This window comes from Lepus europaeus, chromosome 1 (assembly GCF_033115175.1).
Source record: "Lepus europaeus isolate LE1 chromosome 1, mLepTim1.pri, whole genome shotgun sequence".
In the NCBI taxonomy this organism is placed as follows: Eukaryota; Metazoa; Chordata; class Mammalia; order Lagomorpha; family Leporidae; genus Lepus; species Lepus europaeus.
Window position 1 is genome coordinate 13,088,910 of NC_084827.1, and position 144,179 is coordinate 13,233,088.

Here is a 144,179-nt window from a genome sequence, read left to right on the forward strand (position 1 = left end):
TGGTCCAGTTCAGAGTTGCAAATAGCAGCTGAGGGGGAAGTGGTGGTAGGGGCAGTACTGAGCCGTACTGAGGAGTCTGGATATTTGCAACAATTTTTTCAGGATATTTGACATATATGGTGAAACATAGGGAAAAACACAGTAATTAATACACAGAAAAGGAAGAAATACAAAAGCAACACAACTGTTAATTACAGTATAAATAAAAGTACACAGGAGAAAAGTACAATCACAAAGTAGCAGTTGGTTCAATTGGAAAAACAAGATTTATAAACTCACAGGAATGTAAGTTCTGACTACTGAGTTAACCAAATGTTGGAATATAATTATAGAGGGGATAGGAGTAGATATATAAAGTGGAGCTGCAGGAGGAAACCCTTGATCAACATCACAGGAAGTCCATAACCACTGACTCAAATCAATCATGAATAGCTGTAAAGACATACTGGTTGGATATGTGGGAAAAAATAGCTAAAAAACCAGGACCCAGCTGATGCTGTTCAAAGTGGCTGCCTCTGGGACTCCACTAAAGCAGTGCCCAGCATACTGTGTATCCAGCAGAATCATTTCACTGCAAGTCGCAGAAACTCAAACCAGTTTAAGCTGAAAGAAGACTGGAAGGGCTTACAAGCTTTTTGAAAAACGGATCAAGATAGCTAGATCCAAGTTGGCAAATGTCTTGCAAACAAAAAATCATCTCTCCTTTTCCATCTCTCAGCTCTGCTTTCTTTCCTCTGGGTTGGCATAATTTCCAAGCAAGCTTTCCCCATACAAGGGCAAAATGGCTCCCTGTAGCTCCACATCTATAGACCCTTAGCATCCAGATTCTAAGAACAAGACAAAGCCTCAGCCCTGGTCATTCTAGCAAAATCCCAAGACTGGCTCCCATCTGCCCAGATTTGATTGTGTCTCTTCAGCCAGGGAAGCTGATGCTGCGATTGGCAGGGCCTCTGTCACATTCTCACCCTGGGAGCCGGAAGTGATGTCAGCCCCTCCCGAAGAATGTAGACTAGGGACAGCAGTTCTCCAAACCCAAGTCAGACTACAGGGTGGTTCATGTTTCAACTTGAAGGTCACGATACCCAAATATTTGGTCAAATGCTACTCTCCATATTTACATGAAGACATTTTTAGAGATGAGGTTAAAATTTCAGTCAGTGGACTCTGAATCAAGCAGGTGGCTCTCCACAATGGGTATGGGCCTCATCAAATTAGCTAAAGGATGTGGGCAGAGAAACCTCCGTCCCTGAGAGCAAACAGCAGGTTGCAGCACAGCAGCTCTGCCCTGGGTCTCCACTTTCCCAGTCTGCCCTGCAAATTTTGAACTTGCTGGCCCACTATAATCACATGAGCCAATTCCTTAGAGTAAATCTCTTAATTGCATAGAATAAATCTCTTCTTGGGGCTGGCATTGTGGTGTGGTAGGTTAAGCTGCTGCTTGCAACACAGGCATCCCATATGGAAGTACTGTTTCAAGTCCTGACTGCTCTGCTTCCAATGCAACTCCCTGCTAATGTACCTGGAAGAACAACGGATGATAGCTCAAATACTTGGGTCCCTGCCATCCACACAAGACCCAGATGGAGTTTCTAGTTCCTGATTTTGGCATGGCCAGCCCCAGCTGTCGCAGCCATTTGGGGAGTGAACCAGCAAATGCAAAATTGAGCTCTCCCTCTCCCTCGCTCTCCCTCTTGCTTATTCTGCCTTTCAAATAAGTAAATATTCAAAAGAACATGAATACCTTTGTGCATCTTTCCCCAACTCCAGATAGATACATAGATAGATGGGGGGGGGGGGGAGTCTACTCATTGATGGGTTAATAATTTTCACAGGTACACTTTAAGGCTGTCAACTCCAACTTAAGTGGGGAAACAACACACATAGGCCCATATGTTCTCAGTAACAAATATCTATGCATTGATAGAAGCATGACTCATCCAAAGTGCTTAAATATTTATCTCTGAATCACAGTTTTCTATTTTATTTCAAACATAAAGATAAAGTCTGCTTAGGGACTTCACCAGACCAGGAAATGGAGAGTCGTAGTCTGAAAAGTGAGTCATGGATGACCAGACCTATAAATAGCAAAGAACAGCTGATGACGCCACAAAGTCTGATATAGCTGATAGGGTTTTCCACTTTGCTGTCATCACTGGTCGGGAATCCTAAGGACACTTAACTTCCCCACAGGGATCTCACTGTCAGAGAGAATGTTCAGAGATGCTAGGGAACTTACAATTGCTCTTACTTTTCCAGAGAACTTACAATTGCTCTTACTTTCCTGCTCCTAAACCGTGGTCACTCTTGGGGCTTCTTTTGCTGGACATCAGGATCCTTTTAGTAAACCATGGTCAGCATTCTCGCCAATGAGAGGACTGCTGTTCACATTTTGGACAGCATGGGGCAGATTAGCCACAGGTCCTCAGACATGCACACACCATCCCAAGTGAAACAACCCTAACGATTAACACAGGATGGGGTTGGCACTGTGGCTTAGCAGGTAAAGCCTCCACCTGTAGTGCTCGCATCCCATATGGTCGCCAGTTGGAGTCCCAGTTGCCCCACTTCTGATCCAGCTCTCTGCTTGGCCTGGGAAAGCAGTAGAAGATGGCCCAAGTCCTTGAGCCCCTGCACCTTCGTGGGAGACCCAGAATAAGCTCCTGGCTTCAGATCACCTCAGCTCCAGCCATCGCAGCCATTTGGAGAGGTGAACCAACAGATGGAAGACCCCTCCTCCCTCCGTCTCTCCCTCCCTCCGTCTCTCCCTCCCTCCATAGTTCTGCCTTTCAAATAAATAAATAAATCTATAAAAGAATTAACATAACCTATTACAGTCTACAACCCAGGGATTTTCATGATGAAGCTCACTAGAAGGCTTTTTCCAAACCAACACTCCTCACCCACCATAAATCAGAATAATAATTTAATATTATAAACAAGCTGCCTTTTACCAAGGCATGCGCTTTTTTTTTTAAAAATAAAGCTGGAAAATTTAGGAATTTAAAGTTACTTGACTTTTGGCCATATCACCACGCACTCCAATCCATGTCCAAAAAAGCTGGCACACCTGTGCCATGTCACTATCAAGTCCATAGCAACAGGGTCTCATAAAACTAAGGAAAGCAAAAAATGGACTGTGCAGAGTTCAAGCAAATCTTGAATTTGCAAATCTTGAATGAAATATGCTTCTTACAAAGAAGGAATAAATAGGGAGCAATGACCATGGCATAGAAAGTTATAAAATCTAGTACAAGAAGTCTGGCTGGAAATATTCCTTCAAAAATAAAAGCACAAAGGAATCACCCCAAATTCAATTTCACTATTTACAAAATCCATAGCTATGAAATGCTCAAAATATATTGATAAAATTGTAACTGAAAAAGTAAACAAGATGGGCAGATGTTGGGGTGCAGTGGTTAAACTACCACTTGGGAAGCTTGCATCCCACAGCAAAGGGTTCAAGGCCCACTTCTGCTTCCTATCTAGCTTCCTGCTAATGTGCACCCCAGGAGGAACAGATGACTCCTCAGGCACTTGGGTCCCTGCCACTTCCCAGGAGACCCAGATTCAGGTCTGGGCTCCTGACCTGGACGTGGCCCAGTCCTGATTTCTGCAGGTGAACCAGCAGATGGAATCTTGCTCTCTCGCTCGCTTGCTGACTTTCCAACAAATAAAAATAAACATTTTTTTTACATGAACAAGACAGAGGATATAAAACAAAACATACTTAAATACATACTTTTTTAAAAGTATTTTATAAAATGGCAAACTAAGAATATTGAAAATGATGAAAATTAGTGATATTAGGAAAAACATTTTAGAAGAATTAATATAAGAAAGTTAAAATTAGAAAAGGAATACCAGGAAAAAAAGGAAATAAAATTACAAAAGACTCTAGAAATTCAGACATCCCATAACTGATATTTATCAAGAGGAAAATGGGTTCCTGTGCACCAAGATGGCTGACGACTATTCTCTCCAAACTGGAAGATGCTACTACGGTTTCAGGGGCTCCTTATTCCTGGACAAATACAATAATCCCTCCCTTCTCTGCTTCCATGTTCCACCATTTCAATTACTCATAGCTAATTGCAGTCCAAAAGTATTAAATGGAAAATTCCAGAAATGAACATGTCATGAGCTTTGCACTTGCATGCTTTGCTCTGTAATGTGATGACATCTCATGCTATCCCACCCTGTCGAGCTCTGGATAGGAATCACCCCTTCGTGCAGCATACCCACGCCATATCCACTACCCTCCCATTACTCACTTAGTAGCCATCTCATTTACCAGATCTGATGCCTCCGTATCACAGTACTTGTCTTCAGTGGACCCTTGTTTTGCTTAATAATGGCCCCAAAGAGGAAGAATAGTGCTGCTGGCAATTTGGATATGCTAAAGAGAAGCTCTAAAGTGCTTTCTTTAAGTGAAGAGGTGGAAGTTCTAGACTTAATAAAAAAATATTATAGGGTAAGATTACTAAGATCAATGAAAAAAATGACTAGTTTAAAAAAATAGTAAATATAGATTTTGGTACTGTCTGGTTTCAGGCACCCATTGGGGGTCTGTGCTGAGTCCATGGAATATTTCAAACTAAGCTCTACAGACCACATTCCCAGCTGTTACTCAAATCTCCCTCCCATCACACACACACACAAAAAAAAAATCACATCATGCACAGCACATAACACTAAAGCCAACCAATTTCACAGTAGTTTACTTGGGGAGGAGAAACAAGACACCAACCATAACCTGCCTGAAACTTTGCACTCCAAGGGGGCTACATTCCCAGCATGAAGCACAGAATCCAAGAGCAACTAGCTCTTGAGCTCAACAGAGCTGAACTGTACCATAAACTTCCAGTCTGGATGCCAACAATGTGATTACACCATCCATTTCATGTCAAAACACCTGACCAACCTGATTGTCTTCCATGACATACGTCCTAGAATATGTTTCATCTCCACCCACCAAAGCCAATCCTTCAGGTCTTCAGCATCTAAAAGAGAAGTGCGGAAAGGAATTGGAGGTGGACCAAGGTCACTACCAGAGTGAGCACAGAAAGGGCACAGTAAGTCAAGCCTCCAGCCAAGCACGGTGGGAGCAAGGAGATAAAGGAGAACCCAGGGGCAAATCTAGCAACAATAGTAGGGACATAGGAGTCAACACCACAGGACCAGAAAAGTGGCTCTGTGCTCAATAAATTTTCCGGACTTGGGTAGCACGTTGTTGAAAAAGCTAAAATCCCTCTCACCCTACAGTCATGCCTCCGCAGCTATCAAAAGCAGGGTACTCTGACAGATTACAGATCCTTGCTAATTAAATTGTAAATCTTGTTTCAACTGTTTAAGAACATCAAGGACACTAAAAAGCAGGCATCTCTAAACTAGATAGAGCAGCTGTCTTAATCTTGAAAGAACACAGCACCCCAACAGAATCTACATCAGAGGGAAAACAGAGAGTCCTTGGGAGCTGGGGACGGGAGTTGTTAGCTTAATAGAGTGCAGTTACACGTTACCGGAACAGTATGTACTGGGCAGACCCTTACAATTTAAGCAACAGCCTGAGAGCTTTCTTTTCAAATTTAAGGCCAACTTAAGACATCACGTACCATACATCTTCCATTTTGTGCTCAACTCCGGATTCCTTCTAAATACCTGGGTTTCTCAGTTTTTGAAGCACAATGTGAGTGCTCTCAATCTACTAATTTTAACAGAGCACAACAATCTAGAGTCACAGATCCAGGAAGGGATTTTTCAATCACCATTGTATTGAAAGGCAGACAGAAAGACAGAAACATATATCCAATCCACGGGTTTATTCCTCAAATACATCAGCAAGGCTGGGCTAGGCTGAAGCCAGGAGCCACATCTCCTAATGGGTGGCAGGAACATCACCTACTGCCTCCCAGGATACACATTAGCAGGAAGCTGGAATTGGCAGCATAGCCAAGACTTGAACCCAAGCCCTCGGATATAGGATGAGGGCACCCCAAGCAGCAACTTAACTGCTATGCCAAATACCCACCCCTAGGGAGTTCTTGGAAGGTCAACTTGTTATGCCTCTACTTTAAAATAGTATGACTACAATCGTATTTATAAAATATGTCTGCTTGCCATGGGGATTCAAGTAAAAATGACCTTAAGACTACTTTTCTCACCTACTCTCACCCAAATGTCAATCACCCATGGTGAGGAGAATGGATGGCAAATACTAACCTAGCAGTTCATGAGAGGAACTTCCTTTTACCTTGTTTTGAGTCCTCATGGGATGTCAGTGTTATGCTCATGACCTCGTCCTACACAATCAGTTATTTTATCCCATGGTGGGTGGAATGATCTATATGACTAGTGAACTTGAAAAATAAGCAAAGTATGTTTTTAGCCTCATTTTCCCATTGCTCTGCTTGCCTGCCCAGAACTCTGGCAAGATCCCAAATCACATACGAGCTGCAAAAGAGCCTATGTGTTCCTACTGCCTCCTGTAACTGGGTAGGTGAGTCTACCCAATTGTGGGGTGCTGTATGCCTACGCCACATTCTCCAAAGTAGCCTTTCTTACCAATAAAGGGGATTTGGAACTCTACTTGCCTTACTCTATATCTCTCTCTTACTTGATTCTCTAGGAGAAAGAAAATGGCATCATATATTTGCTGCCCTCAAATTTCTAACATTTGGCTTCTAATTTTCAGTTGAGTTAAACCTTTCAGTTAGTTCATCTTTTGGTTAAAGAAATGCAAGGCTCCCCTCAGCCAGCCCTACTGACCCACACTGAAGATGAGAGTAAATTCCCAACATGATTACACTATGGATGTTTCATAGAGGTTATTGACAGAAAAATACATGCAAATTAAAAACTGCCAGTTGTTCAGGACTTATGCTAGCGTGTAGGTAAGGAGTGGACTGTGGGCAGCACTGCCCTGTGACCCACTCTCCATTCTTGGACTAAATATGGTGCTATGTTTGCCATTTCCATAATGTTTGATTTTCTCACCTCCACACCTTTGCTCATGCCACCTCCTCTTTGAGCCTCCACCCTGTTCATCTACAACACAGCTGCTTATTCTTTAAGATTCAATTGAAACTTCACCTTCTCTTTGTATTTTCAGACAGAACTAAATTCTTCCTTTTGATACTATAACATCTTGAATATCACTCAATTTCCTTCTTTACTTTTTCTGTGTCACTTCCTTCCTCCCCACCTACCACATTAGAGTGAGAACCTCTAACTCATTGCCAGGCACTTGGTAATGCCTAATACACACATAAAGAGAGAGGCAAATGAAAACAGAAGAGAGACAGACATGGAAAGCTACAGACACCGAGAGTCAGAGAAAGAGCAAAACAGGGGCAAAGACAAGAAAAGGGAGAAGGCAAGAAGGGGGTAAAAAGAGAGGAAAGAAAGATAAAACCATGAACATGACCCCTAGCTCTTCTTCTACAGAAATACTTGCTAAGATCTCACTGAATGCTACAGACAGCTGTAAATGGGAGAAAGCTGGATGGGACAAACCAGGGAAAATGGCAGTAGAAGTGGTGAGAAGCAAAGTGGTTGTTTTGAAAAACTGTCTAGACCGAAGCAGACCTGTAGAGCTGCATTCTTATCGCTAGTCCAAGTGTGTGGGGGGGAGGGGGGAGAGTCTAGTGCTGAACGTATTCAGGAACCTTCCCACGCAAGGAAGCTTTCCATTTCAACTGTGTTGTGAATAAATGACTTATCTGCTTGCTAATAGCATTTCCCAATCCTTCATAACTTGTCTCATTATTTAAATAAAGAAGAAAAGATTTTAAATGGATTCATTTTTAATTTTGACCTCTAAACCACATTGCTAACTTGCTGGCTGTGGGACTTTTAGAAGATAATTTAAATCTTCAGGTTTGCATCATAAAGCATTTTTTCTGTAGGCATGCCATAAATCTCCAAGATGAACTGTGATTCATTCCTGTAGGTGTTGGTATATGATTATGGAAGCATTGCCAATAATGAAAAAAATTACGGGAAATTATGGCAAAGAACAAAAAAAAAAGCAGCTATATCTATAAAATTGTTATATCTCTATACTACACCAAAAGATGAGTATAAAACATGAGAGGAACTTTCTTTTTCTTATATAAACAGGTAATTTATAATAGCTGGTAAGCAAATCAACACTTTTCAGATGATAATCATCCAAATCATTACATACCAAGAAGAAAAAAAATATAAATAGAAATGACTAATTAGAAATTCTTCTTTTTACAGTTTGCTCTAATGAGTTGGATTACTTAGTGCCTGGAATTAGGAGGCCCGGGAAACACAGTTTGTCCATATAAGTGCTGTACTATGCCCTGAAGAAATGTTTTAAGCATGACTAAGGCTCAGGCGTTGTATTCAAGGATCTCACCGTCTTAGTCCATTTCATACAGCTCTATCAGAATAGCTGGGACTGAATAATTTCCAAAGAACAGAAATGTGTTGGCTTAATGGCTCTGGAGGGACTGCCTCTGGTCACATGAGCAAGAGATGGCGCAGAGATGGTGGAACAATGAACTCACTTTTATAACCCACTCACATAATGACCCCACTCTCAGCATAATGATTAATCCAGAGCCCTCGTGATCTCATCACCTCTTAAACATTGTTGCACTGGGGACTAGGTCTCCAACTTTCATTAACGTGGGGGACACAATCAAACCATAGGTCACTGGATTATGGCAGTGCCACAAGTCTGTAGATGCAAACTCTCTGCCTTCCACTATGCAAGTGCCCAAGGAGCCCTGAGTCTTTACTATTTAATAGAGAGCAGATACAGAGGTCCAATCTGCCACCTGCCACCTTTCCCCACTACAAAGCTCATCACACCACTCTCCCAGCAGCTGTTTTATTTTCCTTTGTGTCAGTGCCATTTATCTGTTTGTAACATATCTCTACGGAGATGATAGGAATTTTGAGGACAAAATGGGTCTTACTTGTTTGGGTGTCATCCAAAGCAAATTTTCTATTTGTCTTAGCTTCCTAAGACATCACGAGTTCTCTGAAGACAGGAACTATAGTTTTTTTGTGTGTGTGTATGTGTGTGTGATAACCAAATACCTCTGGATAGTACAAAGTTTATAGTACTCGCTGAGAAAATAAGGGCTGAATTAACCAGCAGGAACATAAATTACACCAAACAGAAGCTTTTCTCTGTCTACTAACTTAACCCCATTCTTTTCTGGCTATAGAATTTAGTTCTGCAGTCTCCATGTATTCCTCTGTAGAAGAACATCATCATCTATCTCAAAGTATTCTTTTAAAATGACATTTCTCATACTTAACAAGTATTCCAATAATGGTAAATGTTATGTAATGTAACTGTTGAGACAAGAGAGTGAATCTCAGGGCGGAGGAAGACCCTTTACCATTACTTCGAGGAGTGCCAGGAATTGAATCCTCATGCTCTAGCCATAAAAATATCATTTGCAACAAAAATCCTTGGTTTGTCAGATTCATTAGTGGAGAACAAGGAGATTCTCCAGGGTCTTGATGACAGCATTGCAGCTCAGTTACTTTTACCTCAGAGTTCACGAATGGCTTTACCCAGCACACTAACCCAGAAATAAGCATCAAGAACATGTAGGTGTGTGCATGTGGAGACGTCTCTTGAACTAGGTACTCAAAGGAAATTTTGTAGCACAAAATAAGATCAAAAGTCTTTACTATTTAATATGCTTAGTGTAAGTGTCACTTTACCAAAGATTCATTGGAGAATTTTTTTCCTTGAATTAAAGTGTCTAGGAAGAGCTCTCCATCTAGAGTGAATATCACATTTCATAAAACCAAGCAATTAATGCAAATAAAAAACACAAAGAACTGAGGAAGAGGCCATCAAAAAACACAAAGAACTGAGGAAGAGGCCATCGCTGTGGCTCACCTGGCTAATCCTCTGCCTGCGGCAACTGCACCCCAGGTTGTAGTTCCGGTTGGGGCGCCGGATTCTGTCCCGGTTGCCCCTCTTCCAGTCCAGCTCTCTGCTGTGGCCTGGGAAGGCAGTGGAGGATGGCCCAAGCGCTTGGTCCCTGTACCCGTATTGGAGACCAGGAGGAAGCACCTGGCTCCTAGCTTTGGATCGGCGCAGCGCCAGTTGTAGCGGCCATTAGGGGAATGAACCAATGGAAGGAAGACCTTTCTCTCTGTCTCTCTCTCTCACTGTCTATAACGCTCTGTCTTTCACTTTCTAACTCTGCCTGTCAAAAAAAAAAAAAAAAAAAAAAAAAGAACTGAGGAAGAATAGGAAAAATTTATACTCAGAGGCACAAGCAGTACTGTGCCCTACAAAAAAAGACAAAACCTAATGATTAAAACCCAACACATGCTTGCTTAACCACTTGGACTTGAAAAATATTAAAAAGAAATGTGATAGCAATTAATAACCTTCTACCTCCTGTCCACATTCACTGGAAGAAATATAAATGGAAGTTTAGCAACTGCAAAAACCAAGAAGCAGAGTTCTATGAGTTCTGCAAGAAATTCCAAGGAAAATACATGAATATGAATATGAAACATGCTACCAGTAGGAAAAAAATACAAGGGAAACCTTGTGGCAACTCTAAAATACTGATTCATAGGGCCAACTTCATAAGTTTGATTTTAACCATCTCAGGCTTCAGAGAAACCATACTTACAGATATGCCCAACTATTTCCTTCACTAAAATTTTATCACTGTTTCCCCATACTATTCAAATAATCAGAGACTATCTTCATATGGAATGGAAAAGATTGCTGACCTGCTTTTACATAACCTAATTTTGCCAAATGTCTTATTCATTCATAAAGCAAATTCAGTCAGGCACTTAGATCTTGCTGGAGGCAGAAAAGCAAGGCTTTATCCCTAATATCAGGGAGTTCTCAATCTATGAGAAAAAGAAGGAAAAAAGCCAAATAAATAAATTAGTTTAAATGTGAATTGTATACTGTATTTAATGCTAATATAGAAATGAAAAGAGGCTTAAGTTTAGATTATGAAAAGGAATCTATATTAGTCTAGAGAGATCTTTCTCAAGGAATGTCACTTAAATTGAGACTACATAATTTTTTAAAATACATGGAATGACAAAAAGCAATTCAATGGTTGAGAGAACAGCATGTTTGAAGAATGTAAAGCAGGAGAGAGCATGACATTTTTTTAGAAAAGAAAAAAAGATAAATTCCACCCATGGGAGGGAGATAGGCAAAACCTATGGTTGGAAAGGAAGGTACAAGGTTATACAAGTCCTAGAAGCCACGGCTGGAAGTTCAGACTTTGTTCTAGGTGAAATGCAAACCATTAAAGTGTTCTAAGCAGAGAGGTGATGATGCAGTCCCTATTCAAAGAGTATCCTTTGATGACAGGTGGAGACTGAATCAGTGTGGAAAGACTGAAAGATGTCAACCTCAAATAAGTGGAATCCATGGAGTAGCAGAGAAGAGAGACTAAGACGTATTTAAGAAATACAATAAACAGTATTTTCCAATAGACTAAACATGAGGAAACTGGGGAAAGAAAGAATTGTTATCCCCAGAATTTCTATAGTAACCAAGAGAATGGCAAGGCCATTTACTAAGACTAAGAAGATTTTCAGGAGTTGTTAGCATTATCCATTTGCATTTGAAATTGTCAATTCAGCCATATCTGTGAGACATTCAGGAAGAACTGTCAGGTAGGCAGCTGCTTCTACAAGTCTCGAGTTCTCCTGCAAGATCAGGGCTGGATGTGTAAGTCTGGTTGTCTTTTACATTACAACTGTATTTGAACCCATAGGAATGGATGTGAGCCATCCAGTAATAAAATTTGGAAAGCAAAAGCATTCCTAAGAGCTCCCCATAAAGCAATCATTTAGAGGATCACTTGGGAGGAAGTGTTAGGGTCTGAATGTGACTTGACCCTGAAACTCTTGTAGGACTTTAAATCTCAAAGTCATGAGATAATGCTGTAAGGGGATGGAAACTTAATCCAAGTACGCTGTTCAGAAGGCAGGACACAGTAGGAGGGCCTTAGGTCATTGGGGTGTGCTGCCAGAAGGCAGTTCCCATGAGAGGATTAGTTATAAAAACACTGTCTCTGCTTCCTGGGTCACCATGCACACTTTCTTCTGCATGTATTCCACCCTCTCACTAGAAGCCAAGTCCATGGGATTTCCCAGTCTTGAATTTGAATCTCAAAACCTGGAAGCTAAATAATCCTTTCCTCTTTGTAAAGTTAGCCTCTTCCAGGTGCTGCAGTCATGAAATGATAATTGACCAAGCAAGCAAGGGAGCCTATGAAAGGGAGGCTAGAAAAGCTGGATGAAAGCCAAGGAAGACAGTGGCATTGAAAGAGGAGAATGCATGGAGAAACAGTGGTCAATTGTACTAGATACTATTTTAGAAATAAAATTTAAAAACTAATAAAAATAGGGGCTAGCACCATGGTGCAGTGGTTAATCCTCCGCCTGTGGTGCCAGCATCCCATATGGGCGCTGGTTCTAGTCCCAGCTACTCCTCTTCCAATCCAGCTCTCTGCTGTGGCCTGGGAAAGCAGCAGAAGATGGCCCAAGTCCTTGGGCCCCTGCACCTGCCTGGGAGACCGGGAAGAAGCTCCTGGCTCCTGGCTTCAGATCGGCACAGCTCCAGCTGTTGCAGCCATTTGGGGAGTGAACCAGCAGATGGAAGACCTTTCTCTCTGTCTCTCCCTCTCATTGTCTGTAACTCTACCTCTCAAATAAAAATGCAAAAGTCAAAAAACAAAAATAAAAACCAAGTTACATAAGAACCGAGAAATGTCCCCTCAGTTTAAAAACGCAGAAATCACTTTTTAACTTGACTTTGACAAGAGTTACTTCAGTGAACAGATGATCATCATTGAAGTAAGCTGTAACAGCTTAGGAAGGAGATGAGAAATGAAGTGGGGATGGCTGCATAGACAACTTTCAAGATTTGGTCAAGAAAAAGAGTCTTCCTGAAGACTCAAAAAGTTTGCTCAAGTGCTTGCATGTCAGTCAAACGAGCCAGAAAAGGTCTGTGTGCAGCTGAGATGAATTGGTAGAGAGGCAGAGATTATTAAAGCAAGAGAAAAAGGCAAAGCAAAAGGAGCAAAGTTCTTTCTAAAAAGATTTAATTATTTGTTTGAAAGTTACAGAGATGGAAAGGCACAGGCAGAGAGACAGAGATCTTCCACTCCCCAAATGGCTGCAACAGCCAGGGCTAGGCCAGGCCAAAGCCAGCAGCTTTTTCTAGGACTCCTATGTGGGTGCAGGAGCCCAAGGAATTGGGCCATGTTCCACTGCTTACCCCGGCACATTTGCAGAGAGCTGGATCGGAAATGGAGCAGTCAGGACTCAAACTGGTGCACGTAGAGGATGCCAAAACTACAGGCGGTGGCTTAACTTACTGAGCCACAGCCTTGGCCTGGTAAAGTTCTTGAGATGAGATGGAATAGAGGAGCAAGCACAGAGGAAAGAACTGATCAGAAATGGGACAGCAAAGATCAGCTCATGATCTCTCATACCTGGCTCCCTTCCAAGCATTCTCAAACCAATAACATTCTTGTTACCTCGAGCAAATCAATCTCTAAATATCCCATCATCTTCACCTATAGAATGAGGGACCTGAACAAGATTTCCGAGACATTTTCCAGCTCTAAATGTGATGCTCTAAGAAGCCTTAGATAGAATGTCCATTTGCCTCAAGCACATCTCTTTGCCATTGTCCCCAACATCACTTTGACTTAAAATATGCTCTTAAAATGTACCCTTTGACTTAAAATGTACCCTTCTAAATACCTTTCTAACCTTTTTCATCAAGGCCATAGTAGAAACTGATAAACTGCTTTTATGATGTGGTGGGCAAACAGAGGGCATTTGAAGCCTTGCTGAGGCTGTTCAGGGTCCCATGAGAACTGTATTAATCCCTTCCGATGACCCAATAGCTTCCCACTGAAACGCTCTTCTGTCCCTCAACACTGCCACACCTAGAACCAATCGTCCAACACAAGAACCATTGTGGGGCAAACCACATCCAAATTAACAGCAGCTGTCTTGGTCATTAAAAAAAAAAAAAAATCACAGAGAGCAAGCTAGGCTAATCTAAGCAAAACTGTGGGAGATTTACTTTCACAATGCAAAGGTAATGCTAAGTACCTGGGGAAGGACTGGAAATGAGAAGCGGCAAGCCATCAGGCAACAGGGTTTCCTCCCTCCACTCTGTCTGTAGCCTGATGCATCATGCTTCCTTGGCATGGTGGCCGTCTCTGTGACTCCGCACACGTGGCATCCCTTCTAAGTTCAGACACGTCTTCTGTTTCAAATCCAGGGAAGGGACTCTGGTCCAACTTGAACCAAAGGCCCACATCTGATTTGAGCAACTGAGGCCAGAGGAATGGTCTACACTGTGTCAAGTGGCTGCACAGGAGGCCCTGGGCACTGAGTACATACTCCAAAAAGATAGTGCTAAAGCCAGCATAAAATTTTTAGTCATCCTCTAGATGTACAATGTAATACTTTATCCTTTTTAGTATTTGTTGTTGTTGTTGTGGTTCTAGTACTAGTGGTTGAACTCTGTAATTAACACACAATTACTCTTAGGTGTTTAAATTTTAACTGAAAAGTGATCCCTGTTAAATTTCAGAGTGGAAAAAGAGAGGGAGGAGATGCACAATTTGGGACATGCACAATCAGTCTTGCCCCAAATGATGGAGTTAGAAATGTGCCAGGGGATTCCAATACAATCCCATCAAGGTGGCATCTACCAATGCCATCTCACTAGTCCAAGTGATCAATTTCAGTTCACATTCGATGGCTTGGATAGGTCTAAGAGTCAAAGGGATCACACAAACAAGACAAGTGTCTGCTAATACTAACTGATAGAATCAAAAAGGGAGAGAAAGATCCAGCATGGGAAGTGGGATACACAGCAGACTCATAGAATGGGAGACGTCCTAAACAACACTCTGGCTTCAGAATCAGCCCTTAAGGCATTCGGATCTGGCTCAAGAGCCCATGAGAGTATTGTAGGCATGGAAAGCCAAGATACCATGGAAAAGAAAAAAAGAAGAAGACCTAAATGAAAGATCTCTGTTAGTGAGACCCCAGTGGAAAGAACGGGGCCATCAAAGAAGGAGGTACCTTTCTCTGAAGGGAGGAGAGAACTTCCACTTTGACTGTGACCCTATTGGAATAAGATCAAAGTCAGCGAACCCTAAAGGCTTCCATAGCCCTGGCAACTCATGACTAGAGCCTAGGGAGATTACTGACGCCATGAACAGGAGTGTCAAATTGTTAAGTCAGCCACAGGAGTCACTGTGTACTTACATCCCATGTGGGATCTGTCCTTAATGTGTTGTCTAATGTGCAGTGATGCTATAACTAGTACTGAAACAGTATTTTTACACTTTGTGTTTCTGCGTGGGTACAAACGGATGAGATCTTTACTAATTATATACTGAATCGATCTTCTGTATATAAAGATAATTGGAAATAAAAAAAAAACCTGGTGTTAAATTGGAAATGGCATAGAAAATTAATTTTTAAAAAAATATTATGTAGGATCTCTGCCTTTAATGTGCTGTACACTCTTATTTAATGCTATAACTAGTACTCCAACAGTATTTTTTTTTCACTTTGTGTTGCTATATGGGGGCAAACTGTTGAAATCGCTACCTAATATATACTAAACTGATCTTTTGTATATAAAGAGAATTGAAAATGAATCATGATGTGATTAGAAGGGGAGAGGGAGCGGGAAAGGGGAGGGTTGTGGGTGGGAGGGAAGTTTTGGGAGGGGGAAGCCATTGTAACCCATAAGCTGTACTTTGGAAATTTATATTCATTAAATAAAAGTTTAATAAAAAAAAATTTTTAGTCATCTTGGTTACAATACTCTATCCCCTTAATTCTAAGACATCTATTGAAAAAAGCATTAATTTACTGACAACTCTTCCATAAGCCAATACTATTTTAAACATGTATTTTTGAGAACATAAAGTGTGTATTTATTCATACTATTATACACCATTTGCTTCTCCAATACAATATGGCCATCAAAATTTGACTCTTAAAGCTTCTATTACAAAGTACAGAGAAAATTCTGAGTCACTTTTAGATCATAAAGATATTCTGATTTTCATTACCCATGCCTTTTGTCTTAACAGATGTAAATTTGGGTTGGGAATATAATTTAAAAGTACAACAAAGAACCTGGAATTTTGTCTACATTTCTTCTCTGATTATATTTATAGGATTTTGAAGTAAATCACAGATCACTGTAACTTAAACAGCTTTTCTTGAAAGTTGGGTAGAAGCTTTTATCTGATGTTCTGAGCTTGAGTGACAGACCTTCACAAAAGTGGTTAGACTCACCTCTTTCTCCCAGCTTCAAACATTCTATGATGTATTCTCAAAACCTTGGCATTCTCTGATGTTTTTAATTGCATTGCCTGATGTGTGACAGGCAATCTTCTGTATATACAACAGCTCTTTGCTTCAGTTTTATACTATGGTATAAATGTGTTAAAATATTTTTTTGTTTTTCAATTACACTTCTAAATTTAATGTAATACACACATGTGGTACTACCAATTACACTAACTAAAGGTAACACCTATTTTCTGTGCCTGACAACGTTGGCACATGTACTTGGGCAAGCTTGGCAACTTCTCAGGATCCCTGGCAAGCACCAGGAAAATCTCTTTTGAAAGATTTTAAGGTGCATTCTGATCTCAGAAATCTCGAGCAAGGTAAATGTGCATATTAAAATCAAGAAATATGTAGTTTTCTAAGATTAAGACGTAATATGCAAAAAAAGACCTTTTAACTAGGTGTTTCATGTGGTCTCCTTCATTTAATCTTCATAACAATCTAATAAACTGTGGCTCATGTTCATTTTATAAATAAAGAACATGGAGTTTTAAGATTAAGTAGTTTTTCCACAACCAACCAGCTAGTAAGTAGTAGAGCCAAGGTTTGGGTCCAGCCTCATACCGAAGTCCATTTGTTTAGTAAGTATATCCAAATTGTTAGTATTTGTGAAACAATCAGTGGGTCATTAAGATTAATAATATAAATTATGAAACTATTAATTCTGTTACTTTGTTTTGCTGTTATTCAATTAACAGTACTATTTTAAGGTCTTGTTCATGTTTCTTGAAAAAGTACAGTATATACTATGTAGTATACACTAAATATATCTACTATAGACTATATTGACTATTGTATATGTCAATAGCAGTCCTGATACAACTTGTATAAATCAGTATTCACATGAATATTGTCTGTTCATCTTTAAATCCATGGGACCATTTCAATTAACAGCAATAATGAGTGGGAAAGTAACTTGCAGTTGGGGCTTTCATTCCCCCCATGTACAAAATGACACCAGCCCTGCTAATCCAAACAACAAAAGCAAAGAACTATGGAGCAGCAGCCTGGGCCACCATCACATTTATAGGAAAAGAGACAGAGCAAATAAATATGAAAGAATGCCCTGGCTCATGAACCTTTCAAGTTTAGGTTTCTGTCTCTGGGAGTGGTACCAAGGGGTGGTGTCTGGCACTAACTGTTATCAGATAACCCCCAAGCACTGAGGTTTTTCTTAGGAATGTGGGCATCCCCTATGAGCCTATCTCCCTATATTTGTCAGGGAAGTGATGATTCTTCATCTTAACATGCCAGCTAAGCAAGCATTATGTAGTTCAAGAGTTAAGACCATGGCTCCCCAAAACATGCTGCTCTCTAGCATATTCACTATTTTGAATTAAAGGCACTTAAAGGTGGGGGAGGGTGGCAGTAATTCAAGAAAATCACTCTTCTGTTTCTTAAAATCAGGAGATGAAACTCTCTCAGGTGAAAGATGTCTCTCCTACAGCAGAAAGCAAGCAGCATGCTTAGTGTCAAGCACTGACACTTAAAGCCAAATGAAATCTGTGCAAACCAAGCTTTTCAAGTCAACCCTACCTCCCAAGTCTCTTCTACGCCCAGTTAACTCTTCCAGCCCATGCTCCTTGGTCTTCTCACGTGTTCACAATTCTTACTCTTCATTCAACACAACAGATAAGTGATTTCACCACTTCTTGGGGTCTCCATTTCCTTATGAGGGCTAACGCATTTTAAATAAATGTGGTCATCTCTCTTAACTCTTGGGTTCAGCAGAGACCCTAAGAGGATGGAGGAAGAATTTTCCTCCCTTGCATGAGTTCTGAGCCACAACCAAGGGCTAAGAACAGGGCATCCCAGCCCCAGGCATCATGAGCTGCTCCCCATGCTAATCTGCAATTGCCCTTCAACAAGTGCACAAAATAGCAAACTTCTTGCCCGTTGAGTAACAGAAAATAAATAAAGCTCACAGCTTATGTTCTGATTACAACAAGAGGAACATTTGCTATCTAAGAGCGGCAAGTCGTCCAGGCACCAGGAGGCTCACAGCCGGCACTTCCCTGATGCTGCGAAGCCCACCTGAAAAGCCTCATTGGCTTCTCGAAGGCTGGGGCTGGGTTTCTTTAATAGATTACTTAATGAGCTGAAGAAACTCATAACTGTTTAGAAACTAAATGGAAAACACAAGAACCTCATATGTGGGTTTTTCTCATTTCCTTCTATTACTCGCAGGCCCAGAGATTGCTCTAATTCACAGTCTTTATGTTTCCTCCCTGTGGACCTTCCTCTTTCCGTGCCCCTGGTGTGCACCAGGCTCATCTGTGAGACTGTGTTGAAATCGGCTGCCCTCTAGATGATTTACCCTTTTCTTCATTCATTTGTCTTTGTCATTTACAAACATTTACTGAGGCCCTACCACAACCCAGGTCCTGTTACATAGGATTATCTTTGTTATTGGGAACACTGAGATCACTTCAAACACACACTGGTTTTGTTTAAGAACAAACAAGAAGGTTTACTCCTTCTCCAGAATGCTAGTTGGCTTTTGAGCTCCCCTGGGAGCATCTGCAGACTGGTGCCTAGATTTGTCTTTTCTTTTGTCATCCTCCCTGCTCAGTTCAAGGGGAAATTCAGCAGTTCGAAGACCGTGAATTTTGGCACTGCTCACATCTGGGCCAAACTCTATACCACTTAGCAGACCAGAAACAAGTTTGATGAGTTCTCCACGTCTCCATGCTCTCCTTGATTAAACGGGACAATCAATTGCATCTCACAGCCTTCTTCAAAAGGTCAATCAAGTTACTGGAAGTCAAGAAATACAAAGAGGCAGTCAACAGATGTCAGTTCCCTACTGATGCCCCTGTCTTATTTACTGGGGTTTCTTAGTTACATTCAGTCATCGTGTAAGTGAATGTATTACTCAATGTGCCAGGCACTGCACTGGGCTCCAAGGATACAGTGGGAAGCAAAGTTAACAGGGAACACATCCCGTGGAGCTTATTTTCTGGTGGAACAAATAAACTCAATTAGAAAATTAGACATTTTTCTGCTTCTAAAACTGGGAGAAAATGGAAGCTCAGAAATTTCTAATTAAGAATGGTTTAAAGGCAATCTGCATTAAGTTTATTTGCAAGGCCAGCCAGATTTTTGCTAAGAATCTAAGTGTATCGGGATGGAGTCCTGACGGGAATCAGACCTTCTTCCTCACCTGCACCAGCCAACTCTTCCAGCAAAGAATACTTCCTTCTGCCCAGACTTGAGTAGAAGTGACTACAGTCCTCCTCCCTGGCACTGCTGTGTTGTGGACCCCAACAGACAAACCAGGTGAACAGAAGGCCTCACTGCTTCCATATCTCTATCCAAAGGCCCCAGACCTCCTTCCAGCTGGCTCCCAGGAAGACAGCCAATGGCCCCGCTGATGAAGCCTCTTTGCCCTGGCTCTCATGGCAAGATCCTAAGCTGGCTCCTTCAACTAGCTTAGCACTGGGTTCTCTCTGCCCTACCTTCCCACTGCTTCATCAGCAACTTAATTTAGCATTGATAACAAGCCCTCTTTTTTTTTTTTATTTCCTTTGTGTGGAACTTTCCAGTTTGGAAATGAATTAACTTTATAGGTATATATTATCTGTTTAGTGTGTTTTAGGTCACCAAAAATATTTCACATACCTTATCTTGTTAAACTCCTGTGACAACCTTGACATAGAGTTACTGTTAGTCCTCCTATTCTGAGATCTTGAAAGATTAACAAAGGTCCGGCATTGCGGTACAGTAGGTTAAGCTGCCACCTGCAACGCAGGCATCATATGAATGCAGGTTGGAGTTCCCACTGCTCTACTTCCCATCCAGCTCCCTGCTATTGTGCCTGGGGAAGCAGCAGAAGATGGCCCAAGTCCTTCGGCCCTTTCACTCACATGGGAGACCCAGATGAAGCTCCTGGCTTTGGCCTGGCCCAGTCCCAGCCATTGCAGCCATTTGGGGAATGAACCAGTGAATGGAAGATCTGTTTCCCTCTGTTTCTCCCTTTCTGTCACTCTGCCTTCCAAATAAAATAAATCTTTGAAAAACAGATTTATAGGAAGTATTTTCTTTTTTAAAAAAAAGATTTGAAAGATAGAGTTACAGAGAGACAGAAGGGGGGAGAGAGAGAGATATCTTCCATCTGCTGAGTCACTCCACAACTGGCCGCCAACGGCCAGAGCTGTGCTGATCCAAAGCCAGGAGCCTCTTCCAGGTTTCCCATGTGGGTGCAAGGGCCCAAGCACTTGGGCCATCTTCTACTGCTTTCCCAGGCCACAGCAGAGAGCTGGATTGGAAGTGGAGCAGCCAAGACTTGAACCGGTGCCTATATGGGATGTTGGCACTGCAGGCAACAGCTTTACCCACTTCACCACAGCACCAGCCCAGGAAGTATTTTCAACTACAAAGCTCTTCCCATTACCCCAAATATTAAAGAATTACCACAAAACCTCTGCCAACGAATTCACAAAATTTAATTGGACGTAAAGACTGCCTGCAATTCCCAACTAATAGACACACTGGAAGTGCCTTTATTTTTCTTTTGTTAGATATTGGATTAAGCATTTGGACACCTGCTATTCTATAGAGACCAATTGAGTCTAAACTTTAAAAAGCAATATCTCATCCAATTTATCCCTTTCAAGGGGTTATTTATTCATATTTTTAAGCATGAGTTGGCTTGAGGACTTTGTAAAAGAAATATAAGACACTTATTACCATCTACATCAATTCTGTGTCTGTGCTGTATTTACTGACAAAGCCTTTTTCCCCTCGTGTCAGCACCATGTGTTTGATATAGCTGGAGAAGAGAACTGTATTCTCCTGACTCATATATCACTAACAAAACTACTGTCAAAGACCCATTCTTCACTTTCAAACACAAACTAGTCCTACATCTTATTATGTAACAAGTCCATCCGTCTCAACAACTCCTCTGCAACACTGATAAACTTCATCAGGGTGAGCCTAGTGATTAGAAGATCTCGCAAGTTACCCTAATATCATTTTCTTAGGTGGTATTTTTCTTACAGTGCTTCAATTTTGCCTCATATCACAAAATCAGCAGTGACTGGTTTTAAAACACATTGTTTAAGAAAGTATAATTTCAAAATTGACATTTCACCATCAAGAAGGGGAGAACTTAAACTTGGCCAAAACTCTAATAATTTCTTTTTTTCTTTTTTTTTTTTTTTTTTGACAGGCAGAGTGGACAGTGAGAGAGAGAGAGACAGAGAGAAAGGTCTTCCTTTGTCATTGGTTCACTCTCCAATGCCTGCCGCGGCCAGTGCGCTGCAGCCGGTGCATCGTGCTGATCCAAAGCCAGGAGCCAGGTGCTTCTCCTGGTCTCCCATGCAGGTGCAGGGCCCAAGGACTTGGGCCATCCTCCACTGCCTTCCCGGGCCATAGCAGAGAGCTGGCCTGGAAGAGGGGCAACCGGGATAGAATCTGGCGCCTCGACCGGGACTAGAACCCGGGGTGCCAGTGCCGCAGGTGGAGGATTAGTCAAGTGAGCCGCAGGGCCGGCCAGACTCCAATAATTTCATCAGTTGGGTTTCACAGGCCTGTGCTTAGGGAGGGAGATTGATAAAGAGGAATGCATTAGGATAAGAAGAACAGACTGCATTAACTCTGACTCCCAAGTAAGAGTCTGGGAACCTGGGGTCCTGTAGCAGCTCTGTCACAAATTCTATGATCTCCAACGTCATGATGTCCTTGGGCGGCATCTCACCTAATAGAAAAGTAAATGATGCAAGGTGATCTCCAAAGGATCACTAGCTTTAATAAATTAGTGACTATTGTACAGTTGTATGAATAATACATATCCTGAAATTATTAAGGAAACATATAAACATCACCGAGAAACTTTCCCACAAAGAACTGAATGTGAGCAAAGCAGATAACTGAAATAGTCATCTTGTTCTTGTTTTTTGTTTGTTTCTTTTGTTTTTGTTTTTTTTTAACAGGCAGAGTGGATAGTGAGAGAGAGAGAGACAGAGAGAAAGGTCTTCCTTTTTGCCTTTGGTTCACCCTCCAATGGCCGCTGTGGCCTGCGCATCGCGCTGATCCGAAGCCAGGAGCCAGGTACTTCTCCTGGCCTCCCATGCGGGTGCAGGGCCCAAGGACTTGGGCTGTCTTCCACTGCCTTCCGGGGCCATAGCAGAGAGCTGGCCTGGAAGAGGGGCAACCGGGATAGAATCCGGCGCCCCAACCGGGACTAGAACCCGGTGTGCCGGCGCTGCAAGGCGGAGGATTAGCCTGTTAAGCCATGGCGCCGGCCTAAAATAGTCATCTTGCAAGCTTATCTCTTTATTTCTAAAAGGAAGGAACTAAATGAGATAGATAAAACTTTCTGATTTAGAAGATCAACCCTTTATCCCATGAAATGGGACTATACAATTGGAGATTTTTAAAAATCAAAGTAATGCTTGCCATTCATTGGATGCCTACTCTGCTAGGCACTTTGTGTATTGACTCACAGAGTCTGTACATAACCCTGCAGAGCAGGCTTAATTACTCCCCTCTTCTTGCTTCAGTCACAGAAGCCTTCTAACACCCTCAGATTCACTAAGCTCACACCCATGCCCCTCACTCACTGCATGTCTGGCTTCCTGTCACCATTTGGGTCTCAGCCCAAAGGCACTTACCCTGAGAATTTTTCCCCAATTACCCTGGTTGAAGGACCAACTCCACCTTCATCTCCAGTCTACCCATCCCCTTGTATTTCTCACACCACCAATCACCATGTGAAATTATTTCATTTACACGTATAGCTTCCTGCTTTCCATTTCCCACCCCCTCTCAATATAAGCTCTACAAAGACAGGTCTTAACTTGCTCCCACCTATGTTCTCAGAACTTAGAATAGTGCCTGCTTAGTTAATATCTATCAAATGAATGATTGCCATCCCTACTCTACAAATATAGAGACTGAGGCCTGAAGAGACTGGATGACTTGCCCAAGGTCACACACTGAATTGCCTAGCTGGGGACTGACATTGTGCTACAGGGGGTTAAACTGCCACTTGTGACACGGGCATCCCATACAGGAGTGCCAGTTCCAGTCCCAGCTGTTTCACTTCTGCTCCAGCACTTTGTTAATGTACCTGGGAAGAAGGGAATGATGGCCAAAGTACCCGAGCTCCTGCCACCCACAAAGAGGAGACTTAGATGGAGTTTCTGGCTCCTTGCTTCGGTGTGGTCCAACCCTGGCTGCTTCAGTCACTAGAGAGTGAACCAGCAGATAGAAGATTTCTCTCCCTCTCTCTCTCTCTCTTCCCCCACCCCACTGCCTTTCAAATAAATAACTAAATTGCTTAACTGCAACACCCATGGTTCTTCCACTGTTTCTCAGCAGGTATTGTTTTTAGCTTTGCATTTTGTTTTTATGATAACCTCAAATATAAAAGCAAGCCTATTCAGATATTGAAATGTCCACCTTATAAATGAATATTGCTTTAAGGCCTGCTTTTGCATTTGGGTTTGCAAATAGGTTTCACTATCTAAGAAAATACTCAAATGAAGTTTTTCCCTAAGTGAAAATGAAATATCATGATACTCTGCGGAAAACACAAGTTTGATGATAGTTCACAAAGAGAAAAATAGAGAATTGAACCATTACATGACTCATTGTTGATTTCAATACCCCAAACTCCAGTGAACTCCTCTGGCACTATGGTCCAACAAGAAGCACTGTCTGAAAAAGGTCCTAGGAGTTCCTTCTAGGTGTGCCTGGGTTATAAGTGGAACTGCACCAACCTAGCTGGTGGCCAACCTCTCTGAGCAGGAAGGCCTGGGCCCAAACCAACTCCATGCAGCCCCCAGGTAGCTGATTTATCTGGTAACTCTTTTAAAACTGATTGAAAATCAAGATTCCTATGGCCACTTTCTTATGTATGTACTATAAAAAAAATTAGGGGTAAAATATCTCCACTGAGAATACATCCACATCATGGCTGGCAAAGCTTACAATTCCCAACACTGCTCCTTCCAAAGAAAACCCCATGCCTTTCTTCTTGTTGACTGTACCTTTGTAAATTCCCCAGCAAAGCGTTTTCCTTGCTCACTCTGGCCAGTGTAGTGAAATTATTTTAGAGCTCTGTTGCAGGACACACAGTGATCACGAAGTGACCCATGTTGAATGACAGGTGATAGCCACAAAGAGTAGCACAAGTACCATATCCAGACTGTATATATTCAACAAACCAGCATTAGAATTGGATTCTGATTAGAATACATATTTAGTTTTTAATTTTGATTTGGTTTGACCTATATGTCTAAGAAAAACATGTACAAAGTGTTTATAACTGGTTCTGTATTTATTTACATTTAATCAATATTTTAACAAAATAATCACCCAGGATTAGGAGACATTGTTGTGTTTGTTCTGGACTCTGCTCAAGTGTAGGTTAGTAACTGCAAGGCTTCAGCAAGCACATTTTGTTTATCCACGGTAAGAACTACCTAAGAGATTACACCTGGATAAAACAAAGTTTCTGTTGAACCAGCATGGCTGTTGCCCGAGTAGCATGTGGAACATCTGGGCAGGAGAAGGCTGTATGAGGAAGAGGTTATACATCCTCCACTTTGAGAAGACATGCTTCGGGTTGGCTTTCCCTCTGTAGTCACAGGCTGTGCCGAGTCACTTGCACTTGCTTAATACTGCTGGGTACTGACGAGCGAGCCCTTTCAAACAAACCTTTGCTCAGAGCCAGACTTCCTGGGTGCATTCTGATTTGTCCAGCACTACAATTTCACCTAGCACAATGACATACTACAACTCTACTTCATTACTGGAGGACTGGAAAATACTGAGTTCCCTTATGAAATCAAGTAACGTCAACATTGAATTTACTCGAGAAACTTAGAACTCTGAGACTGGCTATCAGACACCAGAACTAAACAAAGAACTTTAAAAATCAAGGATGGTGCCGGCGCCGCGGCTCACTAGGCTAATCCTCCGCCTTGCGGCGCCGGCACACTGGGTTCTAGTCCCGGTCGGGGGCGCCGGATTCTGTCCCGGTTGCCCCTCTTCCAGGCCAGCTCTCTGCTGTGGCCAGGGAGTGCAGTGGAGGATGGCCCAAGTCCTTGGGCCCTGCACCCGCATGGGAGACCGGGAGAAGCACCTGGCTCCTGCCATCAGATCAGCGCGGTGCGCCAGCTGCAGCGTGCCAGCCACGGCAGCCATTGGAGGGTGAACCAACAGCAACGGAAGACCTTTCTCTCTATCTCTCTCACTGTCCACTCTGCCTGTCAAAAAAAAAAAAAAAAAATCAAGGATGGTGTCTCTGAATGTCTATGATTCACTTTCTTTTATTGGTACTCTACTTATTTTTTATCAAATCTGCAATCCTTAGTCCCATTTCTACTTCTGCCTGGGCCACTAGGGAGCTCCTAACAACCATGCGATCACTTGGAAATTAAGCCATAATGACTGCATCTCTAATCAAGTTAAATCGAGTTCTCTCATTTGTTTTTCCATAAATCATTTGAACGTTTAAGTTTTCCAATAAGTATAATTCATAAACTTTTGTTTTGAGGTTCTCAATTTTAATTATATAGCTTAATGAACTGGCACATAGCAATGTTCTGAAGATATCAAATTTTACTATTAATCCTCTCTAAGGAAGCTGTGTTCACCTCTCCAACCTACATATTTATTCTTCCAGAGAATTAACTTATTAAATCAAAGTTCCAGAATAGGACAGTATTTAATCCCACTGTTGTTTGTGAATTGAAACAAATTCAGTAATTGGTTTATGTATGGAGATGAAACAGCCAACTATAATATTAATAGGAAGGTACTTCAAAAAGGTCATGGAAAATGGATTTAAAAGGTAATATATTCTTTCCATGAACTTTCTACAGACTTTTGTATATAATATTGACAAGTGTATATGTCTAGTGCTATCTTCAGGTGCTGGCTATTGTTGCATTAAAATAGCCAAATGTTTATCAAATGTATTAATGCTTACATGCATTTTCAATCCAGTATCTCTTTGCACTCTTCCAGGAAAGGCTTTATATAATTGATTTCCTGGTTTGTATGAGATTAGACTAAACAGAACAGTTGAAAGTTACTAGGAACTGTTCAGAAACTTTAAGAACTGAAAAATAGAAATATGCTTTTTGATGTTTATTAAAAATATTTCCCATAAGGATTTTCAAGTGAATTATTTGAAGAGCTGCAACAGTATAGTTGTTCTGGAAATGAAGTTTTCATTAAAGAGAGAGAACAAGATGTTACTAAAGAAATGAAATTTAAAAGGAATGCTGAATTAAAATGTAATTTAATATCACAGTCCAAGACATGGAGACCTCTAATCAACTTGTGGTCATTACTGAAAACATAATAATGGCATTCTGATGACCACACTCCTACCTCCCTCACAAGCTGCCCTGTTGGCTCACTCTCTGTCGAGAGCCTCCTGGGACAAGACTGTCTCTGAGCCTCTTTAAGAGTACAGGCACGCCAAGAAACCCCCCAGTGCTTCAAGTATTTTCTTTCTCTGTACCCAATGAGCTTCATAAAGAGAATTAGGAGGTAACATGTTACAGCTAGGGAAGGGAAGAGACACAGGTTCAACTAGGAGATGGCAAAAAAGTCAAAAACAACTTCACCCAGACAGTGGCAGTGTGGACCAGAAACGGATGGAGGTGTCATCTGCGCAGCATCCCATTCCTTATGTTAATAACTGACATAACCTGCTGGTGTGACTAACAGATATATATAGGGAACTCTCCACACTCAATACAGAAACTCTAGCTTTGATTTAAGGACCAAGGCTTTATACACAAATAAACCACTTATTTAGCTACCAAGAAAATCTCAATCCCTAAAGGTAAAAACTATGCAAGTAACATTCTCTAATGATGGTGTAATAAAACTAGAAATGAATAACAAAAATAAAAAAATACTTTCATCACCTAGAAATGAACAAAAGGCCAAAGCAAACATTCCAACTGAGTAGAAAATAGGAATAAAAATTGTAAATGATTAAAGTAATGAAAAATTCACAACTATAAATAATTACTAAATCAAAAAACACAAAAATAAATCAATTGAGTCTGGGAAATTGAGAAAGGATTACACATTAAAACTAAGAAAATGAAAAGATATTAATAAAATAGCAAAAATTATGAATTATTTAGAATAAATGATAGAACCACTAAATATATTCAAGAATGAGGTTTTTTTTTTAAAACACAAAATGCTAAAATACCTAATCAAAAAATTAAGGGTAAGCACAAATGTATAAAACTGGATATTGGGAAAAGAGCCACAAGTCACCCCAAATAGAAAGTAAATTTTAAAAATTATAAAAGAATATTCAATGTCATTAAAGTATTATGGTTCAAATATACGCAACTGCCATTTTTATAAATCAAATATAATTAAATATTGGCAATTTCTTATGGTTCAACCTACTATCCTTGAAAATCTAAAATGTTTGAGAACATGACAATGTAATTCAGGTTAACATACATGCAATACACGCACCTTCAAAAGCTAATGGTATCCTACATAGTGAAATACTTTAAGTATTCCATTAAAGGCAAAAGGAATAAGACCATCATGTCCACTAGCTTCGTTAGCAGGAATTTCCTGTATGTTTGGCCAAGACATTAGTGATCATGATGATTATGATAGATCCTAGTGTCAAATACTACTGCAAATGTGTTATGCATATTATGTCACTGTATACCCTCAATGGCCCTATGAGTTAAGTACTATTATTATCTTTACAGATAGGTAAACCAAAACACAGAGTGGTTGAGTAATTTGCCAGGGGTCTCCAAGGTAAAACGTGGCAAAGTCAAAATTTCAACTCGGTCTCATTGCAGGGTTCAAGGTCTTAGAACCCTTTCCTGGCTCTTACTGTGCTAAGAATATAAATAGAAAACAAAACTTGGAAAGGCAGAGAAAATTGTATACAACTTGATATTTGAAAGACAAATCAAAATTGATTCTAATCTACTTGTATTAGAAGTAATAAGAATATTAATGTAGTGATGTAGTTAATTATAATAATACCACCAGAATCAATAGCCCTCATCTATACAAAACTCAGTTGGGTAGATATTCATAACACACCCAAAGTGAAACATGGAGGGGAAAGAGAAAGATCATGTTTTTAAATAATGCATGCATACTGTATGTTTATTGAAAGAACAAAATATTTTTTAAATATCTAGGAATAACTAGAAATCAGTAAATCGTTTCTAGAAAAGGTTAATTACCTGCTAAGATCCATGAAATAAGATTTAAATAAATACAAAGGCATACTGTTTTTAGGAAAAAGCTTTAAAATGTCAACCCCATTTAGATTAATCCATAAGTTTTGTGAGATAAAAATAAAATAACTAGAAAGGTTTTTAATGCAGTGAAACAGCAATTTTCTTCTTTTTGTATGGTCTCCTTGGCTAATCCCTTGAGAACAAAATTAAACAATAATATTCAGAGTTGCCATCACTGTGTCAGTTTTCATCATTAGTGATTTTGCTGGAATTGGGCAACACCCACACACATACAGGAATTTTTTTAGTTATATGAAATAAATGCAACACTTCCTTGTTCTTATTACACTGAACTTAAGAACATTCAACACAATTTATCACTGTTTCCACTGTTTTCTTGTAACTTTTAATGCCAATAAGACTAAAGAACACACGTCCAAGAGCTCATTAGTCTCTCTGCTCCCAAGCCTATTACCCTTCTTATACTCTGTGTCTCAGTCAATGGCACCAAACACACAGCTGCTTAAGTCCAAAGCTGAGTTATTACAAATCGTTCCTTTCTTTAGCCCCTCATATCCAATCTACTGACCAGTGCTCCTACTTCTGTGTCCAAAATGCCTCTGGAATGCAAGTCTTTCTGTCCGAGTGCAGGCTGCCATCAGTTCTAACCTTAGTAGCAGCCTCCGAACTGGCCTCTCTGCTTCCACCTAATCGTGCCCCACTACACACCCCACTCTCCACACAGGGGCCTTAACAATCATTTTAAAGCATAAATCACATCTAGTCCTCCGCTGCTTGAATTCCGCCGATGGCTTCCTTTGAACGCCTCATACAGCCTCAACTCCTCACAGCAGTTGACCAATCCCTCCCCAGCAGAGCTCCTACCTGCTCCTCCACACCAGTCTTCTTCCATCGCAGGTCCCCAGTCCTCTGCCCCCGAGTGTCTGTACTCCCTTTAACCAGGTGTCCTCCCTCCACTCTCCATTCCCACTCCGGAAACAGTGCCATAACAAGGTGAAGTGGGGGAAATTTTACTTGCAACATTCACAGGTCTTCTTAATATATCAAGAGATCTTTAAAATATTTTTATTCAGTAAAACAAAGGGGGGAAAAAAGACAACTTCTTTGCTGTGGAGAATTGAAAATCAGTTTTTAAAAAATAATTACTCGTTGGCCGGCGCCACAGCTCACTAGGCTAATCCTCCACCTGCTGCGCTGGTACCCCGGGTTCTAGTCCCGGTCGGGGCGCCGGATTCTGTCCCGGTTGCCCCTCTTCCAGGCCAGCTCTCTGCTGTGGCCAGGGAGTGCAGTGGAGGATGGCCCAAGTCCTTGAGCCCTGCACCCCATGGGAGACCAGGAGAAGCACCTGGCTCCTGGTGCGCTGGCCGCAGTGGCCATTGGAGGGTGAACCAACGGAAAAAAGGAAGACCTTTCTCTCTCACTGTTCACTCTGCCTGTAAAAAAATAACAAATTAAAAAAAAATTACTCACCCCTTGTGTTTTTGAAATCCCAAAGGAAAGTGGAGTGTATAATTATGTAGAACAGATGCTTTTGCAAATAGAGTAACTGAAAGAACAGCTTCAAATGTTAAAACATCTTACAAAACTACAATAACAAAAACAGTAAGAAGTACAAATTTCAAAAAGGAAGGGGCAAATATCTGCAAGTTATGTGATTGTATACAGAGAGATCTAAACTTGTTTATTAATGAGAGTTTCAGAGTGGGCACTTAGCCTAGCAGATAAGAGGTCCCTATGCCACAGCAGTGAATGCGTGAGTCCAGCACCCAGCCCTGACTCCTGACTCCAACTTCCTGCCAATACACTTCCTGGGAGGCAGCTGTGATTGACCAAGTAATCGGGTTCCTACCACCTACGTGGAAGACCAGGATTGAGTTCCTAGTTCCTGGCTCCAGCCCCTGCCCAAATGGTTCAGAAATTTGGTGAAGGAACCAGTAAATAGGATCTCTCTCTCTCTCTCTCTCTCTCGCTAGTAAGTAACAAAATTTTACGTAAAATAATGAAATATGTAGATTTTTAAGAAAACAGATCTTGGATAGTAACATAAGACTGTCATATAATTACATAACATATATAGTACCATAACATTGGATAAATGAAAAGACATACAATTTTATTGCCTTCCTACAAAAAAAAAAAAAACTAAATTCCTTCTAATTTTCTGTAAGTTCTCTGCAGCACTCTCTCATCTGTCTCTAAACTCAAACTTGTTTGAAATTAAACAAATGTGCTTGATGTACATTAGTCAAACTGAGCCAAGGCTCACTGCAAGCCTTTGAATGTTAAACTTTTTATATACAAGTTAAGAACAAACAGGCTTTGCGTTCTGTTAAATATTTTGGAAAGCTACATAGGAGGCCTAGGAAAAGCCTTCATGATCACCATAGTTTATTTCCTTTGGGAATATATGTTTTAGACAGACATTTTTAAACGATACATGCATAACAAAGTATGCACAGTCAACACTACAGGAGTAGCTCATGGATAGGGAGGAAAATATAAAACGGGGGGCGGGGGGGAGTTAGTACTGGTGTTAATTTCCTTTTGCTGAACTGCTGCTGCAACAAGTTGTGTGAATCGCACATTCACTGACTTAAAAAACACAAACTTACTTCTCACAGCTATGGAGGTCAGAGGTCCAAAGGGGTCTCACCTGGCTGAAGTCAGGTGTCAGCAGAGCTGCCTTCTGGAGGTGCTGGAGGCACATCCGTCCTTTGTCCTTCCCCGTCTGACGAGGCCATCAGCACTCTCTGGTCAGTGCTCTCCCTCCATCTTCCAAGCCAGCGAGCACATCTTCCCCTCTGATGCCGACTCCTCACCCTCCTTTATTTATAAGGACCCTCGTGACTACACCTGGGCCCGTCTGTATTCTTAACTGAATCACACCAGCACGGTTCCTTTTGCTAAATAAGGCAACATAGCCTCTGGCTCCAAGGTGAGGGCATGGACATACTGGTGTTCGGGGAGGGCAATATTCTACCGACCACTGAGATGAAGGGAACAAGAATTAAATAGAGGGAGGGAAGCACGAGTTGAGAGCCAGACAGTAGTGTGACTCATTGAGGTAAAAATCCCAAGGTTCACCAGGGTGCTAATGAGCAATTCTCAGCACAGAGGGTGCACTGGAGTCGCCCGAGATTTAGAACAGCTCGATGCCCAGCCCACACCCCCAAACCAATTAAGTCAGAATCTCTGAAATAGGAAACATAGGATTTTTAATGATACTCAAGTAATTCCAATATGCAGCCAAAATTGAAAACCCCTGGAGTAACCACTTGGTGATTGCTGAAGGCCTCTCCCTGTGAGTTTTTGATTAAAGAGGAGGTGTTCCTAATTGGTAAAGGGACCCACAGAGCTCCTGGTTGATTGATTCTTCCGTCAGATACTTTTCGACCTGTACTGCTTCCCCCATTCCCTGGCAAAAGTTCCCTGGCATTTCACTGTAAATTCTTCTGCTGCTTGGTCATCCTCACGTCTCCAAGCCATCAGGTTTCCATGCACCATCTTACTGAGCTCTCACCTCTACCCCAGCATAGAAGCTGCTAAGACTGCTCCGAATTCAACTTTCGACATCTTCCATTCAACAGAGTTTAATTAAGCAAAGAGCAACTTGTGAAGTAGTAGCCCCAGAACCAGAAGAGGTTCAGAGCAACTCTGCGACTGCCAGTAGTGGCACAATGTTTATAGACCAAAACAAAAGAAGGGAAGTGAGGCACAGCAATAGCTCAGTTGGGTGCTTGCCTCATTGGAACCTGGTTTAAATAACTGGCTGCCACTGGTTTAACAAGACTCGGCTACTTGTTACAGGAGTATGTTACACTCTGCTTCCACATCAAGTTAAGCTACAGTTCACTATGTTCAGAGAAAACTTTAGGTCAAACATAACTAAATTAAGTAAATGTAACATGCTCCCAAAGGCTGGTGACAGTGTCTTTGCTATCCAGAAAGGTCATTTTCACCTGGTTTAACCTGTGTCTCCTTCAGCCCTGCAGCACCCAGGATTCCCCAGAACAAGACAGCACTGAGAAACACAGAGATGTTGATTCAGACCCCAAGGAAAAGTGAAGACGGAATGAATGAAGCAAAGAAAAAAAGACAGGTAGATTGGGAACTACAAGAATTGGGAGGTTGCCGGTAGGGTGGTGTGGTGGGTAAACCCACCACCTGCAGTGCCAGCATCCCATATGGGCGCAAGTTCAAGACCCGGTTGCTCCACTTCCAATCCAGATCTCTGCTATGGCCTGGGAAAGCAGAAGATGACCCAAGTGCTTGGGCCCCTGCACCCATGTGGGAGACCTGTATGAGGCTCGAGGCTCCTGCCTCCGGATTGGGGCAGCTCTGGAGGTTGCAGCCATCTGGAGCGTCAACCAGCAGATAGAAGACTCACTCTCTCTTTCTCTTTCTTTCTCTCTCTCTCTTTCTCTCTCTCCTTCTACCTCTCTGTAACTCTGCCTTTCCAATAAGTAAGTAAATATTTAAAAAAAAAATTGGGGGTCATCTCCAACTAACAATGTATGTTTGTGTTCATGTGTTAAACTGCCTATGATTTTTATTATTGAAGAGCCAACGTCAAGAAAAACTAATATTTTGTGCTGTGTATAAAGTGGAAGCAGGTAATTTTCATGAATTGCATATCATTTACCTAATTCTTAGGCTGCACTAAGATTATTTTTCTGCTGCACGAATATATGTGTGCGTATATCAATAATTATAACAAATTAACTTACAAGTTTCCTTTGGCAATATTACTGCTTGTATTACTAATATTACATATGCACAATTTGGAGCTCAAGATATGGCCTTCTACTAACAACTTGAAGAGCAAATAGGAAATGCCAATTTAGCAGATTAATTTATAGCATTGATGTCCAAATACAGTACAAGTTATGGTCTTTTAGTATTATTCAGAAATGTTGGTGTTTAAGGTTCAGTTTTAAAGTCAACTGTTCAATCTATGATATATTCATTTAGTTCCAACTGAGTCAGATTCTACCTAATGAGTCTTTCCAGAGTGTTTTTATAGTACCCTGAACAATAAGCAGTGACCTGGTCTACAAACAAGCGTGATTAATTGAAATATTTTCAAATACTGTACACAGATATCGATGGTGTATGTAATATCAACCTACCAGCAGGGGGCTCTGACAGCCACGGAGTTAGAAACATAGATAGGAAACGTTTTCTGAAAATTATCCCCTCTGTTGTTCATTCATTCATGGACTCATTCACCAAAATGTCAGTGCGTTCTTGCTAGCTGCCAAATTGTATGTTATTTTCTAGGGGTACAGTCGGGAAGCCTTTGTTCTCAGGGAACTTGGAAACTGATATTTGATTTTTGGCCACCTCCACTAGAAATAATCATTTTCTAAGTAAAAGCTGTTATTACTAGAACATTTATTTGGGGAGGGGATGATTTCTATTGCTGGAAAAGTTAAGTACTTAGGAAAAGGCTTTGAGCGCACATTACATTTGGTTCTGTTTTCCTCTGTGCTCTGAGAAGTGCACTTCCTGCAACCAAAAGACAGACTGCCGCTGCTCCTTCGATGGGCTCTCCTGAGATCAGCAAAGCTAGGCTCTGCGATCAGAGGACCAGGGGTACAGTCCTCCTGCACCAACAATTTCATATTTCTAGCCTCGAATCTATTATTCTGAGAATGAGGCAGAAACTAGAAACAATACTCAAGCTGCAGAAACTAAAAACCTCACCCAGGGCAATGGCAGAACAAGAAACAGTTCAAGAAAACATCAGAATATTTCAGATCACATTTCTGTTCACCTTACAAATGAAAACGACATCATTGTGTCTTACTGAGAGAAAACCATTCTCACAACTTGAATTATCCACTTCAATTTTAAAACATGAATGATAAGGTTGGAACTGTTGGAAGAACCACAAAAACATGAACATGTGAACATATTCAAGGGGCACCATGTTCATGGTGGCAGCCTCCAATATGTCTTAACACTTCAGACTTGGTGCATAATCATCTCATTTTGCAAATTAGACATCTAGAGTCTAGAGAAGATTCAGTACTTGTCCACACCACACAGTGAGTTCGTGCCCCCCTCCCCCTTTTTAAGGCTCACTTCTCAAATACTGTGATATTACAGCATCTAGGAGTTAAAACGAATCATGTGAAATCAAACAGTCCAAGTGTTTGCCCAAGATGAAAGCCACTTCAGCAGAACCCCTGAAAGGACTTCACCCAAGCAATGACAGAGCTGACTGCCCTTCACCCCTCAGAGGGGCTCACGCCATCCCTGGAGGGTTCTCATCATTATAAAAGTATTACCTATGGCCCAAGGGTAACTGATGTTGATTTCGAGTTTTGTTGTCTGAATCTAGTGAAGAGCTGCATGGCAATTCTTCAGGGGCCAGCTTTGTGGTATAGCAGGTTAAGCAACTGCCTGCAACGTGGCATCTTATACAAGTACTGGTTCAAGTCCCAGCTACTCCACTTTCAGTCCAGTTCCCAACTAACATGCCATAAAAAGCAGCAGCAGATGGCTCAAGTATCTTAGGCCCTGCCACCCACATAGGAGACCTCGGTCCTGTGCTCCTGGCTTCTGCCTGACCAAGCCCTGGCCACTGAAGTTATTTGGGGAGTGAACCAAAGGATGGAAGATCTCTTTCTCACTCTCTCTCTCTCTCTCTCTCCATCACTCTCCCTTTTAAGCAAATAAATCTTTTTAAAAATAAATAATAAAAACCCCAATTCTCTTTTCCAAGCTAAACATCCTCAATTTTTCAGCAGTTTTCCAAATAGTGTGATTTATCTCGACATCCTCAACTAAGTTCTGTCCAAATTTTTAAATGGGATGACAGGGTCTGGTGCTGTGGGCAAAGCAGGAAAAGCTGCCACCTGCAGCACCAGCATCCATTTGGGTGCTGGCGTGAGTGTCAGCTGCTCCACTTCCAATCAAGCTCCCTGATAATGCACCTGGGAAAACAGTAGAGGACGACCCAAGTCCTTGGGCCCCTGCACCCAGGTAGGAGACCCAGAAGAAGCTCCTGGCTCCTGGCTTCAGATTGGCCCAGCTCCAGCTGTTGCGGCTATTTGGAGAGTGAGCCAGTGGATGAAAGATCTGTGTGTGTCCCTCTCAGTAACTCTGCCTTGCAAATGAATATTTAATAAATAAATGCGAGGATAAACGTGGGGTTATCTCAGTGGGATCTGACATGCATTAAGTGCAGTGGGATGTATGGAGACACGAGTGTGTCCATTTCTCAGGAAACATATTTACCTGTATTAGTCGGGTTTTTGTTGCTCTAAAATACCCAAGAAAAGATACTTAGTAAGGAGAACAGTTTATTTTGCCTCACAGGCCACAATCGGGCCGTCCCATTAGTTTAGTGTCTGACTAGGGCTTAGGAGACACAGTACGTGCAGAGGGAGAACGTAACCAATCCCTCTGGAAGAACTTCCTTCCAAGGGCATACCCCCAAGACTTAATGGTCTCCAGTGGGCCTGCCTGCTAGATACCATGACTGTTTCCACCACGAATCCATTAACCACTCAAAACTTTGGGAACCAAGCCTGCAATACTTGGGCCTTTAGAAGACAGCCAAATTATTATTCAACCATACATTATGTATAGGTGAGAGAGCAAAAAGTACTCGACCACTGAACAACCAATGGGAAAAAAATACCCCTTGTGCCATTTCAGTCTGTGGGAAGCTTTTTCAGTTTAGCAAGTTCTCTAAATAAAGACTATACAGGGTTACTTCAAATAGTCCATAGAAAGTGGAATTAAAAGATTTTGTGCAAAAGACTTTTGAAATCCACACATAGTTTCTTCATAATATGCATTTTTCATAAACTGCACTCTTCATATTTGAAAAATACAAACCTAAGGAAATCAAGACATTTCACCCATATGATACCAATATGGATCAATCCAGAAATTGCAAACACAACCCCCCTCCCAACCCCAAATTCCGGGTACTGGACTCAGGGTTAAGTGGGTTGAAATCAATCAATAAATGCACAGAGGTTCAGAGCTTTCTTGGAGATTCACCAGTGTCCTGAAGTTATACCCAGAGACAGAACTATAAGGTACCTTTTGGTTCAAATAATAAGCACACCAAGAAACACCCCAAGGCCAGTACTTCTATTAATAAAAATATGTGGATGTATTTATACAAAATAATGAGTAAAAAGCTGCCATTGCCATAATTACCAAATGCCCAGGTCCTGAAACTTTTAGCTAATTATCATAGTAAAAAAATAACCCATTGTCTTCAACCTTGCTGAAACTCTTTATGGCAATTTAAGCAGCTCAGCAGTCACTCAAAATACTCCCAGAACACGGATCAGCAAGTAAAGATTCACAGATGCGGGGCCAGCGCTGTGGCTCACTTGGTTAATCCTCTGCCTTCAGCACCAGCATCCCATATGGGGAACAGGTTCTAGTTCCTCTTCCAGTCTAGCTCTCTGCTGTGGCCCAGGAGGGCAGTGGAAGATGGCCCAAGTGCTTGGGTCCCTGCACCCACATGGGAGACCAGGAAGAAGCACCTGGCTCCTGGCTTCGGATCGGCGCAGCTCCAGCCTTGGCGGCCATTTGGGGAGTGAACCAACAGAAGGAAGACCTTTCTCTCTGTCTCTCTCACTGTCTATAACTCTACCTGTCAAATAAAATAAATTTTTAAAATTTTTTTTAAAAAAGATTCACAGATGCTCAGAATTTAACAGCAGTCCTTAACAAGTTGCATAGATTGTCTTCTACATCTTTTGGGCAGAAAATGTTCACCTGTTCACCTATGATCAGTGGATCAGGGGAGATTTTAAGACACAGAGTGCCCACATTCACTGAGTCAGAAACAAGTTGCCTCATGGGTACAGTGTTTGAAACAGTATTCTCAGAAAATTAAGAAGTCGCATTACTAACACACCAATTTGAGATTGGGCATGTTCGATTGACATCCTGTCTTAACACACAAGCCATTAAAATATTACATGCACATTCCATTTATTCTCTTTGGAGGCATCATACATTAAGATAGTAACAATAACGCAACTTGCTGGATACCTTATAAAAAACTATTTCATTTTCTCTTTATAGCAAATCTTTTCACACAGGTGCTTTATTTGTCTGCATTCCACAGATGCAGAACCTGAGTTGTGGAGAAGCAAATTCACTCATCCAAGGTCGCTAAGCTAAGAGACGGCAGAACTGGGATTTGCTTCCAGAATGGAAGCTCAACATCACACTTTACAGAATGTGTGTCTGGAGAAGCAAGAGAGGATGTAGACTGCGCTCTGTCTCCACCTGGGAAGAGCAAACAGCACCCAGTTGAGAAGGACGTCTTTCCGCTTTTGACAACTCTTACACACCAAACCAAATGTCTGTATTCACTTCCTAAACACTTATTTTTGAAAATCCTAAAGTCCCCTTAAACTCATCGTTGAGCTTTTCAGCACAGAGGTAACTTTGTGTACTGAAATTGTACAGAATTGGAAGTCAGAAAATTGGATTCCTTTTCTAACCTCACAAACTACTATTATGGGTAACTTGTTCCTTGGAACTCTTGCCTTAAATCTATAATGAAAATAACATTGTTATCAACTTCCTAAAATTGCTCTAAGTACCAAATAAGAATAATACACACAAAAATATTTTTGCAAAATTACATGCAAGCACTATCACTATTATTAATACTTCATGTATATTTATATGATTTTATGTTATAATCATAAGATATTGCCATGTGGAATACTTTCATATTTCCACCTTTTATTATGGCTAAGCCTTGTTATGGCTAAGCCATAATAAGAGTTCAATATCTTATGAATTCTCAAGCACTAATTATCACAGTTTGCCAAACAAATAATAAAACTTAGATTTTTCCTTCTCTTTTATTCTAGTTGTTCTAATAAATTCAGAGAACAGTAAGTTTAGCTAAGAATGATTTCTGATTAAATTGTCTAACATAAAGCACTCAACTTTTATAATATATGTGGAGCGAGTACTAAGCTCAGAAATATGTAATTGCTTTTTAAGAAATATTTGTTTTCAATTCAGCCTCTGAGTAATATGGAAGACTAAATTATATGATTTCAAATGGCCTTAGTCAGGTAAAATGCTCAGTATCAGTAATAGATCAGGAAAGAGCACAGTCACAGAAAAGAAACGATGAATTTTTAAAGCATTGGACCTTAAACGCTATCATTGCTCCATAAACCATGATGAAGACAGCAGTCTATTGTTTAAGTAAGATTATCAATCATATTTATAGTGCTTCCACAGTTAGATGTATTCTGTTATTATGTTTCCAAATGTTGATTTTAATCCAAGCTTTTCTTTTTTACAACCAAGAAATGAAATGCATATATGTTCATTTTGATACTTAAAACTGGATCTCCTTCATCCTGTATCTTTTTTATCTTCATATATATATATATATATATATATATATATATAAAACCACGTGTAGGAAGTGTTGCTCAATTTACACCTGCAAATCCCTTGCCAGACCCTACAGGTCTAATCCATATGTATAGGTACCCCACCCATATCTCCTCTGCCTTTACTCGAGTACCGAAATATAATCTTAGAATTTCCTATTCCAAAGTCTGCTGTACTTTGCTGTGTTCTCCTCCTGCCGGTACCTATCCTAGTCTAGCTGTATCTCAGCTGTTCGCCTTGTGCAACAAATTACGTTCAGGCCAAACTGCTCCCTTTGTGAAAATCAAGGAGACAGGATATTAGCAATCTTCAACCGCAAAAAGAAAAATCTGGCTTTAAAAATATTACTAGAATGCTCCCTGTCTAAAAGCATAGATGCCAGGTGGTCCTAGGAATAATCATTTTAAAACACACACATATATAAATAGAGATATGGATATCTGAGAGACAGGCAGAGAGAGACAGAAACAAACACAGAGAACTCCTATCCTCTGATTCACTCCCCAGATGCCTGCAATGGCCCTAGGCTGGTAACTCAAGTAACCCACATGGGTGGTAGAAATCCAATCACTTGAGCCATCACCACTGCCTCCCAGGGTCTGCAATGGCAGGAAGCTAAAGTCAGGAGCTGGAGCCAGGCACCAAATCCAGACACTCTGATGTGGGACACATCCCCCAGGCATCTTAACCACTGGCCCAAATGTCTGCCCCAAACACAGTCTTGTGTGAGTGTGTTCGTTCACTCAGAGGTAGTGTAGCAAAGTGGTAAAAGTGTGGTTTGTAGAACAACATTCCATTCCCAACTCTGCCACTGACTAGCTGTGTTATCTTGGGAGAGTGACTCTGTGCCTCAGTTTCTACATCCATAACCCTAAGAAAAATAATTGTACCTTTCTTGTAGAGTTATTGTAAGAAGAGATTGAGTTAATATGTGTAAAGTATTTAAACTGCCTGGTGGACAGCATATGCCCACTGTGTTTCCTATTGTTATTACAATAATCTGTTCGTTATTCATTCATTAAATATTTACTGATCTCCACTAGTGCTGTTATGCTAAGCATTATAATACAACACAGAGCAGAGCAAGCAGGAAGTAAAGAGCCCTGGTGGAATCTACAGAGAGACAAACACTGTGTAATAATGAGTAGGATATAAACGTATGCGAGATGACCATCCTTTCTAGAAATCGTGTGCCTGTCTACCAGATTTCTTAATCTTGGCAGTTCCCCCGTTTTTCCAGAGGACAGGAAATAACCCGTTCAGTTATGCAGCGAATGGACTAGTACTGACTTGCTTATCTGACTCCTTTTTGCTTTATTACCAAGAAAAGGCCTGATTACCACTCCCCCCATCGTGGTTTTGATCAGCTCAGTTAAACAATGCGATCGGTGTTTCATGTTTCAACATCACACGGCGCCGGCCTTTTGAAATGCCACCTTTGCCTGTGTGACTTTAAGTCAGCAGCCCTCCTGGACTTTGTCTCTTGGGCTGCAGTTGAGTCTTACTGTTGGACACATCACTGCTGCTGCTTCTCTGGAATGCCCTCAAGTTCCTCTTCCCCTCCAGCACACATTCCTTAGAACACCTGGATCTGACTCTAAATGTGTTGCCGCTACTCAGACCAGTTGTGCCAGCTTTATCAGCTTCCTGAAATTTTCTCAGCCTTTGTCAAGTCATGTGTAAAATGGGAATAAAAATGTCTACACCATGAGGTTGAGTGGCTTAAATAAGATAAACGTCTTAAGCAAATTCTAACATCTAAGACTCAATAAATAAATTCATTTATCCAATAATATCTATCCCAAGGCACTGAGGTTATTCACCCACCAAGTATGCATCTCCAAGCCCTGGGGATACAAGAGCAAAAAAAAAAAACACAAATTGTTTCTTCATTTGTGAGGATGATACTCCATTTGCAGAGGCAACTAAAAGGTAAAATAAATTATAATAGAACTATGCAAGAAACAATAGACGTTTAGAAGTTGCTGAGATAGCAAAACAAGAAGGACTTACTGTAGGCACAGTGGTCACAAAAAAAGAGGCAGTCAAGGGAGGAGAATGTGCAAGGATCCTGAGGGAGGCAAGATTAGTATGTTTGTGGGCCTGAAACGCTACTGTGGCTAGAGCCAGGTGAGCCAGCGATGCGAAGCACATGATGAGGTTGAAGAGGGAAAATTTCTAGGCCTAGGCCTTGAGGTCAGTGACAAGGAGTTTGCTTGTAATCTAGCACCATCTCCAGCCTCCTATTTTGTGTTCTGTGGCATCTGTATGCCAATGACTGCAGCTCTGACATCCCTCAGCTCTGCTTGGTATCTCGTGAATGCCTAAAATTTAACATGATGCAAAGAGAACTCTTCATTGTCGCCCTCTAAATCTGTTCCTCTAGAGCCTTCCCTATCCCTACCATCATCCAGCTTTCTATTCAAATAAAAATTATAAACACAATTGTGATTCCTCCCTTTCTCATGTCCTATTATTTCTAATCCACCACATCTTGCCAGCAGTACACCTATAATATTTCCCTATCTCAACAGCCACGTCCCAGGTCATCCTGGCCTACTGAAACAGTCTCCTCAATTATCTACCTATTTTCCCCCAACAAGGAATTGTTTATTGATTGGTATGCCTAACAATCGATTCTCTACATATCAACCAAAGTAGTCTGTTGAGAACATGAGCACAAATCACATCATGAACTCCCCTGCTTAAAACCTCCCTTGCTTCCCAACATTCATGGAGCACAGTCCAGATCCCTAACCCTGGGCCGTGAGACCCTACACCACCTGGACCCTAAGCTTCACATTCTGACTTCACTGCACAACCTTCCTCCAGTTTTACTCAGTTCCAGCCATACTGTCTTCAAACACAACGTAAGAGCTTCCACCTTCCAACCCTTGTGTATCCTGTTCCCTTTGCCACGCGTGCCCTGTCCCCCAGGTCCTTGCTGATCTGACTTTTTCTTAGCCTTCAGGTCTTACTTCAAACGCTCCTCCCTCAGAGAAGCCTCCCCTAGCTTCCAAGTTAAAGAAGTCCATCGTCCCCAACCTTTCTCTGTGACAGCACTGCCCAAAAGATCTTGCTGTGATGATAGAAATGTCCTACAACCACTGCTGCTCCACACAGTAGCTGTAAGCCAAGTCACATGGTCAGCTTTGAAATATGGCTGCTGCAGCCAAGAAACTGAACTTCTAAATGTATTTCATCTTAATTTAAAAAGGCCCACATGCATCTAGGGTCTACCTTATAGAACAAAATGTCTCTATTGCCATCACCATATTTTATTCTCCTCACAGCCCCAACAAAAACCTGAGGTTACCATGCTCATTTCTCTCATAAGTTCCATGAGGGCAAGGACTCTGTCTATCTAGCAAAAGTATCAGACACACAAAATGCATTATACAGTGTTATCTATGTCTGCATAACAAGCAATGTGCATTTCTTATCTTACCATTGCTGTAGATCAGAAATCTCAGGCACGGCTTAGCCGCGTACTCTGTTTCAGTGTCTCTCCAGGTCTGTAATCACGGTGATAGCCAGGGCAGGGGTCTCATCTGAAAGCTTGACTGGGGAAGGATCAGCTTCTAAGCTCATGAGATGGTTGGCAGAGTTCAGTGCTTCCAGGAGTGTCAGAAGGAGACCCCGAGTGTGGAGCAGGAAGCTGCCCTTGCCTCCTGCCCCTCTAGTATGACCACCCATTTCATGGCAGCTTGCTTTATCAAAATGTGTAAGCCAAAAAACAGTATAGGCAGACACTTTCTATCAAGACCCAAAAGTTGCAACCTTATGTAAGCTCATCATGGAAGTGATCATTTACCATCTTGTTGCATTCTACTGGTTAAAAGCAAGACACCATGCCAGCCTGCACTCAAGGACAGACCATTCAGGGCCTGAATCCCAGGAAGCAAACCATGAAGGGCCAGCCTACGGGATTGCCTTGTACAGGCGATTATTAAATATCTGCTGAATGGATGAATCAGGGCATGTATGAAGACCCAACTCTGTCCTGTCTGAGTAGTTGTACCAATGTAGCTCTTTTTTTCTTTACTGGGGAAGATAAAGCCTCATGCTAGAAATTATCAAAGGATAAATAGAGCATCTTTCCATGGTAAGATCTGAAAAAGTAAAAGAGCAATGGAAAAGGAAACTTCCTGGCAAAGTCAGCAGATACTCTGATCGATGATAACTCTTAGGAACATGGGTCCAAGAGTCAAAATACTCAAATTCAAAGCCTAGCTCTGTATTTTTACCAACTGAGCCCTGTCTGTACCTCCCTTAGCTCATAGCATTGTTTCCAGAATTGAATGAACTCATAAACATGGTGAACACAGAACAGTGCCTGGCATAGAGAAAGCACTCAAGTGTTATCTATTACTGCTATTATCACTACCACTACAACTGAACTGTGTTGCAAACAAATTTTCTGCTTCTGTTGCTGTTAATGTAATTCTTTCAAGCTAATGAGTGTATCACTCTGAGTTCTCAGTTGCAGGCAGGAAAAACCAACTCCAGCTGATTTAAGCAGAAAATATAATTTATTCAAAACATGGTGGGTGGCTCCAAGAATCACTGGAAGAACAAGAGAACCAACAGGAGGCTGTGCAGCAGAGAGCAACATCCTACGTCATGAGGTGCAACCCCCTTCCCAACAGTCCACACTGTTGCCACTGTCACCACTGACCTCAGATGCTGTGCCTTGCTCCACCAATATCCCTGGTCCCAGAGGCTGCAGATGACCAGTTTTCCTATGGAAACCATCCTTCATCCAGAAGCCACCACAGAACATGGTTCTCATAGCCTCTACATCACGGACTCTGGGTTCTCAGCTGATTCACCACACTGACTAGAGGCTAAAATAGCAAGATGCAAAAAATAGCAAGTGTTTGGCATTTTCTCCTCCCACAATTGCACATGAGCCTGCCTCCTTTCAAGATTCCTTATAAGAGTGAATTTTCCAAAACAATATGTGCATTCCAATGCTAGACAGCAAAATCTTGTTTATGGGCAAATATCTACTAGAGAAGTCATTAATAATGTCTTCTTGATGGCTATGATTTTTTAATCTATGTATTAAAAATCTAGGAGATTGCTACAGAGAAATTCTCTCAAGGTTTTACACCCTCCATCATTTTCCTGTCTAGGTTTAAATCATAGTTTTAAAGCAAGAGTAAAAGATTGACCAAAATACCAGCTGCATGACTGATATATTTAGTAGTCTCATTTTTTCACTGATGGATTTTCTTTCACCAGAGATAATTAATTGCATATTATATTTCTCTGCAACACCCTTTCAGTACCCAGATGTCTCTTGTCCTTTTTTAAAGTTTAATTTAGTTTTTAATTGACACATAACTGTACATATTTATAGGATATAGTATGATGTTTTGGTACACATATGCATCGTGTAGTGATTGAATCAGAATATTTTGCCTATCCATCACCTCAAACATTTATCATTTCTTTGTGGAAAAAGAATTCAAAATCATCTCTTTCAGCTATTTTGAAATATGTGAATTGTCTCTATTCACGACCTCCTTGGAAGAGATTCAAAATCTGACTGCTTGTGGTATTTTCATCTTAAATTTTTCTAGGATACAGCCGTGAGAGCCTTCCAGAAACTTCATAAGGGGTATCTGGGCTTTCATGCTTGGCACCAGTGAGCCTGATACAAAGTAGAGGCTCCTTGTGCACTGGAGAAGGAGCCCCTGCAACACCAGGGTCAGGGCCAAATGGTACTCCAAAAAGATGTCCCATGTTACACGCCAGCCAACAGCTACGTCTGATATAAGAGCAGGAGACTCAGGAAATCTCTGCTTCAAGTAATATTCTGCTGCCAGTATCTCAAGTATGTAGACTTTGTCCAGTCTTTTCCCTTAAGACTTTAATTTCCCCTCTTACTTCTTCCTGATGCTACACAGCTGTGAAGTTTGCCCATAAATGTACATCTGACAAGTTAATCACATTACTTTAAAAAATACAGCAATATGAGGGGGAAATGTTGAGGTGCAATCCACGTACAGTTAGATCCATGTGCAGCATGCAATCTTGGTTATTTAATTCAGTTTGGTCCACCTTAAACAACAGTTCTCCACCAAGGATGATTTTGCCCCTCTGGGAGCATCTGACAATGCCTGGACATATTTTGGGTTGACACAACTGGAAATAGAGGGGCACCGTTACTGGCAACTAGTAGGCAGAGGCTAGGGATGATGCTAAGAACCCTAGGATACACAAGACACCTCCCCACAGCAAGAAATTATCCCACCCTCGATGTCTATAATGCTAAGGTTGAGAAACCCTTCTGGTTTTCCTTTCTTACTCCACAGTGCTTCCCCTTCTTGGTCTGCAAACGTCTCTTCTGGTCCCCACTACTTCAAAGAAGAGACCTTTGAGTGGTCATCCAGATCACATCCTCAAACCTGGACTATGGACAACGAAGCCACATCATGGTCTCCAGCTCTGAAAGTTCTCAAATATTTCTACTCAATTATGTGCATTAGAACCTGAAACTTTAGCAAGCTGAACTCCTGTTCTCATCACATCATGCATGCCAACTCTCAGTTTTTCTAAATAGTAGAGTTGAAAGCCACAACATCCAACTCCTATATCTACTAACTATGTGGCCTTGAAAAGTCGTGGAAAATCTCTTTGCTTCACTGCCACACATGCAAACTGATCTAAAAAAAATCAACAAAATCACAGGTTTAAAGTTCACATGAAATAATGTAAAAGCATTTGAATAACAGAATGTTTTTACCATTATTCTCTTTCTCCCAAACTCTATTCTATACTCTCTTCTCCTGTCATTGACTTATCTAGTCCTCTGTGACAAGGATGTCCCATTGCATACCAGTTGAGCATTTGCTTTTACTACAACATCAGCATATCTACAACATGCATGTTTATAATACCTGCTGCAACCCATAGAGTGAATCTGCAGTCACATGTTTGGAAGAATAGAGTAGGAGTCATACTGCAATTGGATCCTGCACAAACTTACCATCAAAGAAAACATGAACTGTTCCTAACTTTTTTCTGATTTCTATATGCTCAGGGATAAGAAAAACAAAATGAATCATCATAAAATATAATATTTTCTCATAAGAAATTCCTTTTGATTTGTGCCTTAATAACAATTTGGTGTTGAATAGATGACAGAAAGAAGAAACCAAAAAAAAAAAAAAAAAAACAAAGCTATAAAATCTTAAAAACAGAAGTATGCTCCAAGTCACATACAAGCAAGGTAAATGTGTTATACTTAGTAATACATATTTTTGTTCATTTTTAAGTTTATAAGATTTTTTTGTTGATGACTTGGATAGTTTACATTTTATAAAAATACAGCTCAGGGGCTGGTGCTGTGACATAGTAGGTAATGCCACCGCCTGCAGTGCCGGCATCCCATATGGGCACTGGTTCAAATCCCTGCTACTCTACTTCCAATCTAACTCTCTGCTATGGCTTGGGAAAGCAGTAGACAATGGCCCAGGTCCTTGGGCCCCTGCACCTGTGTGAGAGACTAGAAGAAGCTCCAGGCTTCCAATCAGCCCAGCTCCAGCCATAGCAGTCACTTGGAGAGTGAAACAGTGGATGGAAGACCTCTCTCTCTCTCTCTCTCTCTCTCTCTCTCCCTTTCTGCCTGTCTCTCGGTAACTCTACCTTTCTTTTTTTTTTTTAAGATTTATTTTATTTATTTGAAAGAGAGAGGTAGAGACAGAGAGGTCTTCCATCCGCTGATTCACTCCCAAGAGGGCTGCAATGGCCGGAGCTGAGCTCCGATCCAAAGCCAGGAGCCTGGAGCTTCTTCCAGGTCTCCCATGTGGGTGCAGGGGCCCAAGGACTTGGACCATCTTCCACTGTTTTCCCAGGCCATAGCAGAGAGCTGGATTGGAAGAGGAGCAGCCTGGACTTGAACTGGATGCCTGCGCTTCAGGCCAGGGCTTTAACCCGCTGCACCACAGCACCAACCCTGGTAACTCTGACTTTCATACAAATAAGTAAATCTTTAAAAAAAAAAAAAATCCAGCTCATGGGGGCCAGTACTGTGGCAAAGCAGGCTAAGCCTCCACCTACGGCACCAGCATCTTGTACGGATGACAGTTCATGTCCCAGTTGCTTCTCTGCCAATCCAGCTCTCTGCTTATGGCCTGGGAAAGCAGTGGAGGATGGCCCAAATGTTTGGGCCCCTGTACCCACATGGGAGACCCAGAAGAAGTTCCTGGCTCCTGGCTTCGTATAGGCCCAGCTCTGGCTGTTTTGGCCATTTGGGGAGTGAACCAGTGGATGGAAGATCCCACTCTGTTTCTCCCACTCTCTGTAACTCTGCCTCTCAAATAAATAAAACCTTTAAAAAAAATACAGCTCATGGGATGTGGTGGAATGAGGTGAGAAGGTCATGCCAAGATGGCCACTGACAACAGAAACTGCCTGACAACAGACCGTAATTGGATGGCTTCAGAAGCCACATGACAACAGAGCCTGAATGACAACAAGCTGTGATTGAATGGTTTCAGAAATTGCCTGGCAACAGAGCCTAATTGGCAACAGGCTGTGACTGGATGGCTTTGGAAACTGCCTGGCAGCAGGCTGTGATTGGTTAGGGCATAGACTGCCCCTTGACCGTTATTGGCTGCCTTGGCTATATAAGCAGCTGTAGCAACTGAAATAAACGAGTCTGCAGGCTGCTTGCCTCAGGCCTGCTTTCACCCGACTCCCGGGGTCTGTGTGGTGACTCTGCGCCTTTTGCCCCCACTACACTCTTCCTCCCAGAAACGAATCCACTGCAACAATGGGAGTCTGAATTGTCATCTTTCTTTTCCTTTAGTAAACTTCTCCTAAACTTGGGGAAATATTCACTCTTTGCATCTCCCTTGGACGGCTTTGCCACATTGAACCCGTTATACGTAGAGTTCACTGCAGGGTCTAAACACACGACTCTTTCCCAAAGTACCATAGTTTTCCTTTGCCCTTATCCCCCAGAATTGCATGGGAAAATGAACTACCAAAGGAAAGCAATAACCAAATGAGAGACACAAAAGACAAGCACGGTCTGTTGGCTTTGAGCATTGGAGATGTGAATCAGTTGACGGTTGCTGAAGCACAGAGCACTGTAAGAAGCAGATTGTCCTCTGAAAGGGCAATGAGATGGCGGCTCTTTAAGGGTTCTTTAATTGTGTTGCAAATTCAACTTAATGCGAGACTTTACCAGCTGAATCTCCGCTATAGTTTCCTAAGGCTGCTTTTCAGCAATTGCTGTCTCCTATGGCAGTGTGACATCCGCCATTTCTTCTCCATTTTTATTTGCTTGAAAGGCAGAAAGAAGAGAGAGAGAGAGGGAGAGAGAGAGGGAGGGAGGGAGGGAGGGGGGAGGGGGGAGGGGGAGAGACATAGCAAGAGTCTCGGGTGATTGCTGACGTCATAAATAAGAGTGCCAATGGTTAAATCAACAACGGGAGTCACTGGGTACATGCTCCCCACGTAGGATCTCTGTCCTTAATGTGTTTTACTATGAAACGTAAAAACACTACTAGTCGAACAGTACCCTATACCTTGTGCGGTTGTGTGAGTGCAGCCTGTTGAAATCCTTGCTTAGTATATACTAAGTTGATCTTCAGTATATGAAGGTAATTGAAAATGAAACTCGATGAAGGGCGGGATGGGAGAGGGAGTGGGAGAGGGGAGGGCCGTGGGAGGGAGGGAGGTTGTTGGGGGGGGGGAGCCACAACAATACAAAAGTTGCACTTTGTAAATTCACATTTATTAAATAAAAAAATAACTATATAACAAACAAAAAAAAAGAAAAAAAACTTAATACTTTACCCTTTTAGTATTTTTTATGTTCTACTTAAAACTATTGGTTGAACTCTGTAATTAATACACAATTATTCTTAGGTGTTTAATTAATGGTATAACTGGTACTGAAACAATATTTTACACTGTGTTTCTGTGTGGGTGCAAACTGTTGAAATCTTTACTTAATATATGCTAAATTGATCTTCTGTATATAAAGATAATTGAAAATTAATCTTGATGTGAATGGAAGAGGAGAGGGGGTGGGGGAGGGGAGTGTTGTGGGTGGGAGGGAAGTTATGGGGGGAGCTATTGTAATCCATAAGCTGTACTTTGGAAATTTATGTTCATTAAATAAAATTTTAAGAGGGAGAGAGAGAGAGGGAGAGAGAGGGAGAGAGAGGGAGAGAGAGGGAGAGAGATCCTGACTCCTGGCTTCGGATCAGTGCAGCTATGGCGTTGCGGCCAGCTGGGGAGTGAACCAGCGGATGTAAGACCCTTCTTCTCCCGCTCCCCGCTCCCCTAGTAACTCTTTCAAATAAATAAATAAATATTTTAAAAATAATAAAATAGCGTTGCATACCTCTTCCGCCGCCATCCTCAGCGCCACTTGCCTCGCTGGGGCCTGCCAGCCATCCACCACCATGGTGAACTTCATGATGGAGCAGCTCCGGGCCATCACGGACAAGGCGGCCAACGTCACAACATGTCCGTCACTGCACAGGGGGGCCGCGGCAAGTCCACGCTGACCGACTCCCCGGTGCATAAAGCCCGCATCGCTGCCTCGGCCCGCATCTAGGAGACTTGCCTTAGGGACACCCGCAAGGACCAGCAGGTGCGCTGAGTCACCATCAAGTCCACGGGCATCTCCCTCTTCCACCAGCTCTCAGCGAATCACCTGAACTTCATCCAGCAGAGCAAGAACAGCGCCCTGGGGCACGTGGCTCCCTCCGTGCCACAGACGGTGCCCTGGTGCTGGTGGCCTGCGTGTCTGTTGTGTGCGTGCAGACGGAGACAGGACTGCGCCTGGCCTCTGCCAGCTCACCCTGGACCCCATCCTCAAGGTGATCAATGCCACCATGAACTTAAACGAGGAGGAGACGGCAAAACTGACGGAAAAAACTGGACACTAAGCCGGGCAGCGGGGACAAGGACGAGGAGAGCAAGCCCCTGCTGCAGGTGGTCACCATGCACCTGCCCTCGCCCCTCACACCTGCGAGCTGTCGTAGGAGGGGTCCCCACGATGATGGGCCCCAAAGGGTCCCTCATGGTGTCCATCTCCAAGATGGTGCCAACCTCGAACTCGTGTTCTTGGGGCTACTGTCCACCGGCCCGAAGGTCGGGATCATGGGCCCCAGCTACTCGCCGGGCAGCAAGGATCTCCACCTGAAACCAGTGCCGAGATCGATCCTGGGGAGCCTGGGGGGCGTCGGCCAGTTCCTGGTGAAAGCAGGCACCAGCGCCTCCTCCAAGCACGCGCACATCTGGGTGATGGGGTTCATCCCCGTCGCCACGGTGGCCGTGGAGGCCAAGCACCCCGGGCGACCTGCCCAGGCTGGTGCAGGGGCTGAAGCAGCTGGCCGAGTCCGGACGCCAGGGGGATCTGGTGCTTCAGGCCCGACGGTGGCCCCAACATCCTCACCGACATCACCAAGAGGGTGCAGCACCGCACAGCGTGGCCGTCGACTTCCAGCCGGCCACCACCAAGGAGGGGGCGCTGCGTGAGGAGAACACGCGGGGCCTGCGACTCCATGTGCACGACGTGAGGCCGCTGGCCGACGCCATCCACCGCGGGGCGGCCCCACGGCCGGCACTGAATCTACACCAGGGTGCTGACCGCCCAGCACCCTTCACGGGCCCCAGCGTCCAGGGTGCTGACCGCCCAGCCCCCTTCACGGGCCCCAGCGTCCAGGGTGCTGACCGCCCAGCTCCCTTCATGGGCCCACCTGGCTCGTGGAGCTCCAGCGACCCGAGCAAGTGGTCGGGGGCAACTACGGCGCCCTGGACAGGAAGCAAGGCCTCGCGTTCGAGGAGTCCGGGGACCCCTTCGACAGCAGCCACCGCCCCAGCCGGCTGGTGGACCAGACACGCAAGCGCAAAGGCCTGAAGCGTGGACAGCTTCCTGGACAGGTTGTGGGCGGTGCCTCCGGAGGCCCCGCCCCCGACCCGGCCCGGTCATGTGACCGCCGTCACACCTCCAGGCTGCCTGCGTGGTGACGCTGCCCGCCCTCGCGCCACGTACCCTCGGGGTGGTCTCCCGCCGCCATGTCTATTTCGCGCAGGGCCTCCCTGGCCGGTGCCCGGGAGGCGGGCGGACGCGCAACACTTCCGTGTCTCACAGAACTCTGGGGTGCACGCGTGGGGCGGCTTTTCCCCCTGAAGGTGGGGAGAGCGGGCGGGTAGAACCTCTCGGAGGACAAAGCCCTGCGTGCTATGACCACTGCACTCCCTCTGAGTGCCATTGGGGTGATTAATTTGATCAGTGGTGTGGCCTTGAAAAGAAAACAGCGTTTCACAGTGAATGTGGTACTGGGTGAATTAATGTTTTGCCGTAAATGCACCTGCCTTGTACCCACCAGTTTTGCTGACCACTGCGGACCTTACCTGGGATGAGGTCATTGAAGGGGCGGACAGTGGAGACCAGGGACTGCCAAACGGTGGATGTTCACGTCTTTCTCTAGTCAGTGATGCTTTCCCAAGCTTTAAAAACACGTGTGCACTCATGTATTATTTATGATATGGAAATAAAAGACCATGATCCTAGTTAAAGTTATCAAGGCCATCTCTAAAAAATTATTTATTTATTTGTGAGGTGGAGTTATGGACAGAGAGGAAGAGACAGAATTTAAAAAAGAAAAAGATTTTTGTATTCATTTGTGAAGAGTTACAGAGAGACAGAGGAGAGACAAAAAAAGTCTCCCATCCGCTGGTTCAGTCCACAGATGGCCGTAACAGCCCGAGCTGCACCGATCTGAAGCCAGGAGCTTCTTTGAGGTCTCCCACATGGGTGCAGGGACCAGGCACTTAGGCCATCTTTGTTTATTTGTTTAAGACTGTATTTATTTATTTGAAAGAGTTACACAGAGAGAGAAGGAGAGGCAGAGAGCAAGAGAGAGAGGTCTTCCATCCACTGGTTCACTCCCCAGTTGGCGGCAACAGAGCTGTGCCGATCTGAAGCCAGGAGTTTCTTCTGGGTCTCCCACACGGGTGCCCGGGCCCAAGTACCTGAGCCATCTTCTGCTTTCCCAGCCCACAGCAGAGAGCTGGAATGGAAGTGGAGCAGCTGGGACTCAAACCAGTGCCCATATGGGATGCCAGCACTGCTGGCGGTGGCTTTACCGGCTAAGCCACAGTGTCAGCCCCATTGGGTCATCTTCTACTGCTTTCCTAGGCTGGATCAGAAGAGGAGCAGCTGGGAGGTAAACCGGAGCCCCTGGAGTGGCAGGTGGAGGCTTAACCTACCACACCACAGTGCCGCCCCCTATCGTGGCCATCTTTAAGGTTTTACTTTGTGGTGTGCTTTGAGGCAGAACTCGAAGTCTTTCTGTTTGAAGAATTTGTAGACCCTATCTGCAGGCATTGTCTTGATCTACCACCTTGCAATGGTGAATTTTGATTAATGGAGATACTTAACTATGCTAAGAGAATTAACACATCTGGTAATTCAAGGAATATTTATTGAGCACCTGCCATAAGCCAGGTGTAATGATACATACCTATATATAACTTATATTACAGAAAAATAGACAAGATTCTTTCCTCATTAAGAATGCTACAGACTTCATGTTTGTATCGCCCTGTGATACATGAGTATCATAACCTTAATTCCAAGTGTTTTAGTATTTGGTGACGGGGCCTTTGGGAGATAATTTGATCATAAGAATGGAACCCTCTCCCACGTGGGTGCAGGGGCCAAGCACTTGGGCCATCATTTTTTTTTAAGATTGTAATAATTTATTATATAATAGGATTGAAGAGACACAGATAGCCTCTCCCCTCTCTTTCTCTCTCTCTCACACACACACATCATCATCATCATCTGAGAAAATCAGGAAACAAACCCTCACCTGAACCCAATCATGTTAGCACCCTGATTGAGACATTCCAAACTGTGAGCAATAAATGTGTGTTGTTTAAGCTACCTAACTGTGATCACAGCCCAAGCAGATCAGTTCAAACTACTCACACATGAGACAAATGGCAAAGCTGCTTTACCCAGAACAAAATATAATAACATACAACTCCCAAAATATTAATGCCTTAAAACGTAAGATATTTCTCATTGGTACTACATATCTGTCCTGTCAGGGGAACCCAGGCTGATAATGTTGTACCTGAGCGAGTGCAAAGGAGCACCACACATTGATGAAATTTGACAGTCATATATTGCCAACAGCCAAGAGTGGGCTCAAGCCCCAAAGAACTCTCAACCCCGAAGCCCAAAGCAACAGGGTTTATAAAGGCAAAAAACATAAAATTGGAAAGGGAATTAATGGTTCCAGAGGTCAAGCTAACCTAAAGCCTATGTGAAACTAATATCAATTATAATCTTAACAATACCAGTTGCAATCTTAACAATTTCAGTTATAATCTTGACATTAATCCAAGTATGGCCTAAATCATGTGTAGACAAAAACAAATTACAAGCGTATCATTAACCAGGTGCAGCTTATCTGTTTTTAAGGTTGAGCGACCATGCTAAGGGTTTTCTATGCTTTGCCAACTGTGATGTAGTAGACTGCTATTGTCTGAGTGTTTCAATTCAGAGTTTCAGACCAGAGTATCATGGGGGGAGGGTGCTTTCTCAAAATGGAGTCTCAGGTGCTCCAAAATGGAGTCCCTACTGTCAATGTGTTACTTCAATAGCTGTCCCCCTATTGGAAAAGGTATATTGAAGAAAATTGCAGTGGCAATTAAATGTTTGAATGTTTTATTCTAGATTGATTTGTTCATTCTAGTTGATATGTTCACAGCTCGTTTGCCAGAACTTAGCACATTTCCCTGTCCAACCATTGTGGACCCAGAAAGTGTATCCAACTAGGGAGCATGTGTGCAGACACTACCAGTGGCCACCAATCTGACTTTCTTAGCATTAGATGCCAGGATAACCTTGCCAAAAGGAAAGGTTATATCTTAGATTCACAACTTGTGAATATAAGAATATATGAGAGGCCGGCACTGTGGCACTCAAGGTTAATCCTCCGCCTGCAGAGCCAGCATCCCATATGGGTGCCAGTTCTAGTCCCGATCGCTCCTCTTCCAGTCCAGCTCTCTTCTGTGGCCCAGGAAGGCAGTGGAGGATGGCCCAGGTGCTTGGGCCTCTGCACCCGCATGGGAGACCAGGAAGAAGCACCTGGCTCCTGGCTTCAGATCAGCCATTGCAGCCACTTGGGGAGTGAACCAACGGAAGGAAAACTTTTCTCTCTGTCTCTCCCTTTCGCTGTCTGTAACTCTACCTGTCAAATAAATAATAAATAGTCTAAAAAAAGAATATATAAATGTAAGAATGGGCAGCCTCCATTCTATAAAATAAAATGGGAGCTCTCAGACTATAGTAGAACAGTAGGTTTTATAAAGTGGGAACAAGGAAGCAGAATAATAGAGAAACACTGATTGGTTAGCATCAGGTCACTTAGTTACTTTTTTGTAAGGTTAAAACAGAATTTCATTAGGCTGACTCAGGTAAATTTCAGTATCTTGTTTTGGAGAAATACTGGTCTGTTTTGAGATCTATTTAACATTTCATTTTGATCTTGTGGCATTCAATATGAGTGACTCCATTTTGCTTTCATATGGTCTGTTGGAACCTCACAATGGCTCAAAACAATGGTTTCCTATATGTTTCATTTAACACTCTCCTCCCCATGTGCAAAATAAGTGCAAACTGTTTTCCAGGGCAATAAACACAGTAGTTTTATCTTATCACACTATCAGTGTCAAAGTCCAGGATCTCACCGTGGTTGGGCTTAGATGCATCTTCTCTTGATCTGGAGACATATAAACTAAATAAACAAGACATCCCCATCCTACCTACCACCCAATATACTTAATACATAATGAGAGAGTAGGAACAGGAACCTAAACAATACAAATTGCTATTTGAAAAGGGAAGAACAGGATACAGATAGCAATCATTAGTCTGTGGCAGTTAAGGAAGCCTGCCCAGCAGACATTGCAAAGATTCTGTCTATGGCAGTGGAGAACATTCTTTGATAGGCCCAATTTGATCTAGGGAAGTTCCCTCTCACAGCGCACTGTCTTCTGCAGTCCTTAGCTCCATCTTCTACAGAGGTTCTTCCTGTCTGGCAGCTGTGTTGTCTTCAACTTAAGTAGGCACTGGAGAACATGCTCTCCTTGGAGTTTGAGCAGATTTCTCAGACTACTTCCTGCCCTTAGGAGGTTGAGGCTACATGGTCATTTCAAATCTATGTACAGCTTCCTGTGAAAATGGTAGATATTTTGGCATCACTTCAAAAACTGTAGTCAGCTTCTTCTATAGTTGATTCATGCCAGCTCCATGTTCCATTGTCTCGGTCACTGTACTAAGACATGGTTTTCATTTTTTCTTTCTTTCTTGAGGATAGTTTGAGCCTGTGAGACTTCCTTGTAGCAAGAACCGTTCTGAGGTTGGTGCTGTGGCTCACTTGGTTAATCCTCCGCCTGTGGTGCCGGCATCCCAAGTGGGCACCGGGTTCTAGTTCCAGTTGCTCCTCTTCCAGTCCAGCTCTCTGCTGTGGCCTGGGAGTGCAGTGGAGGATGGCCCAAGTGCTTGGGCCCTGCACCAACATGGGAGACCAGGAGGAAGCACCTGGCTCCTGACTTCTGATCGGCATAGCTCCAGCCATAGCGGCCATTTGGGGGGTGAACCAATGGAAGGAAGGAAGACCTTTCTCTCTGTCTCTCTCTCTCACTGTCTATCTGTCAAAGAAAAGAAAAGAAAAGAGAACTGTCCCATTTTGTTCCCTGAGTACCACTTTAACGTCTTTGGAAATTTGAGTAATGGGTCTGAGAGTCATATTTTTGACTTTATTGATGTCACAAGATTGAGTTCTAGTCAGCCTTTGTTACTCACCTCAGCTTTATTTTTTACAGATTCTTTCTGTTATTTATTTTATTCATTTGAAAGGTGAGAATGGGGATGGGGACAGACAGATCTCCCACTTTCTGGTTCACTTTCCAAAATGCCTGGAACAGCCAGGGTTGGGCCAGGCCAAAGAAGAAGGCTGGAACTCAGTCCAGCTCTCCCACATGAGTGCCAGGGACCCAAATACTTTTGACCCATTACCAGAGTGCATATTAGCAGAAAGCTGGAATCAGGAGCAGAGCCAAGACTTGAACCCCAGCACTCTGATATGGAATGTGGGCATCCCAAGTGCGATTTTAGCCACACACCAAATGCTCATCCCTTAATTTTGTTTTTTAATGATTAAAAATGAAAGTCACTACCTTCTGACTGTTCAAGAGTCCATATTTCACTCCCAGTGATTCCTTTCATTCCTAATTGCAAACTGGGCAATTACTTTCTGAACTCATCTTTTCCTGTACTACTTTATGTAATCAGTAGTCACCAACACATCCCAGTAGCTTTCCATTTTCCACCACAGCTACCCGTTCATAGAGGACATTACCTGCCTTCCATGCCTCACCATACTATCACAGAAGTTTCATTCTGATGTATGTGAGTCACCACCTCCCTTATGTTTTCTCCTATCACTTCCTTTGTTGTATTCAAACTAGCCCCCAAAGCTAATATCTTCCGTATTTCAAATTTTTGTTGTAGTAACATCACCATTCTAGAAACAATTTCTGTATTAGTCAAGTGTGGTTCAGGATTGCACTAGGGATGAACACCAAAATCCCAGAGGCTTAAAACAATGAACGTTTCATTCATATTCATACTGTGCACCTGTGATGGGATTGGGGATTGGGAGAGTGGAGGGCAGGAGGTGCCCTGCTCATTGTAGTCTATCAGGAGCCCAGACTGATTGTGTATTAGCTATCTTGAATGTTGCTGGTTGCTGTAGCAGGACAGAAAAATTAACTCTGAAGGATCTTGAATTGATGAGCATGAGAATGATACACATTACTAGTGCTCATAACTAATAGGCCAATATTAGTTATGTGACATTACCCAACCACAAGGATACCAGGGAGAGAGATTGCCTCTTGTGTTCAGAATTGCAGACAAAAGGAAATACTTGTTGATCATCATGAATACCTTCCAAAATAGGTAAATTAAAAAATAATGAAAATATTTGTGATAATATTTGTTCTATGAAAGGGGAAAAGAAACTGTGTTATATGATGAAGTAATTAGGGGCCTTATTTGAAGTGAGGTGGATGGCCTAGGAGGTAGATGTAACATTTTCATCAAGACCCCAGACAGGAAACAATAAGCATAAAGGCCTTAAGTGGAATAAGCTTGGTTTTTCCTTAAACAGAGATGAGATACATAGAAATCAAAGAAATAATGGAATGGGTGGGAGAACCAAAGAGCAGGAGAGGAGAGGTTTTCAAAGGTCAGATCACAGAGAGTCCTGCAGGCCAAAATAATTAGGATTGAAGCAGCTCAGAGATGATAGCGGCTTTTGGAATGGCACAGAAAGGGGGCAGTAGTGAAGACGGCAAAAAGAACAAATTTGAAATACTTTCAATAGACTTGAGGATAAATTCAATTAGAAAGGAAACTTGGGGGGCTGGCACTGTAACACTGTGGGTTAAGCCACCACTTGCATCATGTATTGAAACAGCAGTTCATGTCCCACCTACTCCACTTCCAATCTCACTTCCTACTAGTGCACCTGGGAAGGCAGCAGAAGATGGCTGAAATGCTTGGACCCCTTCCACCACGTGGGAAACCAAGACAAAGTTATAGGGTCCTGGCTTCAGACTGGCTCAGGCCTGGCTTCTGCAGCCATTTAAGGAGTGAATCAGGGGCCAGCACTCTGGCATAGAAGGTTAAGCCTCTGCCTGCAGTGCCAGCATTCCATATGAACACCAGTTGGGGACCTGGCTGCTCCACTTCTGATCCAGCTCCCTGCTAATGCACCTGAGAAAGCAGCAGAGGATGGCCCAGGTGCTTGGGACCCTGCATCCATGTGAGAGACTTGGAAGAAGCTCCTGACTCCTGGCTGCAGCCTGTCCTAGCCTGGGCCATTGCAGCTATTTGGAAAGTGAACCAGTGGATGGAAGGTCTCTCTCTCTCTCTCTCTGTATTTCTGCCTTTCGAGTAAATAAATAAATCTTTTTAAAAAAGAAAAAAGAGTGAACCAGATGGAAGGTTTTATCCCTCTTTGTCTCTCTCTCACTCTCTCTCAAGTGAATACATAAATCTTTAAAAAAAAAAAAAAACAAAGTCTTGGATTGGGAAGCATTATCATGACTCCTTTGTTTCTGTTTTTATTCACAGAGTGGTTGTTGGCAGCATCACTTACAGAGACAGAGAAACACAACAGACAACTACGTTTAGAATCTACAGGAGACCCAGTACTACGTGAGATGTGTTAAGTGTGAGACATTCAAATGGGTAAAACTAAATCTAATGTGGATTGCATATGAGAATTCTAAGTCGGAGATATAAATCAAGAGCCATCAAAGTGTGATTCAGAAATCACATAGGTGGGTGTGAGAGTTAGAGAAGAGATGGAGACTCTGGGATTTCCTTAATATATTCCTCCTTAAGATTTGTTTCCAGAAATGTATCATCACTGGGGATGTGGATTCGTATTTCTAATTGTTAGGCAGCAAAATTAACAGAGTAAGAATCTAGCCAGATGTTAAATATTTGTATGTTTTTCTTTGAAACTTCTGTTATTTCTAAATAATAGCTCCCCCAACAAATTACCGTATTTTACACAAATCCATATTTTACACATGTGGAACACTGAAGTAGAGGGGGATTAAGTAAACTTCTCCAGATAACACAAAATTGGTGAGGGTGGGTCCTGTATTCATAAGCCGTCTGGCTCCACAGGCTGTGTTCTGAACGCCCACACTATGTGGCAACAGCAGTAGAGTAGCTTGGCATATTTGTTTTGTGTGGTATAAATAATAGACTTGATTTTTATATACATAATAGTCCCCATAAGAGTTCTGGTTGCATCTCAGTGTTCACGTGTGCACGTCTGAGTCAGCCAGGGCTGTGCCTTGAGGTAATCACATACAAACCCTAGGAAGAACAGGTTTCACTAGAACAGTCCTGAAGCTTCAAACCATTAGAAACAAGCACAGAAGCTGTAAAACACAAATTGTACAAGACAGTTAAGTCTGCTACACTTGTGGCATCAGCCGGAATACCTAGTCCTGGGCATCATTTGTTGGTCAGGAAGAGGAGTTAACTATTTCCCTCTCCTCAGAAAATTATGCATATTAACATACTATATTCATGTTGTTTTCCTAAGTATTGAAGATTTCCTTAAGGCAGGAATTGATTTATGCCACTGCTTTTTACCATGGTCTCTGTGCATAGTGAATCTGACATGTAGTGGGCGCCCAAGCAAAAAAGGGCAGGAAGGAGGGACAGCAGGAGGAGGGAAGGGAGGAAGAGGAAGAGGAAAGAAAGGGGGCAAAGAAGGGAGGAAGATGGGAGGAAGGGATGGAGGGAGGGAGGAGGGAGAGGGAAGGGAGGAAGGGGAGGAAGATGGGAGGGAGGAAGGGAGGCAGGAAGGAGAGGAGAGAGGGAGGAGAGGAGGGAGGGAGGAGGGAGAGGGAAGGGAGGAAGGGGAGGAAGGAAGGGAGGCAGGAAGGGCAGGAGGGAGAGAGGGGGAGAGGGCAGGAGGGAGGAGGAAGAGGGAAGGGAGGAAGGGGAGGAAGATGGGAGGGAGGGATGGAGGGAGGGAGGAGAGGAGAGAGGGAGGAGAGGAGAGGAGGGAGGAAGGAGGGAGAGGGAAGGGAGGAAGGGGAGGAAGATGGGAGGGAGGAAAGGAGGCAAGAAGGACAGGAGGGAGAGAGGGGGAGAGGGCAGGAGGGAGGACGGGAGGGAGGGGAGAGAAGGGAGAAACCCACATCAAAAATCAAATCGCCTGAACTTGACATCTTTAGAAGGCAAGAGGCCCTCCAAGATTTAAAAAAGTTCTTCCCGTTTACCGGGTGCAGAAATCTCCTATTCCTGTCTGGCCCGCTCTACCCTCCCCCACCGGCTCTTCTGCCCGCAGCTCCCCGTACCCCTGCACCCAGCCTCCCAACCCCGGGAACCCCTCTCCAGCTCCTCCCTCCCAGCTAGGCGAGGGCCACCTAGCCACTGCGCCTGCGCACTAGTGTGGCTCGCGCCGCGGCGCATGGGCGGGGTCCACAGAGGGCAGTTCCGGGGAGGGGAAGAGGAAGAGGAAGTTAGGGGAGGGTCCTAGCGGGGAGTGAACCGGAAGTGCTAGCGCTCCAGCTTCTCTCGGCCAGGCGGAACCTGCTCCGCTGGGCCTGGTGGCCGCAAAAGTTCATTCTCCCGCCCCAACGGTCGTCGCAGCCAACTGCCTCGCCCGCCTGGCAGCCTAAGCCGCCTGCTCGTCTCCTCTCCGGCTTCGTGCGGCCCCGCGTCACCCCCGCCGGGCGGTATCCGCTGGCTGCCGCCGCCGCCGCCGCCGCCGCCGCCTCGTCTAGTGCCGGACCAAGCGGCCCGCCCCGCTGCAGCGATGTGCGACAAGGAGTTCATGTGGGCCCTGAAGAACGGGGACTTGGACGAGGTGAAGGACTACGTGGCCAAGGTGAGCGGGCGTGAGGGGGTGGGCGAGGGGACGGAGGTGGGATGGAGGTGATGAGGCAGCGCCGCCGATGGGAGCCGGGCTGGTGGGGGCGCGCGGAGGTGGCACGGAGGGGCCGGGGAGTCCAGGTGGCGGGTGGCCCGCTGTGTCAGGTCTCTGCTGTGTCCGCTGCTGCCTGGGCCCTCGGGGCAGGGCAGGAGTGGTCACGGGCCCCTGAGCGCTGAGCACCTGGGGCCGGCTCTCCTCTGCGCTGGCTGCTTAACTCTGTCTTTGAGTGGGGGGTGCTTCTCCGTCTCGGACTTGCCCGTCGCTCAGAGTAACGTTTTCTTTAACTCTGGGCCTGGCGTGAATTTTAAAAAGCCATCGACCGTGAAAAAGGGTACCGAAAATAGCAGTAGTTAAAATTCTGAAACTTGGTGTCACTTGGTTGTGGAGCCTTGAGTCAGGGTGTGGCCTTTTCCTCTCCCCTCGCCACAACAGATGCATCTTTGCCTCAAGTGGGAAGGCTGTCAGTTGACATCTGGAGTGTTAAAGAAACAGGAGTGGTTGTCAGACAAGCGCGTTAAGTTCATCCTCTCGCCAGTTCCCTCCGAAATGCTTACATGCGTAATGATGCAGTTTGGTTACAGTGTACTCGAGGGCGAAACCATGATTAGGAGAGCCGAACTCAAAACCCAAGCCCCGACCATAAAACCGGATCCGTAATGAGACTGCGGGACCTCACCTTTTGTAGGAGGGAACTTACAAGTGATTTTAGTATGGTGCTCACCCAACAAAAAAGTCTTGCAAAATGAAAGTCTGGTTTTGTGACGCTGCGCAGGGCATCTTGCTCACCTTCTGGAACATGGGAGAACCAATTGTAGACTTTAATTGTTCAAAGGTGTGACCAGTGGTGTGCCGCCTTGGAGATCTGTGTTAGGAAGCAAGTAAGCAGAAGCAGGAGTTTCTTAAAACTTGGAGGGTTGCGCAAGGCAAGCTGCTGATTGCTGTACTGTATTCTGTACCCTTACAACTTAGATTTTGTGCTTAACTTGTTACTTGCAGTGGATTTTTAGGACAGGTTGCCTTCTGGTCACTGTCTTCTCAGCTAGTGGTTTCTCACTGAGATCTGAATTATTGGCTGTTTCAATGAAAGGTTGACGAAAAGAAATTATGTGGAACTGCAATCCGTGGTAGCCTGACCAGTGGTGGGACATTGTATTCTGGAAATGAGTAGGCTTTGGTTTTCTCGTCAAGGCGGAACCCAGGTTATTTGAAATTCAGAAAGTTGTTAAGTACTAAAAGTAACACACTTGATATACAGTCTTCGTGATACATATGTTATCTTTGCAAATATTGCAAGGTAAGTCCTATCATTAGTCTTATACAGATACTGATTTTACAAAATGGTGAACCTAGAAGTGCTCACTTCAGAGCAGAGACATTTTAGTTATGCCATACAGTCTCTCTCAATCTAAAACATAGTTGTGAAAGCATAAAAAAAAAACGAGATTTATGGTAGGACATCCCCAAGTTCCACATCCAGGCCAATAATTTGTGCCCAAGGAGTTCTCAATCACATGAAAAGATTGTTGTAAGAATATATGCCAATAAGGATGCATTAATTTAATTTATTTTCAGGTGGCTTTGAAATTAGGTTACTGTGTTAAGTTTGATTCTCCCCTAATTACTACCATACCACTTACTGTCATAATGTGTGAGAGGGAGGATGTACAAAAGTATTGAATACCGGGTTATCCAAAAGGGTTTGACTGTAATGTAATCCTACTTACAGACCATTGAATTTTTGCCTTTCTTAGTTTTCACTGAGTAACATGGTTCTCTTAAAATATCTTTTACTTTGTTAATGAGAACAATAACCAAAACAAAAAACACCTGACCCTCCAGTTTCTTATTGATGAACTCCTTTATTTTGCCTTTTTACACTCCCAAGTCCTTATTACAGCCTCTTCTGCTCAGCTGCCTCTTCTGTACTTGTTCATTAACTCATCTTTTTCATCCAGCAATTTAGGAGCGTTATTTTCTGAGTTTAGGTGCATTTATCTGAGTTGGTGTATACAGAGAGAGCACTAAAGAAACATTTGAACTTGTCTAGTTTTCATTCTTAGAAGCCTTTTTAAAATAATCTATTTAGTAACTTTATGAAAATCTCTCATTGTTAACATATACGAATGTTCTTGTAGGAGAAGCATTTTAATGTTTTTCTTTTAAAAAATCGGTAATTGTATGTTTTTACTTGCTTCTGACTTCTCTACAGAAATTGTAGTATGGATAGCCATAAATTGTTGATGTTAAGTGAGTTTTTGAACTCTGAAGAGTCAGTTCAGAATTCCCAGACCACTGAAAATTGCATGTTTCTATAAGGAAAAAGCAATATACAGGAAAAAAGTTAGGTTACTCTATATTAAACATTAAAATGATAGTTGAGGCAATTTTAAAAAGTCTTTCACTAGTGCATTTTGGCTTCTTGACTAACCTTAAGCCACAGTTTATGAGTTCACCCACTTTTTTTTTTTGGGGGGGGGGGGGGTGCAGTTTTGATCCCAAGCACTTTACCAGGCCTGGAATGATACCAGAGAAGCTGAATGCAGTGCTTAGGCAGCTGGAGCATCTGTACACAGACCTAAAGGAGAACACTTTGAGACTTTGTGGTTGCCCCACCCCCACCCCCCTACTAGTCAGTTTACACAACACCACTGCAGGGATCTCTCTAATGTGAATCTAAACATATTGGCTTTTTCAGCCAACCTCCTTTTTGTGATTCCTCTGGACTTGGGAGAAAAGAGCCAACTCTTGGTCAGTTTGGTGTGCTGGGCCATTATGATCTGGTCCTCGCCTACACTCTCTAAACTTGCCTCTGCAAGCCTCCTGCTCCGGATCCTGCCATGTGCTCTTTCATCCTTCTTGACCAGGTCCGCCCATCTCAGTCCCCAGCCTCCAAGCTGGCAAACTGTTTAAATACCACCACTTTCAGAAACATAAACCTCTGCTTTTTTTACTGTTTTGCTTATCAAATTGCTGTGGTTTTGTATCCGTATCTGTCTTTCATTAGACTCTGAGCTTCTGCAGGGTAGATACTGTATTCTTTTTCCACATTGTATCTCCTGCATAATGCCAAGGAAATTTATTAAAATCATATGTTCCTAGTGAGAAATTCTTATTCTGCATTTATTTCAGTAAACTTCACTAGTTATAATAAATTACCACTGACTGGTTAATGTATACATACAGATATATATTATACATGTGTGTATATAATATATGTATTTTGTATATATGTATATTTTATATATATATAATAGTATATATACTTTTTTCCCCAGTATCCATGTGTATGAAATAGTTGTTTTATTTCTTAGCTTACAAAAGCTTAGAATTGACACATTAGGAAAATGAAAGAGGGCCTTACAAGAGATAGGAACAACAAATTAGCTCAGACTATGAATGAAAATAAGAAAATAGCTATAATTTAAAAAAATTTTTAATGTAACAATTTGAAAATAATCAGCATAGAGACCAGCATCTCTGTAAACTTAAATTCTTGCCAGAGGCTATCTTGGCTCAAAGTATGTATGTAAAGAGAATGTTTGATAGTTTGTGGAGACTTCTTTTTACTTATAATCAAATGTTAGAATTGATATTCATAATTATGATCCTACACAGTCCAGAAAAATTTAAATTGTGTCTTACTAATTAAATTTCTGAGATTTCTTTTCAGACAGTTTTTTTAAGATTTATTTATTAATTTGAAGTCAGAGTATAGAGAGAGAAGGAGAGGCAGAAAGAGATAGAGGTCCATCCACTGGCTCACTCCTCAGTTGGCCACAACGGCCAGAGCTGCGCCAATCTGAAGCCAGAAGCCAGGAGCTTCTGGTGCGGGAGTCCAAGGAATTGGGCCATCTTCTACTGCTTTCGCCCAGGCCATACCAGAGAGCTTGATTGGAAGTGGAGCAGCCGAGACTCGAACCGGCGCCCATATTGCACGCTGGCACTGCAGGCAGCGGCTTTAGCCACTATGCCACAGCACCAGCCCCTTAAGACAGTTTTTAAACAACACTTTTTAAAAAGTATGTACTTATGCTTTTATATAATTGAGTTTTGTGATTCAGTACACAGGTATTTAATTATCACATCAGCTTGTGAGTATAATTTTTAGTATTGTTAACCTCATTTTACAGATTTTAGAAATGAATACAAAGATAAAGATTAAATAACTTGCTGAAGTTCATCCGGCTCTTGAGGGTGAACCCAGGCTTTGAACCCAGTTCCTTGGATTCTAATGGAGTTTGAAAGCTGCTCACTGTCTACCACTTCTCATACTCTTGACCTCCAGTTTGCAGTAAGGCCAGGTAAACTAGAGTACCACGTTATTGAGTACCTACATCTTAAAAATAGTCGCATTAGGTTGGTAGTTACCCATTGAGACCAGTAAGAAGAGAGCTTTGTGATTGATTTTGAGGATCCAGTGCTCTTTCAGTTGAATACTTGTGAGTTACATTGATAAATAGTTCCTTCTAATCTCCAGCAGGTCTCTCTTGTTTACATGTACTTCTGTTTCACTTGCTGTGAAATACTATCTTCAGGTCTCTAACTTCCCTTTCTCTGTGGTTTCCTTTCCCTCTCCAACCCATTCTAATTACATCTGCCTCTGACACTCTAATAGGTTTGAAAAGCAACAGTTGTGCACCTTGTTAGAGATAGGATCTGTTGAACTTGAAAAAGATATCAACTCTAATCTTATAGAAATTGCAAGGCTTGTTGGGATCACTTTTTACTCTTCCAATAAAATAGCCAATTTAAACAGAGCCTGATTCAGTCTATCTTCTGTTTATTGATTTTAGGCAGCTTTTTTTATTTTTGTTATTATTTTCTTCTAGGTTTTTTCTTATAAAAATTTATCACTTTGTTTTGCTTTTTTCCAAGGCAGGGCAGGTAGCCCAGACAGAACAAGTGTCAGCTGCTGTAAGATATAGGTGCCCTTAATAGATGTAAAAAGTTTAGTACAATATAGGCATCTTTCTCTCTACTAGGCTTTCAAGCCTTTTTTATTTAACTATAAAATATAGGAGGATCTGTTTGTGGGACACAGGCATGTTGTCATATAGTGTTTTTCTTATAGAGCTTTAAACATTATCCATTAGTGCACATAATTTAAAAGTTTAATGAATTAGAACTGTTTTAAATTACAGAAGTAATATCTGCCTATTTTAAAAATAAGGCCATTGAACACAGTGCAGTGAAACAGAGTATCCCATGCCTAGTCCCCCACCCAGATGGGTTTTCTTTAAAATGGAAAAGTATAAAGAAGACAGAAAAGTACAAAGATGAAAAATAAACCCTAATTCTACTACATAGGTAAAGCTCATTAACTTTAAAAAGTAAAATCAAAATAATTTAGGTGCAAATTAGAAAATGCTAGGGACTGGCCTTGTGGTATAGCATCCCATGTGGGTGCCAGTATTATTCCTGCCTGATGGTCTGGGAAAGCAGTGGAGGATGGCACATGTGCTTGGGTCCCTGCTACCAATGTGGGTAACCTGGCTTCCGACTAGCCCAGCCCTGGTCATTGCAGTCATCTGGAGAGTGAACCAGCAATGAAAGATCTCTCTCTCTCTGTGTCTCTCCCTCTCTCTGTAACTCTGAATTTCAAATAAATTTTTAAAAAATGCAACAATTAGGGCCAAAAGATGAAGGTCTCCCTTCCCCAATCTCTGTGAACACAGTTAATTATTCTTCACAGGTTAACATAATTAATTTCAAAAAAATATTGGAAATTTACTTATTCATCTGTTTCCCCCCTTTAAAAAAATCTTTAAATACTTCTGTACTTTGCTTTTTAAAATTCCTTAATTTCTTGCACAATGTACATTGTAATTAATTAATCCTCCTTTTAAGTGGTGCATGATATTCTACTTTATGAATATACTATACATTTTTAATCCTCTATGATAAATATTTTGTTTCCAGTTTATTTTTGCAAATAAGCAGCATTTTAGTGATCACCTCTGTATATATGCCTTGACAGATTTTGAATCTGTCTGCATTACCCTCCTGATAAATGTCCAGACGCACATCAGTGGCAGCTGCATGTGAGACTGATGGTCCCCTCACACCAGTGATGGTACTGGACATCAGCAGGCATTTGAAAAGTGATATTTGCATTTCTTTAAAGAGGAGATTGAATGAATATCTTAGCAGAACTTCATTAGCATTTGTAGTTTTTCCCTCAGATTTCTTCTCTATGTCTCTTGTTAATTTTTCTGTTAAGTAGTTGATCTGTTTCTTACTAATATGTATGAGCTTTTTGTAAGTTGGGTATTTTTAATGATAGGTTTCATAATTATCATTCCCAGTTTATCTGTTGACATTATTTTGTCCTACAATAGTTTTTATTTTTATGTGGTTAAACATATCACTTTTTCTTCCTTTGTCTTGGGTATGTTGTCCTATATGCAGAGACCTCTTTGTTTTCCTCTATAAAATAATAGATGATCTTGGTTTTCTAGAGTTTTTTCATCCCATTTATTGCATTTTAAGACATTTGACCTTTTGTCATTTATTTTGAAGTAAGACATGAGATAGGAATATAGTTTGTCTTTTTGGCAGTTCCTTTAACATTTATTATATTAATTCATCTTTACCCACCAATCTGAACTACCATCATTATCATAAACAATTCTGTTCTGAACTATCCTTATCATAAACAATTCCAATATGTGTTTGGATTTCTTTCTCTTTTTCTATCTATACTAAGCTAGTTTAATGATTTATAGCTTTATATGTTTTAGGATGGGAAAGAACTACTTTTCTTCTTACATTCACTGCAGAATTTAGGGAACCTTTAAAGTCTTTTTTTTTTTTTTCCTGTCACTCTGGGGAGAATGTGAAGCTGATTTGAACCTACCTCACACTTAGCCCCTATGTCTTAATAAACATTAAACATTGTTTTCTCTGAAATGTTGAGATTGTGTGAACTGAAGAACATTATGCCTTAGAAACTAATTCTTACAATTAAATATTTTAGGATAGGAGGATATGATACAGTGTGGGAATGTTATGTATCAGAGTGCCTGAAACAGTAAAATTGTTTAATCAAATCAGATTACTTTGTGGTATTACAACAGAAACCACATTGTAATAAGCAATATGACAGAAAGTAATCTTTTGCAACTGTATCTTTACTGTGTATATATTCCAATAAGCTTGGAAACTTGCTTTGCTGTATGGGTGTTTTTTCAGTTGGCTGAAAATTGCCAGGGTGGGCAGGAGCTGTGATTACTGAAAACAGTGAAAAGAGACCAAAATAGAAGAAGCTGACCCAAGAATATGAAGAGCAGAGAGTACCTAAAGTTTCAAAGACCTAAACAATAATTAATACATATAAGTATAGTCTTCTTTTTTTTTTTTTAAGATTTTATTTATTTGAAAGAGTTACAGAGAGAGGTGGAGACAGAGAGGTCTTCCATGCGCTGGTTCACTCCCCAGATAGCCGCAACGGCTGAAGCTGCACCGATCTGAAGCCAGGAGCCAGGAGCCTCTTCCGGACTCCCACGTGGGTGCAGGGTCCTAAGGACTTGGGCCATCTTCTGCTATCCCAGGCCATAGCAGAGAGCTGGATCAGAACTGGAGCAGCCGGGACTGGAACCAGCGCCCATATGGGATGCCAGCGCTTCAGGCCAGGGTGTTAACCCGCTATGCCATAGCGCCGGCCCCTATAAGTGTAGTCTTGAACTTCAAGAAAAGTTTAAATTTTATTTGCTTTTCTCTTATTCAACATGTATATATTTTGCAAAGTTTTCAGTTTGGCATACATAAAATAATGAACTTTTTTTTACTTAGGTCTGAACTCAGCCATAGGAAAATTTTTGGTATCAGAAAACAAAGTTGTAATAAACACTATCCGTAGTAAATTGGAAGCTCTTTATAGTGCTGTCCAGTAGGAATGTGGAATTGCCCTAATGGCAAAACCATAGTGTTGGCTTTGGAATTAGACTTTCCAGCTCTGGCCCTTTTGCTAACTGGATCACTTGGAGTGAGTTGGTGAACCACAAAGAACTTGAATTTCTTAAGTTGGTAAAAATCAGGATGCTAATAATGCCTACCTAATACAGACAGACTATATATCATTGTGCTTATTGAGTGACAATAATGTTAGCTCCATTTACTAATACAAACTATAAGTTTCTTTAAAGGAAAACTACTTCTGCTAGTTCAGCTCTCTTATTCTGTAGATAAGGAAACATTAGATGTTAAAGACCCTGATCAGGATCATACTGGTAATTAGGATTAGGGATTTAATTTACTTTTCTTGAACCTGAATATACTTTCATCACCACTCCAGATTGTCTCCTAATGAAGTACTTTGTATTAGCCATTACCTCTGTTGGAATATTCTTTTTCATTCTACTCTGCTTGATTTTTCTCCTTATTTTTCAAGTTTTTCATGTGTGCTTTGTTCTGCATTTCTGACTGCTTGTGCCTCATTTATGGCAATGTACCTTCTTGAAAACAGCTTTCTTATAGTGGTTATACTCCACTATAGAGTTTTTTTATTTTTAATTTTTATTTATTTGTATTATTATTATTTATTTGAAAGTCAGTGTTACACAGAGAGAAGGAGAGGCAGAGAGAGAGGTCTTCCATCCGCTGGCTCACTCTCCAGATGGCAGCAGCAGCTGGAGCTGCGCTGCTCCGAAGCCAGGAGCCAGGAACTTCTTCCGGGTTGCCCACGTGGGTGCAGGGGCCCATAGCACCGGCCTTGCTGTAGAGTTTCTTAAACTTGAGAGCTTATGGGCTTCTGACTTAACTGAAAAGCAGTTGAACTTGAATTTGAAGAACTGACTTATGAAACTCAAATCTTTCTCTGTGGAAGATGTCTAAGTTTTGAACATTCAAAGAGTTTCAAAATTCATGACTGGTTAAAAAAAAAAGGTGTTTTGTAGGTATGAATCAGTAATTACCATTTAGATATTTGAGTAGTACTTCTCAAATGTAAGAATTTGAAAAGTCTCCCATAAAAAACATACTTCTGCAGATCTTAAGAAATAGTGGGGCATTGTCTTTAGGGGAGGTGGAGTGGCTTCCCAGCACATGAAGTCCTTCTTAGGCTTCAGGAGTTCCTTTCTATAAGGTATGAATCTTGATGAAAGGCAAGGCCTGGCTCTTACCACAACAAAAGCCAAGAAAGGCAAACAAATTGCTTTCCTCTGCCCACACAGGAAATGGGCTCATAACCCAAATATGACTAGTTGGATGCTTCTGTCTGGAGGAGATAGGAAGACCCAGGCATAGTATAGGACAATAAAGAATGCTTTCAAAACCAGCAGAAGTGGTAGTGTGCTAGTTGTGGCATCTCTTCTGATGGGAGAATGAATATTCTGTAAGATTTGTGGAATTAACAATCATGAGCTTCCAACAAAAAAAATTTTTGTTGTTTCTAACTGATAAAAATATGTGTCAACAGTTATTTATTATATTTGTGCTTAAATATTATTTACAAAATATTTATTTTGTAAACCTGAAACAAGTCAGATATGTTTTGTTTTTTTAATTATGAACTTTTTTCTAGTATTCTCAGCTACCGCCGTCAATGAAGTATGGTTTGCAGTAATTTGTCAGTGAAAATGCCCTCCAATTAGGAACATGGGTGGGTGATTGCTATGGTCAGGATCAGCCATTTGTGAATTTTAACTAATAAAAAGGAGCTATTCTTCAAAACATATTTAAAGTGTTTCATGAGAATGTATTATCATGTTATTATATGATAATTAAGAATAAGTTGACTTCATACTTCTCAGGCCTTCATTTTTCTTTCGTGTCATCTGTTTTTCTGTGTGGTGAAGTTCTAGGTAAAGTATTAAAGTATTGCCACTCACCTTTTTATTGCTTTGCCCTTCAGTGGTGGAATTTAAATTTGAAATTTATTATGTTTTAAACTATAATTCTGGTACAGTTTTACTCACTAAGACACAAGTGCAGTAATGTATGATTCTTTGCTAAATTAAATTCTAAAGTAAGGACATCTCTGAAGGTTGGGGACCAGAGGACAGGGGGCAAACAGAGGTAGGAAGGAAGAAAACATAGCATTTATCTCAAAAAGATCCACCATTTAGAAAATTTTAAATGCTGCAGTCTGAAGGAATTCTGAATTCCAAGTAAAGACAGGAAATGCTTGACTTTCACTGAATTACTGGGGACATTGTCTCAGTTGTATAAAATTTGGTAGATCTAGTAGGTTTACTGCTTTCTACCACCAGTCAGGTATCCAGTATTAATTTACATACTGTGCTACAAAATGGTCACACATATGCTAATTTAGCCTACTGTTTGTTAAGTAGCTTTACTTTTGGGGACATTGGTCTCTTGTGACAGTACAGTATGTACTTTTGCCTTAGAACTCAATTGTATCAGTGAGGTCAATAGAAGAGAATTATTTGCTTCACCTCAAGTCCTCACAGAAAATTCCCTGCAGGAATCAGATAGCCTTTTCCTTTAGAAATAGTATAAAGAATGCTTTCCCATCTCAATGTTTATTATTCAAATAATCCTGATCCTGTGTAGACATCTGTAAAGAATACTGTAATAATACCCACCAACTTCACTTTTGAGATGCATGTAAAAGATTCTACAGTTAAAGAGGAAGTCTGAAGCTATTAAAAATGTGCCATTTATTTGTATATTTATATTAAATTAACCAGTTCAGAGACTAGGGGAAGAAAAGATTGAAAATGCTGTAGCAAAAATCTAATGATGCAGAAGTCTTGTTTAAAAAGCATAAAAAAAGCATTTAATTTTATATTAATTAACCAAAAAGCTTTTCAGTTTGGTTCTGTGCTTAAAGCAGTAGTACTTCAAAAAGTTCATGGGAAATTAAAATTTTTCAAAAGGTTTATTTATTTATTTGAAAGGCAGTGTTACAGGGAGGCAGAAGCAAAGAGAAAGGTCTTCCATCTGCTGGTTCACTCCAAGATGCCCACAGTGGCCAGAGCTGTGCAGATTCAGTCAGGAGCCAGGAGCTTCTTCCAGGTCTCCGACATGGGTGCAGGGGCAAAGGACTTGGGCCATCTTCCACTGTTTTCCCAGGCCATAGCAGAGAGCTGGATTGGAAGAGGAGCAGCCAGGACTCAAACCAGTGCCCATATGGGATGCTGGCACTGCAGGTGGCTCCTTTATCCACTATGCCACAGCACTGGCCCTGGGAAATTAAATTTTAAAAATAAGTTTATTTAGGTACAAAACATCTTTAAATCCATGCATAGTTTCTGAATTTTTGCATTTGCTACAAACTTTTAAAACACTTCATATAATAATCTAATATTTTAACTTCTGTGTTCAAAGTAGCCTATAATTTTACTATTCTTTTTTTTTTTTTTAAGATTATTTATTTGAAAGTCATAGTTACACAGAGAGAGAAGGAGAGGCAGAGAGAGAAAGAGAGAGGGGTCTTCCATCTGCTGGTTCAGTCCCCAGTTGGCCGCAACAACCGGAGCTGTGCCGTTCCGAAGCCAGGAGCCAGGAGCTTCTTCCGGGTGTCCCATGCAGGTTCAGGGGCCCAAGCACTTGAGCTATCTTCTGCTGCTTTCCCAGGCCACAGAAGAGAGCTGGATTGGAAGTGGAGCAGCCGGGACTCGAACTGGCGCCCATATGGGATGCCGGCACTGTAGGCAGCGGCTTTACCCGCTATGCCACAGCGCCAGCCCCTCTACTGTTCTTCATCCCATCAATAGTGTAGGATAATTAAATAATGATTTTTATGTGTGAGTATTTCTGTTACTCATTTTTTTTTCCTTCCATCTTTTGTTTGTGCTAAAACTTTTGGTGTTAATTTTGTTATCTTAGGCCGGCGCCGCAGCTCACTAGGCTAATCCTCCACTTGCGGCACCGGCACTTCGGGTTCTAGTCCCATCCCGGTTGCTCCTCTTCTAGTCCAGCTCTCTGCTGCGGCCCGGGAGTGCAGTGGAGGATGGCCCAAGTGCTTGGGTCCTGCACCCAATGGGAGACCAGGAGGAAGCGCCTGGCTCCTGGCTTCGGATCGGCACAGCGCGCCGGCCATAGTGGCCATTTGGGGGGTGAACCAACGGAAGGAAGACCTTTCTGTCTCTCACTGTCCACTCTGCCTGTCCAAAAAAAAAATTTGTTACCTTACATTGGGATTAGAGAATGGGTTCTATGATTTTAACTTTGAAATTAGATTTTCATTGTTATAATCAAGTTATAATCAAGTTTGCTTAATATTCAGTAAAAGAAGTTGTAGTATCCATTGAGAACAAAGTTTGAAATATATTAAATTTCATTAATTATTAATCATGCCAGCTATAGCTTTATCTGCCAAAGACTGAGATGATGATAATCTGTCAGTACAGTGTTCTTTTTGTGTTTGCTTGGTTTTCTTCATATAGACTCATGACTAGCTCACCTATTTTTAAATTGTAAAATGAACATCTTTTTCCTGTTTATTTTCTTGTGCTTTCATTTCTACTATGTATGCAATTTACTCTTCTTAGTTTGCTACATGTATGTGCCTTATATATTTTGTCCATTTTATATTTTTGTGTTTTCTTGTATAATTTTGTTTTTTAAGGTCTAAATATCAGCTTTTAGTTGAATATTTGTTTACTTTTCTTTTTGATGTTTACTTAAATTTGAGGTTAATTTTCATCTTTAAATTTAGCAAACCTGTCCACACTGACTGTAATAATCAGTAAATTTACATTTTTTTTTAAGATTTATTTTATTTATTTGAAAGACAGAGTTAGAGAGGTAGAGACAGAGAGAGGTCTTCCATCCACTGGTTCACTCCCCAGTTGACCGCAATGGCCGGAGCTGCACCAATCCAAAGCTAAGAACCAGGAGCTTCTTTCAGGCCACCCACATGGCTGCAGGGGCCTAAGGACTTGGGCCGTCTTCTGCTTTCCCAAGCCATAGCAGAGAGCTGGATCAGAAAAGGAACAGCCGGGATTAGAACCAGCGCCCATATGGAATGCCGCCGCTTCAGGCCAGGGCTTTAACCCACTGCACCACAGTGCCAGCCCAATTTTTGTTTTTTAGACTTTGTACTTTATTTAGACTTGCTTTCATTTTTCCCTTTATCTAGAAAGACTTGTTTTATTGGCTTCTTTTTCTCCATGTCTGGAAAGTTATATGTCACGTTTGGATCGACTAGAACTTAAATGTCATCAAAAATATGTTTGAATCTCAGTTTTGCTTAGTTAACAAATAACCAGCAGCATTTGGTTTGTTAATAGATTTTTAAAATGAAAATATCTGTGCTGCTGTTACTTTTAAAATGTGTGTTCTATTTTTAAAATGTAGTTATCATTGAAATTGAGGAAATGAAATCTTCATAATCCATTTCTCCAAAGATGACTTAATAAATTTGTTGTGTATTAAAGTTTTGTATTTTGTATAAACATACTCTTGTAAGTTTTAAAGTGATTGGGATTATACTGCTCATCATGGTTTATAACCTGCTTTATTCACGTAATAACATGGTCATTCAACATGTCAACAATACTGACTATAGTGTACCTCAGTTTCCTTGCATGGAAATAGCAGTCTGGCCTTATAAAGTTTTTGTGATAATTAAATGAATTACATAATGCCTATAAAAAACTTAAAACAGTACCTGGGCTTATAGTAACTATTTAAGGAATATAAACTGTTTTCATTTTAAATAATTCTGTAGAATACTTCGTGGAGAATAAGCCATCGTTTATTTTTCATGGCTTTCATTTATAAAACTTAGTTGTGAACCTCTTTTTTTTTTTTTTTTTTAAAGGATTTATTTATTTGAGAGGCAGAGGCAGAGAGAGAGGTCTTCCATTTGCTGGTTCACTCCCCAAATGGCTGCAACACCTGGAGCTGGGCCAATCTGAAGCCAAGAGCCAGGAGCTTCCTCCGGGTCTCCCACACGGGGAAGGGCCCCAGCACTTGGGCCGTCTTCCACTACTTTACCAGGCCATAACAGAGAGCTGGATTGGAAGAGATGCAGCCGGGACAAAAACCAGCACCCATATGGTTTGCCGGCACTGCAGGCCACAGCCCTGCCCCAGACCTGTCTCCTAATAAAACTGTCAGACAGGACCTAGGAAGTTTGTTTCCTCACCTTCGTTCTGTCTTGTTTTATTTATATATATATATATATATATATATATGACTGTAAATATTTTTTAAATTATACATCTTTTTTTTCAAGGTTAGTTTTGACATCTGCATCTAGTTTTTATCATATTTACTTGAAGGACTTAATTGACTGTTTTTCATCATTAATTCTTTTAGGCCAAAAACTCCACATTCTAGAGCCCTTATTTTGAATACCTTTCTTTCATTATATTAAGAATTCTCAGAGTACAATGGATCTCAGTGGGTCGTAAATGTCTTTTTAAGAGCTTTGTGAAGTTAAAGCTATTTTCATAGTAATATTAAGATGTTATTTGACATTTTGATTGTGATGACACTTTTACTGACGGTGCATAAACAAAAGTAAAACTGTTGGATAAATGAAGGCCTTGGCACCAAAACTGGCCTATTACAGCTAGATGTGAGCTTCACTCCCACACATGTCCAGATGTAAAATGTGCTAGTCTCACTTGAGAATGCCCTAATGAAGCAGTGAAAGTGCACTTTTATTAAATTTGATTCTGGAACACATGTTTTAATACTGTGTGTGAGGAAATAGAAAGTACTCCTGCAATTATTGCAGTTGTGGTCTGAACTGGCTGCTTTTCTTTTTTATTTTTATTTGAAAAGCCAACTGGCAAATTATAGATTTTGTTATTCGTACTTGTATATTTGACAGTTTCTCAGAACCCTGTCATTTTAAGAAAAATAATAGTTTTTGTTACCGATGATACAGTTGGAGCTCTCAAGACAAAAGTTCAGTTTTGGAACATTTGTCTGCCATTTTGAGCTTGATGGTGTCCCAGTAACTTTAAAGCCTTTTCTGATGATATTGAAAGTTACATTAATGGGGACTGGCACTTTGGCATAGCGGGGAATGCTGCTGCCTGCAGTGCCAGCATCCTGTATGGGCGCCAGTTCAATTCCCAGCTGCTCCACTTCGATCCAGCTCTCTGTTATGGCCTTGGGAAAGTAGTAGAAGATGGCCCAAGTCCTTGGGTCCCTGCACGTGTTTGGGAGACCCAGAGGAAGCTTCTGGTTCCTGGCTTTGGATTGTTGCAGCTCCCGCCGGTACGGCCAGTTGGGGAGTGAACCAACAGATGGAAGACCTTCCTGTCTCTCTGCCTCTCCTTTTCTCTCTGTATAACTCTGACTTTCAAATAAATAAATCTTTTTTTAAAAAAAAGAAAGTTATATTAATGAATGATTTTTAGTATTATGTAAAGAAACTTGTCAACATTTGGAAGATAAGCATAATTCAACAAAGCAGTATTTTTTTTATGATCAATGCATGATTTTACAAAATCAAGAGAAATTGAGATTTGCAAGACATTTAATACAGTGCCACCTTTCTGACTTCTTTTTGAAAAAATTTTTAAAAATTGTATTAAAATGGGATTTTGTTATTTCTAAATAGATTAATTTGAAAAGGAAAAGTTTGGTGCCAGTGCTATGGCATAAGCAGGTAAAAGCCACCACCTGCAGCACTGGCATCCCATATGGGTTCAAGTTCCGGCTGCTCTACTTCCAATCTAGCTGTCTGCTAATGCACCTGGGAAAGCAGTGGAAGATGGCACAACTCCTTTGCCCTCTGCACTCAAATGGGAGACCTGGAAGAAGCTCTTGGCTTCACATTGGCCCAGCTCCAGCTACTGTGGCCATTTGGGAAGTGAACCAATAAATGAAAAATATCTCTCTCAATCTTTCTCTCTCTGCTTCTGCCTTTCTTTAGAAAAAGAAAATGAAAGTTTTCCCACTTTAATTGCTAACTTGATAGAATATTCTTGAAAAAATTTAAGAAGGAAAGTTCCTATTGTGAAATAACTCAAAATTTGAAAATTTTCAAATTTTTTTTAAATTTTAATTTTTCAAATTTCAAATTTAATTCCATTTTTCTGTGAGCTTTGTGAAGTAGTGTCATCAATAGATATAACCCATATAAAGAAAAGCTCTACAGAATCCTAAAACCAAAATTGGAGAGCTGCTACACCAAAAGGCTGAAGGTGCTCTTCCCAGCTCCCCCTAATGTCAAGGCAGCATGAGTGGTATGTTCTGACTGGCTGATTCTTGTGGTTACCTTTTCACATATTGACTTGCTTTTGGAATTGAATATGCTTGACTCATAATGTATTCTTTCCTAACTTTAGATCAGAGATTCCTAAACCTGCCTACCTGCAATGAGTTTAACAAATACCTTCTATACCTTTCATTTGTGTTAGTGTTAACTCACCTCAGCGGATTATATGTGATCTCTATCCATTTCCAGAAAGCATAACTGTAGATAACTTGTCTCTACAGTCCTCTAGAATTTAGTGTTGTAGATAGTTTAAAAATATGAGAATAGTCTTGATAATTTGCTGTAATGCTAATGTGGTTTTGACTAGTTAGCTTTATCATTGTAAGACAAACTGAAAAACTGTAATAATTTGAGAAGGGGAGTTTCTGCTGAATTTTGTCTATAATGCAGAGAGCTTTTACTTCTGCATACTTGGGTCTTTTTAAATTATTTTCCCCAACGTTTATTTTCGTTTACCTGTGTGAGAGATCCAGATGGTGTTCCCAGCTCTTGGCTTCAGCCTGGCCCAGCCCTGGCTCTTATAGGCATGTGGGAATGAATCTCTCCCTCTCTCTATCCTTTCCCCACACTCCATCCCCTGTCACACTGCCTTTCAAATAAAAATACATTTTTTAATAAAATGGAACATGTTCAGATGTAGAAAATAGAAATGTATTCTATGGAATACTACATAGCAGTAAGGAAAAAAAATGAAATCCGGTCGTTTGCAACAAAATGGATGAATCTGGAAAACAGCATACTTAGTGAAATAAGCCAGTCCCAAAGGGACAAATACTGTGTGTTCTCCCTAATTGGTGATAACTAACAGACCACCTAAAGGAAATAGGTAGAAGTGAAATTGACACTTTGAGAATCAATGACTTGAACAGCCTTTGTCTTAACACAGCTAATCATATGTCTATAAAGTCAATTAAAGATAAATCTCAGTTAAAAAAGTGGGAATGAGAGAGAGAGGAGGAAGTTTGTAACTGTAAAGCTGTGTAGTTCTGCATACATTCCTACAGACTTAATTCTAAGGGTACAGTTTAAAAACTTGCCATGGGACCCCAAATCCCATTAAGGTGGGTGGAAAAAATGCCAAATATAGTGTTAAAGTGACCATATTAAGTGTTAAAGTGATCATATAGATAGGATTAAGTGTGAAAGGGATCATACAAATAAGATCAAGTTTCTGGTGAAAATAATAGAATTAAAAAGGAGGGAATGTTCCAACATGGGAAGCAGTCCACACAGCTGACTCATAGAATGACAGTTGCTTTAAATAGCACTCTGACCTCAGAATCAGCCCTTAAGGCATTCTGGTCTGGATGAAAAGGCCATGAGAGCATTTCAGGTGTGGAAAGCCAAGACACTGTGGAGAAAAATTTCATTCATGATGGAACTCTATGAGAGAGACCCCACTGGAAAGAACTGAACATCAGAGAAAGATGTACTTTTCTCTGAAGGGAGGAGAGAACTTCTACTTTGCTTATGGCCTTATCTAAATACTGGTGGAGATTGTGGACTCAAAAGGCTTCCATAATCTTGGCAGCTCATGTCAAGAGCCTCAGGTGGTCACTGACATCATACATAAGAGTGTTAATTGTTAAATTAACAGGAGTCACTGTGCACTTCTCATGCAAGACTTCTATCCTCAATGAGTTGTATTAGAATTAACTGTAAAACTTGTACTCAGTGTATGTGTGTGTATGAGTGAATTGTTGAAATCTTTACCTAGTATAGAGTTGGTCTTCTGTGTATAAACGAATCTTAATGCAGAATAGCACTGAGAATGGGAAAGGGAGGAAGAAGAGGGGTGGGAGTGGGGGTGTGGTAGAAAGAATCACTATATTCCTAAAGTACTTAGGGAATTTGTACCCATTAAATAAAAGGTTTCTTTGGGGGAAAAAAATACAAAATGTTCACATGTTCACTTGATCCCAAGCTTTATCTTCTTGGTAGCTTAACAAGACCCCTCCCAGGCTGAAATAGGTATCCTTTTCTTTGTTCCCAAATCAGACTTGGAACCTTTAAATCATATAACATTAAAAGTAGTTTGCTTCTTGTCTTATCCTTTATGGCTACAAATTACTTGTTGGAAGTGACTCCATTTTCATCACGATCTTTGATGCTTACCACAATGCCTGAAACTTTATAAACTGTCAGCTAATGGTTTATAAAAGTGAATAGCCAATTTGATATTAGAATAAAATGTCTTAGAGTAAAATACTAATATAAAACGCGACATTAAATGTAAAATTATGATTAGTTTAATTTCATTCTGTTGTGATGAGGCAGAAATAATGCAATAGAAGTAGGCACTGTGTGTAGTAGCCTAATTAGCCTCTGCTGCAGCACCTGCATCCCACACCAGCGCTGATTCATGTCCTGGCTGTTCCTCTTCTGAGCCAGCTCTCTGCTATGACATGGGAAAGCAGTGGAAGATGGTCCAAGTGCTTGGGAGACCCAGAGGAAGCTCCTGGCTTCCTACAGGCCTAGCTCCAGCCATTGCGGCCATTTGGGGAATAAACCAGTGGATGGAAGATCTTTCTCTGTCTCTCCCTCTCTCTGTAACTCTACCTCTCAGATAAATAAATCTTTAGAAAAGAAAATAGATTTAGTTTAGTTTGATTTTTTAAATCTTTTTTTAAAAGATTTTTAAATCTTTTTTAAAATTTATTAATTTATTTTGAAAGTTAAAAGATTTATTTAATAATTAATGAATTTTTTAAATTGAATTTATTGAAAGATTTATTAATCTTTTTTAAAAAGATTTATTAATTTATTTTGAAAGATCCTCAGATCTTTCGCTCCCCAGATAGCCACAATGGCTAGTGCTGGGCCAGGCCAAAGCTAGGAACTTCTTCCAGGTGTGGATGTAGGGCCCCAGATACTTGGGACAGCTTTTCCCAAGCCATTAGCAGGGAGCTGGATCAGAAGTATTGCAGCTGGGACACAAAGCAGTGCCCATATGAGATACTGGCATTATAGGCAGCAGTTTTACCCACTAAGTCAGAAGGCCAGCGCCTAGCTTGATCTTAAGAAAAGCAGATGTTCTCCTGAATAATAGTTACTGACAAAGTAGGGAAATCGTCCTTTGTTGTACAGCTGTTAAATAACTCACTTGATGATAGCCAGCTGGTATAGATTGAACTCTAAGGAGTATGGCCGATAGTATCCTTCTTGGAAATTAGATCTGAGACACTATTTAGTATTTGATTTCTTTTACCTTCTGGATTAAAAATAGTGGATGGCACATTCACCCAAATTTTCCTGAACATATTTTGGCAGGACTTACTTTTGGTGAATCTCACCATTTTATATTTTCTAAATTGAGCATAATCTAATTCTATATTTAATATTCTATCATCTTGACCCTGATATATTTGTTTCTGAAGCAAAACCAGGCATACGCAGTGATGGTTAGTGTTAATACAAAGCATGCAGTCAACCCATGGATAACTTCCCCAAGGCAAAATACTAAAATATTTTTCTATTTTTGGACCCATTTCAGACATGTTGAAATACAGAAAAATGTATATTTTAGAATTGATGAAATAGGATATTGTTATGCCCTATAAAATAAGAACTTCACTGTTACAGGGCATTTGGTATGAATCTACAGGTCTAAACTGAAGATACGGTACAGTTACTTAATGAAATACGATGCAAGTTTTTTTTGTTATTTATTTATTTGAAAGAGTTACAGAGAGGTAGAGAGAGAGAGAGGTCTTCCATCCGCTGGTTCACTCCCCAGATGACCGCAACATCTGGAACTGAGCTGATCTGAAGCCAGGAACTTCTTCCAGGTCTCCCAAAGATTTGGACCATCCTCCGCTGCCTTCCCAGGCGCATTGGCAGGGAGCTGGATCAGAAGAAGTGCAGCTAGGACTTGAACCAGTGCGCATATGGGATGCTGGCACTGCAGTTTGGAGTTTTAACACGCTGCACCACAGCACCAGCCCAGGTGCAGTTTTTAAGAACAGTAAGATTATCTAATATTAAAAAGCATATAATTTGAGTACAGTCTTTTAAACAGGTACAGCAGAGTAGTAATAATGATTGCATTTTGGGTGGTGGGACTCAGTAAAAGCAGCATCTCTTACTTTCCCAATTTTATTTAATGAACATGAGTGACTTTAAATATGGCCGTGGGGTGATTCGTAACACTTATCAGTGGGTCGCTTCGAAATAAGTCACGCTGTACTAATTTCCTTTTTATGCAGTTCCTGGGCCGTTACAAAGGAAGTCTCAGATTCATTAAAATTTGTATATTTTAGTGATAAATGAGGAGAAAGGATGGTTGGATAAAAATGTTATGAATTAGGTCATTCTTCCTCTTTCTAGGCAGAGTTTGAGAGAGAGAGAGAGAGATCTTCCATCCACTGATTTACTTTCCAAATGGCCACGATGGCTGTGACCAGGCCAGCCCAAAACTCCATCCAGTCTTCCATGTGGGTGGCAGGGGCCTATGCACTTGGGCCGCCATCCAGTGCCTTCCCTACTGCATTACCAGGGAGCTAGGTTGAAAAAGGGATATGGGATGCTGGTGCTACAGGCAGTGGCTTAACTGGGGTACCACATTGGCCCCAGATGTTCTTCCTTTTAGAAAAGTTTGCCTAATTCCTGAACTACACTTGAGACTATTAGAATGGTAATACCCAAGGATACTACCTGTCTGTATTTAGCAAACTGAAGGAAGTTTTTTGTACACTAGTAGGGCTCATTCCTAAGTCTTGTCTTATTTAATATTTTTATCAATGTTCTGGATGACCATAACTAAGTTAGGTATAATTGAAAGGGGATTATGAGTTCTTATTAAAATTCCTTTGAATCAGAATCTAGAAAGGACTTAATCATTATCTGGGAAAATGTAACTAGTTTAAGGTGAAATTTAATGGTAATTAATATTAAAGAACAAATGTATATAAAGAAAAATCAGTGACTAAAGTTCAGGATAGCCAACAACAAATCATGTAGAAAATATTTAGTTTTTTGTTACAGTGTGATGTGGCAGCTAAACACAATCTAATGGGACAGTAGAAACTTAGTTCCACGTGTCCAGCAAGGATAAAACCAAAACCAGTAAACAGTGAATTTTCCACCAGGTAGAACAGCCAGGGTCCTGAGTTGCCTTTCATTAGAGACATTGGGATATAGGTTGTGCATACACAAGCAGGAACTGAAACACAATAGACAGTTGAATTAGATGGCATTCAGTCTTTTCCAACACTGAGATTCTGTGACTTTCAGACACTGTAGTAATATTTTAAAAATAATTCTCTGTGAAATGGTAGTTGGTAAGTAACAGGTTATTCAGTATGACAAAAATGGTATAAATGACTACAGTAGTTCATTAACATTGAATTTCTCTACACAGATCACCCATAAATGTTATAGGCAATATGTAAATAGGATATTTCCTTTTTTAATTGAGTTTTATTGAAGTACATAAATAACAAAGACCTCCTTGAGCAAAGAAAAATCTAGTAAGAGTCATATAAACAAGGATTGGGAGTATTAAAAAGATGGAATTACACAGCAAGAGTATGGGGGGAACGAGTGTCTGATAAAAGCTTTATGCAAAAAATATGAGGGTGCTTCAAAAACTTTTTAGAAAAAATAGAATTAAAAATGAGTATATTTTGATGTTAAAATATTTTGGCACCCGTAAATAGATTTTTCACAATACACATTTTCTACATACTATGAAAACTTTTTTTTTTTTCACTGAAAGAAAATTTTGGCTCCAAAATACTTTTTAAAGTATCCTTGTAGATCTCATCTACCCTCATAGATATTGTTTGTTCTTAGTAGCTCAAGACATTAATGAAAGGGGGATAATGGTACCAAAGAAAGGCCACATGAAATTTCTCAGAAGTGAGAAAGCACTGGTGTGTGAGGCAGTGTGACTGTGGGAGTAAAAGGGCCAGAGTGGAAATCGGTATTGAATTAAAGATACATTGTGTGTTACAGTGAGGATCTTCTACTCAATTAAATGGAGCCATTTTTGAGTGAAGAATGGCATGACCATTCTTAACTACTTATTTTATTAGATTTATTGACTTTTTGAATTGACAAAGATGGAGAAATTGGGTAGAAAAAGCTATATAAAGGATAACTTAATAAAAATAATAATCATTGACATGTATTGAGTACTTACTACATGTTAGGCACTTTGCATTTGTTTCAGAGAAGAATGACATCAGCACTGTGTAGTTGGTACTCACAAATTCGAACCTGCTGTATTTCCAGTTGGCCTGTGGAAATTCTGTACATCATAATAAGATTGATTCTTCATCCATGTCCTCGCAGACACACATGTGCATACATATCCACACTCCAAATCCATTGACACTGTATCGAATAAGTACTATTTCTTAATTTAGCATTTTATATTTCACTTTCATAATCAATCAGTAATCACAGCAAATTGTTACTGAGATTTAAAAGAACAATATGAGTCATTGTTTAGAAATAAAAGTATGTCTCACCCCTAAAGACATTTAAAATCCAGTAACATCAGATATAAATGCATCTATGGGGCCAGTTGTGTGGCACAGCAGTTTAGGCCACCTGCAGTGCCAGCAGCCCATATATGAGTGCCAGTTCCAGCTGCTCTGCTTCCAATCCAGCTCCCTGCTAATGAGCATGGGAAAGCAGCAGAAGATGGTCCTAGTGTTTGGGCCCCTGCCACGTGGGTGTTCCAGGCTCCTTGCTTTGGCCTGGCTAAGCCCCAAACCATGGCAGCCATTCCGGAAGTGAAACAACAGATGCAAGATCTTTGTCTCTGTCACTCTGCCTTTCAAATAATTTTTTGTGACAGTTTTTTATTTTATTTGAAAGGCAGCGGCAAGGAGAGGGAGAGGTCTTCCATCTGCTGGTTCACTCCCCAAATGGCCGGAGCTACGCCAATCCAAAGCCAGGAGCTTCTTCTGGGTCTCCCAAGTGGGTGCAGGTGTCCAAGGACTTGGGCCATCCTCTACTGCTTTTCCAGGCCACAGCAGAGAGCTGGATCGGAAGTGCAGCAGTTGGAACTTGACTGGTGCCCATATGAGATGCCGGCACTGCAGGTGGCGTCTTTATCCACTACGCCACAGCACCAGCCCCTCAAATAATTTTTTAAAAAGATACAAATATATCAAAAGTTAAATCATGTGGTGGGCCTTTAGCCTAGTAATTAAGATTCTGGTGAAGACACCCATGTCCTACATCAGAGTTCCTGGGTTTGATACCTGGCCTTGACTCCTGACTCCAGCTTCATGATTGCAAACCCTGGGAGGCACTGGTGATGGCTCAAGTAAATGGATTCCCAACTCTAAGCCCAGACTGTTATGGGCATTTGGGAAGTAGAGGGAACAGAAGGAAGTGCACGCTATTCCTTTCTTTCTCTGCCTCTCAAATTGAAAAATAAAACAAAAACAGGTAAAGCACAGTAAGAGATGGATTGTCTGTGAGTTAAAGCTATAAAGCATCCCCTTCATTGTATTTTCTGTTTAGTATACTATTCCTGTGACACCCAACTAAATGTCATTCATGTATTTACATGTTTCCTTCTCCAGAAGACAATAAATTGAGAATCAGGGTGAGACTTCCTTCCTGTTTTATCCCACAAAAGTAACACAGTGCCCAACTTACAGTAAGCATAATAAATGTTGAATTAAGTCTAATTATAAATAGTATCTTTTTCCAGTACTGTGTTTCATCATCTTTTAATTCCATGCCTACTCATTTTTTTTTAATGGTTTATTTCTTTATGTGAAAGGGTTAGAGAGAGAGAGATCCTCCATCTGCTGGTTCACTTCCCAGATGACTGCAACAGCAAGGACTGGTTCAGGTTGAAAAGCCAGGAGCTTTATCCGGGTCTCCCATATGAGTGGCATGGACCCAGACACTTGGACCATCTTCTGCTGCTCTTCCCAGACCATTAGTGGGGAACCAGATTGGAAGTAGAACAACCAGGACTCTAACCTGCACCCAAATGGGATGCTGGCATCAAAGATGGCTTTACCTTCTCTGTCACAATGCCGCTGGCCCCCTATGCCTACTCTTTTTTGTTTGTTTGTTTTTTGTTCGACTAGTAGTGTTTTTAAGTTTCATAGTAAAACACATTAAGGACAGAGATCCTACGTGGGGAGCATTTACCCAGTGACTCCTGTTGTTGATTTAACAATTGGCACTCTTATTTATGACGTCAGCAATCACCCGAGACTCTTGCTATGAGCTGTCTAGGCTATGGAAGCCCCTTGAGTTCACCAACTCTGAACTTGTTTAGTCAAGGCCGTGTCACAGTGGAGGTTCCTTCCTCCCTTCAGAGAAAGGCACCTCTCTCCTTGATGGCCTGTTCCTTCTGCTGGGGTCTTGTTCACCAGGGTCTTTCATTTAGATTGTTTTTTGCCACCGTGTCATGGCTTTCCATGCCTGTGAGACTCTCATGGACCTTTTAGCCAGATCCGAATGTCCCAAGGGTTGATTCTGAGGCAGGAGTGCTGTTTTGGGCATTTGCCATTCTATGAGTCTGCTGTGCGTCCTGCTTCCCCCGCAGGATCATTCTCTCCCTTTTAATTCTATCCTTCATTATTTGCTTACACTGGTCTTATTTGTGAAATCTCTTCGACACATACCCTATCTTTTTGATCGGTTGTGTATTTATACTTATCACTTTACCAAGTGCGCTGGTATTGGTACCTGCCTCCTTGGTAAGATTGATTTGAAATCCCCTGGCACATTTCTAGTTCCACCATTGGAGGTAAGTCCAAGTGAGCATGTGCCAACCTATGTATCTCCTCCCTCTCTTATTCCCACTCCTATGTTTAACAGAGATCACTTCTCTGTTAATTTTAAACGCCTAAGAATGATTGTGCGTTGATTACAGAGTTCAACCAGTGGTCTTATGTAGAACAAACAGAGCAACAACAACAACAAAAATACTAAAAGGAATAAAATAGTAAGTTGTTCCTCAACAGTCTAGACAAGGCTATGCCTACTCTTGTTAGAAAAAAAAAAAACTCAGAGCAATAATACGTTTTTTTTAAATTTATTTTTATATTTGAAAGGTAGATTTTACCGAGAGATGGAACTAGAGAGCGCGTGCTTCCAAGCACTGGTTCACTCCCCAAATGGCCACAGTGGCCAGGGCCATGCCAGGCCAAAGCCAAGAGCTTCCTCTGGGTTTCCCACATGGGCACAGGGGCCCAAGGACTTGGGCTAACTTCCTTGGCTTTCCCAGGCCATCAGCAGAGAGCTGGATGGGATGAGGAACAGCCAAGACTCAAACTGGTGCTGATATGGGATGCTGGCATTGTAGGTGGCAACTTAACCCATTGTGCCACAATGCTATCTTCAATAGTACATTTAAAAAAAAAAATTTTTGACTTTGAAATATTTGTATATAATTTTTTTACTTGATTCATGTTCTGTTAAACTATCTTGCTTTATCCAATTTATATAGAAAAGTGTGTGTACTATTGTGGCGGTTTTCAACACTATTTTCAGCAGTCTTTGAAACTACTTTCTTTTCATAGCCAGAAGTACAGAAAAATGTGTTTCCTCAGTCTAGAATGCTATAATGTAAGAGAGAAAGGGGAGAAATCATAGGTTGACATGGTCACCAGATGTCTTTAGCATGTAAAAGAGCACAGAAAACAAAGGGTAAAAAAAAGAGAGAAACCGATTTCAGAGATCACCCCCTCCAGCCACTGATTTTACAGTAAGTAAACTGAGGGTCCACCAAACTTGATAATGCCACAGTGTGACTAGTAACAGGTGACTTGGAGCCTAGTATGTCTCCTGTCTGGTGTTATTTCCACCACTTAATAAAGCCTCTCTTCATCAAAGTGCAACTTACATTGACAGTGAAAGATAGATGAGATTCAGATCACTAGGGAAGATGCATTCTAATAGAGGAAGGGGTTCCTAACTTCTCAGAAGTTACAGTCCCCTTGAGAATCTGATGAAAAGTGACAAACTCTACCTAGAAAACTGGTAGACACACAAAAGCCTTTGCAATCTATTTTTTTTTTTTTAATTTTTATTTGACAGAGTTAGTGAGAGAGAGTGAGACAGAGAGAAAGGTCTTCCTTCCCTTGGTTCACCCCCCCCAAATGGCCTCTACGGCTGGCGCTGTGCCAATCCGAAGTCAGGAGCCAGGTGCTTCTCCTGGTCTCTCACGCGGGTGCAGGCGCCCAAGCACTTGGGCCATCCTCCACTGCCCTCCCGGGCCACGGCAGAGAGCTGGACTGGAAGAGTAGCAACCAGGACTAGAACCTCGCCACCCATATGGGATGCCGGTGCCGCAGGCAGAGGATTAACCAAGTGAGCCATGGCGCCGGCTCCGCAATCTACCCTTTATTTGCTTAGTGGTTTGTAAATCTCAAGAGAAGCAAGCAGTATAGAATCAGTAATTATAGTATATGTCTGACATTAGAAGTAGATTTTAGAGTATTCTGCTTTTTAAACTAGAATAGTCAACTGTCTTCGAGAGAGTTATTCTAAGCCATAAATAAATGTGGCCCAAATTCCTGAAGCATCCATTGTGAAGAAGACTAGGGGAGCAATAGGTATGGATCTGGGTTATGACTGATGTTAATACAGACTCTACATTTACATATGCATATATGTGTTCATATTCATGCAGATATAGTTGTATAAATTTATAAAGTAAAATACTGCTTTGAGAAAAATTTTTCTTTAGCTATTTAGTAAGGATTCTATCTTCAAACTCAAGGAAACATGTATTATTTTTCTTTGTAATTTGGAGTACTTCAGTAAAAAAATTGAAGTCCTGGGTAAGTAGTAGATAAGGCATATTTTATATTTTTGTGAATGGGTGTTACATAGACACATGTAAATCATTTATGTGTATACATTTGTCAATCAGTGAAGAATAAAGTTTGCATGGTCAAAGACCCACAATTCTACTTTAAACTCCCAGAGTACCTAATATTCTTTTCTTATAACATCTTTGTCTAGTTTTAGAATCAAAGTAATGCTCACTTCAGAGTGAGCTGAAATGTCTTGCCATCTCTTTTCATTTTCTTTAAGATTATAGAAATATTATTATTTTTTCCTTAAATGCTTGGTAGAATTTACCAGTGGAAGGCCAGTACTGTGGCGTAGTTGGTTAAGCCTCCACCTGCAGTGCTGGCATCCCTTCAGGGCACTGGTTGGCGACCCAGCTGCTCCACTTCCAATCCAGCTAATGTGCCTGGGAAAGCAGCAGAGGAGGGCTTAAGTATTTGGACCACTGCACCCACATGGGAGACGTTGGAGGAGTCTCCTGGCTCCTGCCTGGCCCAACCCTGGCCATTGCGGCCATTTGGGGAGTGAAACAGCAGATGGAAGATTCTTCATTTTTCCTCTCCCCCCACCCCGCCCCCTCTCTCTTTCTCTCTTTCAAATAAATATTTTCTTAAAAAACTATACTATGCCTGGGTATGATGTGGAGCATGACCCTAATCTTCCCAAATTTCAGTTTAAAAAAATAATTTACCAGTGGAAATTTCTGGCACCTGGAGGTTTCCTTTGGGAATGTTGTATGTAGAGTCTGATATTGGCACTTTGGTGCCTTCATTCTTGCCCTGATCGCTCTTGCCAGAGATTTATCCATTGTGTTGATCTTGAAGAATCAACTTCTGACTTCTCAGTGTTCTGTTTTCTATTTCTTTTGTTTCTATACTGATACTCAATCCTCCCTCCTGCTTACTTTGATTTAATTTGCTTTTTTTCCCACAGTTTCTTTTTGGTAAAAGTACAAAGATCATTGATTGGAAACCTTTTTACTTTTTCAATACAAGTGGTTAGTGCTGTAAATTTCTCTGCAAGTACTGCTTTACTGAGGTCCTGCACACAAGGATCTTTTTTTTCCATCAGCCTTTGTAGTATTGTCATTTTTTGTCTGCTAAAATAAGAATTGTCATAGAAGAGAAGAGATAAAGGAAGCATGACGAGATGAAGGAAAAAGTTTAAACTTAGAACTATTTCATATGCATTTTTCATTACTGAGCAGAATTGCATTTTAACTTTTTGTTCATTTCGCTTTGAAGAAATGTAGTTGTTTCATGAAACTCGTGGCTTCAAGAAATGAAAAATACCAGGTGTCCCAAATGAGGGAAATCTTTTCTCCATCTTCCATCAACATAAACATGGATTTCATGTTGATTCTCTTATAAGGGAGAAGATGTCAACAGGACACTAGAAGGCGGAAGGAAGCCACTTCATTATGCAGCAGATTGTGGGCAGCTTGAAATCCTGGAATTTCTGCTGCTGAAAGGAGCAGATATCAATGTATGTAGAAACATTGTCCTTCTAGAAAAAGTTCCTGTTACATGCCTTGAGTAACTGTTTTCTGAAATCTCATTGTATCATTTAACATTTTACCATATCTCCTGTAACTGAATACATACTTGGGATTTTAAAAAGTAAATCAAACAAACAGACTTTTTGAAGCTGATAAACTGAGGGTCTGTATATTTCCCCCTTGGATGTTGGCTTTTCGGGTTCTAAAGTTTGAGGAATTGGCAGTATCTATGGGTTGCCAATACTTACCATGAAATGGAGCACAGGACTCTGCTGTCAGGATCACTCTAAACTGGAATGTTAGACCAAGGTCAGTGGGCAAGTGGTCAGACAGGACCAATCATCTCCTGACTCTAGCCTTTTGTAACTTCTGCATTTCAGAGTTTATGGAAAATATTTAAGTAACTATGACAGCAGTTGAGATGAACTTTTCACTTTTCAGGGGACAACATGTCACCTGGCCCAATTATGGCAGTGTTGGTTTACCTCCTAACTATGCTCTGCTCCGCTGCTCCCTTCCTGGACCGTACTGACATGTTTACAGTAGTGGAGAACTGAGACTAAGTAGTCACACAGTGCATAAGGGGCAAAGCCATATCGGAGCTGAGGTCAGAGCCTTGCCCCCTCTATTTTACTGCACTGCCTCCCAGGAGAGACATTCCTGTGGGCTTGGGCCTCTAGGTTGCTCTCTAGGAGACTAGAAACTTGTTTCCGGCATAATTGTAGAAAGGCAAGTAGGTAAATACTGTCATTGAAGCATTCATAAAAATTCCCTAATTAGATAACAAAAGAAGGAAGGAATCAAAACTTAATACAGTGATCTCTTTTATTATTTCATAGGCTCCAGATAAACATCATATTACCCCTCTTCTGTCTGCTGTCTATGAAGGTCATGTTTCCTGTGTGAAATTGCTTCTGTCAAAGGTGAGTTCAACTGCTAATTTTTACTGCTTTTCCTTTACTGTGTAACTGTTTAAGGTAAGTATTTGTGAAGTTATTTAAATTCTGTGGTAGCAGAGATAGAAAAAGAGACAGTGCCCAAAATTGAGGTCTAAAACAGTGTTACTTAAAATTGGTGTTCCACAAATTATTACAGGTTTTTGATGAGTAAGTTGCTGAGTTTCTCCTTTATCAGGAAAGCAGCAGAGAATAGCCTAAGTGCTTAGGCCTCTTCCACCCACATGGGAGACCTGGATTGAGTTCCAGACTCCTGGGCTTCAGCCTGGCCCAGTCCCAGCTGTTGTGTCCATTTAGGGAGTGAACCAACAGATGAAAGATTTCTGTCTCTCTCTCTTTTTCTGTAACTCTTTCAAATAAGTAATAAATAAGTACTTATATAAAAATATATATGCATAAGAAAATCCAGCATTGTGGCACAGCTGATTCAGCTGCCCCTTACGACACCAGCATCCTGTATCAGAGTGCTGGTTCCAATCCTGACTGTTCCACTTCCTATCCAGTTCCCTGCTAATACCCCTGGGAAAGCAGGGGATAACAGCCCAGTTGGGCTCCTGCCATTCACATGGGAACCCCCAATGGAATTCCTGGCTCCTGGCTTTGGCCTGGCTTAGCCCTGACTGTTGGGGTCTTTGAGGGAGTGAACCAGCAGGTGGAAGATACCTCTCTCTCCCCGTCCTCCCCCTAACCCACTATTTCTCCCTATGTCACTCTGCCTTCCAAATAAACAGATCTTTAAAAAAAATAAAGAGGAAAATCTTGTGAAAAACTAGCTAATATACTTAAGGATGCAGAAAATGTCATGGACAAGTAAAACCTTACGGTGTGTCACCAGGTTCATAGACCGCACTTTGAATAGCACTGGTTTGAAATGTATATACTTCATTTTCTGTAGTACATACTGAGTAAGGTTATTAGAGATAGTTTGCTGTAAATGAGGACTCTCTAAGTACATCTAATTTTTTTTAAAGCTTTTATTTAATGAATGCAAATTTCATAGGTACAACTTTAAAATTGGTGGTAAAAATGCCATCTTAATTGTTAGAACCACAACAGTGGTTCTTCCCCCAGTACCCGCCCTCCCACTTTCTACTCCCTCTTGCATCCCATTCTTCATTAAGATTCATTTTAATTAACTTTATATACAGAAGACCAACTCTATACTAAGTAAAGATTTTCAACACTTTGTACCCACACAGACATAAAACATAGAAAGTACTGTTTGCGAACAAGTTTTGCAGTTATTTCTCATAGTACAACTCATTAAAGACAGAGGTCCTACATGGAGAGTAAGGGCACAGTGAGTTTCTGTTGTTAATTTAACAATTAACACTCTTGTTTTGTTTTGTTTTGTTTTGTTTTCTTTTTTTGACAGGCAGAGTGGACAGTGAGAGAGAGACAGAGAGAAAGGTCTTCCTTTTGCCGTTGGTTCATCCTCCAATGGCCGCCGCGGTAGGCGCGCTGCGGCTGGCGCACCACGCTGATCCAATGGCAGGAGCCAGGTGCTTCTCCTGGTCTCCCATGGGGTGCAGGGCCCAAGCACTTGGGCCATCCTCCACTGCACTCCCTGGCCACAGCAGAGAGCTGGCCTGGAAGAGGGGCAACCGGGACAGGATCGGTGCCCCAACCGGGACTAGAACCCTGTGTGCCGGCGCCGCAAGGAGGAGGATTAGCCTGTTGAGCCACGGCGCCGGCCAACAATTAACACTCTTTATTTATGACTTCAATGATCACCTGAGGCTCTTACCATGCGCTGCCAAGGCAATGGAAGCCTTTTGTGACCACAGACTCTGTCAGTATTTAGAAAAGGCCATAAATAAAGTAGAAATTCTCTCCTCCCTTCAGAGGAAAGTACAACCTTCTTTGATGGCCCTTTCTTTCAACTGGGGTCTCACAGAGGTCCTTCATGTAGGATATTTTTTTGTCATGGTGTCATGGTTTTCTATGCCTGAACTGCTCCCATAGGCTTCTCAGCCATATGCGAATGCCTTAAGGACTGATTCTGAGGTCGAAGTGTTACTTAGAATGCTTGTCATTCTATAAGTCTGCTGTGTGGACTGCTTCCCGTGTTGGACATTCTCTCCTTTTTAATTATTTCTAATTACCAGGCACTTGAGGCTATTTATATGATCCCTTTAACACTTGTGTTCCATTTAACTCTTAATATGATCACTAACAATTAAGATGGCATTTTTACCACCAATTTTAATGGGATTTGGAGTCCCATGACAAGTTTTAAACTCTACTCTTAGATGTAAGTCTATAGGACTTTAATCAGAACTATACAGCTTCACAGTTACAAACTTCCTCCTCCCCCCCTTATTTTTTACTGAGATCTATTTTCAGTTGACTTTATATACATATGATTAACTCTATGTAAAGAGTTCAACATATCCCATAATTTCTTTATCCAGTCTTCAGTTGACGGGCATTTAGGTTGATTCCATATCTTAGCTATTGTGAATTGAGCTGCAATAAACATGGAGGTGCAGATAACTCCTTCATATGCTGATTTCATTTCCCTTGGGTAAATTCTGAGGAGTGAGATGGCTGTGTCATATGGTAGGTCTATATTCAGATTTCTGAGGGATCTCGATAGTGTCTTTCCTAGTGGCTTCACCAGTTTACATTCCCACCAACAGTGGATTAGGGTACCTTTTTCCCCATATCCTTGCCAGCATTTGTTATTTGTTGATTTCTGTATGAAAGCCATTCTAACTGGGGTGAAGTGAAACCTCATTGTAATTTCGATTTGCATTTCCCTGACAGCTAGTGATCCTGAACAGTTTTTTTGTGTGTCTGTTGGCCTTTTGGATTTCCTGTTTTGAAAAATATCTGTGTTAGTCCTTTGCCCATCTAACTGGGTTTGTTGTTGTGGAGTTTCTTGATCTCTTTGTAGATTCTGGTTATTAATCCTTTATCAGTTACATAGTTTGCAAATATTTTTTCTCATTCTTTTGGTTACCTCTTTACTTCCCTGTTTCTTTTGCAGTACAGAAGCTTCTCAATTTGGTGTAATCCCATTTGTTAATTTTGGCTTTGACTGCCTGCTCCTCTGGGGTCTTTTCCAAGAACTCTGCCTGTGCTTATGTCTTCCAGCATTTCCCCAATGTTCTCTAATAATTTGATGGTGTCGGGATTTAGACCTTCATACCAGATTTCAACACATACTACAGGGGCCGCCACCTGCAGTGCCCGTGTCCCATGTGGGCTCCAGTTCGAGTCCCGGCTGCTCTGTTGCAGGTCCGGCTCTCTGCTATGGCCTGGGAAAGCAGTGGAGGATGGCCTAGGTCCTTGGGCCCCTGCACTCACATGGGAGACCCAGAGGAGGCTCCTGGTTTCTAATTGGCACAGCTCCAGTTGTTGCAGCCAACTGGAGAGTGACCCAGTGGATGGAAGACCTCTCTCCCTTCTCACTGACTCTCATTTTTTCCCTGTGTAACTATTTCAGATAAATAAATAAATGTTAAAAAAAAAAAAAAAGACATACTACAAGGCAGTTATAATCAAGACAGCCTGGTACTGGTACAAAAATAGATGGATAGACAAATGGATCAAAATAGAAACACCAGAAATCAATCCAAACATCTACAACCAACTTATATTTTACCAAGGAGCTAAAACCAATCCCTGAAGCAAGGACAGTCTCTTCAAAATTTCCACATGCAGAAGTATGAAGCAAGACCCCTACCTTACACAAAAATCCACTCAACATGAGCAGCCGGGACTCGAACTGGAGCCCACATCGGACACGGGCACTGCAGGCGGCGGCCCCTGTAGTATGTGTTGAAATCTGGTATTGTGATGATTCCGGCTTTGTTTTTGTTGTATAGCATTGCTCTAGCTATCCAAGGTCTCCTGTACCTCCATATGGATTTCCACATAATTTTTTCTAGATCTGAGAAGAATGTCTTTGGTATTTTGATTGGTTATCGCGTTGAATCCGTAAATTGTCTTTGGAAGAATGGACATTTTGATTATATTGATTCTTCCAATCCATGAACATGGAAGAGTTTTCCATTTTTTGTGTCTTTTTATGACTTTCTTTAATGTTTTGTAATTCTCATCGTAGAGATCTTTGATATCCTTGGTTAAATTTATCCCAAGGCTTTTGATTTTTTTTTTTTTTTTAGAGGTTCTTTCTCAGCCGTGGCATTGTCTGTGTATACAAAGGGCGTAGATTTTTTTGTGTTTGACTTCATATCCTGATACTTTACCAAACTCTTCTATGAGTTCCAGTAGTCTTAGTGGAGTCTTTTGGATTGCCTCTATATACAATTATGTCGTCTGCAAATAGGGATATTTTGACTTTCTTCTTCTCAATTTGTATCCCTTTGATTTCTTTGTCTTGCCTAATGGTTCTGGCTAAAACTTCCAGGATTGTATTGAATAGCAGTGGTGAGACTGAGCATCCCTGTCTGGTACCAGATCTCAGTGGGAATGCTTCCAGCTTTTCCCCATTCAGTAGGATGTTGGACGTGTGTTTGTCATAAATTGCCTTGATTGTGTTGAGGAATGTTCTTTCTAAACCTAGTTTGCTTAGAGTATTCATCATGAAAGGGTGTTGTATTTTGTCCAATACTTTCTCTGTATTTACTGAGATAATCATATGGTTTTTATTCTTCAATTTGTTAATGTCATGTATCACTTTGATTGATTTGCAAATGTTGAACTTTCCCTGCATAATGTGGATAAACCTTACTTGGACCAGATGAATGATCTTTCTGATGTGTTGTTGGATTCAATTGGCCAGAATTTTGTTGAGTATTTTTACATCTGTGTCCATCAGGGAAATTAGTCTGTAATTCTCTTTCTCTGTTGCATCTTTTCCGGATTTAGGGATCAGTGTAATGCTGGCATCATAGGAAGAATTTGGGAGTATTCCCTCCCTTTCAATTGTTTTAAATAACATGAGAAGAATTGGAGTTAGTTCTTTAAATGTCTGCTAGAATTCACCATTGGAGCCATCCAGTCCTGGGCTTTTTGTTGTTGTTGTTGAGAGGGTCTTTATTACTGATTCAATTTCCATCTTGGTTATGTGTCCGTTTAGGCTCATATAACTCACATAACTACTATATAGTTGAGGTACAGTGTGACCCCAGGCTTAAGCCAGAATCTGATTTATTTTTTTCTCTCAGCTGTTTTCCTTAGTATTCACTATGTTCCTATGGACTCAGCCTATCTGCTAGCCACGTGTATATTAAAATAAGTGTACTTTTGTTTTTCTAGCCAAAGATTTTGTTCTCTGAAAATAAAAACCTCTGTGGGATCCCTTTTTGATTAGGGTTATTTACTAAACTGTCCCCAAGCATACTGTAATCTTTTAGCCATATCTCAAACTATTAATCAGAATTTTTCTAATACTTCCCTTTCCTCCTATGAAAAACAAAACATGGTTACTCTTATGCTATAGAGGACCAAAATCATTGTTCCATTTTTTTTTTGACAGGCAGAGTTAGACAGTGACAGAGAAAGAGACAGAGAGAAAGGTCTTCCTTTTCTGTTGGTTCACCCCCCAAATGGCTGCTGCAGCCGGTGCGCTGCACCAATCCGAAGCCAGGAGCCAGGTCCTCCTGATCATCTCCCATGCGGGTGCAGGGCCCAAGTACTTGGGCCATCCACAGGCCACAGCAGAGAGCTGGTCTGGAAGAGGGGCAACCGGGACAGAATCCAGCACCCCGACCGGTACTGCCGGTGCTGCAGGTGGAGGATTAGCCTATTGAGCCGCAGCGCCGGCCTCCATATTCTCAATCTCAAAGCATTTTGTTCCAGCTCTTTGAGACCTTGTGGTTTTAAGTTTCTGTTGTGATAGAATCTGTATCAAAGAGTTCCTGAAAAGCTGGCATGATTTGCAGACATGTTAGGCCCTAAGATTATTACCCCAGAAATTCTCCTTAAATATGTACCATGTTACTAAATTATTGATTATGAGTTGGTTTTGAACTGGTTTGTTTTTTCTGTCACTTGTGCCCTTCTCATTCTTGTTGTGTCTGAGTCTTAATTTTTGTAGCCAAATAAATGGCATTCAGAGAAGCTATATTGAAGGCAGATCAGTTAAAACCATGTAAAGCTATTATGTTTTACTTGAAAGAAACAGAACTTTTTAACCTTTTTAAAAAGCAGCATGGTAAATTTTAGCTATGCATTTTCAAAATTAATTACTTTGATTTTATTACTACATAAGCTTCTTTAATGGATACCCTGTAAGTTTTTTAGCAAAAAAAAAAAACAATTTTTTTTGGAAATTGACCATGCTCTTTCAAAAATACCTAATTGCTAAAAAAAAAAAAAAAAAGCTAATCCAGTGCATCTTTTAAAAGTTTTAAAACCAGTGTTTATATTGTCTAGTTTGTTCTGCCTTTTCCCAAAAGGAGAATCATATGGATTATTATCAATTCATTTTAAATGAGATATTCTAAGAACTTTTCCAGAACTGTTGACATTTCTCGTATATTATCCAGCTAATATTATCATTAACCTGGGAAAAAAGGCAAAATAATATACAGGAATTCAGGAACTCACTTTGATCACAACTAAGGGAGCTGGAAATCACAAAACCAAACAAAGAGATTGTTAATATATTTGAAACCAAACTTTGATATACTGTATCACTTACAATTTATTATCAACCCAATACATAGATATTATCATCTCCATTTTTATTGATAAGTAACCCTTTGTCTCAAGGAAATCTGACTGCCTGAAAGTCAGATAAAATAATAGAATCAAGATAAGTTCTAAAATTATGACTCAGCAGCATGTATTCTTTCTGTGACTTGAAATTGTCATCCATATTTATTGTCAAGACAGTTATAAGAAATGGATTGTGTACATATTTTTGGGGAGAAAGACATAATCTGTTTAAATTGGCTTTCAATTAGTGAGCTGGTAAATGAAAAAAAAAAAAAAGTTGATCAACAGTTTTATTCAACTGAAGTCAAAATGTTTAATATGGGCCGGCGCCGCAGCTCACTGGGCTAATCCTCCGCCTTGCGTTGCCGGCACACCAGGTTCTAGTCCCAGTCGGGGCGCCGGATTCTGTCCTGGTTGCCCCTCTTCCAGGCCAGCTCTCTGCTGTGGCCAGGGAGTGCAGTGGAGGATGGCCCAAGTGCTTGGGCCCTGCACCCCATGGGAGACCAGGAGAAGCACCTGGCTCCTGCCATCGGATCAGCACGGTGTGCCAGCCTCAGTGCGCCGGCCATTGGAGGGTGAACCAACGGCAAAGGAAGACCTTTCTCTCTGTCTCTCTATCAACTCTGCCTGTCAAAAAAATGTTTAATATGTACAATTGCCATAGATTAAAAGAAATACTGAAAGTCAGTCTAAGAAAAAATAGAAAACCATCTTACCTGTTTACACTGATGTTTTTAAGAAATTTATTTTCTGTGGGTTTTTTTTTTTTTAATCAAGCAGCCTTTTTTTGTTTTTTTAAGATTTTATTTATTTGAGAGGTAGAGTTACAGACAGAGGGAGAGACAGAGAGAAAAGTCTTCCATCTGCTGTTTCACTCCCCAAATGGCTACAACAGCTGGAGCTGGGCCAATCCAAAGCCAGGAACCAGGAGCTTCTTCTGGGTCTCCCATGTGGGTGCCGGCCAAGTGCTTGGGCCATCTTTGACTACTTTCCCAGACCATACCAGAGAGCTGGACTGGAAAAGGAGCAACCAGGACTAGAACCGGCACGCATATGGAATGCCGGTTGCCACAGGTAGAGGATTAACATGTGCCATAGTGCCAGCCCATTCAGCTGATAAATGATAAAACTTGAATCCTCTCCTAAGTATCAGCATACTTGAGCCCCCAAGGAGGTTTCTGAGGTACAAATTTTGCTGCTTAAATTGAGAATCAAATACATAAGGGCTGGAAGTTAGTAGGTGCACTTGCAGATAGAACATTTTTTACTTTAATTACTATCTAGAATAAAATCTGAATAGTTATAGTACATATTTTATGACTATTTGAATTCCAAAAATTATATTCCATAAATTGTGGAATGAGTACGTTTGGTTTCAGAATTTTGTTAGGACTAGTGACCTTCAAAGAACTCAGTAATACTTATGAGAATTGCCAAGATCATGAAGCTGGTAAGAGTATGTCTTAGTATGTTTCCTGCTGCTAGAACAGAATGCTGCAAACTAGGTAATTTACTCACATAATAAACAGAATTTATTTGGCACACCGGTCCGGAGATGGAAAGGCAAAGAGCATTGGTGCCTTTACCTAGAGTCATCTGGAGGCAGAAAGCAGAACAAGAGAATGCCAAACCCACTTGTGTAGCAGACCCACTTGCACAATAACTAACCCACTCTCATGATAGACACATAAATCCATTCATGAGGACAGAGTCCTCCTGACTTAATCACCTCTTATCTCTAAATACTGTTGTATTGGGGGTTAAGTTTCCAACACACACAGTAGACATTAAAGAATTCTCAGGATCACTAGCCATTAGGGCGATGCAAATTAAAACCACCTTGAGCTATATCACCTTACTCCAGTTAAAATAACTATTATCCAAAAATCAAAAAATAAAAATTCTAGAGAGGTTATAGAGAAAAAGGTACCCTAATACACTGTTGGTGAGAAACAAATTGCTACAATCATTATGGAAAGCAGTTTGGAGATTCCTCAAAGAACTAAAAATAGATGTACAGTATGACCCAGCTATCCCACTCCTGGGAAGATATCCACAGGAAATGAAATCAGCATATGAAAGAAATACCTGCATGCCCATGTATAGCAGCTCAGTTTACAGTGGCAAAGATGTGAAATCAACCTAAATGTCCATCAACTGATATTTTATACACACACCCACATACATACCCATGATGAAATACTACTCAGCCATTAAAGAGAGAATGAAATCCTGACAATTTGAACAAAATGGTGGAACTAGGCATCAGTATGCTGTTAAATAAGCCAGACCCAGAATGATATCACATTTTCTCTTATTTGTAGAAGCTAATATATAGAGTATAAAAATTCTGTGGATGTCATATCATTTGGTTTATATTTATAAATATTGCTTAGACAATATACTCTTCTTACCCATGTTATAATCATTGTCATGAATCCCTGAATTTGTGGAAATCTCTTTTCAAGAAAAAATGGTATATATGTGTATGTAAAAAAGGATATAGCTTACAGTTTGCTGTATTTAAATACTTTATATTGAATTAAAATAACTTATCAATAAAAAATAAAGTTTACAACGCATGAACTTTGGGGAACATATTTAAACCATAGGAGAGGGACTAATGTTGTGGCACAGCAGGTTGCTGCTGCTTGGAACACTGGCATTGCACATTAGAGTGCCTGTTCAAGTCCCAGCTACTCCATTTCCCATCCAGCTTCCTGCCAATGCACCCTAGGAGGCTCAAGTGCTTGGGTCCCTGCCACACTTGTGGGAGACCCAGATGGAGTTCAAGGTTTATATAACTTTGTTTCAAGTATAAACATGCTTTTTTATCTAAAACTTTTTTACACCTTGTAACATACTATCTGAATATCCTTGAAGAGGAGTAAAGACTCATTTATACTCTACCCCATCCTCATACTTTCATGATGAATTTTCCCCCTGAAACCTTGAAAATATCTTTCTGTCCTTGCCAAAATGTGATTGTGGATGAGATGTTAAAATTGTATTTTTGTTAGGAGTAATATAAGGACAAATCTAAGACCTGCAACTGAAAATGAACTATAGTTATTATGTCCAAAAAAGAAAGAAAATGAAATGTCATGTGTCTTACTGCTGATATATGTGTAGTGGATTTCCTTTGTTTTTGTTATGTGAATAAGTTGGAGTGGCTACTTGGAAAACTTTTGACACACAGTGCTCCTTAAGAGATTACTGAGGTTGTAAGAGTTGAATTTAAAAAGGGAAAGAGATTGGACAACAGCAACAATATAGCCCACCAGGTAAATAAAAGTTCTCAGCCAGTGCGGTGGTTCATATATGTCGTTCCCCATTGCATAGTGAGTACAGTGGTGCAGATGAAGGAGCTTGGCAATGAAGTTAGAAAACAGATTTAAGGCCTTGTTATGTAATGTAATAGCCAATAAATCACAGACATCTGAACTCAGTGGATTAATAGTATTCATACCTCAGGATTACTCTGAGGATCAAGGAAGGTAATGGTCTGTCCCCTTATTTTTAGTGCAGTACTTGCCACGCTGATGTATTTGTATGTATGGTCCTTCCCTCAGTCCCCAGCTAGACTGTGAAAATATGAGAACCAGCCTGTCGTTCTCCTTGATGCTCCAGCACAATGATCAGTATTTTCTGTGGAGGGCTAGATAGTAAATATTTTGGAGCTTATATGACGGATGGTCTCTGTCACAGGTATCAGAGCACAGAAGCAGCCACATCTGGCACATAATAGAAACTCAGTAAGTAGTTGTTGGATCAACCTGTGAATTAAGACTATGAAAATGTTCTCTAACTTCAAAGTGCTGAACAAATTACATGTCGTATGTAGACCATCCACAAAGTCCTTCATTTCCTCAAAATAGGTTGCACATTTATGAAGGTAATAAGTTACAAACACTGAGTCTTTTCCTAATAATATTTTGAGGGGAAAGGCTGTAGGTAATTTTCAACTAAAGATAGCATAGAACATAAGATTTGGATTTATGAGGGTCTAACTTCTGTAATCTACTGACTGAGCTTGGGCAAGTTTCTTAATCTCTCTGAGAACCTCTGTTTATAGAGTTCAAGAGACTTCTCTCAGAAAAAAATTATAAATTTTATATTGAAATAAAACTGTTGTGTAAACTAACAGTTGATCACTATTCATGTAATCAGCATCTTCACAAAAGCTTTTGTCAAGTTATGTCAGATTATCGGCGTAAGTTTAAGAGTGTCATTCCTGAAATGTTACTAGTCTTGTTTTCCTGGCCTATTTGTTCTTGTTAAAAACTGATGGTATAAAGTGGAATTAGGCTATTTGAGGTAAGAAGCAAATAAAGGTAATGAACAAGTAAAGATACATTATTTTTGTTTCATGCCTAAATGTGTTATCTTTCCAGCTAGGTTGTAGACTATGATTAGAGATAATATGACTTCAATTTATTCTACATAGCAGCTTTCCTCCTCTAGAAAACGTTTATCATCTGAATCATTCACTAAATATAGGCAGGTGAACTCAGTCCTGATTTTAATCAAATGTCCAGCTGAAGGATCTTCAGTGTTGAAACTAAGTTAATATTTTATATGGTGTGTTTATTGGCAGCCTGTTCACAGTGCAGATGTTTTGTTGGTCAACTCAGTACTTTGTCTTCAATGAGTAATACTATAATTGTTTCATTGAGTACCTTACTATGTATGCTTAGTTCTTATCATTTAATTTAATAAACATTTATTGATTGTCTATTACGGCCCAGTATAAGGTGTTGGGATTGCAAAGACTTAAAAATTTGATTCCTGTTGGCAACATATTTAAAGTTCTGAAGCGAGATGAATATGTAAAACAAGTATATCAAAGCAGTGATGATAGTTATTTGTAATACACTGTGGACCTGAGAGAATTAGAGGTCAAGCATGGCCTCAGTAGTCAAGAAGATAGTATGTTATAAAATAAGGGTATCTTTACAACTGTAGGTTGTAAGAAGTTGACATTTTAGCTGAACTGAAAAAACATGGCAAATGCCTAGGATTCTAATAATGAATTGAGGTAACATTTCAAGCAGAAGCATTAATAAGAGTCACAAGGAGGACATGAAAGAGATCACAATACAGTACAGTATGATCGGTTGTTCAGCCTAGGGGGATTCCAAGATGGCAGAATAGCAAAAGGACATACTGCCTTAGGCTAGGAGGAAGTGCATTCCCAGGGGAGAGCTGGAGCGCCATCTGCCGTGAAAACTCCACAGAAGGAAGAGGGAAGCTGTGGATCAGCATGGAAGTTGCAGATTTGCAACAATGAGTGCAAACACAACACATGATCCCTGAAGCCAAGAGATGAAGGAAGTGCCAGCTTTGGAGAGTGAGTTGAGACCAGACCAGCCTAACCCAGTGAAAGAAGAGAACATTTCTGTCTCCCCATTCCCTGCAACAATGCTTGACAACCAGCTGGGAGAGGGTGCCATTTACCATCAGTAGCATATGCATGGACTTGTGCTCATGTCCAGCAGCTGGCAGGGACAAGGTGCCATCTTGACAACAGTAGCAACTGTGTCAGCTCTAGTGGGCAGACACCACAACAGGCAGGGTAAAGGCATCATTCTGAAATCAATAATGGCTGTGGAAGCTCTTGCATACTCGTGGCAACCAGAGGGGAAACGCAGCCATTTTGAAACAAGTAGCAGCTGTGGCAGCTCTTGTGCATGCATGTGATTCAGGGATTTTACCAGAGGGGAAAATCTACGTTCCCCACTGACTTTGATTCTGGCTGGGAGGAATGACAAGGGGCTAGGCGCCCACATAAGACTGTGAGGTGCCTCCAACCTCTCAACATACCACAGACTCCAGGGCTCAAACTCTCAAGGCGGAGCACCCACAGTCAGCTGGCCCTGGGAATGTATCTGCCTCTCCATGGACAGTAGGCTGGTAGGATGGAGTGGATCCTCTACACCCCATGACTATGGGAGCCTTGTGTGCTGAAATGGTGGAAACATGGTGACTATACAACAGAGCACAGGTTATAGCTGGACCCCTGGACAATCACTGTGTCTGATGCCAAAGGCTCAGAGCTCCCTGATTGCCTGGGGTGGGTCATTGTAGTGGGATCCTTGATCACACGAGAACTGCACAGATCCTTTGTGGCTCAAGTAGCAGCACGGGTGAGAAACCCACTGTGGGCTGACCGAGGACATTGATCACCTTGGAATACAAGAGGTGAGGGTGTAGTTATGCCAACAGAAGTGATGATGCCCTCTTCCCTGCTGACAGTAGAGGAGCTATTTGCCCTACCCTGGAACACTGACCAAAGCTCTCTGGTCACACCCAGCACATGCCTCTGGGTATTCACTGAAAAAGCAGACACTCCACCAAGCATAGTTCACAGATAAAATCCATCAGAGGAGGAAACCAACAAATATTTCCACAAATGTCTGAAAATAAATGCAGAAGCACAAGAATAAGGAAGAGAACTCCCCAAAAGGAGCACTACACTTCAAAATTGGAATGTGAAGATGAAGAGAATGATATAATGCCTAAAAGTGAATTCAAAGGATTAATCAGAAGCAGTTAGAAGCAGAATTACAATTTAATAAAATCCATACATGACACGGAAGAAAAATTCTCCCATGAGGTTGAGATTTTGAGAAGAAATCAAACTGAAATATTAGAAATGAAGGATTCAGTATCAAAAAATACAGTGGAAAACCTTAACAACAGACTTGGTGAGGCAGAAGAAAGAATACCCAAACTAGAAGACGAACCTTTGGAAATTTCTCAGACCAAAAAAAAAAAAAAAAATTAAATTAAAAACACTGTTGAAAATATAAGGGATACCATCAAAAGACCCAAGATCTAACATAGAAGTTCCTGAAGTTGTGTAAAGAAAATGTATTGGAAGCCTTATTCAGTGAAATAATTACAGAAAACTTCCCCAATTTGGAGAAAGAAAGGCTTGTCCAGGTACAGTAAGCACATAGGACTCCTAATAGACATGACCAGAAAAGATCTTCACCATGACACATTATAGTAAAACATAAAGGAAGTGTTCTAAAATGTGCCTGAGAGAAGTGCCAGATTACTTTCAAAGAATCCCCAATTAGACTCAAAACTGACTTCTCATCAGAAACCCTACAGGCTAGGAGCAATGCAGAGACATAGTCCAACTCCTAAGAGAAAAATACTGTCAAACCAGAATAACTGTTGCCTGCAAAGTTCTCACTTTTACTTTCTTCCATAACAAAAAAATGAAAAAGTTTGTCACCACTCATCCAACCTTACAAAAGATGCATAAGGATATGATACATACAGAAACACAGAAATATAGTCACCATTATGAAAAAAATGTGAAGACGAAAAAAAGTAAAAGTACAAAGGAAATCCAGAGCAAACAATAGTAATATTTACAGAAAGAAATGGCAGGGTCAAGTCATTACTTATCAATAGTCACCTTGAATGTAAATGGCCTCAACTCTCCAATTAAAAGGTACAGACTGGCTGAATGGATTAAAAAACAAGACTCATCAGTTTGCTGCCCACAAGAAACACACCTCACCAAGAAAGATACATGCAGACTGAAAGTGAAAGGATAGAAAAAAAAATATTCCATGCTATTAGAAGGCAAAAATGAGCAGGTGTAGCCATCCTAATATCAGACAAAATAGACTTTAACACAAAAACTGTTAAAAGAGACAAAGAAGGGATCAATTCAACAGCAAGCTGTTACAACAAATATATATATATGCACTCAATGCCAGGGAGCCTGGCTATTTAAAACAAATGTTAATGGATCTAAAGGGGACATAGACCCCAATACAATTGTAATGAACTAGACAAAAAAACAACAAACAATAGAGCTAATCAACACTATGGACCAAATGGACCTAACAGATACCTACAGAACCTTTCATCCCACAATTGGAGAATACTCACTTTTTAACATCAGTGCATGGAACTTTCTCTAAGATAGACCACATACTACCATAAAGCAAGTCTGAGCAGATTCAAAAAGTTGAAATCATACCATGCATCTTTTCTGATCACAATGGAATGAAGCTAGAAATTAACAACACAAAAATATAGAACATATGCAAATAGATGGAGACTGAACAACATGCTCCTGAATGCATAGTGGGTCATAGAAGAAATCAAAAGGGAAATCAAAAAGTTTCTGGAAATGAATGAAGATAACAATAAAATATCAAAACTTATGGATAGAGCAAAAGCAGTGTTAAGAGGCAAGTTTATAGTAATCAGTTCCTATATCAAGAAATTTTGGAAAGGCATCAAATAAATGAGCTATTAGTGCATCTCAAGAACCTAGAAAAACTGCAACAAACCAAACCCAAACTTAGTAGGAGGAAAGAAATAATTAAAATTAAAGAAATAAAATTAAGAAAGAATACAAAAGAGCTATGAAATGAAGAGTTTAAATGAGGAGCTTAAAAAAAAAAATAGGTACGCCGTTAGCCCAACTGAGTCATGAAGACATGGAAAACTGAACAGACCAATAACCAACACAGAGACTGAGTCAGTAAAAAGACATTCCTCCCAACAAAGAAAATCCCAGGGCTGGACGGCTTCATTGCTGAATTTTACCAGACATTTAAAGAACTAACTACAGTTCTTCTCAAGCTATTCAGAATAATTGAAAGGAAGGAAATCCTCCCAAACTCCTGTGAAGCCAGCAGAAAAAGAAAAAAAGATACAACAGAAAAAAAAACCTATAGACCAATATCCCTGAGATGCACAGATGCAAAAATCCTCCCCCCCCCAAAAAAAAAAAAAAAAACTAGCTAATCTAATCCAACAACACATCAGAAAGATGGTTCACCCAGACCAAGTGGGATTTCTCTCTGGTGGTACATGGATGGTTCAGCATTCACAAATCAATAAATATATCACATTAACAAACCTAAGCATAAAAACCATATTATTTCAACAGATGCAGAGAAAGCATTTGATAAAATACAGCATCCTTTCATGATGAAAACTTTAAGCAAGCTGGGTATAGGAGGAACATTCCCCAAACAAATAAGGCAATTTTAAGACAAACCCTCAGGCAGCATTATATTGAATGAGGAAAGCTAGGAAGGTTTCCACTAAGATTGGGTGGATACCCACTTTCACCATTGCTGCTGAATACAGTCCTGGAAGTTTTAGCCACAGCCACTGGGCAATAAAAAAGAAATCAAAGGTGGCCGGCGCCATGGCTCAATAGGCTAATCCTCCACCTGCAGCACCATCACACTGGGTACTAGTCCCGGTCGGGGCACCGGATTCTGTCCCAGTTGCACCTCTTCCAGTCCAGCTCTCTACTGTGGCCCAGGAGTGCAGTGGAGGATGGCCCAAGTGCTTGGGCCCTGCACCCGCATGGGAGACCAGGAGAGGCACCTGGCTCCGGGCTTCAGATCAGCGCGGTGCACCGCCCGCAGTGGCCATTGGAGGGTGAACCAACAGCAAAGGAAGACCTTTCTCTCTCTCACTGTCCACTCTACCTGTCCGAAAAAAAAAGGGGGGGGGGGTTAAAAGGACGAAGTCATTTGGCTTTATTTGCAGGTGACATGAGTCTGTATATAGAGGGAACAAAAGATTCCACTAAGACCATTGGAACTCAAAAGAGTTTGGTAAAGTGGCAGAATATAAAATTAACACACACAAGTCAATAGCTTTTGTAGTCATAGACAATGCCATGGCTGAGAAAGAACTTCTATGATGAATCTCATTCACAATAGCTACGGAAAAAATTAAATACCTTGGAATACTTATAACCAAGGCAATGAAAAGTCTCTGTGATGAAAATTACAAGACATCAAAGGCAGAAATAGAAGAAGACATAAACACACACACAAACTCTTCCATGTTCAATTTGAAGAACTAATATCATAAAAATGTCCATAGTACTAGAAGCAATCTACAGATTGAATGAAATCCCAATCAAAATACCATCAGGGCCGGCGCCGCGGCTCAATAGGCTAATCCTCCGCCTTGCGGCGCCGGCACACTGGGTTCTAGTCCCGGTCGGGGCACCGATCCTATCCCGGTTGCCCCTCTTCCAGGCCAGCTCTCTGCTGTGGCCAGGGAGTGCAGTGGAGGATGGCCCAAGTGCTTGGGCCCTGCACCCCATGGGAGACCAGGAGAAGCACCTGGCTCCTGCCATCAGACCGGCGCGGTGCGCTGGCCGCAGCACGCCTACCGTGGCGGCCATTGGAGGGTGAACCAACGGCAAAGGAAGACCTTTCTCTCTATCTCTCTCTCTCTCACTGTCCACTCTGCCTGTCAAAAATTTAAAAAAAAAAATACCATCAGTATTCTCAGGTCAAGAGAAAATGATACTAAAATTCATATGGAAACATAAGAGACCCCACATAGCTAAAGCAATCCTAGACAACAAAAACAAAGTGGGGGGCATCACAATACCAGATTTCAAGGCACACTACAGAGCAGTTAAAATGAAAACAGCCTGGTACTGGCACAAAAATAGACATGTAGACCAATGGAACAGAATAGAAACTCCAGAAATCAATCCATTTATGTACAACCAACTTACCTTTGACAGAGTAGCTAAAATCAATCCCTGGAGAAAGGACAGTCAACAAATGGTGCTGAGAAAATTAGATCTCCATGAATCAAGACCCCTACCTTACACCTAATACGAAAGTCAACTCAAAATGGATAAAAGACCTAAATCTCTGACCTGATACCATCAAATTACTAAAGAGAACATTGGGGAAACTGCAAAACATTGGCATAGGTATAGACTTTTTGGAAAAGACCCCAGAAGCACAGGTAATCAAAGCCAAAGTAGGCAAATGGGATTACATCAAGCTGAAAAGTTGCTGCACTGCAAAAGGAACGCTCAGCAAAGTAAAAAGGCAACTGACAGAATGAGAGAAAAACTATTTGCAAATTATGCCACTGATAAAGAATTAATATCCACAGGACCAGTGCTGCGGTATAGCAGGTTAAAGCCCTAGCCTGCAGCACCAGCATCCCATCTGGGTGTGTGCCAGTTCAAGTCCTGGCTGCTCCATTTCTGATCCAGCTCTTTGCTATGGCCTGGGAAAACAGTGGAAGATGGCCCAAGTCCTTGGGCCCCTGCACCTGCGTGGGAGACCTGGAGGAAGCTCCTGGCTCCTGATCAGCTCAGCTCTGGCCGTTGCAGTCATCAGGGGAGTGAACAAACAAGTGGAAGACCTCTTTCTGTAAAACTTTGAAAAAAATAAAAAATAAATTTTAAAAAATTTATATCCAGAATCTATAAAGAGCTCAAGAAATTTAACAAGAAAACAAATGATCTAGTTAAGAAATGGGCAAAGGACTTGAACATGTGTTTTTCAACAGAGGGAATTCAAATTGCCAACAGACACATGAAAAAATGCCCAGAATCACTGGCTGTCAGGGAAATGCAAATCAAAACCACAATGAGATTTCACCTCACCTCTATGATACAGAAGTTAACAATAAATGCTGGTGAGGATGTTGTAAAAAAAGATACCCTAATCCATTGTAGGTGAGATTATATACTAGTACAGCCAATTTGGAAGACAGTATGGAGACAGCTCAGAAAGCTGAAAATAAATATTATGACCCAGCAATCCCACTCTTGGGAATTTACCCAAGGAAAATGAAATAAACAAATGAATGTTATCTATACCCCCACGTTTTTTGCAGCTCAGTTCACAATAGCTTCAGTTATGGAATCAACCCAGATGTCTATCAACTGATGACTTGATAAAGAAATTGTGGTATAGCTACACTATGGAATACTACTCAGCCATTAGAACAAAATCCTATCTTTTGCAACAAAATGTGCACAACTGGAAATCATTATATTTATTTAAATGAGCCATTCCCAAAAAGTCAAATACCCTGTGTTTTCTCTGATCTGTGGTAACAAAGTGCCAAAAATGTATAGGAGTGAAAATGACATTTTGAGCCTCAGTGATTTTTACAGCCCTGAACAGTATTTTTTATTTTTCCTCCCTCCTTCCCCCTTCTTCCTCGCCTCCTCCCCTTCTCCCCTCTTCCTTCTTCTATTTGTTGCATTCTTTACTTAATGTAGGGTTAATCTTATGAGTATAAAGTAAACAAATTAGATCAATGTAAAAAATCAAAAGAAGTTTAGAAGAGGAAAAAGGAAGTGTTGCTGGGAAGTTTCACTATATTCCTGAATCTGTGTACATGAAATTTTTGTGCCTTAAATAAAATTTTAAAGTAAAAATTTAAAAAAAAAAATTGTTCAGCCTAACTACACGTAGGATAGAAAGGATTTTAGCAAGAAGGACACCTAGAGATGTAGGTAATGAGTGTCTTTCTCCCTTATCTACATTATCTTTTGTAAGGATATTATTGAAGGCTTGTGGGTAGTTGTGTAATATAGTCAGACATGCATTTTAGAAAAATGACTGAGACTGATTCATGAAGTCTAAATTGGATGGTAAAGGAAGTAAAAACAGAAAACTGCTGTATCACAATGTTTATATGAAGATCCTGAACTAAGAGTAATGGTAGCCATGGAGAAGCAAAGACAGATGGAAAATGTTCAGAATGGTGCAGTTTAAAAACCTAGTGACTGATTATGTGGGAAATTAACAAAAATTGCAAAGAATGTCCACATTTCCTACAAGGTATAGTGTTCTTCACATGATAAAGATATTGAAAAAGGAACAAATTTGTAGGAAAAGATTATGGGCTCATTTTAGAAGAGGTAAACTTGAAATATTTGTGAAACTTACATCTAAATATCAAAACCTGTATACACACACACACTCACACTAAATAATAGATTTAATGTTCAGGATAGATGGTAAGGATAAGGAAAAAGACTAGACATGGCTGCAGTGATCAAGGGAAAGCACATTGAACAAGGAAGAGTTCCCAAAACCAGAAGCATAGAAAACACCAATATATTTCAGGCCAGCCAGAGGAAGAAAGGTGGTTGAGGGAGTGAAGAGGGGGAGGGGAGCAAGAAGGAGGAAAGGCAGGCTAGATATGAGAATATGGTAGGTAGCGTTTTGAGCGGTAGGGCTCTAATAAGTTAGGAATAAGGCTGTCAATCACTGTTAAGCTACCATAAATGCTGCCAGAACCTGACAATACTTATTCCCAACAATAGAAGTCAAGTTGTAAATTGCCTGCCATGTCTATTTTTTCTCATCGTTTTAGAAATTGATCCCTGGGTTTCAGTTCCACACGTGGCAGCCTACCTGAGATTTGTATCTCAGCTTCCCTTGTATTTGTATCCTCAGCTTCATCTGTTTATTTGAAAGGCAGAATAACAGAGAAAGGGAGGGCAGTCTTCCATTGATTGGTTCACTTCACAAATGCATTCAACAGTCAGGGCTGGGCCCTGCTGAAGCCAAGAACCCAGAACTCCACCTAGGACCCAAATACTTGGACCATTATCTGCTGCCTCCCAGACACATTAGGAAGCAGAGTAGCCAGGACTTGCCTTAGCACTCTGATATGTGAGGGTTTCCCAAGAAGCAGCTTAACCATTGCACCATGGCACTCTTCTTGTCTGTGTGTCTTAAGTCTGGACTAATATGATGTGCACAGATAATGTGTGCCACTTCTAGATCATTATCTCAAATATAAAGCCACTTGCTGTCGACATCCCCACCCTCCTGTCCAGCAGACTGGAAGCAGATGTGGAGGTTAGGATGGAGAGAGAGCATGGGAGAGCAACAGAACCACACTACCAACCTTAATATGGCTAATACTGGACCATCTGGAGAGCAAGAACTAACTTAGCTTAGTCCATTGTGCTTTGGGTTCTCTATTGTAATTTGGGAAGAAAAGGTAATTTATGTAACTCTTAAAAATATTTCATCAGCTCAATATTTTCAGTTGCAAATAGCAGGAATAGAAGGGAGTTTTTGAAAAGGTTGTACTCTAGTCATAGATTGTACTCATAGAATCACCAGGAAAGCCGGAAGACCAGGATGATAAGAACTCAAGGCTGTGGTAACTCCAGGACTCTGGGTAGCACAAACTTCGCAGTTTCATCTGGTTATGCCACAGATACAATTCAGCTCTAACTTACTCCTCTGCTTCTTTTGATCTCCAATCAAAATTCAGAGCCTAGGACAGAGCTCCTGCTTGACTTAAATATCTTTGTCACATGGCAAGAAAAGTACATGGTACTCTGATTTATAGTCCTAGGACTCATACAGCAGGGCTCAAATGACTCTCCAAAAAATGAAGTCATAAAAGAAGGAAAAAGCAACAGATTTCAACACAATATGTGACAGTGATTTACAATGCTAATCATAAGAAACAATAGTCATCCAAATGAGTAAGAAAACATTTCTTTTGAATGTGGTAATCCCAATTATTGTCACTCAGCCTATGCTGTAGGAATTGAAGTTTTCACTTCCTGATTTCCCTCCCACTTGAATATGAGTTCCATGTCTTCCATAAAGCAGAGAAATTAAATTAGAAAATGAGGAAGTAGAGCCCTTTGGTGACCTTAAGGAGGACTTGGTGATAGTTGTACACTGCCTGGAATGCCCATTATTTCCTCCATAGTATACCCAACAGTGTATATGTACTTCTCAGGACTCAACCAAGCATTACTCATGTAGGATGACTCTCACTTACACCTCTCTACCACATCCTATTCTCATCAGCAGGCCACTCATTCCTGGGCCTAGCACTGTTAACTCGCCTCATCCCATTGGGTCGTATCAGTTTGACTGTCTCCCATACCAGCCTGACTTGTAGACCCTGTTTAGTTTTCTTTGATTCTCTGGTCCTTTTAACAGGATCTGTACATTCTGTTAGTATTTGTGGAACAAATGAATGGATAGATTTGCCAAAGGAAAGGGGCAAGACATTTCCTGTGGAGTCCCATGTGTATAAAGGCACCGCATATAGCACGTTAGGGAATTGGTGAGATATTCTGCAGGATGAGAGCCTAGAAAGGTTAATGGGGAAAAGACTGGTAAATTTGACTAGAGTTAGTCTCTAAAGGACCATTTATTCCGAGTTAGACAAGTCTGCAGGCCTCAGGAACTTAACAGAATGAATGAGCAGAGCTGGATGTGACACTGAATCTGGAGCTGAAGCTGGCAAAGAGAACCCTCAGGTCATAGAATATTATTATTCTAGGAGCGAAAAGGTTCAGACCTGGTTGTGTACAAACTCGCCTGCTATGAACTAGACACTTCCAAGTGCTAGGTGTCCGGAAGTGAATAATATAGACAAGATTTCCACTATCATGGAGCTTTGATTCAAGAATGGAGGACAGATAAAACAGTGCACAGACCCAAAGGTACACATACACATTTGCAAAACTAAAACATCGTGTTGCAGATAACGTGTTCCAGGACAGTACTCTCTAGGTTAAGCATTCAGAGCAATCTTGGATTTGCACTAAAGATTTCCCTAGAACATAAAAGGGAACCTGCTTAGAGCCTATATCCCAGTCACTTACTACTAAATTTTCATAAGAAAGATGACTAACGTCCTGTGTTTTTAATGTCTAATAAATATGAACTCTGCAGTGAGTATTACAAAGAAGAAAAGTAATTTTGAAATAGGAGTAATTTCTCCCTAAAAGAGGCTTACTTGTTTCCTCTTTCATACTATACATGGGGATATTATTTTTTAGAACTTGATTTATTAGGTAAATATGATAGTACAAAAGACCCAGTCATTACCCATGTTAATGTCAAAGGGTATTTGTAGCTTAAAATTCTGAATGCCTTGAAAATAATATAATACAGCAGTTTTAAAATTTAACCCAAACCCAGCCAGCTTTTTTGTTTGCTTGTTTCAGAATGGACTCTGTTAGTAAGGAATTTTTAATTCTCAGTGTAAACACTAACTCTGCCACACAATCTATTGCAATGTTCTCTTTTCCCAGTTGTGGGTTCACTTAATGATGAAGGTCCTCCCCTCTCTTTTCCAGGGTGCTGATAAGACTGTGAAAGGTCCAGATGGACTGACCGCCCTTGAAGCCACTGACAACCAGGCAATCAAAGCTCTTCTCCAGTGATGGATAGATGGACTGATAACTCGGACGAATGACTCTCCTGTGGCCTCACACTGCTGCCTGTCTGTCTATCACTCTCTATCTGCCAGCTTCTTCAGCTAAATACTTTATGAGGGGTGAGGGGAGAGAGAAATGCATAAAAAATCAGACTACCAGGAAAAAGTAAAAGGAAACAATGCTTTGGAGGAGAGGGAAGAAAGCATGATCAGACTTTTCTAGGATTCCTGATCAAGTCAGCCTCTTCCATTTCTAATGAACTACACAGTTTATAACCCCAGGGAGAGCAAAGACAAAATATACCAGGAACATGTGACCTTCTCAGCTCCCTAGCTAGTTTGTTAATTAGTTTGTGTTGGAAATCTAATTGTACAAAGGCCAACTCCACATATTTGGTAGCCCTCGCTGCAAGCAGTAGTGGCTGCTGCGATGTCAACTTAGGGTGCTGAGATAAGCAATTAGCTCTAGCCTTCTGCCTTAAGAATGCACTCTCCTGGGGACTCCCTGGCACCGTTAAGAGCGCTGCCTGTGGTTGGTGACCAAATCTTCCTCAGTGACCTCGAGCTTTATGTGAAAGCTCAGTTAAGGTGAGGAGGGGCACACTCCTAAATTGCTGGGTGACTGAACTTTGGATTTTCTCTCCCCTTTCACATGGATTTCATGTCTCTAGATAAAACTGACTAGTTTTATTTATAAAATCCTAAATTTTAGAAGTCTAAAGGAGAAATCATTCCAGTATGCATATTTTTTCTCCTCTAGATTCAGACATTTATATAACATTGAAACACTTTCAAACTCCTGCTGGTAGTTAAAGGGGATTTAAAAATAGAATCATAGCCATATGTGTGTTAGTATCATATAAAGAAAGAACAGTTGTGTTAGTACCTTATGGATATTTTCTTTATTTCCTATTTGAATGGATTGACCTCAGTTACTTTGGAGAATCAAGGAACATTGTTTGGAATGCCTGTCTCAGACCTATCTTGGATGCTGATTATTTAGTGTACCAAAGCTATCACTGGGGTAAGATTTACTGTTTGGACAAATTTAGCCCCATCCCTTCAAAAATGTGCTTGTTACCAGGTTCCCCTGAGCTGGTGATAGGTTTCTGCTGAACATATGCCAACCCACCTATATATATTTAATGGCTTTTTTATAAATCATACATTGCATAAAATATGACAACTTCAAAATATACTCATATTGTGTTCTTAGAATACAGTGCCCTAAAATGATGTTCTTATGACCTGCCTGGAGAAAATTTAGACATATCTCCAAATATTTATTTCAGAGGCAGTACAATTAATTAAAATATATACCTTTAAATTTGTTATCTTGAACTTAAAATATTAAGATTCCTTTGTCGTGTAAGCTTACTGAAAATACTGGAGTTTTTCCTTAAGGCCAACTCATGCAATAATTGAATGTACCTCAAATTTTTAAAGACGCGGGGAGGAGGGTACATTTAGGGACTTACATTCAGATTGTGGATAATAAAGAATTAATGATTTTTAAGGCAGTGTAGCATTCATTCTACAGTAGGGTTAAACCATGATCAAAAAAGGTCAGTTTGGCTAATAACAAGTTTTACTGATCAGTTACTAATTGGTTGGTTGGCATGTGTGGGTGTGTATGTGTGTGGGTGTGGGTGTTGTGTGGGTGTGTGTGGGTTTTCTCCCATGAATCCTTTTTTTAATCCTGTGGCTTTTTCACTTACAACTAGCCTAACCCTGTAATTTTCTTACATCCAAGAATACAATCACAAAAGAGTGGTTTAAATACTTTGATATATTTGGCTAGTTCTGATAACTTAATGCAGCCTATTAGAGTTGGACATCCTCATTGAACCTGGAGGGCATTCTATCAGTCTGTAACTATCAACATAGTGCACCAGGGTATCTTTGTTCCACCTCTTGGCATAATGCTATTCAAAAGGATTGAGTTTTACCCATTACTTTCCAAGTGCTTTCTTGTAGTTGGCTATTGTAGAGAGTGTGTTGTCCTATCATTCCTAAACTTGGTCTTCTTTCTATGTAATTACGGTAGAGAAACCATTGGGATTCTTTGTACAGTTTGTCCTGATCTGATGTTCCTTGTAATGCAGTAGAGGCTATCTCGCCTTCCCTCTTCTATCTCAGCCATTTTGTAAACCCCATAATTATGAAGCAATTGCCTGAGAAATTAACATATAAAGATAGAATAGTATAGACTGACCAAGGTGGTTTACAATTTTTTTAAGTAGGTTATTTATAATGTATTTCTAAACCACTTGGCAGAGATTCACAACACTTAATGTTCATATTTTGAGTAAAGGAAGCTAAAACTGTCTGCTTTTTGGTACTACATGCATTAGCAAATGGTTAAGTAAGTTTTGTTCTCCACTAAAATACTGTTTAACATCTCAGAAAAGATCTTGCATGTTCCGTAGTTTTGTATTAAATCAGTCATTTCATATGCACTATCTCAAGTAAAAACAGGTGGTTTACCTGTTGACTGTAGTGTACTAACAAGGTCCCTCTTGAAGTTATAGTTCATAGACAACACCTAAGTATCCCAAGTAGTTGCTAACCTTTCTGAACCCATTTGGGCATGAAGGAGAAATAGTAGGTAGATGCAGTATGTGAAAGCTGCAAACAAGTAGGCCCTTCATTCATTGATTTTTTTTTCCCACCGATAATGGATTTTTAAATCTATGTGTTCCTATTTGATTTTTTTTTCCTAACACTTCAACTGAGCTACTGTTTTCTTCCATGCAATATCGTATACTCAATTGTGTATAGAAGAAGCTGGTAAGAGTGCCCTCCTACATAAATAAGCAATTGCAGTGTTTTGCATGCAAAATTTAAAAAATTTAAATTGTCCTGATTCTATTTTGTAAATGGAGAAACAATCATATCTTTCTAAGCAGTAATGGAGGAAGACTAGTGCTTTGTGCATTTTGATATATTTGAGTTCATTTTTTCATAATGTCATACTTTTGACACAATTGGGTCTCTCATGAGTATCCTAGTTCCTGTACATCCGAATGCTAAATAATACTGTGTTAAAGTTTTGTGTTGCAAGAACAAATGGAATAAACTTGAATTGTGCTACAGCCAATGTGTCAGCAGCATTTTCTCCCTCAGTTACAATCTCTTTGCTTTTCCAGTCTTCTCTATAACTATACTAGAATGTTGACTGACTCCGAATTTTAATTAAGTTATTCTGCTACTTGAAAAAATTAAGTAGAAAGAAAAATATTATCAAAAATTTAGTTGAAATAAACCATATTGGTCATGAGAAGGATTTTGCTTTTGTATTGGTATCCTGGTACAAATTGTTTTACTGTAAATGTTCAGTAACATTCCTGGCTGAGTGGGGCAAGGTGTAGCCTGAACCTCCCAGAGCATCTTTCTTGGTATTGAAGAAAACAATCACAAGCACTTTCTGAGGGTCTGCTTTTCAGGATATATGATCAAAACTGATTATATATGACATTAGTTGGATTCTGTTGTGTCTTGTCAACACTAGTAATTCACCTCTGAGATGGTCCAGCAGTGATAGAAAAAAACACATGCCAATGCTAAGATACAGCAAAAGGTGTCCCTCAGAACTTTGCTGTTGTCAGCTGAAGCCCCTCCCCTCCTCACCTCATGTCTGCCTTTCCAACAACAACAACAAAAAAAACACACTTGGGGTCTATAAACATTTATATCTGCCTAAATATATTTTAAATGATTCACTTTCCTATAATGATTGAAGAGCAGACTGGTATATGTGGATGGAATTTACACACGGAGGAAAGAGCGAACTTGGATTGATTCATTTGTGGTTAAAGAAAGCTCTCACAGGACTTTGACACAGCATGGTATTCTCATCTGCCAGGAGATTTTTTCCTTTTTCTGCAAGATCAGTGCTTCTCAAGATGTGGTCGCTAGACCACCAGCAGCAGCAAAAGCATAACCTAAAAACTTCCAGGCCCCAGCTGAGACTGAATCGAGCTGTGGAGCTGGACCTAGTCATTCTATTAAAGCCTAAAGGCTGAGGACCATTGTACATGCCCAAGGGGAGAAAGAAAGTCAAAAGCCTATAAATAGGCTGTCATCAGGCATGACTTCCTAGAAAGACTAGGAACCTATGCGTGGTTTTTCACAACATTTTAGACATTTTTGAAGCTCTCTCATATTCATAGACTTCGAATTTTTTACAACAAAGTGAACATCTTTTCATTTTCCACAAACCTTGACGTAGTACCCTCATATAAATTTCTGTAGATAGTACTTCCATAGTCCACTACAGTCCAATTCCCATAGCTGAATTCTTGATTGATTTGGGCAGTGCCTTACCCAAATTATTTCTTTGAATTAAAAAGGGGGGAGGGGACATTGGGAGTGCAGGAATACATAAGGAATTCTTGGGAACTATGCCATAAACTGTAGTCTCTAAGTGCTTCTCATGTTGCAGTCGTGGGGTTGTAACAAGCACTGAGTGTGTGCCCATGAGCTCTGCCTGCTCCAGTTCTATGGCAGGAGAGCCAAGCTGAGGGGCCCAACACTGCCCTGTGGAGTGCTTTGAGATGGATCAGATCCCCTGCAGGGGGTACACCACAGGCCTGGGCCTGGGCCTGGGCCTGGGCCTGGGCCAGGTTCTCTGGAGTGGAGTGCTGCCCCATTTTCCTTCTCTTGGTTTCATCTTTACCCTGTCCTCCCAGACATGTTCTATTTCAGGTCAGTTATCTTCCCCAGTACCAACTGGATCTTCACACATCACGCATGGAACATTTTTCTTTAAGTTGTTTTACTGTATGGAAATTTAGTTGCTGATTGAGAAGAGAAATTTTCAGCAGATTCAGTAGCATCTGAATTGACATTAACTATTTTTTCTGAATTATTCATGTCAAACCATTACATCGTAAGTTGTAAGAGCAGCTTTGGTTAAGCAATCCTACCTAAGAAAAAATGGGCTGTTAGAACCATGAGGCTAACCAAGTGTCACTGTCCCTAAATACTGGCCAGGTAGCCTCCTGGACTCTACTGGTATTGCCAACTCAGGTTAGTGAAATGACAAATACCAAAGTCACAACGATTCATTGAGGAAACGCTGACTATGGCGGCAAACACAGGTCACTGGGCCATTGTGCCATACTGAACACAGCTGTAAATGCCATAGCAAAACAAAGGGCCAGCTGGCCACCCCAGCAGCTTCTGTGCATTGAGCTGCTGCAGCAGGACGGTGGGTCACATGGCTGGTGGCACTTAGCAACGGCATCTCACTCTCACAAAGGGAAATAATACATAGGCAACTCCTAGCTATCACCAGCTGTGCAGGGTACTTGCTGGGTAACTAACATTTTGTAAAGGATGTGCAATTTCCCAAGGTTTTACCAGCAAACCTGAAAATACATGCTGCACCTGCATGTCCACTTCCTGGCGTCTAGGAGGGTCCCGTGTGTGTATGCCCATCCCCTGAGACCAGCTGCCAAATCTAGCTGCATTTCACCTTGCTTGTGATTTCCCAAATTTCCATCAGCTTGAAAGTACCAAACTCATTTGTTAGTTTCCCAATTAAAAGTCCATGAGATTATACCTCAACACTGTAGACCTAGATACTATCATAATACCCATTTTTATCAAAAACTATTTAAGGGAATTAGAGTTTATGACATGAAGCTCATTTCAACTTTTTAACTGAGCTGTAATCCAGGCACCATCCTGTTTTATGTGAACGGACCCATTTTATCTTCAGAGTAACCCTAGGAGATAGAACTACTATCATTCCCATATCCAGGTGAATGTTCGGGAAGTTAGTCAATTTGCTTGTGATCACACAGTTAGTTGATTCTATGATCTTCACATATTTTGGATTTCCTCTCCAACACTCGTGGAACTTAAACCATTTTATGCTTGAACATGATACTTGGAAAACATTTTATGAATTTTTTTTTTGTGTCAAGTAGAACATTTTATGAATTTTTTAAAAGATGTATTTATTTGAAAGAGTTTCACAGAGATCTCCCATCTACTGGTTTACTCCCCAGATGGCCGCAACAGCCAGCGCTAGACCAGGCCAAAGCCAGAGCTTCATCTGGGTCTCCCATGTGTGTGGCAGAGGCCCAGGCACGTGGGCCATGTTCTGCTGCTTTTCCTAGGCCATTAGATCAGAGAGCTGGAATGGAAGTGGAACAGCCAGAACGTGAACTGGTGCCCATATGGGATGCTGATGTTGCAGGTGGCAGCTTTATCCACTACACCACAATGCCAGCCCCAGTGAATTATTTTATGATGATAAACAATTAGATAAAAAATTCTATGTAACGTGCACTGAACAGCTTCTACAAAGATGGCATTTAATTTGTACATTTGGGAAGTAACAATACTGGAGTGTAATGTACAATTCTGGGGCAGTTTAGAAAAGTTACGATATAATCAGGTCTCAGCAAGCTACGGCCCACACAAGAAAGCCAGCTGCAGCCTGTTTTTGTAAGTAAAGGTTTATGGGAACACAACCATGTGCATTCTCCTGTGTGATCATCTATGGTTGCTACCACCCATCAATAGCGGAGGTGAGTAGTTAGAGCAGAGAGCATGGTTCACCAAGCCCAAAATATTTATTATCTAGCTCTTCATGGGAGAAGTTTGCTAACCCCAGATATTGGTGATTAGGTAGCGTAAGTTAAGAAACAGACAAACCTCCAGGATTAGCCAGCACCTGGTTATGGAGGGATTAGCAAAGTCACAGGAGGATGTTATGAGTTAACGGAAGCAAGTGAACACTCCAAGCCCATAAATAATGCACCTATCTTTGTATCCGTAGTAGACTGTGTCAGTAATGATCCCCAGTGAATCATGCCCAAGGCCCATGCACCGGTGGGATCCCTTCCCACAGCTCTCTTGAGCTTTGCCATGTGATCTGCTCTGGCCCCAAATGGGACATGGAACATCAGACGTGAAACCAACATAAACTGAACAAGTGCTTCCTCCCTGGAGCTTCCTGCCCTCGTGGTTCTCTGCTGTCCTGCTTAAGGAGAGGCCACACAGAATTGAGGCATCCCTGCCAACAGCTCCAGGCAAACACTATCCAGCCCCAGCGGAACCCCAGGCAACTGTAGCTGCATGGGTGACCCTGTGTGAGACTCACAGGAGAGCCACCAGCCAAACTCAGTCCAAACTGCAACTGTGGACAAACAAAAAGTGGTGGTTTTAGGCCACCAGGTTGAGGGATTTGTTTCATGCAACAATAGATAACTGACACATCACCCCAGTAAAGAACATCTACTGAGGAGGGTGAGGAGCATCACCTATGGACAAGAAATCTAAAGAGTGAACAAAAAACTGTCTCCCAAAAATGATGCCTGAGAGATTCCAAGCAAATACCTGGGTTCCAAGCAAGAATTTGGATTTCCCTTTAAACTCTTGAAGGAAGGAAAAATATATTTTAAAAAACAACAGTCTTGGCCGGCACTGCAGCTCACTTGGCTAATCCTCCACCTGTGGTACCAGTACCCCGAGTTCTAGTCCCAGTAGGGGCACTGGATGCTGTCCTAGTTGCTCCTCTTCCAGCCCAGCTCTCTGCTGTGGCCCAGGAGTGCAGTGGAGGATGGCCCAGGTCTCTGAGCCCTGCACCCGCATGAGAGACCAGGAGGAAGCACCTGGCTCCTGGCTTCGGATCAGCGCAGCGCGCCAGCTGTAGCGGCCATTTGGGGGTGAACCAACGGAAGGAAGACCTTTCTCTCTGTCTCTCTCTCTCACTGTCTGACTCTGCCTGTCGGGAAAAAAAAAAAAAAAACAGTCTTGGGGGCTGGCACTGTGGCATAGCAGGTAAAGCTGCCACCTGCATTGCCGGCATCCCATATGGGCACTGGTTTGAATTCTGACTGCTCCACTTCCAATCTAGCTCTATGCTATGGCTTAGGAAAGCAGTAGAAGATGGCCCAGGTCCTTGGGCCCCTGCACCCATGTGGAAGACCCAGAAGAAACTCCTGGCTTCAGATCAGCTCAGCTCTGGCCGTTGCAGTCATTTGGGGAGTGAACCAGTGGGTGCAAGTCTCTGTAACTCTGCCTTTCAAATAAATTAAATAAACATTTAAGAAACAAAAGTCTTTTCCTTCTATCTTAGCTAGGTTAAGTGCTGTAAATAATAAACTCTTGTGTTTCCATAGAACCCTTTTTAGCCCTTTCTTTCTGCCCAGACAAGAAAAAACAAGACTTGCACATCTTTGTAGGTGTTTTCTTTCTGCCTGCTGGTGGATTCAGAGGCTACTGCAGATTTCCTGGTATATGCCAATTAACAGTGCCAAGCTAGTCTTTAAGGCAAAATATAAGAATGAAAAAAATTAGGTGGATGTTAGGCACAGTAGTTAAGATGCCACTGGGATGTCTGCGTCCCAAATCAGATTCAAGATCAGAGCCTGGATTCAAGGCCTGGCTCCACATCTGAAGTTCCACTCCAGCTTCCTGCGAATGTGCACCCAGGGAGGCAAGAGTACTTGGGTGCCTGCCACCCACTGGGGACCTGAACTGGGTTCCCAGCTCCCCAGGAAGTGGGAGCAGCAGACAGGAGTTCATCTCTCCCTCTCTATCTCTGTGCCTCTCAAAAAAAGAAAAAAAGTTGTGGCTTAAGTAGCAGTTGGGGAGAGTGTACAGAGGAGGCAGCCAGACATGGAACCAAAGGAAGCCAGAATTCTCACCCCCCAACACACACACTAGCCACTGCACTAACCAGTGTTGACCTCTGTGCCAGAAAGAGAAGGCAGGGGGCCCTAGTCTGCGGCCAGCAGGGCGTGCGTGGAGGGCTGCGCCCAGCCTATTGGTGCACTCCATCCCTTGTCACTGTTTCAAAGCAGCCTCCTCCTGGAGACCCACAGAAAGATCCAGAAGCCGACAGATGCTTCAGGGCACAGGGAAAGAGGGGGAGGACAGACACAATTATGTGGAAGCTAACAAAGGGCACCAAAACATCTGCTCAGTGCTCAGAGAACAAAGCTGCAAAGCCAACGTGCACCGTTGCGGCTCATGATGAACTAGTGAAGGGGGAGTTATGAGTTCATTCACTCATTCATTCATTCAGCAGAGATTTACTGAGTGGTAAACACATGCCGGCACCGTTAGGGGCCCTGTACGTAGAACAGTGGACACCAAAGGCATGACTCTTGCTCTGATAGGGCTTATTCCCTAGTGAGGGAGAAAGGCCTAAGAAGCAACCTCATAGGGCCGGCGCCTTGGCTCACTTGGTTAATCCTCCGCCTGCAGCGCCGGCATCCCATATGGGCGCCAGGTTCTAGTCCCGATTGCTCCTCTTCCAGTCCAGCTCTCTGCTGTGGCCCGGGAGGGCAGTGGAGGATGGCCCAAGTGCTTGGGCCCTGCACCTGCATGGGAGACCAGGAGGAGCACCTGGCTCCTGGCTTCGCCGGCCATAGCGGCCATTTGGGGAGTGAACCAATGGAAGGAAGACCTTTCTCTCTGTCTCTCTCACTGTCTATAACTCTACCTGTCAAATAAAAAAAAAAGAAGCAGCAGCAGCAACCTCATGAATAAATGAGTTCCAAGTCCTGATGTGTGCTGGAAGGAAGTGAACAAGCTGACCTGGCACCCACACGAGCTCATGCAGAAGAGCCACTAGCTCTTGGAGGGCAAGCCCCTGTGTCATCCTCAGGCGTGTGCACCCCTCCTGGCGTTTGGGCATTTGGGTGCACTGTTTTGGCCTCGGGTGAACTAAGTTCCAGAAGACGGGACTTCTTGCACATTTCGGTGAATGGCGTTGTGACACTGACATAGGCTGAGAAGCAGGAGGGAAGATGGCAGGCAGCAGGTGCATTGAGACCATGGGACCAGCATCAGCCCCCAGCCTGATGGGTTCTGCTCTGGAGTTCTCTCGCTAGATGGCCCTAACAGGCCCACACAGGAGACCAAGGCTCCACTCTCTCTGTGGGGACTTAAGCACGCATCCAAAGCCAGGGAAAAGACTCCCATTATGATAATAATCAATAAAACCCCAATTAAAACCCAGACATCTGCCACCCCAGGGGCGCAGACAACTAAACCATTCCCTCGGGAGGGACTGCTGTGGCCTGGTGGTGCTGAGCAACACAGCAGAGCCCTCTCTGAGGATAACCACACCAAATGCACAGGGTTTCGCCTGTGTGACCCTAGTAGGTTACCTTTTACAAGTGGGAACTGCTTCATGTTCACACTGTTAAAAGGAGGTCTCACTGGCTAACATTAAGGAGTTGGTTTCTTTTTTTTTAATCTAATGTCTCTGAAGAACATTTTCATTTAATGAACTTTGTTTCTGTTTCCTTGAGACGTTCACTATTTCTATTATGAGTCAAATATGAGGGAACGTCAAACAGTTTGTGGAAAATAGAATTAAAAAGGTAAATTTATTCTGGTGCAGGAAATTTCTGAAATCCATGTATATGAGGGGTCTTCAAAAAGTTCATGGAAAAAATGCATTTTATGAGACACTGCAGGCATTTTGAGATTCTTTTTGCCCCAAAACAAGCTTGTGAAAGAGAAAGAAAAAAAAAACAATAAGCCTCATAACTTCTGGGCTAAAGGGGAGGATGTGGAAGCAGAATCCAAATATCGGAAGCCAGGACGTGGAGGCTGGGCTCAGGCTGACCAGTGTGGAGCTGGCTTCTCCCCTGCCCACGCTGACCATCAGTCCTTAGCACACAGACAAACTTGCATGAGCTTGTCCCGGCTCTCCTGCACCCACAGCAGCTGAATTAGAAAGGGTTTCCCAGAGGCCCAGAAACAGCCCAACACCAATGATGAGGCTCCTCATCTCCATTAGTGTATGCATCCAACGAAAATCAAATAAACACCCAGGCTGCTTCCTCCCGTGATGATGCTTAATGGGCCTAACAAGGTACAATTAAGGATGTCCAGGCTTCTACTCAATAAAACCAACTGCTTGATGAGCAGCGCTGGCGAGCCTGATTTCAACCAGCTCTACAACTAGAGTCAGAATGTTTAAGGGTCAGCAAACAACAAGAGAGCTTCAGGAGCTCTGTACCGCTAAAAGGGGATGGAAAGACTTGAAGATGTTTACTGAGCACAGCCTGTCTTGTCAAGGCAAATGTGCCAAATTGTAGGAGGCATGAGGAAGGTGCCCTAGAAACAAGGACCTTAGGCCAGCCTGGAAGTTATTCTGCATCCCAACCCTGATAGGACTTTCTTCTCATCCTCCAAGACACAGTCCTCACCACAACAGCCCATCCCGCCATTGACAAACACACACCAAGTACATCGAATTACCCCAGGAGTCTTACCCCTGTGGGAGAGACTGTGCACGAGTAGAAGAGTTCCTAACACAGGTGCTTGATAGCAGAACTGGAAATGGCAACCCCGGAGCCAGAGCTAGGCAGTAACTCAAGGGCTTGTCGCTGGTCTGTACTACCACCACCAGCACAAGGCTCACACATCCACATCTGTCTCTCACCTCCAACTACCTGCTACATTCAAGACCAAACCCATAGTCTTCACTACCCACACACCCTTTCCTTCAACATTTCTTTCCTTCCCAATGTCATGTTTATTAAAATTAGGTAATTGAATGTATATCACAATGTGCTTCATTTGTTCATGTAGGTTAAAAACCTATATTTCACCTGTGACTATTCTCAGCTTCCTGTTTCCTTGTAAACATTTCTTCCATAAAAGCCCACCATGGACAAGCTGGAAGCTCTATTCACAGAGCTACCCCCTGGTGCCAGCCCTGAACTGTCATTCGCTCCCCTGACAGGAAGTCCTCCCATTCCAATCTATTAGAATACTCCCTTCAGATGCACCCTACCAGCATCCTGTTTTCACCATATTCAGCCCTGCTATGAATTGTGTCCCCAAAAAAACATATTCAAAAATACCCCCAAAAAGTTTGCAGAAAATGCAATTAAGAGGTTAAGTAGTCAGGGCAAAAAAAAAAAAAAAAAAAAGAGAGAGAGAGAGAGACATCCAAGCATACAAGGAGTGCTACAGTTTGAATGTGATTTGGCCTCCCAGTTTAGACATTTGAACCTGGGCCTTAGTGGCTCATGGGTCAATGTTAATGGTTGATGGGTTTAGGTTGGAGGTGGGCCTAGCAGAAGGCATTATACCCATTGGGAGCTTGCCCTTGGAAGGTAGTTCTCGAGAGGGGGTTAATGATATAGGCCAAGTTCAGCCCCGATGGTCTCGCTCTGCTCCCTGACTCCCATGAGATGCTGTCTCCACATCTATGCCATTCACCACCCTCATCAGCCTCTGGAACCATGAGCCCCCATGTCTCGCACTGTGAACCTCCAGATCCCGGGCCAAAATACTGCTTCTTGCTAAGTAGCTTCTCTCAGGTGTCTTAAAGTAACAAAAGCTGACTCATTCAATGGGTCTTCAAAAAGTTCGTGGAAATGCATATTATGAGAAAACTATGCATGGATTTCAATTCTTTTACACCAAAATAAATTCGTATTTTAATATCATTTGCCACAAACATTTTGAAGTTCCCTTGTTACGGGAGTGCTAACCCCCCAGTACTTCATATTGTAACCTTATTTGGAAGTAGGACCCTGACAGATATAATTAGTAGTCAAGATGAGCTACTATCACTGGTTTCCTTTTAAGAAACAATGTGGAGTGGCCGGTGCTGTGGTGTAGCAGGCTAAGCCTCCACCTGTGGTGCCAGCATCCCATATGGGTGCTGCTCCTCTTCCAATCCAGCTCCCTGCTATGGCCTGAAAAGCAGTGGGAGATGGTCCAAGTGCTTGGGTCCCTGCACCCACGTGGGAGACCTGGAAGAAGCTCCTGGCTCCTGGCTTCAGATCAGCCCAGCTCCGGCCGTTGCAGTCATCTGGAGAGTGAACCAGCGATGGAAGACCTCTCTTTCTCTGTCTCTTCTTCTGTCTGTAACTCTGCTTCTCAAATAAATAAATAAAATCTTTAAAAAAAGAAACAAACCAACAATGTGGAGATATGAGGCCCGGAATACCTCATGAAGACAAAGGCAGAGATTGGAGGGAGGCAGTTGCCAAGTCAAGGACTGATGGTCACCACCGGATGCTAGGAAGAGGTAAGGAAGTATTCTTCCCAGAGCCTTAGAGGCAACAAGGCCCTGCCGACACCAGATTCCCAATTTCTCAAAAATGCTCTCATTCCATCAAGGTGGATGCTTGGGCCTGGCTTCTGAGGCCCTGCACTGTCCCATCTCATCCTGTATTTACAAATGTGCTTCCCACTATTTCTTCCTGACTTTCAAATCCCAACCGACACGCACCTGTCCTACAAAGTCCTACTGCCAAATGGCAGATGCCCTAAACAGCACTCTGGCCTCAGAATCAGCTCTTATGGCACTCTGGTCTGGATAAAAAGCCCATGAAAATATTTCAGGCATGGAAAGCCAAGACACTGTGGCAAAAATGACCTAAATGAAAGATCTCTGTGAGTGAGATCCCAGCGAAAGAACTGGCCATCAAAGAAAGAAGTACCTTTCTCTGAAGAGAGGAGAGAACTTCCACTTTGACTATGGCCTTGTCTAAATAAGATCGGAGTTAGTGAACTCGAAAGGCTTCCAAAGCCTTGGCAGCTCATGACAAGAGCCTCGGGTGATTACTGACATCATAAATAAGTGTGTCAATTGTTAACAACAGGAGTCACTGTGCACTTACTCCCCATGTAGGATCTCTGTCCTTAATGTGCTGTACTATGCAAATTAACAGTAAAACTAGCATTCAAACAGTACTTTATACTTTCTGTGGGTGCAATCTGTTGAAATCTTTACTTAGTATATACCAAGTTGATCTTCTGTATATGAAGATAATTAAAAACTAATCTTAATGAAGAATGGGATGGGAGAGGGAGTAGAAGATGGGATACGGGCAGGAGGGTAGTTATGGGGAGAAAAACCACTATAATCCAAAAGTTGTACTTTCTAAATTTATATTTATTAAATAAAAGTTTAAAAAAATAACTTAACCCTGCAATAGCAGAGCACTATAAAAAAAAGAAAGTACAAGCTCAGGAAGGAGGTAGGTGGTTATGCACACAATACTTGGAAAAGTGGACATAAATACCAGATGGCATAGCTAAGACATAAGGTGAGGTGGGGGCCGGCGCTGTGGCGCAGCAGGTTAAAGCCCTGGCCTGAAGCATCGGCATCCCATATGGGTGCCGGTTCAAGATCCAGCTGCTCCACTTCCAATCCAGCTCTCTGCTGTGGCCTGGGATAGCAGTGGAGGATGGCCCAAGTCCTTAGGCCGCTGCACCTGCATGGGAGACCTGGAAGAAGCTCCTGGCTCCTGGCTTCAGTTTGGCATAGCTCCAGCCGTTGAGGCTAATTGGGGAGTGAACCATCGGATGGAAGACCTCTCTCTCTCTGCCTTTCCTCTCTCTGTGTAACTCTGACTTTCAAATAAATAAATAAATCTTAAAAAAAAAAAAAAAATCAGGTGCCATGGGAGACAGAATGAAGGATGAAGAGAATGAGCCTGCTGTTTTCATTATTAGTGTTTTAATGCCATGTATCTGTTCATTTTTAAAAATTAAATTAAAATATTAACATTCAAATTAAAAAAAAAAAAAAAAACCACAGTTCTACTGTCCTGGTCTCCACAGGAGCACCCTCGATCTCTGTTCAGGGTCATTCAGTTCTGCCTTTCCTAGGGGTCCATGTGCCCCTAAGCAAAAGGCTATGATTTGATTTTATTTTCAATCCCTCCTGAGCATGTGCCCATTCTGAAGGTTCTAATAGAGGAATCGCTCTAGGAGCCTTTGGACAAACTCTGCCCTGGACCTGGAGCCCCTGGGGAGACTGAACGGCATTGTCCTCATCTTTGTGTTCCCACAGCCTAGCACAGGGTCTGGCATTTCATAGACATCCGATAAATATTTTACTTAATTCATTTTAAAACTCTGGCCTCCAGGCATAGGTTCGGGTATACCATCCCGGGTAAAGCGGTGTGAGCGTTCTTTGAAAAAGCTTACTAATGAAGTGCCTTCGAGTTCTTCAAACAAAGGTGGCTGAGGAGAGGAGGAAAACACCATTCTGTCTCTCTGGTAGCCTCACTAATAAGTCATTACAAGGGCCCTGGCCCAGAGCCCCAGGGAGCCCATTAGTCCCCCGTGCCCGTGCTGGAGGATAGCCCTCCTCCCGGGGACTGGGCCTCCTGTTTATTAATACATGACAGGCTGCTGCTTCCACCCCATTGTTACCTGGGCTTCTAGAGCCCTTTGAAAGCATCAATAAATGATCTCTGGCTGGTCTCCTTTCCCCAGGACTTTGTCGGGGCTGTGAGTCCCGACAGCTTTCCAAGACCCAATTTGCCATTACAAATGCCAAGTGAGGGAGCCCTGTCCTCTCCTAGGCAGGGGACACTTGGTGTTCAAAGTGCCAGCTCCTCTGTCAGAGTCAGGCAGATGTATGCGCTGTCACATGTCCCCAAGTAAAGCAGCCGAGTCTCAGCCGCACGGGGGAACCTTTGCGCAGCAGGAGTCATTCGGATCCCCAAGACGCCACCCCAGAGAGCCAGCAGGGCCCGTGGTGTAATCTGCGGCATCAGAGTTAGGCAGGAGACCCAGAAGAGGTCACTGCCCCTTGTCCTCCCATCTCTCCTACCCCACCCCATTCTCCAGAGCTGGGAATGAGCCTCTCTGATGGGCATATGTGTATCTGCTAGGCCTTGACCTTGACCCTCAGAATGCAAGTGCTCTGAGCATTCACAGAGTGTTTAGGGGGCTAGGATAGAGGAAGGGGTGCAGTGTGGTAGAGTCCAAACACCTGGGAAGGCGTTCAGGAGCCAAAGAAAGAAAGTACAGTTTGTAGTTTTTCTTTCTTTTTTTTTTTTTTTGACAGGCAGAGTTAGTGAGAGAGACACACACACAGAGAAAGGGCTTCCTTCCGTTGGTTCACCCCCAAATGGCTGCTACGGCCAGCACTGCGCTGATCTGAAGCCAGGAGCCAGGTGCTTATCCTGGTCTCCCATGCTGGTGCAGGGCCCAAACACTTGGGCCATCCTCCACTGCACTCCCGGGCCACAGCAGAGAGCTGGACTGGAAGAGGAGCAACTGGGACAGAACCAGCGCCCCAACAGGGACTAGAACCTGGGGTGCCAGTGCTGCAGGCAGAGGATTAGCCTAGTGAGCCGTGGCGCCATCCCAGTTTGTAGTTTTTCAACATGACAACAGGGGAAATTGTACTTTGAAATTTGATCTTTTCCTGAGCCAGTGACAGCCATAGGATCCCCCATGAAAACACTGGGCAGCGGCAGCAGCTGCAGCTCCCACTGGGCCCCGTGACCACCAGGGAAGCAACTGATGCTCCACAGGTTGCTACGCTGCTGGGATGTTTCAGATACAGGTATTCAATCAATTACACGAGATCATCAACTTTGGTTTATAAAATAGGCTATGTGTTAGATGATGTTGCCCAACTGTAGGCTAATGTACGTGTTCTGGGCACATTTAAGGAAAGCAAGCCTAAGCTGTGCTGTTTGGTGGGTTTAGTGTACTAAACGCATTTTCCCTTCAATGATATTTTCAACTTTTATTGAGATATAACCCCAACACAAGTAGAGGAGCATCTGCATAGATTATCAGAAGAGTGTATAACTGATCAAATGCATTTTGGGGAGAAAAATCGAGCTCCATTAAAGGGCCAGAATTATAGGACTACTTCAAGACTGGGGCAGACTTTCGCAGGTGGACACATATTAGAAAGTGGAGTCTGTGGGGGCTTGAAATAAGTTATTGAAGGAGTTTCTAGGTGTTTTTGCCAATATTCTGCCCATGGCAATTTCAGACCAAAATATTCAAAACAAACCTTCCCAAAGAAAGAATAAAGGAGGCCTACACTCTATTTGGGGGTATGTGAAAAGGTGAGATGAAGGTAGACTTGGCCTTGGGGAGGAGCGTGAGTGAGTGTGACCGTCCCATGACTACCTACCGCCTCCTCAATGCCCCTCTCAGCCCCTGAGGTCATGGCTGTCCTCTGTCAGGGGCTCCTTCCAGGAAACCTATTTTCACCTGGTGCCACATCATCATATCCTATAATTCAGGCATGATTGCATTCTAACAGGGGACTGCACAACTATCCAGATCCAACAGTCCATCCTGCAGTGTGGCAGGTAGATTTTATTATTATTATTTATTTGACAGAGTTAGACAGTGAGAGAGAGAGAGACAGAGAGAAAGGTCTTCCTTCCATTGGTTCACCCCCCCCCCAAATGGCCGCCATGGTTGGAGCTACACCAATCCGAAGCTCTGAAGCCAGGAGCCAGGTACTTCTTCCTGGTCTCCTTCACGGGTGCAGGATCAGAAGCACTTGGGCCATCCTCCACTGCCCTCCCAGGCCACAGCAGAGAGCTGGACTGGAAGAGGAGCAACCGGGACTAGAACCCAGTGCCCATATGGGATGCCGGCGCTGCAGGCAGAGGATTAATCAAGTGAGCCACAGTGCCGGCCCCAGTAGATTTGTTTTTATCACATAGGTTTCCAGGAGTCTCGGAGTTCCAGGCACCATGACAGGTGGGAAACAAAAAGAATGAGCCTCTGTGAATGGAAGCACAGTAGTCAAGAGCTCCTCCCACCACCCAGATCTTATTTGCTACCCAACAGTCTCCAATGAAAGCAACATGGCTCCTTGAAGAAGTGGTAGATTCCCAGTCTACACAAGGAAAGCACAGGGTGATCTGGGGATATTTTGTGCCCAAAAAGAAAGTAGGTGTTCAGGAAAGATGAGAAAAAGGGCATAGAAACCAACCTGAAAGAGCTCACGGTAGCCAAAGCTTAGACAATGAGAGCAGCAAAATAAACAAAGAACAAAGAACACACATCAGTCTATTAAGATATAAGGAAGTAGTTGAATAAAGAAGTAAATTTTCTGTAAGGCAGTTCTCCTTCCAAAGAAATTCCAATTAATAAATATAGAATGGGAGAATGAAATATAAAATCACCTTTGGAACTCCACTGTATTAGTTTTTGTGGGCAAGATCTACCAATGAATTCCAAGATGAATGGGTACAAGTTTGAGGAAAAGCAATATTTATGTCATCTAAAAATGTCTCCCCAAAGGTATCCATGATTACAAAAGAAAACATAGTGACTTTCCAGCGGAAAAACCCTTTAGACACACCTTAACCCAGTGAACAAGGCAAAACCACTGTAACAAGACCTATGAACCTCATGTCAATAGGTATGACACAGGCTGAAGGGCATATCACTCCTGAGATAGTCTTGCCAAGAATGCACAGCCACAGTATAATCATGAAAACACATTATACAAACCCAAACTGAATCAGAGTCTACAAAACAACTGATTATTACTCCTCAAAAGTGAAGGTCGGGGCAGGAATTTGGCATGGGATGCCCACCTCCCATACTGAAATCCTGGCTCACATCCTGGCTCCCCTGCTTCCAGTTCAGCTTTGTACGAATTCACATCCTAGGAGGCAGTGTCTCAAGTACTTTGGTCCCTGCCACCCATGTGGGAGACCTGGACTGAGTTCCTGGTTCTGGCTTTGGCCTGGCCCAGCCCTAGCTGTTGCATACATTTGGATGAGTGAACTAGCTGATGTTAAAATCCCAATCTCTCTCTCTCTCTCTCTCTCTCTCTCTCTCTCTCTCTCTCTCTCTCTCTTACTTTGCCTTTCAAATAAGTAAATAAAACTTAAAAAGGAGGGGTAGGGGGGTTATGAGAAGACATAGCAACTAAATGCAACATGGGAGCTAGGATTGAATCCTATACCAGAAAAAGAACAACAGGAGGTGGTAGGGGGGAGCCTACAATGGTTAACATTGCACCAATGTTAATGTCTTCACTTTGACCATGGTACTTTTGTTTCTAAGATGGAACATTAAGGCAGCTAGATGAAGGACATTGGAAAATCTATTTCTGCTACTTTTGCATCAAGTCTAAGATCATTTCAAAATCAAAGGTTTTCTTAAATGCCCCTTCCTATCACATTCCTCTGATGGTGGTAGAAGTGGAGAATCATGGACCATGTTTTCTCTCCTGGGGTCTTGAGGGGAAGGGAATGGGGAGACAGCAGAGGAGGGAAGAGCTAAGCAATATCTCCACCCTACAGAAGAAGTTGGGAAGAGTCAATGTGAGGGATGGATTTTAAAAACTGGCTTCATGGGGGTCAGCACTGTGGCATAGCAGGTAGAGCTGCCAACTGCAGTGCTGGCATCTCATATGGGTGCTGGTTCGAGTCCCAGCTGCTCTACTTCCAATCCAGCTCTCTGCTATGGCCTGGGAAGGGAGTAGAAGACAGCCCAAGTGCTTGGTTCCCTGCACCTATGCAGGAGACCCAGAAGCTCCTGGCTCCTGGCTTCAGATCAGCCCAGCTCTGGTCGCTGCGGCCATTTGGGGAGTGAACCAGTGGATGGAAGACCTCTCTCTCTGTAATTCTGCCTTTCAAATAAATAAATAAATCATAACAAAAAGATGTGGTCTCATGGAGACAGAAGTGGCAGAGGATCTGTAGTGTGGGAGATGGAGGTTGGCCTATTTCAGGCATCCAGCTCAGAGGCAGGCAAAGCACCTTTATTGTAAGACTGTCAGCTGTTTGTGTCCACAAAAAGAGAAAGAAAGAACTCGAGTTCAACACAAATAGCTCAATGGCCATCTACCCCTGGCGTTTCTCCCTCCCCGTGAGCTCATTCTGCAGCTCGGAGAGCTTTGAGGCTAATTGTTCTAGGGATTAGCACCCAGCAGTCTGGGCAGCCCAGAGAATTCCTTTTATTTAGGAAGATTTGCTATGAAATGAAAGGCCAGCCCTCACGGCCACCAACTCCGCTCTTCAAAACACCTCTCACCTATGTTCTAAGCAGTTTTGTTTATTACACAAAACTGTTTTGAGCATCTGCACTGTTTAAATGAGCCCCAGAAGACAGAAAATAGTGCTTGAATAGAAACAGAACACCAACATACACCAACATACAACAAAGAGCTTGACCTGAGTGCTCCCTCTCGAGTACATCCAAGCAGCTTTCCTATGCTTATGCTGCAGTATCGTGTCCATCACCTGACTTGTGCACGACGGCCACAGTATCATATACGTTGTTGGGCTAGGAGCAGCTGCGAATGTCTCTACAGACATAGTACAGAATGGAATGACTCCTCTTAACCAGGTGTATCAGGAAACACAGATTAAAAATACAGGGGAGACATCTGGCACAGTGGTGGAGCCAAGCTTTTTTTTTTTTTTTTTTTTTTTTTTTTTTTTTTTTTTTTTTTTTGACAGGCAGAGTTAGACAGTGAGAGAGAGACAGAGAGAAAGGTCTTTCTTCCATTGGTTCACCCTGCAAATGGCCGCTACGGCCGGCGCTGCGCCGATCTGAAGCTAGGAGCCAGGTACTTCCTCCTGGTCTCCAATGCGGGTGTAGGGCCCAAGCACTTGGGCCATCCTCCACTGCCTTCCCCAGGCCACAGCAGAGAGCTGGACTGGAAGAGAAGCAACCAGGACAGAGCCGGCGCCCCAACCAGGACTAGAACCTGGGGTGCCGGCACCGCAGGCGGAGGATTAGCCTAGTGAGGTGCGGCGCTGGCCTAGCCCAGCATCTTCTATCAGAGTGCCCTGGGTCTGAGTTTCAGCTCCACTCCCGATTCCAGCTTCCTGCTACTACGTACACCCTGGGAGGCAACAGTGATGACTCAAGTATTTAGTCCTTGTTATCACATGGGAGACCTGGATTGAATTCTGGATCCCCTGGCTTTGGCCTGGCCTAGCCCTGGCTGTTGCAGACATTTGGGGCATGAACCAGCGGATGGGAGTTTACACACACACACACACATGCACTCACACACACACACCAGCAGTCAGATTATCTGTGTTTGCTAGATGCCATATAGGTAAACCTGCCAACTCTGTGAAGCAGGAGCTGTTTCAACCTCCAGCAGATGGACGGCTGGGAAGTGGCCTAGCCTGGAGACGAACAGGGAACCAGTCTGAAATCCAGGCTGTCACCATCATGCTCCCCTTCCTTCCGTACTGCTCATGTCTGCCCCAGCGTTACTGCAGAACTTTGGGCAAGTCCTTAAGACTCTCTGGGCCCCTGATGGCCTGCCCACCGGGCCTCCTTCCAAGAGTCACTCATACAAGAAAACATTGACAGAAGTTGCGCTCACAGGAGATCACCAAAGAAGTTCCCTAAAATTTCAGAGACTCTGTAGAGAGATTTCATCTTTAGCTGTAATGCAAGTAAATCAGAAAACAGCTATTAAAAGATAGATGAAATTTAAACAATGCGCTCATAAATAAGTCATAGGTTAAAGAAATTATGCCTCATTAAAACTGCAAGCTGATTTGTTGAGAGGTAAATCCACACAATCTGGTCCCTAGGCTGCCGTGGAAGAGCCGAGGGGCAGCCTACTTCTCACTTCCAGTCCACAGAAGATCGGCGCACCGCAGAAACCAGGAAAGTAAGGATGCCAGAAGGCCCGAAAACCCAAGTGATCGCCAGTCAGGACAGGAGGCACACAGACCTCCCGCTGTCTCCCTCCTTGGCACAACCGGGCGACCACAGCTCCCCGCCTCCCCTGGAGGCAGCCTGTGAGGGAAAGGTGGAGGTCTCTGCACGCGGGAAACACCAGACGTACTTGAAGATGTTAGCCACGCTGGAACCAGTAGATTCAGCAGAAACTTGTGCCAAACATGCAGCCCCATCTCCTCCTGACCTTGTTCCCTGACTCACTCTCCAAACACCAGCAGCCAGGCCTGCGTGCTCCGGACCAGCCTTTGAGGAGTCTTCCCTGGGGAACCCAGGGTTCCCTGGGGAACTCGCTCATCCAGAACCTGCAGGGGTCCCCCGGCCCATGGACTCGAGACTTCCATTCACTTTTTTCCCCCCTACTGTAGGAAAATTTAGAAAGCTGTTGCATAATTCAGCATTCTTGTTTAATGCCATTTTAACTCTTAAAACCGCTTTGTTTATCACACAGTAACATTAAGTACATTCACAGTATTATGCAACCTCACCACTGTCTATTCCCACAACTTTTTCATCATCTCCAACAGAAACTACAACCATGGAGCAATAACCCCCTCATTCCTCCTCCCCGAGCCTTTAGCAGCCTCTCGTTTATCTTCTCTTTTGAATCTTCCTCTTCCAGATACTTCCTAACAAGGGGACTCAAAGTAGTTGTGCTTTTGTGTCTGGTTTATTTCACGTGGATGGCATTTCGTATGTTGTAGCATGCATCGGAATTCTCTTCCGATGTGACTGAATAATATTCCACTTTAGGTAGATACCGCGTCTTGTTTATCCATCCTTCAGTTTATACGCACTTGAGTTGTCACTACATTTTTGCCTGTTTTAAATAATGCTACAGACAGTGAGAGATAAAGCAGGAGGACACGCGTTTGGTGCAGCAGTTAAACCACTGCTTGGAAAGCACACGTCCCACCTAGGAGTCCTGGCTCCACTTCCGACTCCAGCTTCCTGCTAACGAATATCTTAGGAGGTATACGTTGATGACCCAAGTACTTGGGTCCCTACCACCCACATGGGAGACGACCAGGATTGAGTTTGAGGTTCCTGGCTTCCATCTGGCCCAGTTCCAGCTATTGTGGGCATCCTGGGAATACACCTGTGTATGCAAGACCTCTATCAGTCCATCTGTCTCTCTGCCTTTCAAATAAACAATAAATAAATTTGGAAAAAGACAATAACAGAAAAATAAATATTACTATACTCAAGAAAATTTCCCAGGGCTGTTGCACATGAGAAAGGGTCCACCAGGGGTTTACCCCAAGAATGAAAACAGGCTCACACTAGGCAGCAGCGTCATGAGGCTCCAGAGGGCAGAGGACCAGCAGAAAATCCCACAAGCCTCCAAGACAGGAAGACTCGGCTGACTTCTGAATTCCCGTCCACATTTCTGGAAGCCCAAAGACCACGGAACAAGGTCTTCAGGATTCCTAGCAGCAGAGATTTTCGGTCGCTAGAACTCTGCACTGTTAGTGCGCTTGTGCTCCATGAACCTAGATGGGCTGTCTCACCAGAGCAGTTTTTTCCAAAACTTTAGTCATTCACATATTACCTTCAAAATTTTTGTCATAGCCACAGGACATCTGTACTGTTTTATTACCCTTTTCCTTACGCTTAGTTACTTTTTTTTTTAACTTAAATAATGTATGAAGTTTATTACAAAAAACCAGCTATCGTTTTTGATAAATAGAAAGCAACTGTGTATAAATAAAATACTCCTGTCAAGTTCTTGTTGGTTCCCATTGGCTTCCCAAAGCTCTTTGTTGATATTATACACAAGAGAAAGACCAGCAATGATGTAAGAGGTTACAAAGACCATCACAGCCAATGGTCGTTTTTCCATTCCATTATTGCTTATAGCCTTTGCCTGTATTTCTGCTAAACTAGGGTCTTTTTGCTTTGTACTTGGTATACTTCTTTTTTTTCTTTTTAAAGATTTTATTCATTTATTTGAGAGGTAGAGTTACAGACAGTGAGAGGGAGAGACAGAGAGAAAGATCTTCCATCTACTGGTTCACTCCCCAAATGACTACAATGGCTGGAGCTGGGCTAATCCGAAGCCAAGAGTTTTGTCTGGGTCTCCCACGCAGATACAGGGGCCCAAGCACTTGGGCCATCTTCCACTGCTTTCCCAGGCCATAGCAGAGAACTGGATCAGAAGTAGAGTAGCCGGGACTAGAACCGGTGCCCAAATGAGATGCCGGCACCGCAGGTGGAGGATTAACCTACTGAGCCACAGCACATGTCCCTTGTTATACTTCTCATTTGGTGAAGCATTAAATATTTTTACTGTCAGCTAAATTTAAAATAATTTATCTCAAAAACAAAAGAAAGAAACAAAGGGAAAGAAAAGAAAGGAGAGCGAGAATGAGGGAGTGGAGGGGAGAAGGGAATGCCATTATATTCTTAGAATTATATCCATGAATTCTATTGAATCCATAAAAACTAATCAAAATTTTAAAAATAAAAAATGATAATAAGAAAGATCACCACTGCCTGGTGGGCCCTTTGATATAGTCAAAAAGACCTGGGAGGACTGATTGTGTGAGTCAGAGGTCTGTGCCGCACACTCCCACCTGTCCCACCAGCTCCTTGTCTTGGAAACACTGCGCTGCAAGGACACACACGTGCCACATCCCATGCATGGACAAGTCTCGGGACTGATAAGTTGGGCCAGGCCTCTGTAGAGGGATCCTTATCATCCAGCTCAACAACTAGCACCAGACCGGAACACTACACAGTTGGATTTCAAAGGCTGCTCACCTCTGCTTCTCAAGGCTCTCAAACCCACCTGCAGATGGGCAGATTTCCTGTTGTGGGCCAAAACCAAGGCTAAGTTCAACCAGTGTCCCAGCTGCACCTCCAAGTTTAATCATCTCGACACGTCATGTCACAGAGCGACCTCTCCCCACAGGGTCGGGTTGTATGTAAATGGCAGTGCCGTGGCCTTCTCCAGCCCTCTTGCAACATTTGTGGTTTTCCTCTGTGTTAGTAACACCACTGGGGCTGATTTGAGACTAAAGGCTTGCTGGTCCCCAGGGTGGCATGAACCATTTCATATTTACTAATCCTGGGCCTGGCAGACTCTGTGGCAAGGCTAAGCCAGGCCTCAGACACCAAGGCTGTGTGGTGCCTGCTCTGTGTGCCCTCCAGGATCCACTCCAGCAAGGTCTGGTGGCCAGGAGACCAACGAGACATTCCAGGAGTTGAGATTGTGTTAAGTCAACAAGCAGCCAAGCTAGCACTGCTGGCCTAATGACAGCCATCACCCCCCCAGCTAGACCCTCCACCTTGAAAGCCCCAGAGGAGTGTGATCCCTCGAGCCCTCCCTCACTGTGCTTTTATTTTTCAATAAACGCTGGTGGAGAACCCTGAGGTTCGTCCTTAGGCAATCTCTCATCTTTCACATTCACCCACTCTCCTTTGTCCCTGCATTCAGTCTCACAGTATAAATAACATCTTCATGCTGATGGTTTTTGAAATCCTATCTCCAAACCAGAAACCACTTGCTTGAAATCTGGACTTAAATAACCATGTTTTTACCCAGTATCTCCAGCTGGAATGTTAGGCAATTCAAACTTGACCTGTCTCAAACTGAGCTTCTGATCTTACCCAAAAAAAAAAAAAAAAAAAAAAAAACAACAACAACTCCTTCAGCCTTCAGTCTCCTCGTCTCTATAATGGTCACTTCTCAATTTCGTGTGCTCAATCCTCATGCAGTTTTTGTTTTTCCCTCACACTGGCCCCCATCTTTACCAGTAGCAACTCCTGTTGGGTCGACTACCCACAGCGTGTATCCAGAGCCTGATGGCTTCTCACTACCCCTGCTTCTGCCAGCCCCTGCGTCTGCCCTTACCCGCTCTGACCTACCTCAGTGCAGCAACCAGAGTGATCCTGTAGGGTAGCCCCTATCACTCAGGCTCCAATCTCACTGTGACCGCAAGGCCCAGACTATCTGGCCCCCATTCTGCCTGTTTCATTTGTCTGATCCGGGGTATTTACCAAGCCCAAGCTAAGACACCATCCCAGGCACACACTCCAATGCCCTCCAACAATACGTCCTATTGCTCTTCTCTGCTTTCCTTTTCTTCCCTAGCATTTGTCACTTGAATTACACGATGGAGTACTCTTAGTTAGCTTGTTGGCTGTATGTTTTCTCTATTCAAATACAATAATTCTGGGGCGAGCGTTGTGGCACAGTGGGGTGAGCCACTGCTTACAATGCCCACATGCTGTATTTGAGTACCAGCTACTCTACCTTCCATCCTGCTCCCTGCTAATGCACCTGGAAAATCATAAAAGATGGCCCAAGTGCTTGGGTCCCTGCCACCCACGTGGGAGATCAATATGAAGTTCCTAGCTCCTGGGGGCTCAGATCTGGCTGTTGTGGCCATTTGGGGAGTGAACCAGTGGACAGAGAATCTCTCTCTCTCTCTGCCTTTCAAATAAACTTTTTTAAAAAATGCAATAACTCCAGGGGAGTGGAGGTCTTTTTCTGTTTTCACTTCTGCATTTTAGAGCTACAACAGAACCTGGCACCCTGTAATTGTTAGTTGGATGAATACTTAAATTGTTACTGCTCCCTGCGCACTTTATTTTACTGTGCATGTGGGTGTGTGTCTAGGGAGTGCTGAACCATGCTAGGCAGGGCAACTTATCCAGGTCTGATGACTTCCACTTGCTGAAAGATGAACATTTTTAATTGCACGTTAAGTAGAAGATGGCCAGGAAGGATGAGGCAGCATATCAAGCAGGTACTTACTGACTTGGAAATAAGCAACCTGATTCCCAGATTCTGATGGGACCAGATAACACGGATCGAGCACTTCCTGCCATGTGCCACATCTTGCTAACACCTCACTTTATCCTCCGATCACTTACTGAGATTGATACAGTTCTTACTGTTCCCTTTCCCACTGAAGGGGCCAGGCTTGGCGAGGGCAGGTCAGGAGCTTACCCAAGGTCATATCTCTAAGAAATAATCAAGTCAAGCCTAAGCTGGAATCCATTTAATGTCAAAGCCTATGCTCTGGGGGTCTTGTCTCCACCTAGGATTGAGACAACTCCCTGAGCTGTCCTTGGGTATTCTGCTCTGATGGGCTCTTTCATCCATCCCAACCTCATAAGGAGAAGGTCAAGGTGACTTCCCCTCCAGGGGCCCTCGCCTACTCATCAGACTCCAGTCTAAGCTCCCTGGGGCCGAGGTGAGTGGAGCTGATGTTGGCAGTCCTCGTCCACCAGCAAGTAAATGCTGATGAGCCCTGGCCCTGAAGTCCTGAGGGTGGGAACAGATGCTTGTGGAGGACTTCACAGTGGCCACAAGGAGAAGGTCTTCGCACTGCAACAGTCTTTGCTGACATCTGCGGCTAACACCACCAGTCCCCAAAACACAGGCAGCTTGTTCATAGCTGGCGAGGTGTGCTGTTCGACACTTCTGTGTGCCGGTCAACAGTGAGAATAAGATGGTGTTGGGCACAGGCAGCAGTGCAGGCACGTGACATGCATATCTTGCCTCTGCAGGCTTTTAAAATTTAAAAGAGAACCAAAACTTAACGAGGGGCTATTACATGGCAGGCGCTTTTTCAGTGTGCTTCTTGGGCCTGGGAAGCAGGTCCTGGTTGCCTCACTTTGCAAACGAGAAAACAGAGGCTCAAGAACTGGCAAGCGGCGAGTCCTAGCTTCATCCCTAGTCTGCTTCCTGGGCTCAGACATGTTCACACACGTGCGCTATGGGGAGAGGAGTCCTTTCATACCTCAGCAAAGCAAAGTGTTTCTCTCTTTTTTTTTTTTTTTTTTTTGACAGGCAGAGTGGACAGTGAGAGAGAGAGACAGAGAGAAAGGTCTTCTTTTTGCCGTTGGTTCACCCTCCAATGGCCACCACGGCTGGCGAGCTGCAGCTGACGCATCGCGCTGATCTGAAGCCAGGAGCCAGGTGCTTCTCCTGGTCTCCCATGGGGTGCAGGGCCCAAGCACTTGGGCCATCCTCCACTGCCCTCCCAGGCCACAGCAGAGAGCTGGACTGGAAGAGGGGCAACCCGGACAGAATCCGGTGCCCCGACCGGGACTAGTCCCAGTGTGCTGGTGCTGCAGGCAGAGGATTAGCCTGTTGAGCCGCGGCGCCGGTCAAAGCAAAGTGTTTCTAACCAGATATGTGTATGGTGCAATGCAAATGATCAAGACAACACCTTTCCTGCCTGGGAGAAAGGAATCCATGGTGGAGAGAGCACTGATGTGGAGCAGAAGAGTGAGCTGGTGGTGGCTGCCCTGTGATGTCAGAAAATACTTTCTCACCCTAGAGAGCTGTTCCTTGTGCCTTCCCTGCACCGAGAGGTGTTCTTGAGGCCATGCAAGAGTTCTGTGATGCACAATCCCTGCAAAGTTCTTGTATAGGGCCTGCGCCACGGCTCACTAGGCTAATCCTCTGCCTGCGGCGCCGGCACACTGGGTTCTAGTCCCAGTCGGGGCGCCGGATTCTGTCCCAGTTGCTCCTCTTCCAGTCCAGCTCTCTGCTGTGGCCCAGGAGTGCAGTGGAGGATGGCTCAAGTGCTTGGGCCCTGCACCCACATGGGAGACCAGGAGAAGCACCTGGCTCCTGGCTTCGGATCGGCGCAGCACCAGCTGTCTCTCTCTAACTCTGCCTGTCCAAAAAAAAAAAAAAAAAAAAGTTCTTGTATCAGATTAACCCCAGAGCAGAGATTGATGATGCCGGTGCCTTTTGGCTGCGGCTGCGGGCAGGACACGGATCCCTTACAGGAATGGGGAATCGAGTCTAGCAGATCTGAAGGAGTCACAAGGGGGACTTTCCCTGCTTCCTGAATCTGCCCACCTATGCCTCCGCCATCCATACACAAAGTCACGTTCGTATCGTGGTTGATGCTATCAACCAGGACCCCCAGGTGTGGAATGAGCAACAAAGGAGAATGCAGGTGAGGGATCCTCCAGGAGCAACCCGGCTCTTCAGGGGCCACCAACACTCTTCCCGTGGTAAGGGGGATCCCGTCCTCGGATGTGGTTCCTCAGCTCTCCCTGGAGTCTAATCATTCCACAAAGAGAAACCGTAGCTCATCTGGTTCACCACAAAGATGGAAAGCCCCTTTCACAAAAGATAAAAATAAATTCAAATAACATTGCAAAATTTAAAAAAAGAAGGCCTGTAAATATTCATGCAGAATCCTACCAGCCTATCTTAATGTTCATCCCACCACATCTCCTTCCAAATGTTGTCTTGTGTATAAATATTGACAATAGTCATAATCCTAACATGGGCACTGTTTGCAGCCTCCCCTCCTCATTAAAATATTTCATAACAAGCTACTCTTAGCCTCCATCTTTCAGGCAGATCCCCAGTAATATGTTGTTCTTCCCAAAAAGATTATTGCTGGAGCCCTCACCTGTACTCCAGAGAAGATAGAACGAGTGCTCTTATTTGCAGGGATAATGGTAATTTTAAGAGTCAATTTGGGCCGGTGCCGTGGCTCAATAGGCTAATCCTCTGCCTTACGGTGCTGGCACACTGGGTTCTAGTGCCGGTCGGGGCGCTGGATTCTGTCCCGGTTGCCCCTCTTCCAGTCCAGCTCTCTGCTGTGGCCTGGGAGGGCAGTGGAGGATGGCCCAAGTGCTTGGGCCCTGCACCCCATGGGAGACCAGGAGAAGCACCTGGCTCCTGGCTTCGGATCAGCGTGGTGCGTCAGCTGCAGCGGCCATTGGAGGGTGAACCAATGGCAAAGGAAGACCGTTCTCTCTATCTCTCTCTCTCACTGTCCACTCTGCCTGTCAAAAAAAAAAAAAAAAGAGTCAATTTGACTGGCCATAGAGTGCTATGATTAAACGCTATTTCTGGGCATTTCTGTTGCTAGAGATTAACTTCCTAAAAAAAAAAAAAAGATGATTTTTATTCATTTATTTGAATGACAGAAAGAGAGAGAGAGAGAGATCTTCCATCCACTGTTTCATTCCCCAAATGGCTGCAACAGCCAGGGTTGGGCCAGGCTAAAGCCAGGAGCCAGGAGCCACGAGCTTCATCCAGGTCTCCCATGTGGGTGGCAGGGGCCCAAACCCTTGAGCCACCACCTGCTATCTTCCTAGGTGCATTAGCAGGGAGCTGGGTTGGAGGTGAAGCAGCTGGGGCTTGAACTGGTGCTCTGATATGGGATGCTGGCATCCATCTCGATCAGAGTAAATATGCTGCTCCCCTATGCCATCCCCAAGGTTAATGTTTGAATCAATGGACTCCATAAAGGTGATCACTCTCCCCACTGTAGGTGCGAGGAGGGCCCAGATAGAATAAAAGGCAGATGAAGGAGGAATTGCTAAATTTTTCCTGCCTCACTCCTTGAGCTGGGATGCCGCATCCTCTCAGTGAACTGGATTTTTTTTTTTTTTTTGGATGGGCAGAGTTAGTAAGAGACAGAGAGAAAGGTCTTCCTTCCGTTGGTTCACCCCCTAAATGGCCGCTACGGCCGGTGCACTGTGCCGATCCGAAGCCAGGAGCCAGGTGCTTCCTCCTGGTCTCCCATGCGGGTGCAGGGCCCACGGACTTGGACCATCCTCCACTGCACTCCTGGGCCACAGCAGAGAGCTGGCCTGGAAGAGGAGCAACTGGGACAGAATCCGGCGCCCCAACTAGGCCTAGAACCCGGGGTGCCGGCACCGCAGGTGGAGGATTAGCCAAGTGAGCCACGGTGCCGGCTGTGAACTGGATCTTACTTCAGCTCCTCTGGTTCTGAGGCCTTCAGACTGGGTCTGAATTATGCCACCATGAACTTCTCAGCTTCCATATCACGTGAGTCAATGCCTCCTAATACATTTACATAGAAACAGATATATCCATCATACTGCTTCTATTTCTCTGGAAGACCTAATACAGAATGTGTGTGTGTGTGTGTGTGTCTGTGTCTGTGTATGTCTGCCCACTAAGAAGAGAAGATACATTGAGTCTGTCTGCCTAGTCTTGTCATGTCTCTTGGAGCCCAAAAGCTTTTATTTTATTGGATTTGTAAGGTTATGTTGTGGTTTTCCTACTTTCGTGCCTCAGTTCTCATCTCGTCTCCTAATCAACCTAGATGTGGGCCCGTAAGTCACCTACTCAGTTTCCAGTATGTCCTAACCCTGAACCTCAATGGCTGCGCCATGCTTCAGGGGTATGCTTTACACCAGACACCAGATGTCCGTGTCAGCACCCGGCACCCGCACACCAAGCTGTCTCGACATCACAGGTATGTTAAGTTCCAGATCTGCGAGACTTTGACTTTGCTGAGGACTGAGCCCCTCCCGACACTGGTGAGCAACCCTCTTAGAAGCTATAATAAGTTCAGAACACCCATTCTACTCAAAGCACACAGCTCATGGCCATGGGGTGAGATTAGTCTCAGTCACTCATTACTGCAGAACTGACCTCTGACCTTCAATTAGGCTTTCAAGGATGGTTCAATAAGAATGAAATATGATTCTATATCTGGGTATATCCTGAAAATTAAAGGATTTTTTTTTTCACAAAGATAGGAAAATTAGAGTATTAACCCTTGAAAATACCAACAGGAGAAGCATGCATACCTATAAAAGAGAGATACCAGCCCTGAACAAAAGTTGATTTGAGTTAATGAGTACAAGACTAGCTGAACATAATATCAGGCTGTAGCCCTCTCCCAAAGTTTCTTGTATCTGGAACATGGGAAAAGACTCCATCCCTCCGCTCACCAGAATTTTTCTGTGGATCACTGTATGCCCTTCTACAAGCATGGACGAATGACAACTTTCTGGCACAACGCCCCAGGTGAGTTGTCAGACATCCTGATAAATAGGAGTCACCCTTATTATCAGTGTTTGGCCACACGTCTCAATGCCAAACTTGCGATGTTCTTATGACTCTTCCCAAATACCAGGCACGGAGCCAAGATAACAAGTAAGCATCCCTTCTCCTTGCTGCGTAAGTGCTGCTCCTCTCAGAATAACGTGTAAGGAGGCTTGTTCACAATGGAGCGCTGGAATCAGCTCACAGCCACTCCCAAGAGCTGGTTGTTAAATGTTTAGGAACTCTGTGAACCAGTTGCATCACCTTGAGCTCAGCCATGGTGGGAGTCTACATCACAGAAACTGGCATACATATAGTCATGTGCGGCATCGGTGACATTTTGGTCAGTGATGGTTCACAGTATGACAGTGACCGCCTGGTGACATGATAGCCCTCTTAATTTGTGTTAA

General features: G+C 42.3%; 1 protein-coding gene and 1 pseudogene across 1 annotated transcript; both read left to right on the forward strand.

The window, feature by feature from the left end:
• Window positions 1–49,453: 49,453 nt before the first annotated feature.
• LOC133762013 (elongation factor 2-like) lies at window positions 49,454–51,026 on the forward strand (annotated as a pseudogene).
• A 9,135-nt stretch (window positions 51,027–60,161) lies between these two features.
• MTPN (myotrophin) lies at window positions 60,162–115,636 on the forward strand. The gene is made up of 4 exons (XM_062195084.1): window positions 60,162–60,505; window positions 88,848–88,961; window positions 89,814–89,897; window positions 112,462–115,636. Exons 1-4 carry the CDS (start codon window positions 60,434–60,436, stop codon window positions 112,546–112,548), a joined length of 357 nt encoding a protein of 118 aa, XP_062051068.1. The 5' UTR covers window positions 60,162–60,433; the 3' UTR covers window positions 112,549–115,636.
• The last annotated feature ends 28,543 nt before the right edge of the window (window positions 115,637–144,179 follow it).

Excerpts from the sequence above, each read along its gene's own strand:
- MTPN (XM_062195084.1), top strand. The coding sequence starts at position 60,434 with ATGTGCGACAAGGAGTTCATGTGGGCCCTGAAGAACGGGGACTTGGAC. Across the intron at positions 88,962-89,813 it reads TGAAAGGAGCAGATATCAAT|GCTCCAGATAAACATCATAT; the intron begins GTATGTAGAAAC and ends ATTATTTCATAG. Across the intron at positions 89,898-112,461 it reads TGAAATTGCTTCTGTCAAAG|GGTGCTGATAAGACTGTGAA; the intron begins GTGAGTTCAACT and ends TCTCTTTTCCAG.